The sequence below is a fragment of the Colius striatus genome, chromosome Z (assembly GCF_028858725.1).
Source record: "Colius striatus isolate bColStr4 chromosome Z, bColStr4.1.hap1, whole genome shotgun sequence".
NCBI lineage: Eukaryota > Metazoa > Chordata > Aves > Coliiformes > Coliidae > Colius > Colius striatus.
Genome location: NC_084790.1, coordinates 66,502,212 through 66,645,208, shown reverse-complemented (window position 1 = coordinate 66,645,208; position 142,997 = coordinate 66,502,212). Strand labels below are relative to the sequence as shown.

The 142,997-nt window shown below is 41.1% G+C and overlaps 5 protein-coding genes across 15 annotated transcripts; 4 read left to right on the top strand and 1 right to left on the bottom strand.

Moving 5' to 3' along the window:
* Positions 1 to 54,839: 54,839 nt before the first annotated feature.
* RMI1 (RecQ mediated genome instability 1) lies at positions 54,840 to 59,982 on the bottom strand. Of its 2 annotated transcripts, none has more exons than XM_062017769.1 (2): positions 59,556 to 59,982; positions 54,840 to 57,573 (listed from the first exon to the last, which is right to left on the bottom strand). In XM_062017769.1, exon 2 carries the CDS (start codon positions 57,543 to 57,545, stop codon positions 55,662 to 55,664), a length of 1,884 nt encoding a protein of 627 aa, XP_061873753.1. In that variant the 5' UTR covers positions 57,546 to 57,573; positions 59,556 to 59,982; the 3' UTR covers positions 54,840 to 55,661. The 2 variants fall into 2 exon arrangements, with proteins under 2 accessions (XP_061873753.1, XP_061873754.1); XM_062017770.1 differs by lacking the exon at positions 59,556 to 59,982 and adding an exon at positions 58,563 to 58,641.
* HNRNPK (heterogeneous nuclear ribonucleoprotein K) lies at positions 59,721 to 82,522 on the top strand. 7 transcript variants are annotated; one of them, XM_062017775.1, is made up of 16 exons: positions 59,721 to 59,870; positions 62,520 to 62,598; positions 62,704 to 62,783; positions 63,575 to 63,684; positions 64,985 to 65,041; positions 66,536 to 66,579; positions 67,471 to 67,543; positions 68,118 to 68,231; positions 68,951 to 69,079; positions 69,561 to 69,868; positions 70,223 to 70,277; positions 77,257 to 77,307; positions 80,346 to 80,367; positions 80,445 to 80,527; positions 80,860 to 81,029; positions 81,875 to 82,522. In XM_062017775.1, exons 3-16 carry the CDS (start codon positions 62,735 to 62,737, stop codon positions 81,903 to 81,905), a joined length of 1,296 nt encoding a protein of 431 aa, XP_061873759.1. In that variant the 5' UTR covers positions 59,721 to 59,870; positions 62,520 to 62,598; positions 62,704 to 62,734; the 3' UTR covers positions 81,906 to 82,522. The 7 variants fall into 7 exon arrangements, with proteins under 7 accessions (XP_061873759.1, XP_061873761.1, XP_061873760.1 ...); XM_062017777.1 differs by having other exon boundaries at positions 59,722 to 59,870; positions 63,587 to 63,684; XM_062017776.1 differs by having other exon boundaries at positions 59,722 to 59,870; positions 63,587 to 63,684; positions 81,814 to 82,522.
* A 1,617-nt stretch (positions 82,523 to 84,139) lies between these two features.
* On the top strand, positions 84,140 to 93,641 carry QNG1 (Q-nucleotide N-glycosylase 1). The gene is made up of 4 exons (XM_062018108.1): positions 84,140 to 84,486; positions 85,488 to 85,747; positions 90,697 to 90,892; positions 93,199 to 93,641. Exons 1-4 carry the CDS (start codon positions 84,150 to 84,152, stop codon positions 93,429 to 93,431), a joined length of 1,026 nt encoding a protein of 341 aa, XP_061874092.1. The 5' UTR covers positions 84,140 to 84,149; the 3' UTR covers positions 93,432 to 93,641.
* A 457-nt stretch (positions 93,642 to 94,098) lies between these two features.
* Positions 94,099 to 123,092, top strand: KIF27 (kinesin family member 27). 4 transcript variants are annotated; one of them, XR_009820841.1, is made up of 19 exons: positions 94,099 to 94,184; positions 95,963 to 96,357; positions 98,248 to 98,448; positions 99,749 to 100,707; positions 106,182 to 106,325; positions 109,600 to 109,806; positions 110,346 to 110,521; positions 110,879 to 111,012; positions 111,692 to 111,847; positions 112,753 to 112,958; positions 113,569 to 113,766; positions 114,106 to 114,219; positions 115,218 to 115,394; positions 116,009 to 116,224; positions 117,241 to 117,447; positions 118,129 to 118,327; positions 118,782 to 118,946; positions 120,004 to 120,647; positions 123,051 to 123,092. XR_009820841.1 is itself a non-coding variant. In XM_062018105.1 (18 exons), the coding sequence occupies exons 2-18, from the start codon at positions 96,048 to 96,050 to the stop codon at positions 120,465 to 120,467; spliced, it is 4,230 nt and encodes a 1,409-aa protein (XP_061874089.1). In that variant the 5' UTR covers positions 94,099 to 94,184; positions 95,963 to 96,047; the 3' UTR covers positions 120,468 to 121,853. The 4 variants fall into 4 exon arrangements, 3 of the variants coding, with proteins under 3 accessions (XP_061874089.1, XP_061874088.1, XP_061874090.1); XM_062018105.1 differs by lacking the exon at positions 123,051 to 123,092 and having other exon boundaries at positions 98,251 to 98,448; positions 120,004 to 121,853; XM_062018104.1 differs by lacking the exon at positions 123,051 to 123,092 and having other exon boundaries at positions 120,004 to 121,853.
* An 82-nt stretch (positions 123,093 to 123,174) lies between these two features.
* Positions 123,175 to 142,199, top strand: GKAP1 (G kinase anchoring protein 1). Its single transcript, XM_062018835.1, has 11 exons — positions 123,175 to 123,623; positions 127,271 to 127,496; positions 130,585 to 130,705; positions 131,726 to 131,748; positions 132,392 to 132,530; positions 132,809 to 132,828; positions 132,896 to 132,997; positions 137,089 to 137,152; positions 138,582 to 138,652; positions 139,530 to 139,607; positions 142,152 to 142,199. Exons 1-11 carry the CDS (start codon positions 123,175 to 123,177, stop codon positions 142,197 to 142,199), a joined length of 1,341 nt encoding a protein of 446 aa, XP_061874819.1.
* The last annotated feature ends 798 nt before the right edge of the window (positions 142,200 to 142,997 follow it).

Sequence of the window (142,997 nt, the reverse complement as noted above, 5' to 3'; positions counted from 1 at the left end):
AGCTGGTTTCCCATTATTTAGTGAATTAAAGGTCTTCTCAACTAATGCTTTTTCTGAAGCACTCATTGGTGTAAATAGGAATGAGGGGTATTTGGAGGCTGTCAAGGAGTCCATTAATTTTCTTTGTGTGCATGAGAGTAGTTATTTTCTGAGTATATATCATCACATATCTCCCTGCAGGCTTTATCTTTTTATTTGCTTAAAGTTATTTCCCTTTATCTTGGATTTAAATGGAACTTATTTTATTATGGTTTTCTAACTGTATGTTCCAGATATTTTGTTTTACTTGCCTGTTTTCCATTTTCCAGTGCTGGTCCCTTAAATGCTAATGTAGAGCATAGCCTGAATTGAGGCTGGAGATTATTTTTACCTGTAAAGGCAGTAAAATAAAAGGTTCACTCCTCCACCCGAGATTTTATTTTTCACAAATTGCGATTTGAAATCAATCAGTAATAGCTGGCATTTTGGTAACCACTTGCATTTCAGGAAATAAAAGCACTTAAAAAACCCAAACATTTATAGAGCCTGAGAATGCCCTGTAAAGTTTTAGTAATTCTAAGGTGTGTTATTTCTCCCACTAGACAAATAGGATAGTTTGGAAGAGGAAGTGCCACTGACAGCTCCTTATAATTTGGCTGCAATACTACAACTGCAGCAGATGTAGCTGACATGATTGTCCATAATCCATGTACAACACCTAAGAAGGGAACTGAGGAGGTTTGTTGGTGGGACTTACAGGGGGTTACAGAAGGAGTTGCCAGGATCAGAAGTAGGAGCTGAAGGATTTTGGACTGGAGTTATTGTACAACAGTAAGGAAAAGTGGTTGTAGAGAAAAAGACCGCTGTTTATTAGAGTCATATTATTTTGGCAATATTATTTAATTAAACATTCCTCATTATATTAGTGTTGTCCCAGTGCAATATCTATGTTGTTTTCTGATGCCCAGCTGCTTTCACTTATTAGTCGTTACTTGCAAATTATTGGAATCAGCATCATCAAAGTCTTTGAAAACAACATGTCACTCTCATACACTCCTAAGTATTTATGAGTAAAACTTAACAATTTATGTATAATTAACAGAAAAGCTCAGGATTTAAATACAATCATTCAAAGTGAGTAATGTCAGACAATTTGAAGTTTACAAGTTTTCATAACTCATGCTGTTAGTAATGCACTCATCTCAGTAATAATAGAGAATTTTCATCCATTTAATATCCTACATTAGTATATTTCACGGAATTACTATCGTGTAGGCTAACCCAGTAGGCAACCAAGTACCACTAGTTCACTTCCCCATCCTTATCCCTGATGGGCTGGGAGAGAAGCAATGGAAGAGTAAAAGCAAAAAACTTTATGGGTCAAAATCAAAATTCTTCAGTGGAAGAAAACAACGAAAACAAAACATGTGGTGCTGCAAAAGCTATCACTTTCCACCTCCCTTGGGTGGACTGATGCCCAGCCAGTTGCCAAGCAAAACATGTTAACCTCTCTAAACTCCCTCTTCTCTGTTTCATTGCTGAGCATGAAGTCATATGACATGGAACATCTCTGTGGTTAGTTTAGCTCATTTCCTAGTTTTGTCCCTTCCAACCACTTGACCAATTCCAGATTCCTCACTGGAGTGGCAGAGGGAGAAAGAGAGGAGGCCTGTTTCTGTCAGCTATGCGAATACTGTTCAGCAGTAGCTAAAACATCAGTGTGTTGTAAGCATTCTTTTGGCCACAAATCAAAGCACAGCACCATACAAGCCACTATAAGGAAATTAACTCCATCACAGCCAGACTAAGTACTGCTGGTTTTGTTGATAATCTCCAGCATGTATTTCCTTGACTGGGTCCCCATATCTGAAGCCACAGTCTGTATTTGAAAGGCAGTCACCTTCACTCCTTCTGTGACCAAGGGAAATAGATAGCAGTATAAACTTACTTTTGTGTCTCCAGAAGTCATGGCACAAATCCTACTCTGCAGCCACAAGACCAAGCCCTTGCACAGTACAATTCATATCATGCTTGCTTAGGGCTCCTGACACTAGGACAGAAAGTAAGAGGAGGAATGCACTGAACAAACCCTTAACTGGTTCTGCTCAGTTAAAAAAAAAAAAAATTGAAATGTGCTTTCTGCTGATAATGGCTCCTCCAGATTCAGAAAGCACCATGCTGTTCCTTGTAAGATATAAACCCTGACTTCAGATAGGCTTTCCTGAAGACTATTTAAACAAGTTCTAGGCTGTAAATACATCTACTTTCTTTTTAACCTGGCTTTTTTTGAGATTAACTCAGGCAACTAGCATCAGCACACATTATCAGTGTCATCTTCTCAGCTGTTTTCCTAGCAAGACAAAAACAAGGAAGACACTTGCTGACTGGAGTCTCTGCACAACTGTGGGTGGAAACACATGCTGAAATGTGGTAACGTTTCCCTATGGGAACCAGTGGATAAGTATCACAAAATCACAGAATGGTAGGGTTTGGAAGGGACCTCTAGAGATAATCTAGTCCAATCTCACTGTTAAAAAAGGTTCATTTATATCATGTCTCCCAGGAACATGTCCAGGTATGTTTGAAAACTTCCAGAGAAGGAGACTCCGCCATCACCCTGGGCAGCCTGTGCCAGGGCTCCTTCATCCTCATGAGAAAAAATTTTTTTCCTCATGTTCAAGTCAAACATTCTGTGTTCCAGCTTGATCCCATTACCCCCTGTCCCGTCACAGAGTGTTACAGAAAAAAAGATTCATCCCATCCTCTTGACATCAGTCCTTTTGTTAATATAATCATTGATAATGACCTCTTTCATTCTTTTCTTTTCTAAGCTGGACAGCCCCAGTTCCCGCAGCCTTTTCTCATATGAAAGATGCTCCAGTCCCCTGATCATCTTGGTGGCCCTGCGCTGGACTTTCTCTAGCACTTCCTTGTCCCTCTTGAGCTGAGGAGCCCAGGAATGGACTCCAGATGACACCTCACCAGGGCAGAGTAGAGGGGGAGAAGAACCTCCCTTGACCTGCTGGCCACAGTCTTCTTGATGCATCTCAGGATGCCATTGGCCTTCTTGGCCATGAGGGCACATTGCTGGCTCATGTTCAGTTTGTTATCTACCAGCACTCCCAGGTCTCTCTCTGCAGAGCTGCTCTCCAGCAGGTCAATCCCCAGCCTGTACTGGTGCATGGGGTTGCTCCTTTGCAGATGCAGGGCTCTGTCATTCAGCCAGCTCTCCATCCACCTCACTGTCCACTCATCCAAGCCACACTGCCTGAGCTTTCTGATGAGGATGTTATGGGAGACAGTGTCAAAAGCCTTGCTGAAATGAGGGCAGATGACATCCTCTGCTCTCTCCTCATCTAGCCAGCTGGTTATGCCCTCATAGAAAGCTATCAGGTTGGTCAAACAGGATTTCCCCTTGCTGAAGCCACGTTGACTCCCTCTGATAATCATCTTATCCTTCATATGTTCAATGATAACATTCAGGATGAGTTGTTCCATCACTTTTCCAGGGATGGAGGTGAGACTGACCGGTCTGTAGCTTCCTGGGTCATCCTTCCTGCCCTTTTTGAAGACTGGTGTGACATTGGCCTTTCTCCAGTCCTCAGGTACCTCGCCTGTCCTCCATGATTGTTCAAAACTGATGGAAAGAGGCTTAGCAATCACATCAGCCAGCTCCCACCACGTCTCTGTGACCGCAATGAGGTCGTAGCCCTGCATCCACACCCACATCTCCAGTTCCTCCTGCTTATTCCCCAGGCTGGGTGCATTGGTGTAGAGGCAGTGCAGGGGCTTACTCAAACACACAGGTTTCCCTGGGCGGGTGCAGGAGGTTCCTCCCTGGTTTGGCTCTTTCTCAGAGTGGTCAGCCTTCCACATCTCAGCCCAGTGTGCAGAAGGACATTAATCATTGCATTCCCTGTCCTGCCCTGTTTCCCAGCTAGAGGGGACAGCGTGTTCTGTTTTGCTTCTCCCCCCAACCCCCAAGTCCCTTAGTTTAAAGATCTCCTTATTAAGTTTGTTAGTCTATTCCAAAGTATTCCAGTGCCCTTATGGGAGAGATGAATCCCATCCCGTCCTATCAAGCTGTAGTCTCTAAGGAAGGATCCATTGTCAGAGTACCAAAAGCTTTCCCATCTGCACCAGCCTCTCTACCAGGAGTTCACTTGGCTGATTTTTCCATTGCAGACTCCCCCTTTATGTCTAGTGAACAGGATAGAGGAGAAAATAACCTCAGCCCCTCTACCTTTTACCTGTTACCCCAAGTATTTAAAATCCATCTGAATTCTGGAGATGTCATGAGACATTCATACCTACATGGAACACAAGCAGGGGGTAGTAGCCTGCATCCCTGATGAGCCATGGCACTCTCTCGGCCACATTCCTGATCTTGGCCCCAGGCAAGCAGCACACCTCTCTTGACTCCCTACCTGCTCCACAGATGGGTCTATCAGTGCCCCTTAGCAGTGAGTCACCCACAACAAACACCTGTCACCTCTTTCTACGGTGTCCATTACTTATTGCAGGTGGAGCAGCTGATGGGTTGTTTGGTGGGTTGTTTAGTGGGTTTTCCCCTCTTGGAGCTTGCTCGTCAAAGTCCCTTATCGCCAGTGCCTCATACTTATTTGTAGTGGGCACTCTGGAAGGAGTGCTCTGAAGACGAGCCTTTGTCTTTCTTTTTTTTTGTAACCACAGTCCAAGGTTTGTTAGAATCACTGGAGGCTTGCACCTAACTGCAGAAGCCTCCATCTTTCTCCACCTCTACTCGTCTAATACTAGAGTCTACTGTAGTATTGCCAGTGAGATCTGAAATTACAGATCATGAGATGGCACTAATAATAAAACCGGTCCAGTCTCTGAAGCAATGCAACACATCAGAATGGAAACCCTAAAAACAGATTCTGGGGTAACAAATAGTAAAAGTAATAACAATTACACTTCAGAAACTTCAGGCTACATAAATCTTCAACAGTAGTTTTATTTATGTGTCTGTGTGAGTTAACGGGATATAAATCAGTAAAAGACTGGCATAATTTTCTGTTATTATGGTATTTGTGTACACTCATTGTGTTGAAAGAGGCAGAGGTCAACAAAGGAAAAAAATATGGCCCAGTTTAAATATCACTTGCAAATAACTCCTTGACTTCAATTATTTTGTCTGATTAGCAGGTAGGTGCTTGTAGGCACTTTTGGGTTTTGTTTCTCTTCTTAAATGAAGAACAAAAATGTTCAAAGAGGAAGGGAGAGGATAATTTCAATGTTTCTGTTAATTTTAAAAGCTAAAAGTGGATGGCAGTGGAAAAAGGAGGAGTCTGATTTCTTAAGTACATCTGAATAAACACAAATCACTCAAGAGCAGGCAATCAAATGCCAAATAAAATGCCCTCACATTATACTTATGAACATCATTGGTTGTCAGTATGATTCAAAGCATGTTTCATAAAAGCAAGTATTAGAGTAATAAAGGTATTCAATTTTGTAAAACAAATTGCTGACATCAACCATACCAAATGTACAAGTGGTTTCAGGTGTTAGACATTACAATGGGATTTGGGAAAATGGCAGAGGGATTTAGACATATATCACTTCCTTTAATTCTAAATATAGTTGAATGTCTAAGTGCCTTGGTTAACTTTGTAAAACTTTTTGCCTTCTTAAATCAAAGTCTAATATTAACTAGTATCTGATCTCGGCTTAGTTTTTCTTGCAGGTGTTTCAAATCATCAAGGAAAGACATTAGTGTCTAACCTTCTATTTGATTACTTTACTTCTCCCCAGTTGCCTTTTCCTATTTATGCTAGTAAACAAAATACTAATAATAGCTTTTTTAGCATTATTGTGTTCCTAAGAACCAAAGCAAGGCCTGCTTGAGTTTACTTAACAATGCTCTTTTTATTTGGGACCCCATCTACACACTGCTTAACTGTAAAATACAGCTACTGAAAGAAAGATCCAGCAACCAAACAAATAAGGGGCTGAAGTGGTCTATAAGCTCTGCTTAGTCCAAATTAGCAACCTGGGCAACAATACTGTGTTGTGTTTTCATCTTCAATTGCACGTATTAACAGCTACACATGCAAAACAAATTCCCTTTTGTGGAGAATGAATTATGTAAATGTAATTTACAGCATTAATTTGGTCTTGTAAATTTAATCCACTCAAACATGAAAAGGTTTTCGTGCACTGAATATTCCTGAGGTGGTTTAATATGCTTAAAATAAATATTGAGCAGCTGACAGAAAAACATGCCCTCCATATCACAAAAGCCGGTTTAAAACAATCGTTTAAGTGCCTAATTAATATTTACTACCCAGGGATTAAACTTCAAAGTAAATTTTATTTCTAAAATATTAATTGTGCAATCTATACAGGTGGAAGATATTGATGGGAGTAAATTGGAAATGGGCAAGGCAAAAGCACATTGTAAATGGTGCTATATTCAAAAATACTTGCCATGAAATAAGACCATTTGATACGAGAGTTCAAGTTTCAATTCTTCATCTTAGCATGCGCATTTTCCACCAGCTTTCTCCCAAGCTTCCTGCAAATAAAGGCAGTATGTTTCCTCTAAACTCTTTTGTTTCAAAGGATTTATGTTAGTAATACACTGCCAAATGCTTGTTCATCAAAAGAGAAACAGAGTGAAGCTCAGCCTCAAACACAGGGGTGAGCTTACTTTGTTGTAGCTGTTGGGCTACCGTGTACTTGTGTCTTTCTTCAGCCATTAACTACTTCTGCTTTTGAGCTGATCTGTACCTAAGAATTTGTTAAAGTCTTCCAGATGAAACTAGTTTGCCTTTCTTTTTGGTTCCAAAATTCAAAAAAATAAATTTGAGTGGGTGAAGTAAGGTAGGTTTCTCAAATGAAAATTGTACCAACTTGTTTCTTTTGCTTTTTAGAGCAAAGATAAGAAATAAAAACACCTCTGTATGTTCTCTGTGAGTTCTCTCTCTGAATTGCATCTTCAAGCATTTCTCTTATGGACTATAACATGCTCTTTTACAACCAGTCATCTTGCATGTTTCAGCCAAATCCTCCTTATCCTCAGTAATGGATGAGTTTGCATTTAGTCTACAAACAAAAAATCTGTGTTGTCTGAGCACTATATTTTAAAACTGTTTTGCAACCTCATCTTAGTGTAAAGCTCATAAGTAAATAATACTAAAACTTGTTGAGTGTTCAGCCAGCTGGAAGCAAGTTTGAGGAAATCAAACCTCCCATCAGACATGTAAGATCCAGGCTTGATGGAATTAAACAAAGCTGCTGGTGGGAGGATATTGGTAAGGTGGTGATGGGTTTTTAAGGTTGAAGGTGGTGAGTCTGCTCATAAAAGAAATTAATTTCTAAAAAACCCATGTTCTCTCATGACAACGGAATAAGGAAAAATATAAAGATCCAGGGAGTTGTAGACATACGTCTGTTAGGTCTGTATACTAATTGCAGAGGCTGAAGAGGGCCAAACGGAGCTTCGGAAACCCCTTGTGACTTGAAGGATTGGTGCCCAGGGACAGTGGTCTAGCAGCATCAATTTATTTGTATTTACTTAAATGTTTGGCATTTCAAGCCAAGCTGTATGAAAGGAGTATGGCCTACTCTGCCAAAGTGGAACTTTTTGTGTTCCAACTTCATCCCATTACCCCTGTCCTGTTGCTAGACACTATAGAAAAAAGGGATGTCCCAACCTCCTGATACCCACCCTTTAGATATTTATAAATGTTAATAAGATCACCCCTCAATCTTCTCTTCTCCAGACTAAACAACCCCAGTTTCTGCAGCCTTTCCTCATATGAAAGATGTTCTATACCCCTGATCATCTTGGTGGCCCTGCGCTGGACTCTCTCCAGCAGTTCCCTGTCCCTCATGAGCTGAGGAGCCCAGAACTGGACACACGACTCCAGATGAGGCCTCACCAGGGCAGAGGAGAGGGGGAGAAGAACCTCCCTTGACCTGCTGACCACATTCTTCTTGATGCATCCCAGGATGCCATTGGCCTTCTTGGCCACGAGGGCACATTGCTGGCACATATTTAGCTTATTATCAATCAGGACTCCCAGGTCTCTCTCTGCAGAGCTGCTCTCCAGCAATTCGACCCCCAGCCTGTCCTGGTGCATGGGGTTGTTCCTTCCCAGGTGCAGGACTCTGCACTTGTCCTTGTTGAACCTCATGAGGTTCCTCTCTGCCCAACTCTCAAGCCGGTCGAGATCCCACTGAATGGCAGCACAGCCATCTGGGGAATCAGCCAGTCCTCCCAGTTTGGTGTCATCAGCCAACTTGCTAAGGGTACACTCTGTCCCCTCATCCAGGTGGTTGATGAAGATGTTGAACAAGACTGGCCCCAGAACTGATCCCTGTGGAACTCCACTGGCCACAGGCCTCCAACTCGATTCTGTACCATTGATCACCACTCTCTGGGCTCTGTCATTCAGCCAGCTCTCGATCCACCCCACTGTCCACTCATCCAAGCCACACTGCTTGAGCTTTCTGATGAGGATGTTATGGGAGACAGTGTCATAGCATCCTCATCTTTAACATCCAGTGTCATAACATCCTCATCCTTAAGTTCTCTTCTTTATAAAGACAGATAAAAATTACCTGCAGATGAGCATAGTACACTGGAAGCACGTTTGTATCATTCAAATAAGTAAATTGTGAGGACATACTGTCTTATTGTTGTTTAGCTTCTATTACACACAAATACAATTCTACTATTTCTGTAACCTGGGAAAAAGAAAGACAAGAAAAACATTTGTTTTGACTCAAGGTTATTCCTCACAGTTCACCAAAATTATTTCAGGCTAACTAAATTACTCTTCTGCTACAATTAAAGGAGAACTTTATGATTTATCTTATCATGGTAAGAGTTTGGACAAGAGCTTTAACACCTTTTGAAAGAGTCTTTCAGTGCTTCAGCAGCTAATTAATTTGGAAATAGTTTTGGAATAGGGATCTTACTTTTTTTCTGAATCACCATTTGAAGTGGGATTCATACAACCTTTTTTACAGCTCAATATTTATGAAAGCTTTGAAAACTCTAGCAAAGAGCATTTACAAAGAATTCAATTTACAAAGAATCAATTTTAAGTTAATATTGCTAAACATTTTTTTCAACTACTATTATGTTATGACAGTTTCCTCTGTATAATCAGTATCAGGACTGTAGCATGGGGAAAACAGGGGAAATTAACAAAGTAGTATGCAACACATTATATTGCACAGATGCAAAAAGAAATTGTAGTAATAGAAGAAGTGTATTGAATCACAACACAGAAAATGTTGCCAGTTGTCTTTTGCAAGATTTTCTAGCATATATCTTTCCCAATGTGTTTCCCTGCTGTGGCCTTTTTGGTGATTTTTGGCAAACGAGTATATGGTGTAGCTCATCACTGACAGTTCAGCCTCCTTGCTCCCTAAAGAGTCTATGAAGACTTTTGGCTGGTAATCAAGAAGACTCTTGTATCTCTTTGTGGCTCTTTCAATTAAATATGAAGATAACAGAAAGTGACCTTAAAGATGCCTGGGACTTATCCTTTTAAGATAATTAATAGATGTGAAGAGATATCATCCATGCAATTATGAAAATGGTCCAGAGTGACTTAACAGCCGCCACAGAAGGTGATATATGAACCTGCTGGACCATTTCTTTTGGTGTGAGACACAGTCGGACAGAGATCTCATAAGTCCATGGCAATAAGGGAGTCGTCATCAGGAGTCACCAGTAGTGGGAGAATAGAATGCAGGACTTCATCTCCAAGCTGCAACGTGTCATGAGAGAAAGAGCAGCAGATAGGACTGAGGATGAAGACCATCTCAGGCACAGAGATCTGGGTATTGGGAGACTTGTCAAGGCTGACAGCCTCCACTATGTCCCAGGAAGAGGAACATGATGACAGGAGGAATGTATGAAGGCAGAACAAAGGAGTTCTTATTATGTTTCCTTTAGTTGTTATGAAACAATTTTCCTTGTGAAAAAAAGAGAAAAAGTCTTCAGAGAATATGACTCCTAAGAATTCAAAAGTGTAATCAAGAAAATTTTTGATGCAACAGTTTTCCCACAGACTTCATATTTCTTCTGAAAAGCCTGGCAGAAAATGTAGTATTATCCCAGAGAATTATTCTAATCCACTGCTTTTACTAGGCATGAGTGGCCTAGCAAATTTGCTGCACCCAGCACTGAGTGGCATAATGTCTCTCTAAAGTGTGTGGTGCCATGAAGTTGCTGATAATGAGGCTGTGCAGTACCTTGCTGAATGAATCCCATATCGTTCATGGTTTTTTGTCTTCTCTACTCTACAAAGGGATCCTTTAGCCTATTTGGCTACAGAGATCAACTGACCATCTCCACCCCTATCTTCACTTACAGGATATGAAGCAGGGATACAGCTCATCTTTGAAAAACAGTTAAGAAATAAACCAAAACCATCAGAAAACCCAAACTGTGGTACTGTATTGCAACAGACAATTTTGATGTTGACTATTCCCAATTATTTTTGTATCTAACAGATTGGTTTGGAACGTGAATAATAACTACTTCTTTCCTTAAGTAAGGCCTTTAATTGCAGAAGCCTTTAACTGCAGACTTTGTAATTTAATTACAACACTCTCACTTTATGACCACTAGTATGTCTGCCAGAATTAAAAAGTCTGCTACATCTTTTACCTAATATGTAAATTGTTCCTAGAACTTAATAAGAATTCTATTTTAGTCTTACAAATTCAAACCCAAGATAATGAATCAGCTTGGTTTTCATTTCTTTTAGCTAACAAAAACCTACATTACCTCTAAGAGAGATGGAAAGTCAACAAATCGGTCTTACAGCATGAACCATAATTAGAAATTAATTAGAGTTTTATCTGGAACAAAAAAAGCCTCATGTTTACTGCTGACAATGCTTAGCAGCTGCATCTCCGTTAATTGCAACAGCAACAGAACCCTTTTTTCTGCTTCAGGATGTGTCTTTGTGTTTCAGAGTGTGTTGATATTATTTGGGAATAAAAAATTAGGAATGGTTCCATCATGCTAGTAATCATTTACACATCAGGTAAGGCCTGATAACAGCAGGAAAGACAGGATCCTCAATGCAGCTAAGTAATTTTATTATAATTCCCAAAACTTTGAAGTTATAATACTGAAATACAAGAACTGCTCTGGAATGTATCTAAACCTGTTTCCAGTCTCAAGTGACAGGACAAAGGGTAATGGACAAAAGCTGTAACAAAAGAAGTTCCACTTCAACATAAGGAAAATCTTCTTTACTCTGAGGATGACGGAGCACTGGCACGGGCTGCCCAGGGAGGCTGTGAAGTCTCCTTTTCTAGAGGTTTACAAAACCCTCCTGGACATGTTCCTGTGTGACCTGATTAAGGTGAACCTGCTTGAAGAAGAGGATTGGACTAGATGATCTTTAGAGGTCCCCTCCCTTTCCTACTCTTCTGTGATTCTATGATACATCACTCACTAAAATAAGTATGATCTTTGAAAAACAAATAGAATTGAAGGCAAATCATCTAAAGTTCTGCATCCCATCACTAAGTGCTTAATCTGTCCATTTTTTCCACATGAAAACATTTTTAAGTGTAACACATTACCTTGCCAATAAAGTTCACAGGTGTGTCTGCTTTTACTCGACTGGATGTGGGCAAATGTGAAAAAACATGGCCTAGATGAGAATGTTTGATTTTTCAGCAAGCAGTTGTATTTGGCCACAGTCTTTGTCTCAGTAGATTTCTACCCTTTCAAATGTGTGCAATGACACTTCTTCACATTTAGTAGCATGTTTAAATGCTGATTATTGCTAATATTGAATAGAATACAGACTCAGAAAAAGAGATATTGAACGGATTTTGTCTTTTGGATTTTCATGGGCTTTCTTACTTCCCCAGATCTCTTTTAGGTCATTTTTACTTTGCAAGATGCCAGAGTATGAGGGAAACCAGCTCAACATTAATTTCTAGTTCAGGCAGTTGCAGATGATTAAGTATTGGCTTTTCTGAACTGAGCTCTATTGGCCTGAAGTCCCTAAGTGAGAACATTGACAATGCTCTTTTTCAGACACTTTGCATTTACATATGCAAGAAATAATGGTGAAATTCCTCCCAAATGGTGGTGAGAAGTCTGGTCCTGGCATAGCATTTGATGAGGTGCTGCTTTGACACTACAAGTCAGAAAGCAGAGTTCAGAGCTATCATTTTCAGCTTTCTCTCCAACTGGCACCATTTGGGCATGATAGGATGTGAGAAGGCAGTCCAAAACAAATCTGAGTGTGTTGGATTCTGTCTTCCAAGGAGTTTCTTTCAAGGTAAGTGTTGCTATCTTTATATCAGTTCTTTGAGCCAACAGGAAACTAAGACACTAGGAGTACACCAGAGTTGCAGGTACAGCTTCAAAGATTGATGAGCAAGCTGGGAAATCTGCTTTAGTTTGAAATTTGAGGACATAGGTCAACAGCTGTGATTTTTGCTGATTTTGCAGGAACTAAAATCTGCCTTCAGACTAGACTAGAATGTTTCAGTTGGAAGGGACCTACAAGAATCACCTGTACCTACTCCCTAACCATTACAGCACTGACCAAAAGTTAAAGTATGTTATTAAGACATTGTCCAAATGCCTTGTAAACACTGACAGACTTGGAACAGTGATCACATCTCTCAGAAGCCTGTTCCAATGTTTGACCACACTCTCGGTAAACAAATGTTTCCTAATTTCCAGTCTGAATCTCTCCTGCTGCAGCTTTGAACCATTCCCACATACCTGTCACTGGACCTCAGGGAGAAGAGCTCAGCACCTCCCACTCCACTTCTGCTCCTCAGGAAGCTGTAGAGAACAGGCACCTATCTGCAGAGAGGCACTTACCATTACATGTCCTACAAGTCCCTCCATTCTCAAACAACAAGCCTAGGAGGGCATCTTTCCCGGCTGAGTACTGAGTACTGAGTACTGTCTCACTGAGTACTCATGACAAGAAGTCATCTACAAACTTCAAGAATTTCCAAGAACTGCTTGTCACATCAGTATGATATTCCCAGATGATGTCTGAGAAGTTGAAATCTCCCATAAGAATAAGAGCTACCAATCCACACATTTCTCCTTGTTCCCTATAGAATATCTCCTCAGTGCTTACATTCTATCTGGCAGATTGGTAGAAGAGATCCACTACCATGTTTCCTTTGTTTTCTCTCCCCCTAGTCCTCAATCAGACTCTCAATCACACTGCCATTAACTGTAAGGGTTGTATGATCAAGTCTCCCTCTTACATGTAGTGTGACACTTCAACCTCACCTGCCCTGCGTATGCCTCCTGAACAGCTGTAGCCCTCCATCCTAGCACTCCAATCTTGGGACTCGTTCTACGAAGTCTCACTAACACCAACGACACTGTAAAAGAGAAGTTGGAATGTACTGAATTCTGTCCAGGTGAGGATGAGGAGCAAGTTGAGAGTTTGTGAGTTAGAATTAAGGAGCACGCTAACATGTGTGACACTGTAGTGGGTGTCTATTACAGGCCATCTGTGATAGGTAGATGTCTTTTATTAAAGGTCTTCCGTAATTGTTTAAGAAGTAAATCAGTGCAATTGTTCTGTACAGTACGTGAGAAAATTGCTTGTGTGGACTAATATCTGCAGTAGATTGTTGTTCTTGGCACTAGAGAACTGAACAGTAAGCCAGTGGAGAGGTTCCGTTCTGAATCATAGATATAAACTGGTGACCAAAGTTCACATTTCAGATGCCGGGCCAACAGGAGGCAAGTTAAAGAAAAAAAAAATATTATATCTTCCAGATTGAATTTTTAAGGCTAAAAGACACAGACTTAGGTCTCTTTCCCCTACACTACTCTCTAACAGTTCATTCTCCAACCTGTATTGGTACATAGGGTTATTCAGATGCAAGATTCTACACTTGTCCTTGTTGTATTTCACTAGATTTCTCCCCACCCAAACCTCCAGCCTGTCCAGGTCTCATTGGATGGCAGTACAGCTTTCTGGTGTGTCAGCCACTGCCCCCAGTTTAGTATCATCAGCAAACTTGCTGGCAGTGCCCTCTGTTCCCTCATCAAGGTCCTTAATGAATATATTGAACAGTACTGGTCTCAGCACCAACCCCTGAGGGGCTCCACTAGATACAGATCTCCAGCTAGATCCTGTCCCATTGATCACAACTCTCTGCCTTCTTCCCTTCAACCAGTTAACAATCCACCTCACTGTCTGACCATCCAGCTCAAACTGTCTCAGTTTTTACAGTAATATTAATATTAATGTATTAATAATGTAATATATGGCTTATGAGTGTGGGAAGGGATTTTTCAGAAATACTTGCAAAACATTGGTGCTTAATAAGTGCAGATAAGAGGCTGGCTGAAACAGAATTTGGAATGTATAGAATAAAGTGATAGTAGCATTACATGCATCAGGGTGGGAGACTACAGGTCTACTTATCAGCTAGGTTAAGCAAAGAATGTTAAGTAGGTAGAAGAAAACAGCACCAGTCTTCTGGGAGCTTTGAAGAATATTACTACATATTTTGAAACTCATGTTAAATGAGGATGTAGACTTAGCTTAGCTGCAGCCACATTTATCAGCATGAAAGTGTGGATTTCTGTACATAAAAACATGAAAGTATATAGATGCGTGTGTCTTAAATACAGATACTCACATTTTTCCATTTTGTTCCAGAAAACCAGGAGAGTTATGGAGTTGAAACATTTACCTGTTTGTTGATGTATGACTATCAGCCTCTGGGACTGGTAGCATGTTTTGTTTCTTAGAGGTCTTGGTCATAACCCAAGGCGAATATCACCTCATAAAGAAAATCAACAGCTTTTTTCCATGCACTGTGCCTGAAACCAAGCTATGTCCCACACACCTTCCACTCAGAGGTAACTGCAGATGTGGTTCTGTGTCTGTGACTCTTTACCTGTTTCTCAAACTCAGGAACTAATTAGAGCTTGGCTGGAGACTCAAGCTTACAAGGACTCACAGTTAACAGCAACCATGCTGTTCCAATCTTCTGCACAGGTCTCACAGGCAGAAGTATAGGAGAACTTATCATATCTATATCTTCCTAGAAGTTGCTGAAAAAGTAGGAATTTGAAAGGATCATATTTTCCAGTCTGTCCAGTGGTGAATCTACCCTTACGAAATTAATTCTCAAAATATTTCAGTCAACAGGATTTTCTGACAAAAGGCTTGGAATTTCCTGTGAGCTACTCTATACTCAAGAGAAGATAAATATTCATCTTCTAGTCAGGCAGCAGAACTTTCTGTGAAGTCTGTCACAAAAAAATTGGATCCCAACTAAATTTATTATTATTGGATCCCAACCTTCAAGGTCTTGCCATGCTTTTCTCTGTCAATACCAGCCCGGGAGAAATTCACTGACTAATTACAGCTGCTGTTGCCTTGTGAGAGGGATGTGAACCAAGGGGGCACAACAGGGCACCAGGTGGTGGGCTTCAGACTGGGTGTTGAGATCATATGTAGACACTAGAATTTTAGCTAACATGAGTGGAAAACTATGGTATCCGTGTGACTTGTCCAAGAAAATTGTTAGAATAAATAAGGCCTAATATGGCATCAAAATCTTCCTCTATAGTGTGATCCTCAATGTGGGGATCTCAAGCACCTCAAGTGTGTAAGTATATAATGCATGGAGCCTGAGAGACATGTAGGAGGGACTAGTACACCATGTGCAGTCACTCAGCGGGAACATTGCTGGGATCACTGTAGTGGGTTTGTGTGGCTAGGTTTTGGTAGCAGAGGGCTACAGGGGTGACTTCTTTAAACAAAGAGCTGCCAGAAGTTCCCCCTCTAGCTGACATGGCCAGTGTGAGTTGGCTCTGAGATGGACCCACTGATGACCAAGGCCCAGACAATTAGTGGTGGAGGTAACACCTCTGTGATTAACATGTCTGAGAATGGGAAGAAGTTGCTGCACAGGTGCTAAACTGCAGCAGCAGCAGCAGAAGGGAGTAAGACTGTGAAAACATCATCTTCACAGACACTCATGTCAGTGGAGAAAGAGGAGAAGGAGGTGCCCAGGCACTGGAAAAGATATTCCCCTGTGAACTGTGAAGACCATGGTGAGTCAGGCCCTGCACCTGCAGTCCATGGAGGCCACAGTAGAGCAGAGATCTACTCACAGCCTGTGGAAGACTCCACGCTGGAGCAGATGGATGCTCAAAGAAGACTGTGACCTCATGGGAAGCCCATGCTGGCGCAAGTTCCTGTCAGGACCTAGGAACTCTTGGAGAGAGGAACCTACCCTGGACCAGGTGTGCTGTCTGGACTTGTGACCTAGTGGGGGAACCACACTGGAGCAGTCTGTTCCTGAAGGATTGTTCTCCCTGTGGATAAGACCCATGTTGTGGCAGTGTGTGAAGAGCTGCACCCTGTGGGAAGGATCCACACTGGAACAGTTTATGAATTGCAGCCTGTGAGAAGGACCCACATTGAAGGAGCTCATGGATAACTGTCTCCTGTGGGGAGGGACCCCACAGTGTAGCAGTGGGAAGTGTGAGAAAGCCTCCCCTTGAGAAGAAGCAGCAGCAAAGTCCATCTGTAATGAACTGACCGTAACCCCTATCCCCTATCCCCTGCGCCGCTGGCAGAGGAGGTAGAAACCTGGGAAGAAGGGAGGAGCGGGGAGAGGTGTTTTAAGATTTAGGTTTTGGGGTTTTTTTGTTTCTCATTTCCCTATTCTGTTTTAATTGTTTGTTAATAAATCAAAACCGTTTCTGCCCCCAAGTTGAGTCTGTTTTGCCTGTGATGGTAACTGCTGAGTGATCTCCCTGTCCTTATCTTGACTCATGAGCCCTTCATTTTATTTCTCTCTCCACTGTCCAGTTGAGGCAGTGTGATAGAACAACTTGATGGGCATCTGCAATCCAGCTAGGGCTAAACCACCATAGTCTCACAATTGCTCAGAGGGAGTGGAACAGCTCGTGCAACTAGACTCACATGGTGGACAGACATAAGCCCTTCAGGGAGCATACACAGGGAAGGGAGGAAAGGGTTGCAAATAAGCAGTCAGATGTGTGGGACAGGTGGCAAATGGGGAGAGCTTGTGGGCCAGGGTTGAAGGCAGGACTGGTAAAGCTGACAAGATTGTGGGAGTGAGTTACAGACTAGTTAGTCCAGATCAGGAAGTGGGTGAAGCCTTCTTTAAACTATTTAAGGAGATCTCTGTGTTGCAAACCCATGACATCTGCAGGGAGGACACAAGCAATTAAGATTTCTGGAGAGCATCAGAAGTACCTTTCCAATTTAAGTACTGGTTGGGCCAGGTAGGGCAATTCACAGCTGGATCTACTCTTCACTAACAAGGAGGTACTTGCTGAGCATGTAGTAACCAATGGCAGCCTCAGCAACAGTGATTCTGAAATAGCGATTTTCAAGATCTTGAGAGGCACAAGGAAGGAAAGCAGCAGAACATAGATCCTATGCTTAAGGAGAACAGGTTTGGATTTATTTGGAAACATAAGAGCAGACCATTCCTGAACTCAGAATATCGACTAAATGTGTTGGGAAATCAGCTTGTATAAGTGGGGAGTTTGTGCCACAGCTCATTTCAGAAAGACAGTGTACAAGAGAGAAAAGGAGGGCAAGGCTACAAAGGAAGAATTAAAGAAATGTTGTCTCTGCAGGAGAAATATAATTAGAAAAGCTGAAGCCCAGCTAGAATTGAGACTTGGAAGGGGTGTCAAGTGCACCAGGAAGGCCTTCTAACATGACATGGACAATAAAAGTTAGAACAAGGAAAATGTGAGATTGCTGCTGACAGATGGGGTGGAGGCGATCTAGTAAACACCGTACACAGGTAAGATTGAAGTACTTGTGACCTTCTTTGTCTCACTAGCAAGGTCTGCCAGACCTCTGTGCTTAGTGATAAGGCTTGAGGAGGAGAGGGTCTGCTGGCTGGGAATGAGAGTTGAGTCAAGAATTGCCTGTGAGACATCAGCCCACACAAATCCCTGGGACTCAATGGACTGCACACAAGGTTGCTGAAGGACATGTCCAAATTCCTCGAAAGGCCGATCTCTGTCACTTTTGAAAGGTCACAGAGATTGGGAAAGTTTTCTGACAAACAAAGTTTCTTGAAAATGTGTGCACATATTAAGAAAAGGTCAGTCTAGGGAACTATAAGGTAATTACTCTCAGTTTGATCCTTGGAAAAGTCACAGATTCTTCCTACATCTTATACAGAAAAGGTGTTGATGAACTGGTGGCATTTCAGGAGACAGAAACCAAAACAGTTGAAGGCTGGAACACAGGCCCTGTGATAAGAGGCTGCAGGATTGGTGTTAGATCAACATGGAAAAGGAATATCTGGAGGATCATTTAATAGCAACTCTCCAGTAGATATGGGGAGGTCACTGAGAAAATGGAGCCATGTTCTTCACAGCAGTCCACATCAGGATGTTGAAGGACAGACTAAATAAGCATAAATTGAAACAAGAGAGATTTGGACTGGATATCGAGAGGAATATTTGTCACATCAGGAGAATTTATCAGTGGATCAGAGGCCTGAAGATGTTGCACTATCTCTAGCCTTGAAAGTTTTCCATGATAAAGCTTGGAGCAGTCTTGCATGATGTTGAAGCCAACTCTGCTTTGAGCAGGGAGTTGGACTAGGGACTTTGGCCACTTCCAACCTATGGTCTTAAAAAAACCAAAAAACTTGCCAACCCCTGTTCCCAAAACACCAATGTCATCACTCTGTGCAATATTTGTTTCTCCTTTTCCCTTTACATTTATTTGCAGTTCTGACAAGATATTGCTTTTATATGCAGGAAAATGCCAAATTATATGTGACCTTTATATCTTCTAATGCATTTCTTTTTGTTTTGGAGATTGCTCAGATGCCTGAAAGTGATTCCATTTACAGAGAGATACTAGACTGGAATTCTGGCGTACATGTCACAGTCTTTTTTTGTCAAGTGCTCAGCTTGCAAAAGGATAGTAGAAAACATTATGAAAAAGGAAATATATTAACATTTATAATTTGACTACAGTTCACTTTTGAGGAGCAAATCTTCTGAATGTCATTGCCAGGATACAGTCCTTTGAAGTCAGGATAAAAAGAAAATTTCAAAATAAGACCTTGATGGATATACTTCTATTGAAAAGGGGGACTGTAGCTATAATAGGTGAAATCTTAGTGCACATAAGAGTAAAGTATTTCCTTCCACATAAGAGTATGCTGTTTACATAATCAAGAAAAGATGTACTTTTCAACAATTTACTTGGTACTTGAAAGACAAGAGTTGCTATGGCAACACCAAAACAAACAAGAAAGAATTGCAGACAGGTGAATCACAACATTATATGAAAGACACAGAATCAAACCTTTTCCAAATTGAAATAGTTTTAAATTATAGCAAACATTTTAATGAGACACTTCTTAATTGTTTCATATTGTATGATAAGCAAGGGAAGTAGGTAGAAGAAGGAATTATACTTCCCGTACAATGTTTCAGTAAAACACATTTTAAGGATAACTACATCAAACTACTCCATCCCAACACACTCCCATTCCATTCTTACCAGAATAAAGAGTCCGTGTTCAGAGCAGTGAATCTATGCAGTCTAACCTTTTCCTACATCAGTGGCTATGATTTCTTAGCATAAAATATTTAAGTACATAGTTAGACTCATGATGATGGTTTGTAAATCTCAGGGCCTTTCCACACTGTATATATGGATTTTCCACTGCTAAGGATGTCACATATCAAAATATGCTAAGTCACTATCTTAGTGGCAAAAATACAACTTCATCTTTAAGTTGCAAGTAACATTTGACAACTTTTGTTTCTTGAAGTAGAGGTGGGTAAGCTCCATTTACCTCTACTTTTTGCCAACTAATGCAGGCAAGCAAGGGATGATATTACAGACAAAAAAAACACTTCTTATTTCACAAGCTTAGTCTGAGTAAGTGCATAAGGGTTGAAACTGGTAACAGAAAGATTTCTGTTCTGATACCAGGTTTGTCACAAATTTAATTGTACTCTTCAATTTCATGCTCTAAGCTTTGAGCCCTTTCTCTAACACAGTTATAAAATTCTATTCTTCTATCCATGTTAGTAGTAGATTGAAACAAAATCACTGAAAATTGAACATGCCTTATTTGTGGCACTGTAATATTTTACAACTATGGTTGTGCTTTGCTATAAGTACCCTGAACTCTGACAGACAGATGTCCTTCTGTATAGTAATACCAGTTGAATGAATGAATCCAGTCTGCCAGATTAATACAATATTATGGAGCATTTATAATTTAGAGTTCTATGTACCTTCTTAAATGAGCAGAATATCCTTAACCCACTTCAAGAGTTGTTTACTGTACAGGAAGTGTAGTAATAAACAGTGACAATCTTTCAAGCTTCATTAGAAGGATAATTAGGGAAAAAAAACAAGGATGGAATTGGAAGTACATTTGTGTAAAATATTTGGAGTGTAAGATTTCTCTTAGAACAGAATATAGCCAGAGCACACACGTCCAATGGAAAAAAAAAAACCAAGCAAGACAGGGTTGCAAAAAATCATTTAAAAAGTTCTCAATCCCATACAAAAAGGTGCAAAGCACTGAGAATACGAAGAAAAGAAAAATCTCACAATATAATACAAGGACCAAAAGAAAATGAGAATGAAAGAGCCTAGCAAAACAACACTAGCAAAACTAATTGTAGGCAGAAAAGTAAAGACTTCTCAGAGGGAGAAATTCTATAAATGAAGGTTTGAAAAGCCGCTTGTAAAATAAGTATGCAATAAAGCGGAAGAGTCATCTATAGGTGATAAGCAGCATGGCAGAAGAGTCTGGTTTCTTCTTCACTTTTGTAGGTAACAGAAGCCCACTCTGGGTTTTTTTTCTGCTGGGTACATTTTCTTCTTGGCAGCTTCACCAGCAGCACCTTCAAAATTTACTTTCCTGATTAATAGTTTGGCTTTGCAGTATTCTCACCACATTGTGAAGTCACACTAGTTGGTGATTGAATTGCTTTAGTTGCTGAAGAACTTCGAGACCGTGTCACTCCAGTTACTTGGCTGGCTCTCTCTCCTTCTCCTTAGAAGAAACCTGTAAATACTATTGCTATGACCCGTCTTTTCCTAGGACCCCTTAAACTCACCATTGCCCAGACTGTAATCAGTAGAACCAGTAAGAATGAAACCCATATCTGCCTGGCCTGCATCTCGCATAGAAGAACATCCAATAAGGTTTGAGAATTTTATTTTGCAGAAGTCAAGTCATATATTATTTCTGGTTACCTACTAGTACAAGTCTGGTTCAGAGCTTTCTCTCCATCTTTTGGTAAAACCCAATGATTGATAAGTAGCCTGCTATTCCCCTTTTTTGTCAGATTCAGCCCTCTTGTAGGTCCCTTTCAACTGAAATATTCTATTCTTTCTAGTCTAGTCTAGTCTAGTCTAGTCTATATTCTATTCTATTTTATTCTACTCTTATCTGATCTAGTCTATTTCTTTTCTTCTCTGCTTATGAAAGGTATATTCTCCAGTAATATCCCAGCAGACTCTACATGTACCTACACTGATTTAAATGCTGACGTTTTGTCTCCAACACTGATGACTTTTCACTAAGTCAAAGAGCACAAAAGCTACTACTTTTTTTCTTCTCAGTCCCTATTTCTTGAGGTTATTGAGCACAAATAGGGAAGGAGACAACTGCTTTTGAATTAATGCCAAGCACAATTAACTGGAGAACATCAAAAGCCTTGTAGCCCTGTAAATTTTTTTAAGTTTTGGAATGTGATGTTATCTTAACATAGAACTTCTATCAAATTAGATTATATTAGAAGATTGAAAGCTCTTGGTAAATCATTGATATTGTTTCTAGCAACCAGAGAATGCATGCACATATTAATGAAGTAACAGTCAAGACAAAGTTAACAGCTTTTAAATAGTGACTAGTATGTCGAAGTGAATTCTGTAGCTGATTTAATAACATGGAGTACTATTCTTCTTACTCCCCTAAACCAGAAAGCTTATTTCAAAATGTACTTCTATATACTATGCTATTGTAAACCTTTACAGTAGCTCTAGTGAGTTGGTTAACGTTGAAGGATTACCTCTTCCAAGCTCAAAAGCAATGCATTCACAAAGAGAAAGTAGGGCAAAAACACCAGGAGGCCTGCATGGATGAACAATAGGCTCCCAAACAAACTCAGAGTCAAAAAGGAAGGCTACAGAGGGCAGAAGCAAGTACAGGTAGCCAGGGAGGCTACAGAGAAACTGTCTGAGCAGCCAGGGATTGAGTTAGAAATTCTAAAGCCCTGATAGAATTAAATCTGGCCAGGGACATTAAGGGCAAGAAGAAAAGGTTCTATAGGTACATCAGTGATAAAAGTAAGACTAGGGGAAATGTGGGCCCTCCCTGGAAGGAAGCGGGAGACCCGGGGCATGGAGAAGACTGAGGTATGCAATGCCTTTTTTGCCTCAGTCTTCACCAGCAAGTGCTCCAGCCACACTGCTCAAGTCACAGAAGGCAAAGACAAGGACTGGGAAAGGGAAGAGCCACCCATTGTAGGAGAAGATCAGATTTGAGACCATTTAAGGAACATGAAGGTACACAAATCCATGGGACCTGATGAGATGCATCCACAGATCCTGAGGAAGTGGCAGCTACTAAACCACTATCCATCATGTTTGAGAAGTTGTTGCAGTCTGGTGAAGTTCCCAGTGACTGGAAGAGGGAAAACATAATCCTCATTTTCAAAAGACAAAAACAGAAGATCTGGGGAACTACAGGCCAGTCAGTATCACCTCTGTATCCAGCAAGATCATAGAGCAGCTCCTTCTGAAAACCATGCTAAAGAGCAAGGAAATTATGGAAGTGGTCAGTGACGTCCAGTATGGCTTCACTACGGGCAGATCATGCCTGACAAGTTTGGTGGTCTTTTGCAACAGGGTTACAGCATCGGTGAGTAAGAGAGGAGTAACTGGTGTCATCTGCATGGACTTGTGTAAAGCATTTGACACTGTCCTGAATGACATCCTTGTCTCATGGGGAGACATGGATTTGATGGATGGATCACTCAGTGGATAAGGAATTGGCTGGATGGTCATGCTCAAAGAGTTGTAGTCAATGTGTCAATGTCCAAGTGGAAAGCAATGATAAGTGATGTTCTTCAGAGACCAGCCCTGTTTAATATCTTTGTTGGTGATATGGATAGTGTGATCAAGTGCACCCTCAGTACATTTGCCAACAACACCAAGATGTATGGTATGATTGACATGCTGGTCAAAACAGATAGCATCCAGAGGGACCTTGATAGGCTTGAGAGGTGGGCCCATGCAAACCTCATGAAGTTCAACAAGGCGGAGGGTAAGGTCCTGCACATGGGCTAGGGAAATCCCAAACATAAATACAGGATGGGTGGAGAATAGATTGATAGCAGCCCTGAGGAGAAGGACTTAAGGGTGTTGGTTGATGAGAAGTTCAACATAGCCTGACAATGTGTGCTTTCAGCCCAGAAAGTCAACTGTATCCTGGGCTACCTCAAAATAACATGGCCAGCAGGTCAAAGGAGGTGATTTTTCCCCTTTGCTCTGCACTTGTTAGACCTCACCTGGAGTATTTTTATGCCCAGCCAAGAACAAAGAACCAAGAGCAGTAAATTGCTTACTCTTCCCGACAGGACAGGGAAAAGTACCAAGGTCCTTTGGAACCCCCTAAGGATAGGGAGGGCTCAATCAACACTTATGGTCCTGGGCAAAACAGACAGGACTGTTCAGCATGGGGAAAAAAAACGAAACTTAATTTAACCCACTACCAACCAAAAAAACTCCAAACACAAATCAACACAGTGGGGGACGATGATGAAGAACATGACCAGCCCTTTAAGATCCTCTTCCCCTCACCCCTCCCCTCTTCCTGGTCTCAGACACCCAATCCCAGTATCTTTACCTCCTCTCACCCTTAGTGGCTAAGTGGGAAGGGAATGGAGGTTTCAGTCAGTACTTTCCCAATGACTCCTGCCTCTGTCTCTCCTCAAGGCAGATGGACTCCTCACCGGTTCTCCCTGTTTCAGCACAGGGTCCCTCACAGGCTGGGCAGTCCTGCACAGGCCACTCTGACATGTGCTCATCCCAAGGGCTGCTGCTAGTCTCTGCTCCCTGTGCGGGTCTTTGCGGCCCACAGGCTCTCCAGCACAGCCTGCACCATGGCCAGCTCTTCACTGTCATGGTTTAGCCCAGCCAGCAATGAAGCACCACAACAGTCTCTTGCTTGCCCCTCATCCATACCCACTCTCCTTTAGGATGGCAGAGACTCCACGGAGATGGGAGGCAAAAAACAATAACCAAGGACATTGTGGATTGAGACAAGGGGAGAGAGTGCTCACTGCCAGTTTTGGTTCTGGGCAAAGCAGAACTACTTGACTTAGAGAGGAAAGTAAGAAAAGTCTATTCTACTACCTACAAGAAACAGAACAGAAAAAAAAACAAAAACAGGGCAATATGGTGAGAAAAAAAATACAACCAGCACTTTAAGCTCTCCCTCCCCTATCCCTCCTTTCTTACAAAGTAAGAAAGACATGAAGTTGCTGGAGTGACTCCAGAGAAGGGCTACAAAGATGATCAGAGGGTTGATGCACCTCTCCAATGAAGACAGACTGAGTGAGCTGGAGTTGTTCAGTCTGGAAAAAATGAAGACTCCAGGGAGACCTTAAAGTACCTAAAGGCGTCAACAAGAAAGCTGAAGGACTTTTTACAAGGGAATGTAGTGATAGGACAAGGAGGAATGGCTCCAAATTGAAAGAGGACAGATTTAGATTAGATATAAAGAATAAATTCTTCTGTGTGAGGGTGGTGAAGCACTGGCATAGGTTGCTCAGAGAGGCTGTGGTCCCTTTCAGTGTTGCAAGACAGGTTGGATAGGGCTTTGAGAAACTTGAAGGGACAGCCCACAGCAGGGAGGTCGGAACTAGATGTTCTTTAAGGTTCCTTCCAACCCAAACTGTTCTATGATTCTATGATTTTTGTGGACTCTGAAAAGCCCTGCATTCACATTTAAGAAATTTTCAGTCCTAGTATGGGCTTTTGTTGTTGTTGTTCTTTCAAGCCAATGATGAGAAGGCACAATTTTAGAAAATAGCTTTCAAGTGTCATTTTAAAGTGGAATACACTTCAGCAAATAGGTTCATTATTGTTCAGGATGCAGCTTTCCATCTTGCATATTGCAGGTGTATACCCAGTCTTAGCCTGAAGTCCCAGATACTAACGTAAAATATGTGCCAGATGACCACAAATAGATCTGACAAGTTTAAAGAGAAGTTAAAAGGCAGCAGTATTTAACATTGTGGAGGCTGGAAAAGAAGCTCACAGTTTTCCTCCTGGCACTTTTATGGCCATCATAGCTCACAGTAAGTATCTATTGACTTGCACAGGGTTGTTGCTCACAGGGGTGTTCAGGACAAGGGGCAGAATTACCCAAAGGTAATTACCAAAGGGCAGAATTTGGTACACTTAGCCATATCTAAAGCATTATACTTATTCAAAGAATAATCCAAGGCAAATGCTTTCATGTGCTTTTCTTCAGATTCATTTGAGACTGAAACCCAGCAAGCATAGAATCATAGAATCATAGAATGTTACAGTTTGGAAGGGCCCTCTAGAGATCATCTAGTCCAATCCCCCTGCAGAAGCATGTTCACCTAGATCAGGTCGCATAGGAACATGTCCAGGCGGGTCTTGAAGACCTCCAAGGAAGGAGACTCCACAACCCCTCTGGGCAGCCTGTTCCACTGCTCCCTCACCCTCACAGTGAAATAGCTTTTTCTTATGTTTAAGTGGAACTTTTTGTGTTCCAGCTTAATCCCATTACCCCTTGTCCTGTTGCTAGTTACCATACAAAAAAAGAGATGATCCAACCTTCTGACTACCACCATTTAGATATTTGTAAATGTTAATAAGACCCCCCTCAACCTCCTCTTCTCCAGACTAAACAGCCCCAGTTCCCGTAGCTTTTCCTCATATGAAAGATGTTCCAGTGCCCTGAGCATCTTGGTGGCCCCACGCTGAACTCTCTCCAGAAGTTCTCTGGCCCTCTCAAGCTCAGGAGCCCAAAACTGGTCACAGGACTCCAGATGAGGCCTCACGAGGGCAGAGTAGAGAGGGAGAAGAACCTCCCTTGACCTGCTGGCCACACTCTTCTTGATGCATCCCAGGCTGCCATTGGCCTTCTTGGCCACGAGGGCACATTGCTGGCTCATGTTCAGTTTGTTATCAATCAGGACTCCCAGGTCTCTCTCTGCAGAGCTGCTCTTCAGCAGGTCAACCCCAGCCTGTACTGGTGCATGAGGTTGTTCCTTCCCAGATGCAGGACTCTGCACTTGTCCTTGTTGAACCTCATGAGGTTCCTCTCTGCCCAACTCTCAAGCCAGTCGAGATCCCACTGAATGGCAGCGCAGCCTTCTGGGGAATCAGCCAGTCCTCCCAGTTTGGTATCATCAGACAACTTGCTGAGGGTACACTCTGTCCCCTCATCCAGGTGGTTGATGAAGATGTCGAACAAGACTGGCCCCAGAATCGATCCCTGTGGAACTCCACTGGCCACAGGCCTCCAACTTGATTCTGTGCCATTGATCACCACTCTCTGGGCTCTGTCATTCAGACAGTTCTCGATCCACCTCACTGTCCACTCATCGCAGCCACACTGCCTGAGCTTTCTGATGAGGATGTTTTGGGAGACAGTGTTAAAAGCCTTGCTATCAAAAGCTTGTTTAGTTTTTTGAAAATGGTTCTTGCAATCTTGCATCTCAATCTATAGTAAGATTCAAGATTTCAAGATTTCGGAGACTACATTTATTTTTAATGTCTGTATCCTGAAAAGATACTTCACAGAAATAATCATTATTACCCTTGTTTTGCCTCCTTGGGCCACAGGAACAATCCCTCATTCTGTCCACTTGTGTGTTCTTTGAATTTTTTCACCTCTAGTGACCTGCTCTCACTGTAAATGTGGCAGTATTTTCCCCAGCTTTAATGCTGCTTGGAGATGCAGCAATGCACTTCTTCCGTTGACACAAGCATCTGCAATGAGACGCTGGGGTAGGACTTCAATCATTAAATACAGAAGCACTGATAAATATTAGCTTCAGCTTATCTGTAGAACAGATGTTAATAAAAAGGGTTCATTAAAAACTGACTATCTTGTGAATATGCATAGCTACTGAAGCCATAGAGAAGAAAATGCATATGCATTTGAGGTGTCAATGGGAGGTATGACTTTCATGGCTAATAAAACTTCATCTATTTGTATTAGTTATTTTATCCTAGCATTAAAACAGCAGACCAAATAATATGTACATGTCAAATACAACTATCTGTCTGAAGATATCAGCTGCTGCTACGTGTGCTTTAAGAGCATCATGTTTTTTCAAAGCCTTGTCTGACAAATGTTTTACCTCCTTAGGCTGGGTTGTGGACTCCTTCAGACTGGCCAGCCGGAATTACCAGCATTGATTCCTGTCCTTCCTTATGGCATTGCTGTGTATGGCTGTCAGGCACCATGCATCAGACAGGGTAGAGTGGGAGGCAGGAACAGGAAAGAAAAACAAAAACATGCTTTCTCTTGTGAGACAGTAATATAAACATGGTGCTGTGTGGCCGGGCTTTAGTCAGTACATTTTATGAGCTGGAGTGGCACCACTGCCTCTGTTGCCATCTTGCTTCTAATGACCATCACCCTTTAATCACAAACTCAGAACAAAAAATTTGAGCAGCCCACTGTAGACAGATGAAATATCCTCAGGTGTGAAAAAGTTTGCAGGTTGCACAGAAAGACTCCAGCTTAGCTTCTCACACTGCCATTTTAAGAGACACTTATTACAGAAAATGTTTTGTGCCTCAGTGTTTTATGATTGACTGTTTCCAGTTTACTAGGAATTTAATTTCACTAGGAATTTAATGCATCAGAGAGTTTGGGCTTTATGTGGACCAGCAAAATAAATGAATGAGTGGTTTGTTGTATTTATAACTTATTCCTTAACACATTTTTTCTTTTTTCTTCCTCACAAATTTTTAATAAGCCTTTCTTTTTTCTTCCATCCCTGCCCATATCCTCTGGTAAAGCATTCTGGGTTACTTTGCCTTATATATTGATCAAAAGATCAACAATTGTGATAAATATACGACTTGGTATCTAAGGATCAAGCTGCTTTTAGTAAAAAACCTGAGGAAATTAATACAGTGCTTAGGAAAACACATCCCTGCCTGCATTAAAGGAAAATAATCCACACCTTTGTTCAAAATTCTTCCTTGAAGACTAATCAAAGTTTTCTGTGCTGTTTGTTTAATTGGAAGTGATCTGTAAGTTTCTGGAGGTTCAAAAGGCTATTTTAAGCAACTATTCTAGTCCCCTTAATTCCATTCAGCATTTCTTTCCTATAAGATACAGTTGATTGGTAAGTCTGATGTATCTGTATGTTTTCCTTAAAGTCTATATCTTACACATTAAAATGGAAAACATTAAATCTGGAGACCAAAGACACAGCGCCAATCAACAGCCAACAGAGGTCAAACACACATTGTCAAGCTTTCTTATCTGCAATTTACAGTAGAGGTTTTTAAAAATTATATTTGAAAATCACTTGATTCAGCTCTATTGAATAATATCAGCTAGACAAAACAAAATGTTCTTTGTCTGGCTATATTCAACTCCAACATTACACCTCCTTGACCTATCTCCTTGTTATTTTGTAGACTTGAAGTAGACTGACCTTTCACAATCCTTGTTACTCTTATTTCAACTCCGTAAGGAAGCCTCATATAAATTATACTTTAGGAAAAGGCATGTAATCCATAACCTTTAAAGTTAACATTTAAAACTCTATCTCTTAATATTAGACAAAATTATTATTGTTTCATATTTTTCTCTTCCCTAAAATGATGAAATTGGTGTGCTCTCTGGTGCCTGCTGGAAATCAACATTAATACTGATGGGAAGTAAACATCCATCTCACCTTCCCCATGCCAGGTGTTGTAAAATTGAATAATGGATGATAACACATCCTAGTGTATTTATCAATCCACATATCTTTTTACAATGCAAAAAAGGTTACTTGAGTCTCTCAGTAGGTTTTTTCAGCTCTTACTATTCATTAATAAGGAGTTGCCTGTAAAGGCTGCTGAGCAAAAAGGAGGCTACATTACCTGGAAACAATAATGGAGTGTGACACTGCATGAAACTGTAATTAGGTTTGACCAAGGACATGATACAGTTGCTGTAATCAGTATCACTCAGAATTAATTTCACACTTATGGAAGGATAGAAGGTGCGATGGATTTAATGGTGATTAAGCTACTCTTTTTTCCCATGAAGAAGAAGGGCAAAAAATCCAGAGATCATCATATCATTAGCACCAGAGTCAGCAGCCTTGGCATCGCTTTGGCATCGTCATTGTAATGAGCTCTAAGAGAGCAAGGATAGGATAATTATTTTCTGAACACATAGACTACAGCATTGCACACTAGATTTTTGAGGCCAAAAACAAAGTGAAAACACTAAAAAGAATTTATAATTGCTGCATAAACTTTATAGAGAAAACAAGCATAATGTTTGTGAAAAATAGTATCTTAATTCTTAACTACAATGCAGAAGAACCATAAACAAAGATGGGAGGCAGTTTAGTAGTCTAGTGTGAACACACTTGCTGTGCAGCTAAGCTACCCATCTTTGCCATAGCAAACTATATCTACATCACTGTTTGGTGACTTTGCATTACTTCTGGTCCTTGATTTTCCACTGGAGCAATAATAAAGTTCCTGTTTTTCAGAAGTGGAAAAACAGCAGTCTGGCAATATGCTGGAGTAAGCATTGTGCATATTTTCAAAAATTCCAGATCAGAAACAGCAGATTTTAAAATTTTCTGGTGGAAAGCTAAGAGAAATTTGTGTGAGAAAGTCAGGAAAATGAAATGCATTTCAGTTTTAAGCTGTGGAACTATTATATCAAGCACTGTGTTACACCTGGAATCTATTTGTCTGTTTTCTTTCTCTTTATCATTCTCCCTGCCAAGTGACTGCTAATAAATAGATTTAACTTGTGCCATCTGCTGTTATGCTATAGACCTAGCCACAAAGCCTCTTGTTTACTATAACATTGCATTTAATCTATTTTCTTCAGCCAATGACATTTAAAACACATATGTGTGAAGGTGAACCAGGCAATTTCAGACCACTGTTAGGATGCAAAGACTACATCCTCATGCATATGTTACACTATATCCTCCATCATTAGCTAGATCCAGTTGGTCTTGGAGTATGTCTTCACTGTAATTGTTTGAGAGAGGCTACTTATTAATGCACTTTACTGGAAAGGGCAGGCAAAGCCCCATATGGTTATAATGAATAACTGATTACATAATTTAAGCTTTGATCATTATGTGTTGTCTCCTTGGTTCTCATCCATGATTAGGTTTCTTCCTTGTTCTGCTGGACTTTTATTTGCTAGCTATATACTGCTGTTACTGTAGTTCATGAAAAAAAATATTGACTTCAATGACTAGTGGAACTTCTAGCACTAAATTTTCTTTTTTTCTGAGCAATACAGTAGATTGTAGCTCTGTCATCATCTTTTGGTCATCATGGAAGCAAGAACTCAGTTGTCCTGATTTTGACTGGAATTGAGTTAACTTTCTTCCTAGCTGCTGGTACAGGGCTGTGGTTTGCATTTGTCCTAAAAAAACAGCAACAATAACACAGGAATGTCTTGGTTACTGCTAAGCAGTGGTTAGTGTGAGGGCTTTTTTTGCTTCTTACCCTGCTCTGCCAGTGAGTGGGCTGGGGAGCACCAGGAGCTAGGAGGGAGCATGGCTAGGACAGCTGACCTCAAGTAACCAACAGGCCATTCTATACCATAGAATGTCAGGCCCAGTATAAAAACTTAGGGGAGTGGGTGAGGAGCAGCAGATCACTGCTCTATTCTATGATTCTATCACTCCATTCTATGATTCTATGACTGCTTGGGCATCACTCAGTGGGTGGTAAGCAATTGCAGCACTTGGGTTTGGCTTTTTTTTTCTCTTTTGGGGGGGTTATATTCCTTTTAATTGTTAGTATTACCTGGTTTATTATTGTATTTTATTTCACTGTAGTTAGTAAACTGTTCTTATCTCAAGCTATGCATGGGTTTTTGTTTTTTGGGTTTTTTTTTTAATTATCCTCCTTGTGCCACTGCAGGGTGGCAGAGTGAATGAGCAACTGTGTGGTGAATAGTTGCTGACTGGGCTTAAATCATGTCTCCTGTAGACAGAAGTTTATTAAAGGTGATATGCAAGCACTGGAAATGAATCTCTCTTGCTGACATATACACAGGGGTTAGTCATAAATGAGTAAACACTTTTCCAGAGTTGTTGTTTTATCTAGAGCTGTAACTGTCTGTATAAGGAAAGAAAGCTAAGGCAAATCAAGACATGGGATAGCAAACACTTTTTTCCCTACCTTTTTAATGAAAACCTTTTGAAAATGTGATGTTTTCTAACTGTTGCTCATTTCAGGGATGAAGATTAACCATAAAGGGATTTGGCAAAGGATTTTGAAGGCAGGTGGTCAGGGTAACAACCTTATGCACAACAGGGTTTGCCATGGTACTTCTGAGCTCATGGAAACACAAAGGCTAGCGAGGTCTGATATTATTTAGCTGCTAAATGATGAGCTTTTTAATATAAAACATAGGCTTCTTAAAGTGGTTGCCATTCTTCAGATAGTCAGAGAATAACACTTCCAAAATCAAGAGTATCCATTGAAAGTGATAGATTGTACTTAAGGCCTGTATATTAAAATGTAAATTGATACATGAAGCCATATTAAAGAACAGAATTGCATCAGTAAGTATTGGTTTAAATTAAAACCTCTGCACAGTTTTCCCTTGATCCGCATTTTTCAATGTCATAGTGTCCCGTCTAGCATTTAAAATCAATTATCTTATGAGTGATATAAGACTTCACCTACCTTTGCTTTTCTTATCCTTTTATTTTATACTGCATCATGAAGCAAATATGGTATTTATTTAATTATTTAGGTATGTATTTTACTGTTAAACAGTGGCTTTATAAAGATCAAAACAACTGCACAAACTTAAGATTGATCTCCTAATCTTTAAACATTAAAAAAAGCTTTCAAATGTTAAGGTAAGAACTATCAAAACAGCAGCATGTTAAAAAAAGCCCCACAGACTAGATCACTGATATTATCATAACTTTATTATAATTTAATGTTTGTATTTTATTAGCATTTAGAGAGTCATGGAGTTATTTTGGTAGGCACTTTTTAAACAGAGAGATATATCCTCTAGTAAGAATCTAACAGTCTCAGATCTCAGTTCTGCAAATTACTACTTATAGACAATTTTCCCTTTGTACTAAATAGGATTCCTTGGTAGCACAAATTTAGGGACTAGATGATATAAAGACTTGGAAAAAAGAGAGTTACATTTATAAACTCCCAATGTACAACGGCAGCAACAGATAAAGGCGGTCGTCAGTGTCTTCAGTACTTCTGAAAATCTTGCTTGATTCTTAATTAATTCAGTTGACAGGTAAGTCACTTTCCTTCCACAGTCTTAGGATAAGCTGTTGGATAGCACTGTGAGGACATTCTTCATTAACTATGTTCTTATTATCAAAGATTGTGACAAGCAGAAGAGATTCCTTGGGACTGGAAGAGAGCAAATGCCATTCCTGCCTTCAGCAAGGACAAGAAATAAGACCCAGGGTACTACAGGACAGGCAGTCTTACCTCCTCTGCAGAAAGATGATAGAAGAACTAATCCTGGAAATAATTCTTAATGTCTATGAAGAACAAGAAGGTGATTAGGAGTACTCAGCATAGATTTCTAAAGAGGAAATCATAAACTAGAATCGTAGAATCATTTCAGCTGGAAGAGACCTTTAAGATCGAGTCCAGCCTTTGTCCCAGCCCTATCAACCACTAGACCATTATCCTAAGTGCAACATCCAACCGTCTCTTAAACACTTTCAGGGATGGTGACTCCACCACCACCCTGGGCAGTCCATTCCAATGCCTGGCAACCCTTTCAGGAAAGAAATTCCTCCTAATATCCAGCCTGAACCTCCGCGGTGCAACTTGAGGCTGCTTCCCCTTGTTCTATTACTCACTAGTAGGGAGAAAAGAGAGACCCCTGCCTCGCTAAACTTTCTTTCAGGTAGTTGCAGAATTATGCCTGACCAACCTGATAGCCTCCTAAACCAAAATGACTAGCTCAGTGGGTGAGGGTGGAGCATAGAAAATGAAGCTGTAGTCTTCTCAGTGGTGCCCAGCAATGGACAGAAATGGAAACAAATTTAAATAGAGAAAGTTCCATTTAAACAAAAGAAAATGCTTTCTTTTTTTTTTAATGATAAAAGTGGTCAGCACTGGAACAAGTCTCTGAGAATAGTTGTAGCATTTGTATTCCTGGCAGCATTCAAAGCCTACCTGAATAACAGAATCGCAGAATCTCAAGAGCTGTAAGGGACCTTGATATATCATCTAGTCCAATTCCCCTGCCAGAGCAAGAACACCTAGCGTAGGTCACACAGGAACTGTTCAGGTGGGTTTTGAATGTCTCCAGAGAAGGAGACTCATCAACCCATCTGGGCAGCCTGTTCCAGTGTTCCATCACCCTCACAGTGATGTTCCAGCTGATACTCGTTGCTCCTTGTCTTACCATTGGACATCACTGAGATCAGCCTGGGTTCATCCTCCTGACACCCACCCCTTACATATTTGTAAACATTAACGAGGTCACCCCTCAGTCTCCTCCAAGCTAAAGAGCCCTGGCTCCCTCAGCCTTTCATCATAAGGGAGATACTCCACTCCCTTCATCATCTGTGTGTCCCTGTGCTGAACTGTCTCCAGCAGCTCCCTGTCCTTCTTGAACTGAGAGGCCCAGATCTGGACACAATATTCCAGATGTGGTCTCACAAGGGCAGATTAGAGGGGGAGGAGAACCTCTCTCAACCTACTGCCCACAGCCCTTCTAATACACCCCAGGATGCCATTGGCCTTCTTGGTCACGAGGGCACATTGCTGGCTCATGCTCATCCTGCTGCCCACCAAGAACCCCAGGTCCCTTTCCCCTACACTGCTCTCTAACAGTTCATTCCCCAGCCTGTACTGGTACATGGGGTTATTCATGCTGTCCTCAGCCTTCACCGATTCAAACAGACTCTGCTTTTTTGTGAGCACAAAATCTAGTAGTGCTCCTCTCCTAGTTGGCATATCCACCATTTGCATCAAGAAGTTATCATCTATGTACTGAAGGAACCTTCTGGACTGTAAGTGTCCAGCTGTGTGGGTCTTCCAGCAGATGTCTGGGTAGTTGAAATCCCCCATGAGAACCAGAGCCTGTGATTTTGAGGCTGTTCCTGGCTGCCTGTAGAAGGCTTCAACTTCCCCAGCCTATCTTAATGGACTTTCAAATATTCTTATTGCAAATTACTAGGAACAGTATGGCAATGTGAATATGATTTATTTGCAGTGACACTGCTTTCAGAAAAAATTAAAAAATGGATACAGAAGTCACAGTTGAATAACCTTAGACAACTGTGGGAGAGTGTGTTAGGTACATTACAAGTAGGATGTAATTGATCAGTAAATATTAGAATCATAGAATCATAGAATGGTAGAGTTGGAAGGGACCTTTAGAGATCATCTAGTCCAATCCTGCAGAAGCAGAGTCACCTAGATAAGGTTACATAGGAACATGTCCAGGCGGGTCTTGACGACCTCCAAGATCTCATTGCAAAATTCTCAAGAAACATTTTTGTGAAAATATCTTCAGTCCAAGAGGAAACATATGAAAGACACAAACTTTGCTCTATGGAGTTTTTGTTTGGAAGGTTTTACAGCATCCTAGGTCAGACAGTTATCTCAGATGAGAGAGGATGAAATTGAAAATCTGAATATTTTGTGCAGAAACAGGTATTTCAACATAATTTTTCTTGTGAAAATGCTTTAAAAGTTTTGAGTTTACTTTACAAATTTACTTTCACAAATTTTAAAAGCCTGACTGTTATACTGGAATTAAATTCTTATCTGTCAGCAAGTCTAATTGTTTTATTTTCCAAACGGGTACTAAAAATTTACATTCAGGCAAAAGTACTTGTTAGATCGTCTTTCACCAGATGATCTTGAGTATAATTAATTAAGCCTTGCAATACTCCAGCCACGAATATCATGCCTACATACTAGAGGAAACAGAGCACAGAGATTAAATTTCCTGCTGTCAAACTAGTTGCTTCTGACAGAAATTGTATCTCCTAACTCTCAGTCCTTTCACCGATCACAATGATTCCATCAAGTAGTGGGAACTAACAGCTATTACTAAACCAATACAAAATGTTACAAAAGCAAAAGCAGAAGTCACGCTGGTCTCAGAAGAGACAAAAGCTAAAAAGAACTTGTATTTAGTAAGTGACTTGCTATCTGTCAACAAGGAAAGTTCAAAATAATTTATTTTCTTTTTCAAAAAATTAGCTATTTCAGTACTATTGTCATCAAATGAGGTATAATTTATTTATTAAATGAGAGACTACTATTAGATCTGAAATGTGGACTAATTATTCTAAAAGCATTAATCAATTTTTTAAGAACTCTTTGGTAAAAATGTAGTCTCTCTGTTGCTACCACAGTAAGATTTACCTCACATAAACATAATCTGCTTACTGTTACAAATACCACCTCCTTTTAGTTAATTTCAGGAAAACATTTTAGAAGTGCTCTATAGGGCTGAAAGGGATGATAAATAATTCTTAGACTGAAAGTTGAAGTGGATTGATTAGGAGCAATTTTTTATGTTTTACACAATAAAAAGATGAACTACATGGTTCATGGAGCCAATTTGCAGAGCAACCTCTTCTCTCTAATTGCTGCTAGACTAATGTAGAAGCACACTCCTAGAAAGTAGAGAAATCCATTTACCCACTCATGCCATTTAAGCAGCAAACAGAAGTAGTGGACTTTTCCATTACCTTTCATATTAGCTTTGCTGCACTCCACCTGTGACCCCCATTTTAAGAGCACAAGGCACTTTTATACAATTTGGTAACCATAATAAAGGTCCACTTCAAAATTTTTCAAAGTAGACTAAGGACATTTTTAAAAAAACATAATTAGGGACATAACCAATCCCACTAATTCCTGGTAATGTATTGTAAAATCAAATCATTTGCTAAAACATCTAATAAATTCCCATCTTCAGGAAAATAAAAGAACATTTCCTCTATTTCCTGGTGATTTTCTGGCATGAGAATCTAGTGGCCATTCTTTTCTGGCTGCTTGCTCTGCGGTTGTTCCAGCTATTGCAAGATTTATTTTAAGACTTGTTTGGGATTTTTTAACAGGAAATGGACAGAATTCTGTTTAAATCAAAATAGGATTTTGGTTTAGCAGTGTTCACAAGAAAATAAGTAATATATTGCTTTTGTACGGGAAAAAAAGGCATATCTTTAGCTCCACCCATTACATCAAGTACACAGAATAATTAGCTTTATGTTCCCAGTATCTTCCTTAAGGATCATTTCTACTAATTGCTAGAAGCACATTAAAAATAATAAAATGAGTAAAAACTCTGGGAGCGAAAGTTGCTTGTGCTTCTAAGGTTCTTTACTTAAATGAGAATGATTTAAAAGATATTTTTGTAAATACATAGAGAGAAAATACAAACGGATTGGAACAAGCATTCGTCACTATTTCAGAATAAAATCAAACAACATCATTGAGAGTGTGAGGTTACAGACAGTTTCCTAATAGACTGAAATACTTTTATAGAGTGTTTTTTGATATTTGGATGAAATATTTTAAACAAGTGTAAGGTGTTGTGACACTGTTACTGTAAAACATTTTCTACGTTTTAGCAAGACTGGATTAAAGGACCAATTTGGGAATAACTAATTCTGCATTACACACTTAGAGGACACCAAAATCTGAAAAATGTTACAGTTTTTGCTGCAGGATACAAAAGATCTATACAGAAAAAATAAAAGAACTGGAAATATCACCTTATTTTTTTCAATGACAGAAGCACTGCTTGTAATATGTTGGTACAGCTAACAACATTCTCACTGCTTAATGCTTTTCTTAAAAACATAATCAAAGGAAACTGCCACTTCCTGAAATCTGTATAAAAACAGTAACTGTAGTAATTTAAAAGAAAGGTTAAATATCTCCTACTTGTCAAAACTTTGATTTGAATGTATTATTTAGATATTGTAACAGCAAGGCTAGGGTAGACATGTTTCTGTTGTAGCATTCCTATCGTGTTTTAATACAGGCCTTGCACAGACCTGTGTGAGATGCTTAGGAAGAAGGTTGACAACTATATTTTTTATAAAGGCAGATTTTAATAAACATGTTGCATACACTGATACAGACAGAGCAGGATGTTTGAAACAAGGTCAGCAGTCACAGCCTGTCTGCTGTTTGTGCTGGGATTCCCACTACAGATAAGGGATTTACTGAAGATTTAGTTAAAATGAGCTGAGTAACTCAGTCTTCAAGACAATACAACTTCTCAAAACCATACACAGTTCCAGAAAAAAACAAGGAACAAGTGGAAAATGGGCTATGATGTCCTCTTCAAACAGCAGGAATCAAATTAGCAAAGGCTGTTACGACCAACATCTGCAAGTTACTTGGCCACAGAGTTGCAGGTTCAGCTCCACCTTGTAATGGCAAAGTGGGATCTGGACAAGATGGATATAATTTTCTGTTTATGAATTATTTCTAAAACTCTTGCATATTTGAAGACTATCATGTTTCTCCATTCCTCCCTCCAATTGTATTTCAGGTAAACAACCTGATCTCTTTCAGTCCATCCTCACCATTTATATTTTCTCTATCAATGATCATTCTTGCTTCTTTGCTGGTTCACATTTTTCCTGATGCATAGTTTCTCAATCTGCCCAGGTTAAACCTTCACAGACTTAGCAGCACTGACCTGAGAATTAATTCTCACATTGTATTGGTTTTGGTTGGGATGCTGTTAATTTTCTTCACAGTCCCACGCATGGTGCTATGTTTTGTATTTGTAGATAACACCACTGTAAATAACGCAGGGGTGTTTTAGTTGAGCAGTTGCTGAGCAGCATCAGGGTATTTTCTGTTTCTCATGATGGTGTGTACCACAAGCTGGGGGTGCACACGAGGATGGGACACAGTTGGGACAGCTGACCTCAGCCGACCAGGGGGATATCTTGTGCCACACAGCATAGTGCTCAGCAATGAAAGTTGAGAGAAAGAAGGAGGAAGAGGGGATGTCTGACATTACAACTTCTGCCTTCGCAAGTACATCATGTGTGATGAGGCCTTGCTCTCCTGGAGATGGCTGAACATCTGCCTTCTGTGGTAACTGGAGAATTTATCCCTTGTTACACTTTGCTTGTGGGCACTTTTTGCTTTACCAACTAAGATAGGTAAACCTCTCAAACACAGGTTCTCTCTTTTACACCCAAATTCTGTCCCCCATCTCACTGGTGGGAAGGAAGCAAGCAGCTGTGTGCAGCTTGGCTGTCCAATGGGGTTAGTCTACCACATGCAGTTTTGGGGTTTTAACTCTTCCCATATTTCTCCATCCTTCATAGTCACAGAGGCTGAGACTTACCCACTGTGGTACACTGCATCCCGTAACTACCTTCCTAAAGAGCTGCTGCATAATCAATTACTGCCTTTTCTTAATCTGAGCTGTCTATTGCTCAAGTGTAACACTTTTGTACCTGTTCTGGCTGGATTTCATTGTTCCATGTTTTTAAATGGCACATGCAATTTGCCACGGTCATTTTGAATCACACTGAAAACATTCAAGTGCCATCCTAGATTCCTGTTCCAGGCTAAACTCAGAGAAATTTTAGCAGAAATGGTTAAGTAATTTGTGAGAAGAGGATGACAGTCGAAATGACTTTGTGTGAAGCCACTTTTAGACTTGGTAATGGGGTAGGGGGTTGCAGTGCTGCTCCTATAAGCAGTTCTCTAAAGATTCTCCAGCTCTAAGTTAGACCCACCCTCAGTTGTCCCTGTCTGGGACAATCTGGCACCTTTGCCATCATTATTTGAGAACAGACATCTGCAGTGCATAGGATGAGGTGGAAAGGTGGGACAAGATGGAGGAGACCACATGGACCTCACAGTCAGTGAGGGAGGAAGGAGGAGCGCCAGATCGGAGACCCCTCTGCAACCTGTGGGGAGAGTGTAGCTGCACCCCTGTAACCCATGGAGGGCAATGGTAGGACTGACAATGACCAGCAGCTCCAAGAGGACTCTGTGCCAGAGGGTGTGAGAGCTGAGGACCCCATGCCATGGGAAGTGATTGTGTCCAGACAGGCAGGAGACTGTGTGAGGAGGCAGCCATGGTGCAAGCTGTGCTGGACAGCCTGCAGGCCGCAAAGACCCACACAGGAGGCAGAGAGGAGCTGCAGTGCTCAGGGTGAACGTATTTTGGAGCAGCCCATTCAGGGCTGCCCAGTCTGTGAGGGACCCTGCGCTGGAGCACGGAGGGCTGGTGAGGAGCCTGCCTGCCTTGAGGAGAGACAAGCTGCACGAGACACTGGGATCAGGGCTCTGAGCCCAGGAAGAGGGGTGGGGTGGGGTGGGGTGGGGTGGGGTGGGGTGGGGTGGGGTGGGGTGAGGGTGGTGTTGGTCTTAAGGGGCTGATTGTGCTCTTCGTCATCATGGCATTCTGTGTCGTTTCCTGTTCATTATCTTTTCAGTTGTTGGTGGGCTAAATTAAGTTTTGTTTTCATCCCCAAATTGAGCAGTCCTGTCTGTTCTGTGATCATAAGTGGTGAGTGAGCCCTCCCTGTCTTTAGAGGGTTATAAAGGCCCTTGGTACTTCTCTCTCTTCCCCATGCTGTTAGGAGGATAAGTGAGAGAGTGGCTGCTCATGTTTCTTTGTTCCCAGCTGAGCCAAATCCCCAACACAGAAAAAACATACTATTTTGGCAGTGACCTGAAGGATGTTTTGGAAATACTAGCGCATATGATCCCATATCTCTTATTTCTGTGCTCATAGGCACTATAAGCACAACCTGTCTGTCTGTCTCTTTCTGCCACACCAACAAGCTTTTTTTTTTTCTGCATGTTAACGGTGTTTCAGCTTCTAGCTTCTGCCCATCTACCATCATCATATAGTTCATGTTTGGATCCATTCCGACATCTGTTCAAATTTTTCACTTATCTGTCCTGTTCTTTTTGCCTCTGCCTGCCTCCACAAGCACAAATTTCCTTTGACTGTCTACCTGATACTTGTCTCCCTCTTACACATATCTCAAGTTATTGTTTCTTGTTCTTGTGTTTGGCTACTCAGGGCCTGCCCTCTGCCTCTGGATAACTCTTTAAAAATATACTACTTGCTGCATTCTTCATGCTTTTGCTTCCTCTAGCCTCTGACTTTTCTTTCTGCTTCTGAACATCTGCCCTCTCCACTACATTTGCACCTTTTGCTTTCACGGGTGTCGAAGTGCGTAAGGCAGGAAAAGCTCCTCACTGGGCCCCTCACTACAAGAAGAACATGGAGGTGCTGGAGCATATCCAGAGACTGGCAATGAATCTGGTGAAAGGTCTGGAGAACAAGCACATATAAGGAGTGGTTGAGGGAGCTGGAGTTGTTTAGCCTGGAGAAGAGGAGGCTGAGGGAAGACCTTATTGCTTACAAGAAGGTTATAGTAAGGTTAGGTTTGGTCTCTTCTCCTAAGTAGTAAATGATAGAACAAGTGAAAACAGACTCAAATTGTGCCAGAGGAGGTTCAGATTGAATATTCGGAAACACTTCTTCATTTAACTGCTTGTCAAGCATTAGAACAGGTTGTCCGGGGAGGTAGTAGATTCTCCATTCCTGAAGGTCTTTAAAAAATGTGTAAATGTGGCTCTTAGAGACATGGTTTAGTGCCAGTGTAACGTTGACAGGATCTCACAGGATGCATCCAAGAGTGCTGAGGGAGCTAGCTGATGTGGTTGCTAAGCTGCCCTCCATCATTTTTGATCATTAATGGAGGACAGGCGAGGTGCCTGAGGACTGGAGAAAGGCCAGTGTCACTCCAGTCTTCAAAAAGGGCAGGAAGGATGACCCAGAAAGCTACAGGCTGGTCAGCCTCACCTCCATCCCTGGAAAGGTGATGGAACAACTCATCCTGAACGTTGTCACTAAACATATGAAGGAAAAGATGGTTACCAGAGGGAGTCAACATGGATTCAGCAAGGGGAAATCCTGTTTCATCAACTTGATAGCCTTCTATGAGGGCATAACTCGCTGGCTAGATGAGGAGAGAGCAGCGGATGTCATATACCTTGACTTCAGCAAGGCCTTTGACACCATCTCCCACAACATCCTCATCAGAAAGCTCAGGCAGTGTGGCTTGTATGAGTGGACAGTGAGGTGGATGGAGAGCTGGCTGAATGACAGAGCCCGGAGGGTGGTGATCAATGGCACAGAATCGAGCTGGAGGCCTGTGGCCAGGAGTTCCTCAGGGATCAGTTCTGGGGCCAGTCTTGTTCAACATCTTCATCAACCACCTGGATGAGAGGACAGAGTGTACCCTCAGCAAGTTGCCTGATGACACCAAACTGGGAGGACTGGCTGATTCCCCAGAAGGCTGTGCTGCCATTCAGCGGGATCTCGACCAGCTTGAGAGTTGGGCAGAGAGGAACCTCATGAGGTTCAACAAGGACAAGTGCAGAGTCCTGCACCTGGGAAGGAACAACCCCATGCACCAGGACAGTCTGGGGACTGACCTGCTGGAGAGCAGCTCTGCAGAAAGAGACCTGGGAGTGCTGGTTGATAATAAACTGAACACGAGCCAGCACTGTGCCCTCATGGCCAAGAAGGTCAATGGCATCCTGAGATGCATCAAGAAGAGTGTGGCCAGCAGGTCAGGAGAGGTTCTTCTCACCCTCTCCTCTGGCTTGGTGAGGCCTCATCTGCAGTCCTGTGTCCAGTTCTGGGCTCTTCAGCTCAAGAGGGACAGAGAACTTCTGGAGAGAGTCCAGCGCAGGGCCACCAAGATGATCAGGGGACTGGAACATCTTTCATACAAGGAAAAGCTGCGGGAACTGGGGCTGTTTAGTCTAGAAACGAGATGACTGAGGGGGGATCATGGGATGAAGCTCAAACACAAAAAGTTCCATTTAAACATAAGAAAAAAATATTTCACTGTGAGGGTGAATGAGCAGTGGCACAGGCTGCCCAGAGGGGTTGTGGAGTCTCCTTCCTTGGAGGTCTTCAATCCCAGCCTAGACATGTTCCTATGTGAATGGATCTAGGTTGGCCTGCTTCTGCAGGGGCGTTGGACTAGATGATCTCTAGAGGTCCCTTCCAACTCTACCATTCTATGATTATATGAATCTGTAATGGCTGGACTCAGTGATCTCAAGGGTCTTTTCCACTCTAACTGGTCCTGTGATTCTATGAGTCTAAGTAAAATGTTGTTTTATCTAAGTTTATCATCTTAGAAGGTACAAATAAAAGTGAGACCAAGAATATTAGACAGTTCATTTAATAAATATTTAATTTTAAAAAATAACATAAACCCTTATGAACTTACAGTTTCAAGAAAACAAAATGTAAATAATAGAAGAAAAAAAGTATGAGTATTATACACAACAGGAAAGTGAGAAACTGGAAGACAAGATTAAATTATTGGTAAGGCTTCTACGAGATTGAGATACTTATTCTTGGCAATACAACTAGTTCTGTGTATTAATTTCTCTGACCTAATGAAATTTTACTTTGGATGCTTTCAGGCACAAAATACTGAACTACATGGGTTATTGATAACAGCCTTCACAGGCTTCCCATATTTTTGTTTATTGAAAAAATGTATTAAAAACGTAATGAAGTTGCCCTAATATTACAACATACATTAATATTTGAATTCTTGTGTACAAGTTCAGTTTGTTCACAAATTGTTTTCTACACAATGGAGGTTTGAAGATCACATATTGTGTTTACTATATCATTTTTATATTTTTAGTAATGTATTCTGAGAACTCATTAGGACACATGGGTGGAAAATTCTCATTTAAAATAGAATAGTTGTTAAGCAACTTTAAAATTTAATTAGAACCCTTTGCTGCATTTCATTATGAGGTTATTTCATAATTACTCAGCAGGTCTCAGGTATTTACTAATGCAGAAGTGACAGTACATGATACTGCTGAATTATAACTGCACAGCTGGAGAAGATACTTAGATAAGTAAAGAACAGATAAATGCATCATTTAACAAGCATCAGGGGAAAACTCAGTATTGAGCATCCTTACCCCCACCCCCCAGCATTGCAGTTGTAAATAATGCCACAAAATTCAGCATGGTTGTCTGCCTTCTAATGACTTAAGGAGACAATCAAACAGTAGCAGGTGTCTCTTTATTTATGCAGCTTACAGGAACTGTGATACTAGAAAACAGCTATATACTCCCAACCAATGGAGAGACTGGCAAACGGTTACAATTAGTCCGATACTCACTGCATCAAATTTAGTGCGGGGAATCGACAGGATGGGGTAGAGTTGATTTCAAAATATGCTGAGACACACTACTTTTTTTCTTTTCTTGGGAAAAAAAAATCCTCTAAACCAAAATTTTGGTTTTGATTGAGTAATATCTGATTTGCACACCCTACCAAGTTCTGCCGTGAAAAATGAAGTTGCCACCATCTTTCAAAACTGCTTCAAGAATATGATAGTATGTTATGGCTTCTCAGAGAGATAGGCACTATAACTATGCAAAATTAATCTGTGCACTCATTCATGGATATACAGCTTATGTTTTAACACTTCCAGACATAAGAAATTAAAGTTCAGTGGAATACTGATTTGCTGCACCTTCCTTTCTCTTTTGACTAGGGAAATTGCAACAAAAAATACAATGTAGATACTGAAGCTTACATTCCTGTGCGACCTGATATAGGTGGACTGGTTTTGGCAGGGGGATCAGACTAGATGATCTCTTAAGGTCCCTTCCAACCCCTACAATTCTGTGATTCTACAATATTAGAACACACCTCTGTCATGATAAAAATTTTGCCTACTTCCATTCCAGAATATCTTTCTTAAACTTTCAAATCCTTGATATAATAAATATGAACAAATGGAATGTATTTCTCAGGAAAATCTGAAGTGATAAATCGCACTGAAGACCTAACATTGGATTTCTAGATGCAAACCTATTAATTTCACAAAATAATGAGGCTTCATAAATAATGGTGAACTGCACATTTGAATCTCTATAAAAGCCATCAATATTTTTTATCACACCATTTCATGCACCTGCAACTGAAAAAAACTTTTTTAAAGAGAGCTTTTCTCTACAAAGAAGCAATCACAGAAGCTGTAACATATAACTACTATCTACTAGTCGGTGGTTTTGTAAGAGTTCCATCAATAGATAGTGTGCTGTGAATCATATTATATTCTGTGTCACAGGAATAAATAAAATTGTATAAAGAGAGAGACAAGCTTTATTTTGTACATTTATTTCTGTCTATGCAGACGATTGACTCTGTTTGCATATGGATAAATGATACCTAGCTGCAAATATTCACAATTATTTAACTTTTTAATTTTTGCACTTGTACCTTGCACTTGCACTTGCACGAGGGCCTAATTTACCACTTACTATAAAGGCTGCTATCAAGACATAGAATCATAGAATGGTAGGGGTTGGAAGGGACCTTTAGAGACCATCCAGCTCAACCTCCCTGCAGAAGGAGGTTCAACTAGATCAGGTCACATAGGAACATGTCCAAGCGGGTATTGAAGACCTCCAAGGAAGGAGACTCCACAACCCCTCTGGGCAGCCTGTGCCAGGGCTCCCTCACCCTCACAGTGAAATAGTTTTTTCTTATATTTAAATGGAACTATTTGTGTTCCAGCTTCATCCCATTACACCTTGTCCTGTTGCTAGATACTATAGAAAAAACAGATGTCCCAACCTCCTGACACCCACCCTTTAGATATTTGTAAATGTTAATAAGATTCCCCACAGTCTCCTCCAGACTGTAAAAACAGCCCCAGTTCCCGCAGCCTTTCCTCATATGAAAGATGTTCCAGTCCCCTGATCATCTTGGTGGCCCTGCGTCTCCAGAAGTTCTCTGTCCCTCTTGAGCTGAGGAGCCCATAACTGGACACAGGACTCCAGATGAGGCATCACCAGGGCAGAGGAGTGAGGGAGAAGAACCTCCCCTGACCTGCTGGCCACACTCTTTTTGATGCATCCCAGAATGCCATTGGCCTTCTTGGCCACGAGGGCACATTAGTGACTCATATTTAGCTTATTATCAACCAGCACTCCCAGGTCTCTTTCTGCAGAGCTGCTCTTCAATGGTTCGACCCCCAGCCTGTACTGGTGCATAGGGTTGTTCCTTCCCAGGTGCAGGACTCTGCACTTGTCCTTGTTGAACCTCATGAGGTTCCTCCCTGCCCAACTCTCAAGCTGGTTGAGATCCCACTGAATGGCAGCACAGCCTTCTGGGGAATCAGCCAGTCCTCCCAGTTTGGTGTCATCAGCCAACTTGCTGAGGGTACACTCAGTGCCCTCATCCAGGTCCTTGACGAACATCATCAGATCAAATTAATTCTCAGCTCTGTTTTTCAAAAAGCAGAAATGGAAGAATGATCTCAGAAGTAGGAGTTTAAAATGCAACTGGGAAAACAACAGTCACCCCAAATGGGTAACTTTTCTTACATCTTCCCTGACGTAAGAAAACCAGTCTCCCTTTTTTTTTCCCATTTGTCAAACACTAATCAACTACTATCACCAGTACTACAGACAGTAGATCTAGGGTTTGGCTGGACATAGAGGATTATTTCACACAGTTATAATCTATGTTCTGCAACACTAGTATCATAAAATAAGGTGGTCATAAATAAAAGCTAATATAATTAATAAAACACATTTGGAATCAACTTCATGTCCTTTCATAAATGGTAATGGAGTCTACAAGTAAGATATCTGCTTTTGTGCTATTTTGGCTTTGTCTGCACTACCAAATGTGATCACATCATAGTATTTAACAGCTGTTGCCTGTAAGCTTTCTATCTGGCCACTTGTGAAACAAATAGTAAAACTTATTGCAGTGCTCTGGCATATTTTAACATCTATTTTAAAGTGATACAACATTTGTTTTGTGTAAGTGCTTGCTGCACATATGTTTGGCAGCACAGACTTGACAGGTAAAAGGTATTTTTCATCAATATTCACATTTCAGTAATAGGTGTGTACATGAAAGTTTCCAGGTAATACACATGTTTTTGCAAAAATCTATTTTAATGTTCTACATGACAAAGAGATCCTTATTTCATTGTATTTTCCAGTTTGAACAAACTGTGTGAGGGCAATTACATTAATAACCGGTACCAGACAGTAAATTAGCCAGTAGTACTGGGGCTGCTAAGTTCTCCTTTACAATAAATGCCAGATTTCTCATTTAATTAAAAAAACATGTTTACACATCTTTTATATATAATACATATCTGCTAAATCCTTGTTGTATTGTAATCATAAACATTAAACATTGGGGTACTCATTAATACAAGAATTTGAACGGTGAAGTCAAGGGGATGGGGCAACATGTCTTTCTGTACTGTCCAGTGACAGTACTAGGGGTAATGAACAAAAGCTGGTACATAAAAAGTTTCACTTAAGAACAAAAACTACTGTGAGCGAGCCCTGGCATTGGCTGCCCAAGGAGGGTGTGTAGTCTCCTCCTCTGGAGGTTTTCAAAACCTGCCTGGATGCATTTCTAATCTAAGTGGACCTGCTTGAGCAGGAAGGTTGAACTAGATCATCTCTAAAGGTCCCTTTCAACTCCTACAGTTCTGTGATTCTGTGATTAAAATATATTGTCCTCAATGCAGAAAAGTCAGTTTTTCTTATGTTTAAGTGGAACTTTTTGTGTTCCAGCTCCATCCCATTACCCCTTGTCCTGTTGCTAGCTACTATAGAAAAATCAAATGCCCCAGCCTCCTGAAATCCACCATTTAGATATTTGAAAATATTAATGAGTTCCCCCCTCAGTCTCCTCTTCTCTAAACAGCCCCAGTTCCCGCAGTCTTTCCTTGTATGAAAGATGTTCCAGTCCCCTGATCATCTTGGTGGCCCTGTGCTGGACTCTCTCCAGAAGTTCCCTGTCTCTCTTGAGCTGGGGAGCCCAAAACTAGACACAGGACTCCAGTTGAGGCCTCACCAGGGCAGAGGAGAGACAGAGAAGAACCTCCCTTGACCTGCTGGCCACACTCTTCTTGATGCATCTCAGGATGCCATTAGCCTTCCTGGCCACGACAGCACATTGCTGGCTCATGTTCAGCTTATTATCAGTCAAGACTCCCAGGTCTCTCTGCAGAGCTGCTCTCCAAGGCCCTGTTTCCACCTCTCACAAATGGCTGCTTTCTGGATGAGTTGTCCCAGCAGATCTTTGTTCATCCATGGAGGCCTCCTACCTCCTTTTCCTGCTTGTGGGGACATACTGATCCCAGTCTTGGAGGAAGTGGCACTTGTAGATCAACCAGCTCTCTTTGGAACTCCTACGATTTAGGATCCCATGAGATCCCTCCAAGCAGGTCTTTGAAGAGGCCAAAGTCAGCTCACCTGAAATCCAGGGCCACAGTCCTGCTTTGTGTCCTGCTTCTTCCACACAGGATCTTGAACTCTACTATCTCATGGTCGCTGCCACTGAGGTTCCCCTACAATCTTCACGTCCCCAGCCAGGCCCTCCTTATTTGTCAGCACCAGGTCCAGCAGCACACCCCTACTCGTTGGTTCCTCAATCACCTGTGACAGGAAGTTATCATCAATTATCTGTAGGAACCTCCTAGATTGCATGTGCTTGGTAAAGTGGCTTTGCCAGCAAATATCAGGGAAGTTGAAGTCCCCCATTAGGACCAGAGATTGGGATCATGAGGCAGCTCTCAGCTTTTCCTAGAAGGCCTCATGCACTTCCTTTTGCTGATCAGGTGTCCTTTAGCAAACTCCTACAATAGTATCACCTACCTTACCCTGCCCCTTAATTTTCACCCACAATTGCCTCATAATTGTCCTGTAATTATCAGCATCAAAAGAAACGGCTTGACCTTTTATGCAGGACCTTTTACACCTCTTTTGTGCCCTCCCCCACCCATAGCAATGGATATTCTCATGTAAGGGTGAAATACCAAGGATTCAAAGAAGTTGCTTAACATGTTAGGGCAGTTGAACCTGCCAGTCAAGTTATAGGGTCTTCCTTAAGTCTATGCAGTGCTTCTAAAAAGGCTAACTGCTGGGCAGGGAGATGCTTATTTAGCCAGTAAGAGGTATTAAGTACTGAATTTCTCCTACTTCCCACTTCCACCTACAGATAAGGTGCTTAAGAGAGCTGAAAATTAGACACTTTCAGCTGCTTGAATTGAAATTCCTCCTGCTCTTTGAGTAGCCACAGAATTGAGGCAAATTAATTTTGCCACAAAGACCTTGTAAGAGCTCCATTAGGAAACAGGGAAATACCTCTGTCCTCAAAGGCCTCTAATTTCTAACTCCTATGAATGCTTCTCTCACTTCATCCAACTCAGTTCACCTCTCTGATTGACACTTGAATTTACAAGTGATACTCGGAAAGCAGAATTCAAATTCAAACTTTGTTGAAATCAATGGCAGTTTTGTCCTTGAAAACAGCGTAAAAGTTAGATTTCTTTGGTATTCTGTCACAAAACAATAGGCTATATATTGTTGTTGTTTAAGTAGTACTATCCAGTCAAAGAAGTTCTATTCTTCCACAATCCACGTTGTCAATACAGTAGAACGTATTACACTATTTTCAAGCCAGCTTTAACTGTGACTTGTATTAGAACATGAAACCTGCGATACAGTCCTTCTCCTAGATAACTTATACAGGCAACACAGACACCAGAAGAAGCAAGTGAAACTGTGAGACTTGCCACTTGTAAATAAGAAAGATCTGAAGATGGAAAGGTTGAGGGGTAGTCCTGGCTGCAGTAGTCTTGACATTGTGTTGTTTAAAACGCTCAGAGAAGTGAGCAAGTTAAACATCACTTCTGAGTTTCAAGTGGTCTCACTGCAACTCATTTAGGGATCTACTTGGATCCAATGGAAGACTGTACAGGTAAGCAGAATGGCCCAGGACAGAGGGCTGCTTTTCAGGATAACCTCTTTGAAGAACATGAACATCAGACCATGCAGAAAATCAAGATAATGTAGCAGCACAGAAGAGCAGACAGTGCATGGAGGGAATCTCAGCAATATAGGGACACTGGTCAAGCACATGGGGATGAGAAAGGCAATAAAGAATAAAGAGGGCTTCTGCAAGCAAATAAAGAGCAGAAGGCTGAGGAAAATGAGGCTTAAAATTTGCTGAGAGAGGAGACCTATTACCAAAGGACATGGAGAAAGAAGTACTGTGTTTCCTTTTTTTTTTTTGCCTTGGTTTTCATTGGTTACGGTCTGCTTTCCAGCCTTCCATTTCTAGAAGACTGCTAACAGGATCCACAGAAAGGTGGTATGACCCATGTCAGGATACAGGACAGGGAATGCGGGACAGGGAGTGAGGTGGTCAGTGACCCACATCATGGTTAACCCAAGCAGGTGCAGGTCTGTGCTGTGCACAAGTGGCATGGCCTACAGGCTGCCTCGGGCCACGCAGGTCCCTTGGTTACAGAGCAAGCTCTAGCAGCATGTGGTTGCAGGCAGCTCTCACTCCGTACAAGGGATTAAGCCACTCATATGGCCTTGCCTTTACCCAAAAGCATTAGCTAGAATAACGAGCATTTAAAATGGTACTTTACAGAGTCCAAGTGTCATTCATACAGAAATCAGGTGTACCAGCACCTCCTGGTGAAAACAGAGCATGTTACACCACTCCAGGGTACTGGACAGAGAGAAGCTGAGGGCACTCATCATGACACCACAAGGCCAGTCTCTATGATATTGAAAAGGTCACAGTGACTAGAAGGTTCCTGACGACTGGAAAAAAGGCAAACGTCACAACAATCTTCAGGGAGGAGGATCCAGGAACTACAGACTGGACAGCCTGGCCTCTGTCCAACACAAGGAAGAGCAGCACCTCCCTGAACCTGTACCCAGTCCAACAAAGAAGATGGTGACTGGAAACAACCAGCACAGGTCTACCTATGGCAAGTCATGTCTGCCCAACCTGATAACCAGACTTGGCAGAAAGGGGTGGGGGAAGAAAAGGAAAGTAAATAGTCAGTGCTAGAAACATAGGCTGGACACATGGACTGACAGAAATGTCCTTAAGTTCAACAAAGGCAAGCGCAAAGTCCTTCATTTTAGTCAAAATAACTCCACGCAACAGTATGGTTTGGGAACAAGCTAGTTAGAAAACTTCAGAGACCCATGTCCAATGATGGAGAGCTTGATTGTAAATCAAGAGTTGTGACCTTGCAGCAGCAATGACCAGCCACATGCCAGCCTCTATCAGAGCAGCAAGCAGGTCTAGGAAAGCAAGACACTTTCTGCTTTCACTACCTGGGAGACTGAGTACTGTGTCCTATGGCACAAGAAAGCCACTGACATAGGGAAGCAGGTGGCCAGCAGACAGCTGCCAAGGTGGTGAGTGAGATGGAGCACATGCAGCTCCCTGGAAAAGATGAGAGAACTGGGTTTGTTCTGCCTTAAAAGAAGGCTAAGATTCAGAAGTAGGACAAATTAAGGCACTAACAGACTGCAAATCATCCTGTTAGAAAATCCAACAAAAACAGGGGAAAAAAACCCCCAAACTTAATAAAAACCAATTCAAAGGCAACACTGATACAAAAAACTACTGTATATATGTTTTAGGTGAGAAACTGATTTGCAGGAAACTTCTACCTCTTCTGTTGAATTAAAAAGAGTTGCAACATCAGGCTGCACTTAACCTCTCATTTGCTGTCATTGCTGCTGCCATTCTGCTCCTTCTAGGGCCAAAATGCAGAGAACTGGATCTGAAATGAGAGGTACCATTTACATATTAAAGTCCTTCTCATCCTTTGCTCCCAGGTAAACACACTTAAGCTTGCTTTTCGCTAGCAACTCAGAAGTATTATACTATGAAGCGCTCTTTCCTCTCTTATCACATAAAGCTTAAAGTTATTACCTTTTTATTCTAAACAGAAATGCTTGACATTATTTTATCAAGACATTATGAAATATTTATAACCAAATGGTATGTTTAATCTTTTATCTAATCATGTTCCATGCTCAGATACTGTGAAAATTCCTTCTACTGACATGACCTGAAATATACAATTCTTTTAGTGTGAAGTCAGAGTGCTGGAGCAGTGCAGCACATCCTTTAACAAATCCCTTAACATTTCTAACTGATACTTTAAAATGACATTATCTCAAATAGCTGTTGCTTCTTTAGGACTCTGCCTTCATTCTACAAGAAGGAAATTGCTGGGTTATAATGACATGCATCATTGCAGCCAAACTAGTATCCAGTAGGATTAGGCCAATCCTTAGGCTTTCTTGCTAACCAAATTTATCTGGAGACCTGACACATTCTTGGATCTAGCCACTACCGTGTTCTACAGTTTGAGAGCGAACATCTTTAGAGGAAGTAGGACACAGCAAAATTTCTGAGAACTTTTATTTTTTCCTACAACCTCGCTTTAGCAACAGAACTTTTAATTGAAATAATCTGACACACCTGCCTGTTCCCGCCCTAGACCTCTGTTTAAAGTAAGACAGGAAGAGCAAACTTTCATCATTAACATCCAAGTCATTGTGTGAGAACATTTTATGTTTCACATGTTAAAACTGGACCAGTTCTAAGTTTCCATTGTGATCAGCAACGAAAAAATGTAGTGTCCTGGTTTAGGCCCATCAGGGAACAAAGACCACGATTAGCCTCAAGTACCCAAGAGGCTGAGAATTGCTCAAGGGCAGGGAGGGCTTAATTGCCGCTTAAGGTTCAGGACAAAACAGACCAGGCTACTCGGTTTGGGGAAGAAAACAGAAAATAATTTAATGCAACGTCAACTAAAACATACCCCCAAAACCCGAAACATAACCAAAATGAAACAACACAGAGTAATACATCAATGAAGAGTCCAACCAGCCTTTTTAAGAACACCTTCTTGCCACACCTCCCCTCTTCCCGGGCTCAGAGCCCTGATCCGGGGGTTTTTACCCTGTCCCCCCCTGAACGGTTCGGGGGGGCAGGCAGTGGGGGTTTCAGTTAGTCTGTTCCCGATAGCTTCTGCCGTTTGTCCCTCCTCAGGACGGGTGAAGTCCACATCAGTCCTCCCTGCGAGTCCGTGGGGTAACACACGCATGGCAGCCCTGCACGGGCTGCTCCGACGTGCACCCATTCCAAAGGCTGCAGCTCCTCTCTGCCTCTCATGTGGGGCTGCTCTGCGGCACACAGGCTCTCCAGCACGGCCTGGGCCATGGCCGTCTCCCCACACAGTCCCTCGCCCGTCCGGGCTCACTCACATGGAGCTGCTGGTAACTCTTGGTCCTGCCATGGATCTCCATAGGTTGCAGGGGCACAGCTTGCATTCTCGCCACGGCTTGCAGAGGGGTCTCTGGTCTATTGCTTCTCCTTCCTTCCTCCTTCTCTGACTGAAGGGCACACATAGTCACCTCAATCTTGTATCACTCTTACACCTCCTGCCTCGAATTTCGAATTCCCATCCCCTAAATAGTGATGGCAGAGGCGCCAGATTGGCCCAGCCGGGCCGGAGGTGGGTCTGAACCCAGGAGCCGGGGGAGAGTCCGCAAACTCTTTACCAGGTCTTCACTGCAACCTGCTCCCCTGTTACTAAGCCAAAAGCTGCTCCTTGCTAAACCAGAACATGTAGTTTATTTTTCCAAATATGAAAGCATTTCTGAACACAGCTTTTGAAACAGCACACGGTCTGTCATACTGCAGGTGCACAAATCTACTTAGCAGCTGAAACAATGTCAGCAGGAAAAAGTGAGTTTGTAAAACAGATTGGAGAGGCGTGACAGAGAGAAGGAAGCCTACATGTAACTCATGAGAGCAGCTGTAACGATGATTGGCTCCAGACCTGCCATCCAGGAATTCTGTTGCACTCCCCAGCAGGAGTGTGGCCATACCTCTGCTCCAAATTACCACCACCATCAGTTGGGGTTGCAGACTTTTCTCTGAACTCAGCCTATAAGAACTCGGATGACCTGAGACTGCAGCACACACTGCTCTCAGCACACTGAAGCAATAAACACACACAATCCATACATGCAGCACAAATGTGTTAAGATTGGTAATGAAGAAGTTGGTTCTGAGAGCCAATAAAGTAGGTAAGGCATGAACCAATGACCAGCACACACAGCCACAGATGTAATTTCTGCCTGACATGCTGCCCTTAACCAAATGTGCTTTCTCAAAATCACTTTACTTCATTCCTTTTCTTGTCTGAAAAACTTTTCCTTTATTCCAAAAGCTTGAATACAAATGTAGAATCGTTATATGCCATAAAATGGCACTGAAATACATGTATAGCAGTCAAGCCCTAAACAGCTAGGAGTACTCAGATTTACCTTCATGCTTGCACTGGAGAACAGGCACAAGATTAAACTTTAAGGAAGAATATCCTGAAGATGAAAACAAGGACAATGGAGGGGAGGGAAAGAAGGAAAAGTCAAGACAAGTAACAGTTCGTTTAATGCAGGGATGAGGGAGGATGGAAGGCACATGAACTTCTTTTAGCAGAGATGACTAAACCTTAAGAAAAATGCAGGAAAAGAAGGGCAGGTGTGACTTTATCAGCTCAAAGCAAGCTGGCACTTAATTTAATTCCACACTTTGAATAACATTCTTCTCACTTTGGACAGGTAGAATAAAATGTGTGGATTATTCATTTAGCTTGAACTTTTACAAACTCTTATCCGTTTACACAGTATATCCAAAACTTTAAATGAAGTTTCAATAACCAACCCATTATTAAAAAAAAAATTTCCATAAAAGTGCACTAAAGATTTACAGTCAGCTGTATTACCTTTTACAGGGATCACGAGATGAAACTTGAACAGTCTCTTAACAACAAGTATTTTTTTTTTTTAAAGTGTAACTAAAGATTCAGCAACGTAGGTTCTAAACAGGCAAAAGATTTTGCAGTTAAACCATGTATAACTCCCAACAGCCTCAGAAAATAAACCCAAGGATGACTCACAGAGTTATGGTTTGCTCAAGTTCCCTTCAGAGTAGGGAGTGAAAGGAGAGAGGAGGCAGGAAAGGGACACAGGAATTTATGCATTTTTAAACAGTGAAAAACAAAAACAGACTACAAATGCTCATCCCTTGAGCCTGAAAACACGCACGATTCTCCCTACTCCACTTTTCTCCATTTTTACCTTACTTAGTAAATTACCTCGTTTTCCTTAGCTCACTTGGAGTCTCAAAGGATGATTCTCAATTGAGGATAGGGCAGTAGAGCAATACTGACAGCCTCTCACTGCAATTCCCAATGGCCTAACAGACATTGCTCAAAGAAAATGCTCTGAAAAAGAAAATATATAACCAACCATCCAAATAAAAAAAATCCTTCTCCTCTCTACCAATTTTACATTCTTTGCAAATACTACCAACACTTACACAGGCTTCTCTTGTCATTGATCCCCTACACCTATCAGAATTTTAATTCTTTTTATTTCAAAGAAAAAAAAAAAAACAAAACAAAAACCAAAAAAACCACAGCAAAACAAGAGAAGGGAAAGAATGGGAAGAAGGAAAGCAAGAAGAAAAAAAAAAAAAAACCAGTTGACCAAACAATTTCTGATATTCCATACAATTCCCAAGGTGTATATTTTTCTTTTAAAGTGACTGAACAGCTTCCACAACAGTTTAAATAAAAACTTGAATATATTTATTTTTATACATTCTAAAAGCAGAAAAAAATATATCAAAATTAAGACCAACATTAAATATAAATACACAACACGTTCACAGCAGAAGTATTTGACTATTCGGTGAAAAGGTTAGACAAGTAATCGTAAGAGTTAATGAATAAGCTTTCCTGTGGGTTCAAAACTATTAGCAATGTCTAACGTTAACAGGACAAAAAAAAAAGATTCCCCATATGTTATAATCATTTTTTTCTATCAATATTTCAAAATATTTGGGCTTTTTTGTGGTTTTGTTTTGGTTTTTAAATATTCAGCTTCTTATTTCAGCACATGGGCTACATGTATAGGGTTGTGTGTATCCCCTGAACATTTAGAAGATCTAGACCCTCAGATTCTTGCACATTGAATATGTATTCAAGCTTTCATACTGGCACAGTCAGAAATTACTATCTTTAAACAATAATTCTTTGTTTAAATTTACTCAACTGCTTTCCTCCAAGAAAAAACTACTAGTCTCCTATAGCTACCCTTCAAAAATTAGGTAAGTAACCATCCTTGAAAAAGTAAAATAATGAGATGCTTGGTTTGTTGTTATCTATTTCCTGACAAAATCTGCTACTCCAGATACCAGTCAAGGACACTGAGGATTTTGCAGAATGAAAATAAAACATGAGTATTTTAAGGTGAAAACACTGGAAAGCTTATTTCAATGCTGTCAGCATAAGAAACAAATTGCTAAATTGTGTTCCAACAAATCACCTCCTTGTCTTACTTTTCCACTCTTTTTCCTGATAAAAGACATACGACAACTTTAAAAATTAACTTTAAACAGTCCTTCGGGAGTAATTTGACTTAAAATATTTGCCAACATACAGTCAGAAAGTTTGCACACTTTATTTATTCAAACGTTTCTTCAATTGTTCTAAATGCCTTCCATCAGCATCCTGAAGACTTAATACTGTGGCTTTAGACTGATGCGGGTCAAACTCTATAGTCATCAAACAACACAGATCTATCAGTTGTTTTTGACATTTCTCTAAACCATCCTTAATCTTCAGATGTAAAGCTGGATCCTTTTTCAGTCTACGCATTTCAGGCACTGAAAAGCCAATCAAATTGGTTAGAATATCATCAGCAAAATCTACTTCAAGATAGGCTGAACCATCAGAAATTTTTGCCTTTATACCCCAGGACCCATTGCTGCTTGTGAGGTTTCCTGTAAGAGTAACAATAAAACACTTAAATTTCAGAATTGTAACAGTTTCTGGGTTTTTTGCAAGGAGAAGACAAATATATGTGAAAGGTGGAGAATCTAAAACTGAATGTGCCTCTACTGATGGACAAGGAAAGGTCTGTGAATCATGCTTCTGCTCTTCTGCTTCTGGATCCATATTCGACAAAAATACAGGGTCATCATTCAACAGCCTGCTCTCAGAAGTGTGATGGGATGTACAGCTCCTCACATCTAGATCTGTATCATTCTGTCTTTCTTCAGGAGGATTTTCCAAAGAAAAATCTGCAGAATTGCAGATCTGATGTATGCTCTTGTGCTGTGAAAAGCCACTCATGCTATTTCCATCTCCATCAAATACCGTTCTTCCAAAACTGTTTTGCTTGCTGGGAGCTTCTGCAGGCTTACCTACTTCATTCACATCATCTTTTTCACAAGTGCCATTTAAAGATGAATTGCAGGAGCTTCTAGATATATGTGGAACTCTCTCAGTAATTAAATATATGTTTCTGTTCATGATCACTGGTGACACTTCTTCCAGCTCTCTTTGCATCTCTTCTTCCAGAATGAAGTCATCTTCTAAAGGAAAGTCATTTAAAAATTCATCAACATATTCTACAGGAGGTGAAAGCTGTTCATCTGAATGAGGAAAAGGATTTCCAGATTGTTGCAGCAAAACATTTTCATTGTGTGCAGTCAGTGAACCAGAGGTTCCACTAAAATCATTGGTTCTACTGCAGTATCCGCTTTCTAAAGATGTTCCGTTGTTTAAAGATAATTCATTATTTTCATCAAGACTGGCTAAAAGCTCCTCATCTGAAGGGCCTACAGTTTGTTCTAATTCACCCACAGGCCTTGAAACAATTTGGTTATGACCAGTTTGTCCAACAAAATTAGGGTTTTCAGCTTCTCCGATTAATCTAGCAAGGACTCTTTCCTGAGAATACTCCTCCAGAAGAGCATCCACCTCACCTCCCAACAGCTTCACATTTTCTGGTTTAAGGAGAAGGACTCCAAGACGATATGTAATATTACCCTGTACAGTGATTTTTGTTCCAGGGGGAAGATTACTATGGAGGACAGGCACTGGTTGATACTCCATGCCCTGAATTTGATGTATTCCATCAGTTAGTTGCAGCATCAGCATTCGAGTAGGCTTTGCTTCCCAGGGCTTCTGAAATGCCTGAGTATTGGCTGTTACTTCTTCATTTACAGTACTTTTCCCCCTCAGCTTCTGCAATTGGGAATATGCTGGCTGGCTAACATCAACCAGTGAATCGACCTGTATGGAGTAGAAGCCTGACAACTGGCCTTTGGGAGCATCTAAGATGCAGTCAGGCAAAATCGGATATTCCAAATCTCTCAGATCAGTCAGAAGCCACTGCTCAAACACCTGCCTGTTAATCTGAGCCTGACTTAAGCTATTACCACTACTTTCCTCCTGGATCCAACCGATACATGCTTCCAGCCATGTCAAAGGAACTTTAACATGCCATGTGGATGAAAGCCAAGCTTCCACTCTTGCTGCAATGTTAGGTGTAGACATTTTCTTTTAAATTAAGAGAAGGAATTACCTAGAATAAAACCAAAAAAACATGTATTATCCCTTCTGACAACAGCTAAAGCTATAATAAGACTCTTACTCCTACTAGATGTCTATATAGACATTTTGTCTCAATTCAAAGTTCTGCTATTCAAATTGTGACAATATAGAAGCAATTTAAATTAAAAACTCTACTACAGATACTAAAATAAACACACATTTCCAATATTTAAAGTTTCAATCAGCATGAAAAGCATGTGCAGTTTACTCATCATGGAGTATCAGTAAAGTATGGATATTTCTACAAGCAACCCTTCTTGGTGGCTTCTCCTTTTCCGTTGATTTAATTAGAAACTGAAATCCTTTTGTTATGGATCAAAAGCAAATGGATAAAAAAAGCACCCAGAAGTAAATTATTATTTAGAGCCCTCTACTTTTTGTTATATTTCTGTTGGTGCTGCCGTTAATACCCAGTTGACTTTAGAAATTGATCTGAGAAGTTATCCTCCCTTTTCATCATCACTGATTTTAACTGAAGAGACCCCATTTAAAACAGAACCAAGCTGGGATCTGTCAGCACCTGTATTGCAGGAGAGTCTTTTACATCATAACTGGATTAAAGCTTTATACTCAACAAAAGCAAGCTAGCTCAAAACATCATTGTTATATCCAGTCCAGAGTTTAGCTGCAATAGCACCAGGTCTTGGCAGGCTTCATCTCAGGAGCAGCAGTGGCTGATGAGCTCTAGCTTCTTATCAGTTTTTGAGAAGTAGCAACGCACGGTGGATAGAACAGAATAGAATTTTGATTGGAATGGACCTATAACAATCATCTAGTCTAACTCCCTGACCAGCTGAGGTCTTGCCAAAAGTTAAAGCATGTTATTAAGTGCATTGTTCAAATGCCTTTTTCTAAGGCACTGGCAGGCTTGAGGCACCGACCACCCCTCTAGGAAGCCTGTTCCAGTATTTGACTACTCTCTTGATAAAGAAATGGATCCGAGAAAGAAGAGCTCAGCACCTTCCTCTCCAACTCCTCTCCTCAGGAAGCTGTAGATAGCAATGAGGTCACTCCAAACTTGACAAGCCCAGAGTCCTCAGCCACTCCTCAAAAAACATGTCTTTAAGCCCTTTCACCAGCTTTGTTGCTCTCCTCTGGATGCATTCAGGGACCTTCACACCCTTCTTAAATCGCAGGGCCCAGAACTGCAGGCTGTACGCAATGTCAGGCCATACCAACACTGAATACAGTGGGATAATCACCTTGGCCACTGTCTGGTTCTGCTGTGTTTGATGCACCCCAGGGTGCAAGTTGCCTTCCTGCCTGCCAGGGCACGCTCCTGGCACACAATGACCCTGCTGTCACCCAGCACCCCCTGGGCCCTTTCTGCAGGGCTGCTCTCCAGACATTGCTCTCCCAGTTTATGTCTATGCCAGGCATTACTCGGTCTCTGGTGCAGAATCCAGCATTTGGACTTGTTAAATTTTACGCCATTGATGATTGTCCAATGCTCCAATCCATCCAGATACCTCTGCAAGGCCTTTTGTTCTTTCAGAGAGACAACAACACATGCCAGTTTGGTGTCATCGGGAAACTTGCCAATGGTTCATTCAACTCCTGGATCCAGACCATCGATACAAATATTGCAGAGATATTAGGCTGCTGTGTTGGAATAACGTTTAACCCCTTAGAAAGGATAACCAAGGAGCTCAACCTCCCTTCAGAGCGCAACAAAACCAAAAAATAAGTGTAAGAATAGTTAAGAAACACTATGTTTCGTTTTTTTTTTTAATGCCTCCAAGTCCTCCCCAAACCTACACCACCGGAAGACGCTGTGCACTTATTTAACCACAGTAATGCCTCACTGTCAGTGGCGCGGCACTGCCCCGCGGGCCGGGGCCCTGACACAGTGAGGTGAGGAGAGGGGCTGTGAGGTGGGGCGGGCCGGGGCAAGGGATGGCGGGGTAGAAGAGGAGTCGAGCCCCACCCGCAGTCTGAGCCTCTCGCACTTACCGGGGCGAGCAGTCAGGCACGGCGGGCCGGCAGCGGTGGCACCGCCGCGCTTTCCAAGGGCCAGAGGGCCCGGCTGCTCCGCGCGCGTAGCTCCCGAAAACCCCGCGCGCCCCAGCAGCCAATAGGAGGCGCGCGTCGCGCGCGCTTTTAAGCATCGCGAGAGTTCTCCACGTCCCCCTCCTCCCTGGCGTTGAGCACGGAGCACAAGGCGGGGGTTTTGCAGACGCCATTTTCTCCTCTCACGACCGAGGCCTCTGTCGCGCTCCTCTGCCGCCCCCCCGCTGCCTGCACCGCTTCCATCGCGGCTCCTAGCGGGTAGGTAAAAACACCGACGGGCGAGCTGCGGCGCGATAGCGCGGGGCGGATGGTGCTGCCCTCCTGGCCACCGGGCCTGCCTCGTCCTGGCCCTAACGGAGGGCGGGGTAGAGCGGCAGGCCGCCCCCTGCCCTGACGGGCAGCAGCCTTACCCAGTAGGGCGGCGGCGGGCCCGCGCTGGGGGGAGGCGGTGGGGCCAATCGCCTGGTGGCGCTGGTGGATGTGCGCGTTGGCGGTGGGGGCTGCTCCCCTTTCTCTCCCGTACGCGGTGGGGCTGGCGGCGAGCGGAGGTACGCGCAGCCCGCGGCGAGAGGTGGCTGGGGCTGGCGAGGAGGGGGCGCTGCGCGCGCGACGGGGGAAGGGCGAGGGGAGCCAGGTTGGGCCTTGCCGGGGTCAGCAGAGGTGCCACCATGGTGCCCCTCGGCGTCGTTGCGTGACACAGCGGTGTATGAGGCCCACACCTCCAGCGTCGTGGGGCCTCAGCACCCGGGAGTCTGCGCCCGATAACTTTCGTTGGGACGGTGGTGAAATGGGGTGCGTGGAGGAGACTAGGGTGTCGCCTCTGGTGCTGCTGGCAGTGTGCGGGCCCCAGGGACACCTTCCGCCCCGCGAAGGTGACGAGAAGGATGCCCGCTGCCCCTGCGGACGGCTCTGGGCCCTGTGGCGCGGCCAGCGTCGCCCCCGGAGGGGCTGTGCGGCGCGGCGGAGGCTGGCAGCGCTAGCGGGTGCTCTTTCAGGGCGGGGGAGCGGCCGCCGCCGCCTTTCTGTGCCCGCCCTTGTTTGCTCTGTGCCCGGGGCGAGTTGTCGAGAATGATGGCGGGCGGAGGGGAGGGCGCTGAGAGCCGCGGCCTGTGCGGAGGCGGCTGCGGAGGCCGACTGGGGAGCGCTTCGCGTGGCGGCCCACCGCTTTCGGGGGTCGTCGCGGCTGAGCTCCCTCGGCTGCGATGCCGTCCCGCTTTGCTGGCAGCGCGGGAGTCGGGCCGCCGTGCGCCTCCTTTGTGTCTCCCTGGGCAGAAGTGGGGTAAATCTTCCTGCGACCGCGTGGTGGTGGTGGTTTTTCCGCTGCCTGCTCCGCCTAGCAGTGGGCAGGCGCCATTACAGCCGCCGCCATTTGTGCTGGTGCCCGCTGCCGGGGAGGTGAGGCCGGGGCTGCGGGAGTTATGTAACGCCGGCGCTCAGCCGCCTGGAGGCCGTGCCAACTGCCGGAGGCACGGCGGGTGCCAGGGCCGCACAGAATGAGCGCGAGGGCCGCTGCGCCCGGCGGGGAGCGGGGCTGAGGCATGCTGGCAGTTTCCAGTTCTTGTCTTATATCTGTGGTAGTTGGTGCTGCTTTTAAAAGCACGGCATTAGTCATCCCCGCGAACTCGGTTTACCCAGCAGAGCGCGGTAACTGAGTGTAGTTTACCTACGTGCGGCTACAGAAGGTTTGGCAAGGCACGCAACTAGAGCAGAATGAAGTCTGGAACAGTGTATTGCTGTTAGTTCCCCGCAGCCGTAGAATTCATAGGATGGTTGGAAATAAAATAACTGGCGTCCGAAGAGGCTTTTGAAACCGTGTAAAAATATGCCCGGCCCCTCCCTACTTTCTTTCCATATAATAGCGAGTGTTTTGTCAGTGTCTGCCTCAGATTTCGCTATCGTTGAATCTCTGTGTGTCCGTTAAGTCCCTTTAAGTACCTGGTAAAACTGGCATGACTTGGCCAGGCAGTGTAGGGCAACAGTAGCATATTAACAGCTGCCTAAAAGTATGTTTAAAAAGTTGGATTCACCTCGGGGCTTTGTTTTGTTTTGTGGGGTTTTTTTTACACTTCACAGATACCAGAATGAGATATTACCGGTTTTTGAGCTGATGGGCATTAATAAAAAAATAATGAGATACGATGGGAAAACCAGGATTTTTTGACTGTGTTATCTTCAGAAACAGATTTTTGAAATGAATAAGTTGCAGAATTATTTCCTTTGTCTAGACTTATCTCTGATGTGACTTAATTGGTATTCTGAGATTTGTAAAAGCAGATCACAAATAAGATACTTATTTCAGAAAGCCATACTGAAGTTATGCTGGTTTGGGGGGCCTCGACTCTGTGTTTGCAGAGGATTTTGTGTAACTAGAGGGTGGTATTTCTAAAAGATTCTGCCCCCCCCCCCCCAATGTGGTTGGAAGTTGTAGTTTGGCTTTTGTTCATCTATTATACTTGTGTGGAAAGCATGCTAAAATGCCAGCCTAGTATGTTGGAAGAGAATTTGAAAAACTAATGCTGACAATTACTATAATAGGACTTCATTTAGTTTTACGTTGTTTAGACATCAGGAGCAGATTGTTACGTAGTGTTCTTTAAAAAGTAAATCCAAGGCATGTATCCTATAACATGCTGAAAATAGGACCTGTATGCATGTTCACTTTAAATATCTGAAAGTAATTTTTTAGTTTTACCACGTTTTTAGTGATTGCAGTATCCACAAACAGTTATCTGTGAGTTTACAGACATGCCTTTCATCTTAGTCATGTGCTTGGTCCAGATATGCTTTCTCTTTTGTAAAGAGAAACTCTGCAGCAGAAACTCAGGTCAGACCTCTGGTTTTTGGCTGTATTGAGAATCAGAGCTTTAAATGAGCAGAGCCACAATTGATAATATGCTGTTTTCATAGGCTCTTGAAGCAATAGGCTGTTGGATTTTGATCCCGCCCAGAATACTTGAGTTTTTCTCTGCAAGGATATATAATAGTGGTAAGTTCTAGAAGCTGGCATTTCTTCTTGCTTTTTCCCTTTAGCACAATGTACAGTTTGCCTTTTCACAAAATAGATGTACCAGCTTTTTTATTCTTCCAACAGGTTGTGCCTGCCCACCTAAGAAAAAAAGGCAATGGAGACTGAACAACAGGAAGAGACCTTTACCAACACAGAGACAAATGGTAAATTTTTTTAATTACTATTTATTTTTAGGAAAAAAAGCACTTTGAATTTAAATGTTTCTAAATATTTGTAATGCTTTAACTGTGTCATATGTTTGTATCAGCAATAGTTTTGCAATCTGCATTAAATGTATTTAATTAGACCATATCATTACATGAGCTTGTGAAGCTTAAATGCATCATCCTTCTGTTGGCATGTTTTAGACATGGGATAAGTAGCTGTAGGTTCGGACTAAGGATTTGAAAATACTTTATAGTCAAGTGTTCAGTACTTGTGTGGAGAATGTGAATACATAAGAATGCTGCCAGGTGTATGCACTGATTGTGATTTGTTTATTGCCATTTTTGCATGGAATAAACTTAGGTGAAGTACCTCTAAAGAGCTTAGTGAAAAACTTCCTAGGTGTGATTAGTGACGAAGTTGGGACATTAGTGGCATGCTTTTTTTTTTTTTTTTTTCCAAACAGTATTTAAAGTGCTGCTTTACTGCTATTCCACCTATGTTTCCTTGTTGGACAAAACTACATTAGTGTCATGAATTTCACACTGACTGTGTGTGACATTCTCATTTAAACCATATTTCATAAGTGTTAAATGGATATTCAGTTGTTAATCGATATAGAAGCTGTTGGAATACAAGTCTGTTCTGTGGTTGCTCAGAGTAGCTGTCAGTAATTGGTGTTGGACTAATAGGAAAGAACATGTTAAGAATACAGGGTGTAAATTTGACATGCATTCCATTTTGTTACGACTTAGAAAGTTAAATAAATGTTTGTGTTTCCTCCCTATGGACCTCTCTACAGGCAAACGTCCTGCAGAAGATATGGAGGAAGAGCAGGCCTTCAAAAGATCTCGAAACACAGATGAGATGGTTGAATTACGCATCTTGCTTCAGAGCAAAGTACGCTGTCTCATTTTTAATGGTTTTGCTTATAGCATTGTTCAAGATAATGTCAAAAAAGTATATGTTGGGGTAAATGTTTAGAAAGAATATGTACTTTATTTAATATGAGATAGGAATAACATTAAGTGTACGTAAGTGTATTGTCAGGAGTTACCTTCAAGGGTTGCTTTGAAGGGCGAGTCCTGAATGATCAAAACAGTTATTTCTAAAATACGTACTTGCTGAGAAGATAGAACAATAGAAATGCTAAGATATTTTTACATTAGAGCAGAAGGTTGTAATTTTCAAGGGAATGACTCTGGGAAGGAAGCAAATCAGAGAATGATCAGCCAGTAATTGTAAATAAAGTATAAGAGATAAGAACTTGGTGAGGATTTTACTAACTATACTGAACTTGTTCAAATTTGTTAGCAGGAAGCAGTAATGCTTAAGGGATTACAGTGATTTTGTTGACATGTAAAGTTGCTATGTGTGAATTTCCTCTTGTGGTTCCACAATTACAGATCTGTACTTTCTTAAGTATCTCAGTGTTTTTTCTTGGCATAGGGGAATGTTACCTTAACTCCATGTGACATTTCTGACCCGGAGTCAAATTACAAGGGGTACTGTGAATGTTTTGCATGCTTTTAGCATAGTGATGATCTGCTATAAAGGCAAAACTTCTCTATGGAATCCTTGAAATGACCTTGTAAAAATGTAGTTTTCCAGTTACTGTTAGTGACTATCTGCCAGTTTATTCCTGTTGATGTTAGAAACTTAAAGTTAACTTTGACTTTAACCTTTTTCCAGAATATATTACTCTGAGAAGTCAGTTAAGTTACAGATGCATAAACTAAAATTACTACTTGAAATTATCGAGGAATATTTGGAGGGCAAAAGTGGAATTTGCAAACTACTCCTTGGAAAAAAAAAAGGGGGGAGTGGTGGAGATGATCCCATAAATTGGAGAGATCGTTGACCTACATTACATTCATGAGATTTCTTTTTTTGAGCTATAGTCTTATGAGATTGCCTTAACACGGGAAGAATATAGAAACTTCCATTTGCATTTTAAATTTTGGTTTCAAACTGAATATCCCTTCTAAGTTCAATGGTAAGAGCTTTTGATTAGTTTTTGCCATGGACAAACTCGTATCTGTTAAATTTGATTTGAACCTTTCAAAAGCAGTGTCTGCCTGCCCCCAGCCCTTGGGCCAACAGGGCAATGCAAAACTAGATCTACCATTCTTAGTCTTGAGTTCAAAAATACAGTTTGTACTGTGTTGGCATAATGTAACCTCTGAACACTATTTTCCAGAACGCTGGAGCAGTGATTGGAAAAGGTGGCAAAAATATTAAGGCACTTCGTACTGACGTGAGTATACATGAGTTTGAACTAACTTAACACCAATTCTTTCAGAGCTCTACATCGAAAGCTTGATTGCGTGCGATTCTAGCAATGGGAGCAATTCAACTCTATACATCATTAGTCTTGTTACAAGCCATTTATATTGACTGTTAGAGTAGGTTAACTTAGTCCCTCCATTTCTATTTTAATTAAACCCCAGCTTGACTCACGGAGGAGGAGGAGAGGTCTATATTAAATCTCTTCGCTTTTGAATAGGATTCCGCTAAATTAGACACTTGAAGTGAGTTAACATCCTAATTAGAAATATTGACAAATCTTAAACCCCTTAATTATACCATTTCCCATATGTGTGAATCAGTTACAGTAGTGCCGAAACCATTGCAGGTGGCTGGCTTACCCAGTGATGGAGGAATTCTTAAACTTCCTTTAAAAAAAACCAACCAAACAAAATAGTCCCTCTGTTCTTCAGCATCTTGCACACAAAGCACAAAAGCACTAAGGTGGCTTGATTTAAATATAGGTATAGAACAGTAAAGTAACACTCTGTTACATTTTTTAAAATGATCATGACCTATTTGCCCATTCACATTTTACAGTGGGTTGAGTCTTGTGATTAGACAGATGCTCAGCATTAATATAGTGTATTTATAAAACTTGGCAACGCTTCTTAAATTCCATTTGTTCTACACTTCCGTACTTAACATCAGCTACAGTTTCAGCAGTATTTCTGATATTCAGTTCAACACAATATTTGGCAATATGTCACAAGTCAATTCCAACTAAGCTCATAAACTACCGCGACTAGAATTCAGGTTTAAATTGAAATGGTCAGGAGTCATACATAACACTCACCAACTTTGGCAGCCAGTTGGATTTTTTAGATGTTTTTTGTGGGTTTTTTCCGGGTTTTTTTGCTTTTTTTTTTTTTTTTTTGAGTAAATCAGCATGTCACCTAAGTCCAGATAATTTAGATTGGTCTGGAAAACCAACTCTCCCAATTTGCCCAAAGTTCTAGTAATGTCGATCTTGATAGGTTTTGTGTTTACCCTCATGAGCCAGCCTGCTACTGAAACATCATACATTAAAAAGTCACAGAAAGTAGTTTAGTCAGCTCAAGTGACTGATTTTTAAGGTCCATACTGTTAAACCACAGTTGGTGTAGCAATCCGTTATTGTGTTAGTCTTCAGAACAACTTAAGCTTGTTTCATTAATTGAGAGTAATGAGTATAGTCTGTATTAAATTAAAATTTATTGCTTTTCCCCCTTTTCCCTCTCCTTGTTTTTTTGGCCATATATCTCCGTTGCCCATGTACTGGATCGACTTGCCCCTGCGTTGCCCACCATGACGTTGGCCCATCCGCCCCTGAACGCCCATGTGAAAACCCTGGTTGGCTATGCCCAAAAATGTGCTCGTTGCCAAACGGGTACCATACTTGACAACTTCTGATTGAATGCCCATGCCCAATGCCAACATCCACGAACGCCAATGACCAATGCAGTACAATGCCAGTGTTTCAGTCCCAGACAGCAGTGGCCCCGAGCGGTATGTCCCAACAGTTTATGCCTCACTGCCTGATTAGAAAGAGAGAAATGTATTTTATTACCTGCCTTTGATATAATTAAATAGTATCCCCTTATAGACGGTGTATTGTTTTTTTTCAAGTTTTCTGTCTTATTTTCCCCATTAAGTCTTTTTGTCACTGAACTTTTACGTGAGTTGCCCACCCAAACGATCCACTAATTTTATTTCAATGGAAGGAGCACAGCTTCAAGTGTTGCATATTTGCTGCATTGTAAATGGAATTGTTCAAAATAGTCTCTCGCTCTGTCTTTGTGGCCCACCTTACTCCCCTCGACATTGCCTGTTCATAATTATTTCTGATGAAATGCTAACTCTGGTTCACTTTCCTTCACTTCTCATTTGTTTTGTCTTTTTTTTGTCTTGCATTTGTATTTGTTTTCTCGGAGAGCCCATAAGTAATCCAATTTCTAACTGGTCTCATAACCTTACTCCAAATACAGTGTTCACCACCTGCATATCCCCACTTTTTCTATGAGAAGGTGTGCCAGTTTTACCGATGTAATAGCGAGGATATCCTAAATTAGTGGTGGCGGGAACATGAATATTCACATCTACTTTCAGTTCTGCGTCAATTTCTTGCCCACTTAATCTGAGCCCTTCCAAAAGCCCATTCTGTCTTTTTTTCTCTCTGCAAGACCTACCTAATCTTAAATTTATCATGCATATATATTGGGCATAAACAAAAATGCATGTGTTGTAAATTGAGCAAACAGGTTTACTTTAAATGGGGAATATTAACTATAAGGTCTTCTGTGTAGTAAATCTTGTTAGAACTTTGTCTATGATGCTGAAAAAAATTTACTTCTTCTTTTCCACCTTCTCCAAATCATCTGGTGTCGTGGCATCCAACAGCATCCTGAGTATAAGCGCAGATATAGAGACAATTGGAGAAATCTTGAAGAAGATTATTCCTACTTTAGAAGAGGTATGTCTCTAATATTTGTTTATTTTAGAGATAAAATATTAACTTTTGAAACAAGATGGATCTAGGTGATTTGCCACTTCTTACAATTAAAGAAATGTGCCAGTTTTACCTGGAAATTAGAAAATAAAACCCAAAAGCCTTTCAAAGAAGAGTTGTGGCTTTCCAACTACATGCTAGGTTTTTTTTGTGGTAGGGGACAAAGTCACTATTAATATTTTGAACAGCCTCCTGCCTTTCAAAGTACTTACCTTCTAACTTTTTCCATCTTCATTTTAAGAAGTTGTAACTTTTATCCTGCTTTGGCTTTTTGATTAAGTATTGCACTGTTTGATATCTTCTGAGATTTTTGTAGCATGCAATTGTAAGTTAATAAAAAGGAAAACTGATTTGATACCAGTTTATGTTGAGGTGAGGTGCTGAGGTAGTTGTGGTCCTGTCAAAATAAGTACAGGAATACACTTTTAATAATCAAATTGTACCATTGTGTTTAGAGAAAAAAAAATAATACTCCAAATACTAATACATTTGTGTAACTAATATTTTATTCTTTTCCTTACATGTGCCTTTTTTACAGTATCAACACTACAAAGGCAGTGACTTCGACTGCGAATTAAGACTTCTCATTCACCAAAGCCTCGCAGGAGGAATTATTGGTGTCAAGGGTGCTAAAATTAAAGAACTGAGAGAGGTACTTGTTTCTTGTTCTTCTAAGATTTGGGTTTTTTCACCAAACAACCTGCTTGCACTTGCCCCTTACAAATAAACACAGTCTTCTGTGCAGTAGTTCCTTCAGAACACACCACATGCATGTTTTTGATGTTCTGAGGTACATCTGTGAATTACATCTTTCTAGCAGACCCTAAGAAGTTGGTGATAGAGCCTAGGACTTCTAGTCAAGCTTCTAGGCAATATTTATGGTCATGTTTTTAAAGGAAGCAATTTTTTAATTGACTTTTATCACTCCTTTCTAGACTGGACTGTGTAGACTAGGTTTGTGTGATTAGACATGCAAAATGATTTCAGGTGAATGTACCTGTACAAACTTACAATGCTAGTTCAATAGATACTTGAACATTACTGTTAAAGGGCACCCCTTTTTCCTAAGTCTGCCTCCTAGAAGATCGTTGTTCATACCCATTTGCATGGGTTGAGAAAGGCAAGATAACTAGACCTAATCATAGCAACATTGCTGTCTTGCATTCAAAGCATGTTTTTTTGATGTATGAAGGTAACACAACCTGTAAGCTCACCATGAATATGTGGTCCTTTTGCTAGTATTTAATTAAATTATAGATAAACCATTATCAGCTCTGATTTTCCTCTTCATACAAAACTTTGTCAACGCAGGTCTTTAACTATATTATCTTAAATTTGTTAGACAATCTTTTTTTTTTTTTTCTTCAACAGAACACTCAGACCACCATTAAGCTCTTCCAGGAGTGTTGTCCGCATTCTACTGACAGAGTGGTGCTTATTGGTGGAAAACCTGATAGAGTTGTTGAGTGTATCAAGATTATCTTGGATCTTATCTCTGAGGTAATGTTAATGAAATTTATTTTTTCTTTCATTGGCATTTATGAATGTTAGGCATCATTTGGATGACAAATGGTACACTTCAATTTCTGTTTTGAATTAAGCACCTCCTACTTTCCCAGTAACCAAGTGATTGCCTGTTGCTACCTTTTGAAAATATTTCCATTTTCTAGAATTGGGGCGTACTTAGTAAGGAGGGAAGAAATTTTTTTTTTCTAGTGGGCCATTACTCCTGCATTGCATATCATCAAGATGCAAAAATTTAAGCGAGACAGATTTTCTTTGCTGCTGTTAAGTAAGAGGAGCTTCACTATTGTAGTTAAATTCACAGGTAATACATAACCATCTTACCCTCTCTTAATGGCATAATGAAGAACATACTCCATAGACATAAATTTATATTAATCCATTTAAAATATTAATTAAATGTGCAAATAGTCCTAATTGGGTTGGGGATGATTTTTTTTTTCTTTCTTTGTTTTAGTCTCCAATTAAAGGACGGGCTCAGCCTTACGATCCCAATTTTTATGATGAAACATATGACTATGGTGGCTTCACAATGATGTTTGATGATAGAAGGGGACGTCCAGTAGGCTTTCCCATGCGTGGAAGAGGAGGTTTTGATCGGATGCCCCCTGGTCGTGGTGGACGACCCATGCCTCCATCAAGAAGGGATTATGACGATATGAGCCCTCGCAGAGGACCTCCACCGCCACCACCAGGCCGTGGTGGTAGAGGTGGCAGCAGAGCTCGTAATCTCCCTCTTCCTCCTCCACCACCTCCTCGTGGCGGGTGAGTTGTTGAATAAATGCATTATATGAAAGTCAAGTTATGTACAATCTCCCAAATCATGTTCATAGTTCCAATGTTTTGTCCACACTTCCACATTGGCAGTCATTATGTAGGACTGAGTGTGTTATTAGGCTAGAAATTTTCAGTTTAATTTTAATTACTTGCTGCATGGTAGTAGTCTTCCAAGACTATAATTAGTACTTCTGAAAATTTTATAGCTTTCAGTATTTGGCTATAGCAGTTAGATTTGGTGTGAAATGAACTTGTGAGTGAACCATGAATGTGGAAAGCTAAATGTCATTGGATAAGCTAGTTTATAATGTAATTGCATGCTGCTGCTTTTTTTTGTTTTAGAGATCTTATGTCCTATGACCGAAGGGGCAGACCAGGAGACCGTTACGATGGAATGGTATGGCTTAAAAATTTGCTTTGCTCTGTTTCCTTAAGCACAGTTACAGCACACTGACTATCTGAAGTTATTGTTACTGGACATATCTGTTTAAGTGTGGGATCTGCATTGTTCTGATGTTCTGCCTATACAAAAGGTCCCTCCTCTGGAGAGGTATTTGGGGTTTGGAGTTGTGACCTCCCTGCCATGAAAATTTACAGAATTGTAGAATCATTTCAGCTGGAAGATACCTTTAAGATTATTAATTCCAGTGTTTGTCCCAGCTCTTAACAACCACTGGACTCTCTCCCTAAGTGCAACATCCAACCATCTCTTACACACCTTCAGGGACAGTGACTCCACCACCTCCTAGGGTCGCCCATTCCAATGCCTGACAACCCTTTCAGTAAAGAAATTTCTCCTCATATCCAGTCTGAACCTCCCCTGGTACAACTTGAGGCTGTTTCTTGTTCTGTTGCTTAGTACTAGGGAGAACAGACTGGCCTCCAACTAGCTACGACCTCCTTTCAGGTAGTTGTAGAGAGGGATAAGGTGCCCCCCAGAGCCTTCTTTTCTCCAGGCCAAACAGCCTCAGATCCCTCAGCCATTCCTCATGAGACTTGCTCCAAATCCTTTACTAGCTTGGTAGCCTGCCTCTGGATGCTCTCCAGCACCTCAATGTCCTTCTCGTAGAGAGGGACCCGAAACTGGATACAGTATTTGAGGTGTGGCCTCACCAAAGCCGGGTACGGGGAGATGATTACTTCCCTCCTCCAGCTGACAACACTGTTCCTGATACAGGCCAGGATGCCATTGGCTTTCTTGGCCACTTGGGCACACTGCTGGCTCATGTTTAGCCACTGTCAATCAACACTGCCAGGTCCCTCTCAGCCTGGCAGCTTTCCAACCCCTCCTCCTCAAGCCTTTAGTGTTACTGGGGTTTGTTACCCAAGTACAGGACCCAGCACTTGGCCTTTTTGAAACTCATAGAATTAATACAGAAAGTTTGACTGTGCTAAACCCTGCAGGTTTTCTTACACTGGCTTGGATTTATGTTTTTGTTTTTTTTTTTTTAACCAAGATGACAGGAATAGACATTGGTATGCTTTTGAGATAAACGTGTCAGAACAGCATTCTCTGAAATTCTTTGACCCGTACAAGTATTCTTAATGTTCATGTTGGAAATCACAAACATAGATAGAATAATACAGATCTGGTATCTATTAAGAGCTTTAGAAATGACTGCTCATTTGAATGAATTGTCTATTTGCTCATTTCTGTGACTGAAAGAATCTACTGTAATTCAAAGTGTTTTCAAAACAGGACCACTACTAAGTTGAATCCTAAGTTAAATTAGGTACATTCAATCATGTTCATGCTAATACTGGGCAGGGGAGGGGGAAACTGGTAGTATATGGAAGCTTATAGAAAAAGGCTTAAAAGAGATGTTTTCATATTGTGTTCTGAAATGCAACTTCCCAGTAATAATCTGCTGTTCTACTAGATTCCTCTTTCTTGGAAGAGAAATCTTCTGCATCTGGGAGGTAAATCTTTATAGTAATACTAGTCTTTGCTCCACTGTCTTTGTTGGCACCTTCTTAAAGATGGTGAGACGGGACTTTTTTTTTTTTTCTGTAAAAGAGGAGAAAAGTGAAGAAGAGCTATGAAATGGGCTTGCTAAACAGGCTTTACACATTTCTATCTTCTTGGGAGTAAGAGTTACTGGAAGTACATAGTACAAGAATGATCTATGCTTACGAGAAGTACTAAAAGGAAAGACCTGCAAATCATTAAGAAAGAAGTGTTTACATATTCAGAAAATAGAAGAATTAAGTAGCATACCTCCAATATTCCTTCTTTGTATTTACATGTTTTCAACATTAAGGTTTTGTGTTAAATTTGCAGGTAATCAAGCCAGTGCTAGAACGTATAAACTGAGCAGCCTGTCCTCCTTTGGATATCTGGTTGAGCACAGTCCTACTTATCTTGACTCCTGGGCAGTAGTGTGTGCTATTTCTATCCCATTCCAGCTAGATTAGAAAATCTATTTTGAATTCTGTTTAGCCTCACTTTTATGAGATTGACCTTTGCTTTCTTAACATCAGTTTCCACTTAACTTTTAGAGTCATCTCTTTTTTTTTTTTTTTTTTTTTTTTTGTTCTGAAAAGTAATTTTATGTCCTTCTCACGGTAAAGATGCTCATAGCTTAGAGTCCTTTATGACCAAATATCACAGCCTGCTTAAATTGAGGACCACTTCTGTCTGTATTAATTGATAGTTTTAGTTAATGATGATCCTAGTATTAAATTGTGTAAGCATATGGGAAGTTGTCATAGTTTAACCCCAACCAGGAACTAAGCACCACACAGCTGCTTGCTTGCTCCTCCCTCTCACTGGGCTGGGGAGGAGAAAGCAGAGGGAGGGAATTAAAACTCATCACGAGAGCAGTTTTAAAAATAAAATGTAAGAGCAGTAAAAATTGTAATAAAAAGATAACAGAAATAAAACCCAAGAAAGAAAAGTAGAGCACAATGCAGTTGCTCGCCACAGGCTGACCCATACCCAGATGGTTCCTGAGCAGCGATTTGCCCTTCCTGGCAAACCCTAGCTTATATACTGAACATGGTGTCCTGTGGCATGGAATAGGCCTTTGGCTAGTGTGAGTTAGTTGTCCTGGCCACGCTTCCTCCCAGCTTCCTGGGTAACTGCTTTCTGGCAGAGTCTGAGATACCTTTACTTAGGATAGGCACTGCTTAGTGACAACTAAAATATCAGTGCATCATCAGTATTATCCTCACACTAAATACAGAACACAATGCTGTGGCAGCTACTAGAAAGTAAGTTAACTCAGTTACAGCTAAAACCAAGCTCACATGGATTTTGAGGCTGGAGCTGGAAATGTCATGCCAGAAATGTATGGTGTTCCTTTGGCATATGTCTTGTTTAATAAAGAAACCGTTCTCTAGGAAATGAATAGCAAACCATTTAAACTGGAGTCCACCAAGATCATCGCGGCTTGTGCAAAGTAATGCATAGGAAAGGCTGATCCTGAAGAGCAGAGGAGCTTTTTGACATAGAATCTTTTTTACATAGGTGCAGGAAAAGACAAGATTTTCCCCTTCAGTTCTCTTTTTCCACTAAAGGTAGAACGATTGAGTAGTTCAGGACCTTTTAAAACTGGATGCTGAACTGTAGATTTTCTGGAATGCAGAGATGTGACAATATTGACAGCCTTGTAAATGCTGAGATGAGAAAAACCCATTTCAACTTTAAAAAATAGGTTAAATCCCTTTGCCCATGTAGAGTCGCCCTCTGAAAAAAACACTTATCTTTTAGCCTGGCTTGAACTTGTAGCTTAATTATAAACTCCTGCTGAAAGAATTCATTTGGTTCATAACGTCAGTTCTGAAGCTTTCCTGAAGGACAGACTTGTATTGATTCTATTAACAGAGCTGTTACTTCAGTGTGTAACTTACATGTCTGTGGAGCATAAGGACTGTTCTGACAGGTGAAAAAATTTGAATGGATGTATTTAACACCTTCATCCTTAGTGGTCTTTCAGAAACATAGACACATACAAGGGAGAGAGGTAGAAGTAAATAATTTTATCCCATTGCCTATTCTTGCAGTTATAACTGATCAGGTACTAAAATTTTCTAAGTACTAAAATTTTTTGGAATCTTAACAGAGACTTAAGTCAGAATGAGTGACCTGTCTCTTCACAGTTCATCTCATCACAAACTTCTGTGATGAATGGCTGCAGACTTCTGATGTACTTGTGTTTCTTCAAAGGCTCCCTAGTTCTTGGTTGGTTTTTTTTTTACTTGTACATTTATGTGTACATGCACACAACTTGACATATAAGCGCTTGAGTAAAGGCACATACACAAAATGTTTAAAAAAATGTGGTATAAACAAGTAGGTTAAAAAGTAAAATATTACTGTATTACAACTTGCTATTTATCTGTACAGATGTTGGAAGGAAGTAATAGAATTTCACTCTCCTAGCTCATTTTGTTTAAAAAACAGATAATTATGAGAAAAGAACATTAAAGTAATTAGGAATGCATACATTTTCTTTCATTACATGTAAAAGTTAAGCTTTTTGCCTTGTTTGGGTTTAACACCAGCTGCCAGCTCACACATACATACCTCCCAGTTAAGATGGGAGGAGAACTGGGGAGAGAAGAAAAAAGACTTAACAGATTGAGGTAGGAACTGTTTAGTAAATATGTAATAGTAATCATAGAATGGTAGAGGTTGGAAGGGACCTTTATAGAGATAATCTAGTCCAACCCCCCTGCAGAAGCAGGTTCACCTAGATCAGGTCACAGGAATGTGTCCAGGCAGGACTTGAAGACCTCCAAGGAAGGAGACTCCACAACCCTTCTGGGCAGCCTGTGCCACTGCTCTCTCACCCTCACAGTGAAATAGTTTTTCCTTATGTTTCAATGGAACTTCTTGTGTTTCAGCTTCATTCCATTACCCCTTGTCCTGTTGCTAGCTACAATAGAAAAAAAGGATGTCCCAGCCTCCTGACACTCACCCTTCAGATATTTTTAAATGCTAGGGAGGTCACCCCTCAGTCTTCTCCAGACTAAACAACTCCAGTTCCTGCAGTGTTTCCTTGAATGAAAGATGTTCCAGTCCCCTGATCATCTTGGTGGCCCTGTGCTGGACTCTGTCCAGCACTTCCCTGTCCCTCTTCAGCTGAGGAGCCCAGAACTGGATACAGGACCCCAGATGAGGCCTCACCAGGGCAGAATAGAGCGGGAGAAGAGCCTCCTTTGACCTGCTGGCCACACTCTTCTTGATGCATCCCAGGATGCCATTGGCCTTCTTGACCACAAGGGCACATTGCTGGCTCATATTTAGTTTATTATCAGGCAGCACTCTCAGGTCTCTCTCTGCAGAGCTGCTCTCCAGCAGGTCAATCACTCACCCTGTACTGGTGCATGGGGTTGCTCCTTCCCCAGGTGCAGGACTCTGCACTTGTCCTTGCTTAACCTCATGAGATTCCTCTCTGCCCAACTCAAGCCAGTTGAGATCCCACTGAATGGCAGCACAGCCTTCTGGGGAATCAGCCAGTCCTCCCAGTTTGGTGTCGTCAACCAACTTGCTGAGAGTACACTCTGTCCCCTCATCCAGGTCGTTGATGAAGATGTTGAAAAAGACTGGTCCTAAAAGCAACCCCTGTGGAACTCCACTGGCCACAGGCCTCCAACTTGATTCTGTGCCATTGATCACCACCCTCTGGGCTCTGTCATTCAGCCAGCTCTCCATCCACCTCACTGTCCACTCATACAAGCCACACTGCCTGAACTTTCTGATGAGGATGTTTTGGGAGACAGTGTCAAAAGCCTTGCTGAAGTCAAGGTAGATGACATCCACTGCTCTCCCCTTCATCTAGCCAGCCAGTTACGCTGCACAGAAGTCTACTAAGTTGATCAAACAGGATTTCCTTGTGGTAAATCCATGTTGACTCCCTCTGATAACCATCTTACCCTTCATATGTTTAGTTACAACATTCAGGATGAGTTGTTCCATCACCTTTGCAGGGGTGGAGGTGAGGCTGACTGGCCTGTAGTTTCCTGGGTCATCCTTCCTGCCCTTTTTGAAGACTGGAGTGACATTGGCCTTTCTCCAGACCTCAGGCATGTTGCCTGTCCTCCATGGTGGTTCAAAAATGATGGAGAGAGGTTTAGCAATCAATAATTATGAATGAAAAGGAATGTAACAAAAAAGAGGGATTAAAAAAAAAAGTGCTACACCCTAGAGTTACTCACTACGCACTAATCAATTCCTGAGCAGTGATTCCCTGTTTTCCCCCCTACCCCAGCTCTCCCCAGTTTGTATACTGGGCCTAATGTCCTGTAGTACAAATTAGCCCTTTGTCTAGCATGGGTCATCTGTCCTGGACTTGTTGCCTCCCAGCCCACTGGCTAGTAGAGCAGGGTGAGAAGCAGAAAAGGCCCTGATGTTGTGTGTGCACTGTGTGTCAATAACCAAAACATACCTGTATTAACAACATTGTCTTAACCAAAACCAGAAAACACAGCCCCGTACCAGCTACTAAAAACTTATTTCCTGTGAAGGAGCTCAGGAATGTTGTGCATTGACCGAGATAGACCTGCTTTAGCAGGGGGATTGTACTAGATGATCTCTAAAGGTCACTTGTAACCCCTACTGTTCTGTGATACTAGGAAGAAAATTAAATCTCTTTCAGCTGAAACCAGGACACTTGTACAGCCATTGTTTCAGTTGATTTATTGTAGGACCAGTAATAACCAGCACAAATGAGTCTGTGGAGTAGAATATTGTTATGTATGTTAAGACAGCGTGTTAGAGAAGCTGCTTTTAGAGTGCACGAATGAACATCAGTTGCAAAGATTGTAGAATTCTGGAAGAAAACTGCTATATATCACATAAGTTCAAAATATAACAATTTCTAGTTGGTGGTTAGGCATTGTAGATGGTTTGGCTTGTTACTGGTTATATGAGATACATACTAACATATTGGTAGAACATAACAAGCAGCGTATTTCCTGTTTTAACTGCTTTTGACGTAGGGATAATTGCTGACAGTTACCTGGTTCAGTCTTACTAAATTTGTGTTTTCTAATGCATGGCAGAAAGAAATTTCTAATGAATGGTAGAAAGATTTTGATAGATAATTTCATAGCATTTGAAGGTATTGTAACAGATAAAAAGCAGCAGCTTGTTGAAGCTTTACTCTGCTGTTAGCAGTCTGACCTTCGTTAGAAGAAAAGTCTGTGCCACAGAAGGGGGAAAAACTGTGTGACAGTTCCCTTAAACTGAAATTAAAAGAGAACAAGTCTTCAAAGTGATCTTAATCACATTTAAGTCTTTGTGGTAGTATAAATGGTTTTCTGTACTAGTATGTATTGTATTTGCTTTCTAAGTTACTTGTAAGTCTGCATCACATTAACTTAATTTATATTTCTTTCTTATTTTCCTCTTTCTATTTTGTGCCTGGAAGATGATGCAATGCCATGTTGATGCATGTGATGACATGCAGCCTCCAGAGCTGGTGAGTGTGCTCAGGTGTTTGGGGTTTTTTTTTGAAAATTACTTTCTCAAATGGGTTAAGTGATAATTGGAATTTCTTAATCTTGAGTTGTAGTCAGTGTCAGCTTGAAAATCGTAAAGATGTCTTGATTCTATTTATTGTCAGTTCATCTTAGCAGTTTGTTTTAGCAGTGTGTCCTATGCTGGCGGGTAATGTTAATAGAAATATGAAAGTATTTTTCTTGAGAAACGCTTTTTGTAACACTTCAGAGTGTTGTATTTTCTCACATTTCAAACAGAAGTTAAGGGGTTCATCAGGTGTTCATTCTATCTAGGAGATGGCAAAGTGCTGCCAAATACTGGCCATCTGTTCTTAGCTTAGATAAAAACAGCAGATGTAGTTGCTTAACCCATCTGCTGTCCTGTAGTCTGGGGAGGCAGAAATAATCAAGTAAAGAATTGTTCTTTAAAACAGGTACCCCAAAAAGGAATCCAGTAGTAAATAGCAAAAGGAATACAGTGTATGCAGTATATCAGCCTCTCTATTAAGTCTTAACCAGAGTCCTTGATTCTGTTGTGTTTTAGACTCCACTATATACTCTTGTTACCTTGTATTACAGTCTGTATTGCTAATTAATGTGATTACAGAATACAGGTTGCTTAGAGACAGAGGATAAGCCCAACTGTTTGATCTGAGTAGCTTCTGTTCTGATTTAACCCTGGCCAGCAACCAATCACCACGCAGCTGCTCACTTGTTGCCCCACCTCCCGTAGGATGGGGAGGAGAAGCAGAAAATAAAACACATGGATTGAGATAAGAACAATGTAATAACAAAACTAAAATGAAATGTCACAGCAGTAAGATGAGTAAAATATAGTAAGAATACAGAAACTAAACCCAAGAAAAGACAATCAGTACACAATCCATTGCTCACCACCCACTGACCTATGACCAAGCAGTAGTTGGCTTCTCCCCACCATCTCCCCCCAGTCTATATACTGGCCATGACATTCTTGTGGTATGGAATAGCCCTTTGGCCAGTTCAGGTCAGCTGTCCTGGCCATGCTCACTCCCAGCTCCTGGTGCCCCTGAGCCCACTCCCTGCCAGGCAGGGTGAGAAGCAGAAAAGGCCTTGACACTGTGTGAGCACAGCTCAGCGATAACCAAACATCCCAGTGTTACCAACAATCTCTTCACTGTAAATTCAAAACCCAGCCCTGTAACGAGCTACAGGAAAGGGATTAGCTCTATCTGACCTGAAAGTAGGACACATCTTCGAAGAGAATAGCAAGTAAATAGTGCTTTGGAAAGTATTGCATTACAACTTCTGTGAACAAATAGTTGAGGTTGGTTGAACTTGTCTGGCTGCTAGGTCCCCACACAGATGCTTTCTCCCTATTCTCAGCAGCATGAGGGGAGAAAGTAAGATGGAAAAGCTTGTGGCTGAAGATGAGACAGGGAGATCACTTATTAATTGCCATCATGAGTGAACTATTGGCTTGAGGAAGACTAATTTATTGCCACTTAAAAATAAGTTGCATGGTTAGAAAAAAACAAGAAAACTAGAAACACCTTTTCCCCACCCTTCTTTGCAGGCCCAACTTCACTCCTTCACTCTTCTTCCTCTGCTGTGAGTGATGCTCTGCTGTAAGTGATGCAGGGTGGGTGCAGAGTGGCCGGTTGTAGTCAACTCGTCACCCTTTGTTCCTCTGCTTCAGTGTGGGATTCTTCCCATGGATACAGTCGATCACAAACTAGTCAAATGTGGGTGTTTGCAGTGGACTCAGTTCTTCACGTGCTGCTACAGCCTGGGTCTTCCTCATGGAATACAGTCCTTGAGGGAAAAACTGCTCTAGTGTGGGTCCCCCACAGGTCTTGCTGGGCACCTGCACCTGTGTGGACTCTTCACAGGCTGCAGCTTCCTTCAGGGTATGTCTGCCTGCTCCCAGCATGGAATCCCTCGTGGGCTGCACTGTGACTGTCTGCTCCAGGGTGATTCTCTCCACGGCCTGCTGGAGGATCTCTGTTGCAGTGTTGGGAGCACCTCTTCTTCCTGCTTCACTGTATTTGTCTACTGTTTCTCCTCTGTTTATCTCTCACAGCCAGCACACACTGGGCTTTTTTTGCTTTTTGTTAAATGTTACTGTTGAGATGCCACCAGCATTGCTGATGGTCTCAGCTTTAGGCAGCAGTGGGTACATTTTGGTGTTGGCTAGAACTGTCCAGCTTTATCCACCAAATTGGCGGTTCATGGCCCTTTCTCACAGAAGCCACCCCAGCAATCTCCCAGAAATTGAATTACAGAGAACTGCGTATTTATTCTCTGCTTCTGTAGGAAAGTAGAAAAATGAGGTCTTGTGTACTTTAGTAGGTGAAATGAAGCACTTGATGTTGCATACCAGTCTATAAATCCTAAAAATTAGAAGAGGCCAAGAGTGTTTGTTGCAATGATTTGGATTTGGTGGTTTTAGCAGAACAGAAGTAACTCAAGATTATCTGTTCTAAGCGGCAAAGGACTTTAGCATGGTCTGAATCAAAAGACAAATTACAGAGCTACTCTTAAGAACTTTTTGGTTTTGTTTTTTTTTTCTAGGAAGGAACTGCTCCCAAAAGTGGAGACTTAAGTCTCTCCTGAGATGTATTGGTAGCATTAAAAAAGTTGTACTCTGATCTTTTCATTTCAGTGTTAGTTTAGCCTAAAGGTCAGGAGTAGTTCAGCATCAAGAGCTGTCCATCAGCAGCTGAACTGATGATACTGCTTGGTAAACTGGTATAGCTGGATCCTCTGTGTCATTTTATGCCTCAGTCCTCGAGGTTTTGCCAGGGCAGAGTAAGAGGTTAGTGAGATTTCCCCCACCCATTCCTTTAGTTTCTGGCTGGCCCCGTTTGCCTCAGTGTGTCTTTGATTACTCAGCACTGTTGTTTTTATAGCTAGGAGTGGGGGTTGATATTTTTTCTTAAAATAGGCTTAAAATTGACAATATAGTATTTAAAAAGAAAACAGGGTGATGAAGCAAGACTATTTGGTATTTAAGGGTTTTTTTCTCTTTCTTTTATAGTTCGAGGGTGGCTCTGGATATGGTAAGTGTTTCTGTAGAACCTTTATGTGTACTTCATTGTATGGTTGTTGAAGGGCTTGATGCATACATTTAAATCAGACTATTCCTACGCAGGGGGACGTGGTTCCTATGGAGATCTTGGCGGACCCATCATCACAACACAAGTAACGATTCCCAAAGATGTAAGTACAGCCATAAAGTTTTTGTTTTCTCATGGAAAAAAAAGATGACAGCCTTTGCTTGTACTACATAGGTGAATCCAGAGTATTCAAAGTACTACTCACTAGTAGTCTGTGTAACTTGGTTTTGGCTTTTTTTTTTGCAAATGAGCAACTGCTTTTCATAGTTTTATCCCACATGTGTTGATATAGTGAGTATTTTAGGGGATGTTTTGAAGCTTGCATTGCAATTCTTAAAACTGAAATTATGCAAGCTACTCACTGCTGTTATTTTTCTTAACTGTTTTTAGAGAGGAAGTTGTATCAGGAAGTGAATGCTTTGCTTTCTCCCCTAGTTGGCAGGATCCATTATTGGAAAGGGAGGCCAGAGAATCAAACAGATACGTCACGAGTCAGGAGCTTCAATCAAAATTGATGAACCGTTAGAAGGTTCAGAAGATCGGATAATAACTATTACGGGAACACAGGACCAGATACAAAATGCACAGTATTTGCTGCAGAACAGGCAAGTTAAAGTTTAATGTTTTCCTGACTGTCAATTTAAAACTAACGTGTACATTCTAAAGCTGCTCTTCTCTGTGGTAGTTTTTAAAAGGCAGGTTTTAAGTAACTATTTTAAGCTAATTTCTCATGTAGTAGTTCTGCTTTGATTCTCTTCTGCTCTCCATTCTAATTAAAATGAAGACGCCCTCAAAACTAATCTTGCTGGAAGACACCTTAAGCAAGCAGCCCTCTCATATCTCTGGTGAAAACTGCTGCAAAAAAACTACTTGTAATAAATTACATAGAGCCTGTAGAAAATATAGAAGATTTCAGTGGATGTTGGTCTAGTTCTGTGTGGAAGACTAGTGATTTTGTTGTTTTTAGATAACTAAATTGACAACAAATCACAGTCTGCCATATGGCACAGACCATGCCTCTACAGGACAAGTTGAAATCGATTTGGTGCTGTTACGCAGCATTTCACACCTTGCTGACATTACTTTGTCTTTTCTGCCAAATACTAACAGTTTCAGATTTAATCTTCTTAGTTCTGCTTTATTAACCTGTTGGCTGTCACAGCAGATTTTTTTATTGTTTAAACTTGAGTGCCTGGCTTTAGATTACTAATATTTAAATGTGCTTAGAATATGTTAATATTACTTAGCCATTGATCTTTAAAAATATTTGCTTTTTAAATACGTTAGGAGCTTGTAATTTAATTTGCTCTAAGAATGTCATTGTGAATGTTGATGCAAGATGTTGTGATCCATCATTCTAATACATGCTTTTTTCTTTTTCTTTTATAGTGTGAAGCAGTATGCAGATGTTGAAGGATTCTAATGCAAGATTATTTTTTCTTTTTTATAGTGTGAAGCAGTATTCTGGAAAGTTTTTCTAAGACTAGTGAAGAACTGAAGGAGTCCTGCACCCTTTTTTTTTTTTTATCTGCTTCTGTTTAAAAAGCCAACATTCCTCTGCTTCATAGGTGTTCTGCATTTGAGGTGTAGTGGAATCTTTGCTGTCCACCAGATGTAATGTTTTAGTTCCTTAACAGATGCGTGGGGGGGAGGGAAAGGGGGCATGAGACTAACCTTGAAATTCTGAAGCAGCAGCAGCAGAGAGAGTGAATCTTATTTTTGTCCATTGTCGGTGGTAAATTGTAATGTTTTTCTGTAACTGTTGTGAACACCTTGCTTTTATTATGTACACTGTATTTTTTTGAGGGGGGACATGTCGGTGGTCCAATTGTCCCTGCCATCCTTTGAAAGCGGTGTGCACAATGTAATGCTCTTTTTTTTAAGAAACACTTTTAAGGTCTTTAAATAAATTTAGTGAACCTATTCTTGGTGGTCATTTTTCTTCACATACATGCAAGGTAATCTCCAAAATGGATACACCCCTTTTCCCCTCCCCACAAAAATGAGAGTTGCTGTTAAGCTTGCTTTTCTGCTTCTTTGATGTAGATGAGTTATGTGGGAGCTTTTTTTTTTCATTAAAGAAACCATGTGAAAACAATGACTCTGCTTGCTGTTTGGGGAAAAGTGCAAAAAAACATTCATGCAAATGTGTAAAACTTGACATTTTTGCAAGTGTTTGGCCCTCTTTGCAGTACATACATATATTGGTGACAGAATAGAAATAAAATATTTTAAAACTTTGTGATGTCACGGAGTGAACAGTGGTGAAGTACACCTGGTTGTAGACAGCTTGCTTAATGCAGATAACACTGTTAGAAACAAGAGTTGCTGTACCATTACTGAATAAATTATAGTTGTTTTCCAAGCTTTTATTTGTATGAGGTAGAAATTCTTCTGAATTGGCAAATTGACAGTATCTAACTCATTTTTAACTGTATGGAAAATTTTTGTTTCCCTCTTCTATGTTGAATTCCATAGGAATTATTTGTGAGAAAATAAAAATTATAAAGCCTCTGGATATCTCATGTAATACCCTGGCCTTTGTATTTATAGTTTACAAGTTTTAATTTCACATCCTGAATAAAAACAAAAAATGCAAAACGTGTGTTGCCTATATGGGTGTGACTGGTCCAGATGAAGTGTGGTTTGTTTTACTGTGTTAGGGGATTTTTTTCCCCTTGGGTTGTCAAACGTTTCACCTTGCTGCTTTAACGGTGTGAGGCAATCCTGTCCTAATAAACAGCTACTTTGTAAGGGGCAGGGGAGGTGAGGATAAGGAGCAGAGCTGCGAGGTAGGGCCGGACTCCTTTGCAGAGGGAGATCGCTGAGGTGCTGGCAGAGGTTTTGCGCAAGAGGTAAGAACTGAAGCAGGCGTGCCGAGCCTTTTTTGTGTGAGGCTTCCGCGTATGCACCTGCAGCAGGACCGGGCTGCAGGGGATGCTTTGGAGTTTAGCTTGCCCTTCCAACGTCTTGGATCTTCCGGAAATTTTCCTTAGCGTGTGCGCCCCTCCAACTCGGCAGGAGTTTGGGGACATTTCTTGTAATAACCATACATGGTTGGATGCATCTCGGAGCTCCCGCAGGTTTGCGGTCGGGGCGCATCTTCCCGTAGCTCTCCGCTCTACCCTCACTGCCTCGCCTCTCCCGCTGCCCCTGAAAGCCACCCGGCCTGGGGGGGGAAGGGGCGGGGGCGGGGTGCCAGCAGCGCGTGCCTTGCCCTCTTGCAGATTAGGACTCGCTCCGCCGGGCGGACTGAACCGGTGCGGGGCTCCTCTTCAAAGGCTGGGTAGAGACCTCGGCCTGAAAGAGAGTGGCAGGGAGGAGGCGGCGGAGGGGCCGCGGCCGCGCTCCATGCGGGCGGCGGCGAAGGCCACGGCCACGCTGTGCTACGCGGCCCCAGCGCCGCCCTGCACGCCTGTGCAGTGCACGACGGCAGCAGCGCGGGACGGAGCGTGAGGGGCGGTGAGTGGGGAGCGGAGCGCCCGCTACCGCTGAGCGAGAGCCGGCTGCGGGAGACGGGGCGCCCCGCGGCCCAGTGGCGGGATGCGCGCTGCGCCGCGGCGCGGAGCTGGCGGCTGGGAGGCCTCTTGCAGCCTCGCTTCCCGTCAATGCTCCGCGGCTGGCGAGCTCAGGGCGGGGCGAGGCGAGGCGGGGCGCGGCGCGGCGCGACGTAGGGGCTGGGCTTGAAAGCATGCGTGTTTCCTGGCCGCAGAGGGGTGTTGAGCATGGAGGTGTTCCCGTCTCCGTTGGAGTCCGCCAAGTTTATAGCTGACAACAGCAAAGATGTTTTCGTGGATGAGGACGGGGCGCGGCGGGTGGCGGAGAGTTTGTTCGACAAAGCATCGGCAGCGGAGTTTGGGCTGGCAGGGTGGAAGAGCCTCCACGAGCTGAATCCCCGCGCCGCCAGCGAGGAGGCGGTGGCCTGGGTGTTCCTGGTGGACACCCTCAACTTCTCCTTCTGGTCTGAGCAGGAGGAGCAGAAGTACCTGGTGAAGTACAAGGGGAAAACCTACAGCGGTTACTGGTCCCTCTGTGCCGCCGTCAACAGGGCCCTCGACAACGGTTAGTGAGCGCTCTGGGAGTGGGACTCGCGGCGGTGGCGCCTCGGCGGGGCCCGGGCCAGGCCTGGCACGGCACGGGGAGCAGGGGGGCCCCGCCGAGCAGCCGCGGAGGGTGGGAGGCCTTAGAATCCGAGCTGTGACTATCAAACGAAGGAGCTACCTCAGAAGCCGGAGGGTTTCTGCGGGCTGCCGCACGTTCACAGATCCGTGTGTGCATGCTGTCCCGTCGAGTCTGGGGAGGTAACCGAAGGGCTTTAACGATGCCTTGTACAGAAGCTAGGTGACTTGTGGTTCTAACCGGGTTGTATCTTTTCCATTAAAAAGACTTTAAGGGATGCCTGTAGTCAGCTGTTCGTGACTTCTATTATTTCACGTGTTGTGTATTTCCAAGACAAATTAGCGAATGAGGCTTAAACTGAGAATCTTGTGAATTAACCTAGTACTGAAGCTGTTCCAGTAAGTTTGAAAGGCACCCCTGAGTGTCCAAAAACAGTGTTTTAGTGCTTGCTGTTGTTGGCGTCATCAGACAAAAGAAAAAAAAATCTGTTTGTAAGTATAGATGGAGGTTTTAATTAATGTCCTGCATAGTTGCTTGTAAAATAAGGAAAGGCTTGCATTGAGACAGTACAGGCAGCTGGACCAGGAGCTAAGTGAAAACAGGCCTGTGCTGACTGTGTGCTAACTATATTCGCCAGTGTGCTGTGTAATCACCACACTCGAAGACTAAGCAGCTGGGGAGAAATGGATATAAAAGGTAAGAAAGGTTCCATGGTCAAATACTGGAAATTCTTCTCTGTACAAGGAAGCACTGTGTGAAAAGGCAGGTTTGCTCTTAAGCAGCTATGCTAGTGTGGGCATTGCCGAAGACTCGGGTAGTTTTAAGAGTTGAGGTTTTAAAAGTTGATACACTCTTTAGATCATATATATAAATGTTCTCATCTATAGCAGGCCACTGCGTTATGTCTTAAGATACGTTACGGTCCTGTTTTTACTTTTCTGAAGGAATACCTATTACCAGTGCGTCATATTTTGCCACAATGACGCTTGACCAAGTTAAGCATGTATTGCGCTCTGACACGGAAGTACCCATTCCTTTGATTGAAGAAAGACACCGAGTACTGAATGAAAGTGGAACAGTTCTGTTAGAGAAGTTCGGAGGCTCTTTCCTCACTTGTGTTAAAATGAGTGAGAAAAGTGCTCAGAAACTGCTACACCTGGTACTGGAAAATTTTCCTTCTTACAGAGATGAAACTATATTTGAGGTAAGCTGGTTCTAGCATTGAATTTCTTACGGTAAGAACTTGTTGGATCTGACTTTACACAAGACAACCCAAAAGCTATCTTTTAATTTTTTTTCTTAGAGGATATGTGTGAATTGTTGATGTTCTTAATCCAACAAATAGAAAGTGAACAGAAACATTTCTGTGGAACTCGATGTATTCAAGGGAAAGGTTTTGGAGAAATAAGAAAGAAAATTATTATTTTAATGTTTTTGACTGAAATGACTAAAGATACTTGTCTCTATAAGGAAAGAAAAATCAGACCTTGAAGCAGTTGATATTGATAACGTAAATTGCTATGAGTTATATAGATAAGGGAGATGTTTTTGTGAGTAATACTCCTGGACCATGGTATAGTTTTTTGTTAAGCTGGGGTAAAATTGTTGAGATTTCATTTCTCTATTAATCTAAATATATGAAAACAAAACCACACAGTTTATTAGCAGTAAAAGAATCTTAAGTCCTTAACTACCGGGGAATGCATTTCTAATGACAAGAGTCACTTTTCTTCCCAGAGGAGAAACTTTTTTTTTAGTATGCTATCTCTGTCACTTGGAGTATGTCAAAATAAATTACAACAAAATTCCCAGTTAGGTCATGACTCCTCTGTACTCCTTGCAAATGCATAATAGTTAAGATAATTTCTACCTGAAAAATCAGAATCTTTTTTGTTCTTCCTTTCAATTGTTACCACCTTGCCTCCCCCCATCTCTCTCTTCTCTGCAGCTAATGAAAGAAATAAAACTTGGAGGCTTGTGCAAATGTACATCATAGTGGGAATCCATGTTATGACTGTGTTGATTCAACAGGTATTGCATCAATTCCTACAGGCCAGAAGTAACCCATACTTTTGCTAGGGTTGATAGTGTACTGGAGCTTTTTGGAGCAGTTTTCCTGAAAGAAACTGATGAGAGGTAAACATAGGCTGTCTGGTATTTTCTGTGTCTCTGGTTTTGCTTGTACAGATGTGATCATTATGTAGTATGTGTGTCGAATGGAGCTGCTCCTGTATTCTGTTACATCTGCAGTAGTATTCAGCAGTTACATCATTATGGCCACAAGACTTTATTTGAGTCCCAGTTTAGCCTACACTAATAGTCTGTGCCGTATTTTCAAGGTAACTCCCTGGGAACAAGAGTTTCTAGAGCTTTGGAGCTATTGTATTTGTCACTTGAATCTGCCCTTCAGGAGATGACATCATTTTATTTCCCTTTGTCTCCTGCTATGAAATAAGATACGCTTACATGAAAAATCGGATCTTCTTTCTAACCATTGAAGCTACTGATGTGATTTATTGTAATTATTTTTACTTATGAAGCATTTTTTATGTTTTTTATTTTAATTTTGATCATATCTTCCAAGTAGAGTGATAGAGTATCTTCTGACTGTATTCTCTGATGTAATGTCTTTCATGAGATGATGCTGAGTGCTTTGTAAAACAAGCCTCCCTAAAAGCAGTAGCAGACTTCATCCAGCTTCATCCCATTACCCCTTGTCCTGTTGCTAGCTACTATAGAAAAAAGGGATGTCCCAACCTCCTGACACCCACCCTTTAGATGTTTATAAATGTTAATAAGATCTCCTCTCATTCTCCTCTTCTCCAGACTAAACAGCCCCAGTTCCCGCAGCCTTTCCTCATATGAAAGATGTTCCAGTCCCCTGATCATCTTGGTGACCCTGCGCTGGACTCTATCCAGCAGTTCGCTGTCCCTCTTGAGCTGAGGAGCCTAGAACTGGACACAGGACTCCAGATGAGGCCTCACCAGGGCAGAGGAGAGGGGGAGAAGAACCTCCCTTGACCTGCTGGCCACACTCTTCTTGATGCATCCCAAAATGCCATTGGCCTTCTTGGCCATGAGGGCACATTGCTGGCTCATATTTAGCTTATTATCAATTAGGACTCCCAGGTCTCTCTCTGCAGAGCTGCTCTTCAATGGTTTGACCCCTAGCCAGTACTGGTGCATAGGGTTGTTCCTTTCCAGATGCCAGACTCTGCACTCATCCTTATTGAACCTCAATGAGGTTCCTCTCTGCCCAGCTCTCAAGCTGGTCGAGATCCTGCTGAATGGCAGCACAGCCTTCTGGGGAATCAGCCAGTCCTCCCAGTTTGGTGTCATCAGCCAACTTGCTGAGGGTACACTCAGTGCCCTCATCCAGGTCCTTGACGAACATCATCAGATCAAATTAATTCTCAGCTCTGTTTTTCAAAAAGCAGAAATGGAAGAATGATCTCAGAAGTAGGAGTTTAAAATGCAATTGGGAAAACAACAGTCACCCCAAATGGGTGACTTTTCTTACGTCTTCCCTGACGTAAGAAAACCAGTCTCCCTTTTTTTTCCCCGTTTGTCAAACACTAATCAACTACTATCACCAGTACTACAGACAGTAGATCCTAGGGTTTGGCTGGACATAGAGGATTATTTCACACAGTTATAATCTATGTTCTGCAACGCTAGTATCATAAAAAAAGGTAACATTCAGGTTGTTGATGAAGATGTTGAACAAGACTGGCCCCAGAACCCATCCCTATGGAACTCCACTGGCCACAGGCCTCCAACTCGATTCTGTGCCATTGATCACCACCCTCCGGGCTCTGTCATTCAGCCAGTTCTCCATCCACCTCACTGTCCACTCATCCAAGCCACACTAGTTAGATGGTTCATATTTAGATGCTGTGCTGAATTTGAATCTTGGCAGAAGCTTAAATCTTAGACTATGTTATATTCACGTATCAGAGTTTTCATGTTCTGGCATAGACACAGTAGAGCCCTTTCTGAGATTCCGGTTGTTGGTATTGCATTGACATTTTATTTCCCACCACCTGGGACAGAGGTTGTGAAATTCTGACAATCCTCTTGTTCTTTGTTTTTTTTTTTTACTAACTGTGCTATCACATTTTGCTTTTTTCCAGCACAATACTCTTCATTTCTTTTAATATCAGTAGGTTATGATTAATCTTGTCGCTTGATACTGGCATATTGGAGTAGAGAGGAGACACAGGTGTCCCTGTATGTGACACCAAGCCTGCGGGCAACAAATGGGGTACACCTGTCACAAAGGAGGAAGAGGTTCTTTGGGCAGAAGTTGGAAGGGCTCATAGAAAGAGCTTTAAACTAGATTTGAAGAGGGAAAGGGGTAAAGCTAGGCTCATTAGAGATAAGCCTGGGGGCAGCATGGTATGCTAGTGAGGTCCTTTGCTCTGCCATCTCAGTGATGGCAAAGTGTCGAGTTCCATGCATCAGCAAAGACACAAGGGTTGTCAATGTGTTAGAAACCATGGAAGTACCTGTGAACAGTCATATAGGAATGAAGGCTTCTCCCTCAAAGTCAGGGAGGATAGGTAGGATCAATAGCCCTGCTGAAATTTATCTACACCAATGGACACAGCATGGACAACAGTCAGGAGGAGCTGGAAGCCATTGTACAGCAGAAAAACTATGATACAACTGACGTAACTGGAGTGCTGCAATGGATGGCCATATACTCTTCAGAAAGGAAAGCCAGGGAAGGAGAGCTGGTGGGGTAGCTATGTATGTTAGTGGTTTGATTGTCAACAGATGGTGACCATAGGGTCGATTGTTTAAGGGAGGAAAGGCCAGTAAGGCATATATCATGGTGGCAGTCTGTTACAGACCACTCAATCAAGAGGAAGAGACAGATGAAATATTTTATAAGCATCTAGGGGAAGTCTTGCAATCGCTAGCCTTTGTCCTCTTGAGGTACTTAAACTTATCAGATGTGTGGCAGAAAAACAGTGAAGCAGAGAGGAAACAGTCCGGGAGGTTCCTGGAGTCCCTTGGGAGGCAGTCCCAAAGGCAAAAAAAGTCCAGGAAGGCTGGACTTTCTTCAAGAAGGAAGTCACCAGACTGTCCTCATGTGCCTAAAGGTGGGCTGATTCTTTTCCTGGAAAGTGAGCATGTTGTTGGGAGGTGGGGGGAAAGCATAGTTGTATTGCTGTCTGGTAAAGTATTCCTTTTTTTGACACGTGGTACTATCTTTAGAGACATAGTGTCACTCACCTAATGCTTTCCTTGCTTTCTGTCTAAAAGAACAATGGGAAAATTTACTAGAAATACTTAACAGTCTTTTTTATACTGACAATGTTATGTAAACTTCAGAAGCTCTGTGCAGCATAAAAATTAACAATAATTGAAACAATAAAATTAAAAATTCATGTGCTGGATAGCAAATCCCAGACAATATTTTTCTTCCAAAGTAAATTCCAGCACAGAATTAAAAGTTCCATTTAATTTCTCTTTCTCTCCTCTTGCAAAATGGTGTGGTGGTGGAGATGATCAGTTCTTTGCCATATTGGAAAAATCTTAATGCTATAAATGTGTGATGTCCTTAGTTTCTATTAGCTTTAGGATCACACTATGAGCTGTGATGGGATTTTGTCTGTTACTTGTTCACATCCTGTTACAATGTTTCAAGTGGTGTTCTGTTATTTAACACACAAATCTGTCTGTGTTCTCCTGAAATAAGTTTGCCTTGTCTATGTCAAATACAGAACACAGGGCAAGAGGCCGGTTTTCAGGATGTTTGCAGAAGTTATTCTGTGAAGTGTAGCTGGACATCTTGTTATCAGCATTTTGGAGAGTAGTGTTTAATGACGGCAAAAAGTATGCTTTGCTCTAAGGAACAGTTGTAGCATCTCTTTCTTCACTGCAGTGACTTATGTTTTTCTTTTATTTCAATTTATTTATTTATGAGTATCCAGCATGATACTTGCTTGTGGCTTGGTATCACTTAGCTTTTAAGGTACTTCAGAGTGTTGCACTTCTGTTTTAGTTGACTCATATGTTTGTGTAGCTGAATGATAGTTTATATTTCATAGAACAATGTAACTCTTACTTGACTCTGTGTATATGTAATTCCCAGTATATACTGATGCATCAGGCACTTACATAATTTTATATTTCTTTCATCAGAAAAGAAAAGTGTCTTTCTACAAACGGGCACAAATACTTGTGGCTGACACATGGAGTGTACTAGAAGGCAAAGGACATGGCTTTTTTGATGACATTTCTAGTCTGACAATATTTGCTGACTACCGAATTCCTCAAGTTCTTGTTCACTTAAAAGCAATGACGTATTCTGAAGAACTAATGAAGAAACTATGTGAAGGTTTGTTGCTTCCTCACTAATGTGCAGTAATCTTATCTCTTGCAACTGCAGGCTAAAGCTACTTTTGATATGTAATGACTTCTCTATCCAAGGGTTATGTGTATTTTTTAGTTTTGCTCCAGGGAACAAGGACTTCTTATGTAGTGGTGAGGTAACAGGAAGGAGTTTATTCTCTATTAATGATTTTGAGTGAGGTGTTGAGGTTACATTTTTATAAAGATCTAACTTTTTCCTTGGATTAAACATTGATAAGAGACTAAAAATTGACTTTTTGAAGGACTCCTGTTGTCAAAAACACTTTACAGCATAAGTATAGTTGTGATTTTTAAGGTTTAGATAAGAGAATTATTTCTTTATTACTTCAAAGGTGGTGTAGAAGCACAGGGGTTCACCTTTGTACTGAACTGCTAGTGACAAACAATGTAATATTTTAAGCATGCAGTAGAAAAAAAATATTGCTTTAAATTAAGCCAGTTGTGTAAGACAGTCTTGCTTTTAAGCATGGTTCTGTCTTCCAGTACTTACTATGAATTCCAGTGAACAAAATCATAAACCAATCATTTTCCACTGTAAAATTTTACTACATTTAGAGATAGGACTGCTATTATGCAATTTTAAAATTACACAGCACGATAAACAGATGAATGTAATAGTCCATGGAACTTAACAGAATGGCCATATAGATATATATATGCCTATGTATATATAAAATACATCATGTAGACAATTTGTATTTTCCATGAATCCCAATAAGGACACTCCAAGTAATTCAAACAAATAGATCCCTTTGTAGTTTTGTGTTTGGGGGGAATGCAAGTGGGTTTTAGTATGGCTTGATATTTTTAAATCTTATTCTGGCAGAAAATACACCAACTTGGAATTGTGTTTTACTGCACTCTGCAGGTGAAGGAATAGACATATAGTGTGCAGTATAACCCAAACATCTTTACTTAAACAACTTTCATAGGTTACAGGGTGTTGTTTTAATTGAATGGGAGGTAAACTGGTGTGGTGGTTTAGCCCAATGTCCACCCAGTCAAAAAATCACTCCTCCTCCTAAACTGGATAGGAGAGAGAAATGTAACAAATGACTTGTGAGTTGAGATAAGGATGGAGAGATCACTCAGCAATTAGCATCACAGGCAAACCAGACTCAATTTAGGGAGAAAAAGGTTTGATTTATTAAGGAAACAATAAGAGCAGGAGATGAGAAATAAAACCATCTTAAAAACACCTCCCCCCACCCCTCCTCTTCCAGGGACTCCCTTTCCTTTGTCCTCAGTAGTGCAAGGGATAGAGGATCGGGGTTGTCGTCAACTCGTTACAGATGGACTTTGCTGCTGCTTCTTTTCGAGGGGAGGCCTCCTCACACTTCCCACTGCTACACTGTGGAGTGCCTCCTGTGGGAGACAGTCCTTCCCATGGGCTACAGTTACTCAGAAACTGCTCCAGCATGGGGCCTCACACAGGGGCAGCTCCTCACACACTGCCCCAATCTGGGTCATCCACCAGAACAGTCCTTCAGGGACAAACTGCTCCAGCCTGAGTCCCTCACAGGATCACAAGTCCTGACAGCAAACCTGCTCCACCATGGGCACCTCCCCCATGGACTCCCAGGTCCTGCCAGGAACTTGCTCCAGGTGAACTTCTTACAGAGTCACAAGCTGCTTCAGGCATCCACCCTCTTCAGTGTGGGGTCCTCCATGGGCTGTGAATGAGTCTCTGCTCCCCGGAGGCCTCCATGCACTGCAGGGGGACAACCTGCTTCACCATGGTCCTCGCCACGTATCACAGGGTAGTCTTTTCAGTGCCTAAGCTCCCTCCTTCCTTCTCCCTCCTTCTCCACTGACCTTGATGCCTGCAGAGATGTTTTCACATTCTGCCTCCCTGTTGCTGCTGCAGATTTGCAACTGCCCAACAACTCCTTCTTGTTCTCAAATATGTCATTCACAGAGGCGTTACCCCAATCACTAATTGGCCTGGGTCAGGTGCAGGGTCCAGCTTAGAATCGACTGGCCCTAATTTTGTGAGCTACACAGGAAGCTCTAGCAACTCTTTCTGCTTAAAGAAGCCACCCCTGTAGCCCCCCTACTACCAAAAAACCTGACCCAGGCAAAAGCACTGCAACTTCTTAGTAAAGATGCATATGGTAAAATTCATAACTTAAATCTGTAGCAACATTGTTAGTGGTTGTAGTGTAAGTCATGAAAGCTGCATAAATGTGGAGGAGGGGAAGCAAATTTAGATGGTTCTGGAGTTTCTGTCTCTTGAAAGTCATTGGGTTGCTGTCTTCTTGTGTCCTGCAGGAACAATTTTCCAGTCTGGAGATAGAGAGGAGGTGGAGATCCGTGGCTGTTCTATTTGGTGTTGTGCATTGATTTGTAAGCACCTGCTGGAACTTTATGAGAAGAAGGGTCAGGACATGCGTGAGAAGATCAATGCGGTTCTACTCGATTATTACCTTTGGGACTATGCCAGGGATCACAGGGAAGAGATGAAAGACATTCCGTTTCACCGGGTACGGTGTATATATTACTAAGTTCAGCCTGATAACTGTTTTGTTGGTGCATTACCTTTCTGAATTGTGATTTTTCTTTCCATACAGTGGTTTGTTATATTCTGATTTTGGACTGGTTAAATCAAAAGTTCTGATGATGATGTATTAGCATCTTGTTGCTTTTTTTTTTTTCTGCTTACACTTGCCATGACTGGAATTAATGGTGTAAACTTTGCTGGACAATCCATGTTAATACAGGATTTATTGCTGCAGCTTGGAGCTCTGTGTGTGTGTGTGTGTGTGTGTGTACGTGTATCGCATACGTGCCTCGGAGCCCGGCCGCGCGCTGGGTGGCGGCCCCGGCGGCGGTGCCCGGGCCGCGGCGGCTGCCGTGTGCTCTCAGGACACGCTAGGGGGCGCCTGCGGGGCCGGGGCGTGCCCCCGCCTGCCTGTCCCGCTTTCCTCCCGCCGCCGGGGGCGCTGTGCGGCGGAGCGCGAGGCGGCGCCGCTCTGCTGCGCGTGCCGCCGTTGCCTAGCGAAGCGCCTCAAACACACCGGGGCGAGCGCGGCTGCCCGGCCCAGCCCGGCCCGACCGCCCTGCCCTGCCCACCGCCCACCTCCGCCCGCGGACACCGGCGACGCGCTGCGGGAGCCGCGGAGCGGGCCCAGCCCGGTGGCGAGGCGCAGCTGGGCCGCGGCCCCGCCAGCCCGGGCGTCTGGATTCCGCGGCCCCGGGCGGCTCCAGAGACTCAGGCAGGGTCCCGAGCCCGGCTTCTCTCAGGTTTGGAGTAAAGGGTACGCTTCGAGCCGCGGCGGTTGTGGAAAACGCACTGGCACGCTCTCAGCCTTTCAATACGATTTGCTGCTGCTTCCCAGTACCTGAGCCTTTCGGCGGCTTTGGCAGACGGCTGTTGGCGCTCCCACGTTCTTCCGTGAAACAGCGAACAGCGTTTCCCTCCTTCCTTTTTTTTTCTCTTGCCCCGTGACTTGGTTTAGTTTAATAGTGGATTTTGTATATATAACGCTAAAAGGGAGGGTAGAATGTCAGCGCTTTAAAGCAGTACTTCTTACTAGGGCGTAAAAATAACCCACCTGGATAAATAACAGCAAAAATCGTTGATAATAGGTTTTGGATCTGTGGTTAATAAGTTTATATAGCTGAGATGGTTTGTGTAGCCATGTCCTTTATTATATACTTGCTTGTTTTGCGTCTGTTCCATTTATAAAATGGGGGTTTCTTTCTTTAGCTTCTCAGTTTCTCAGCTCTGGATGGCAACGTTCTCAAACTAAATGGGAGTAAAATGACATGTAAAAACTCTTTGCAGCCACAAAACAACTATTTAAAGCTGTTTGCTTTCAACAAACTTTAATTGTAGCGACTTTGCTGATGAATTCTGATACTTTGATAATACAGCTTTCCTACAGGCTATGTGTATCACAATCATAGAATGGTAGGGGGTGGAAGGGACCTTTAGAGATCATCTAGTCCAACCCCCCTGCAGAAGCAGGTTCACCTAGATCAGGTCGCATAGGAACATGTCCAGGTGGGTCTTGAAGACCTCCAAGGAAGAAGACTCCACAAGCCGTCTGGGCAGCCTGTGCCACTGCTGCCTCACCTGAACAGTGAAATACTTTTTTCTTATGTTTAAGTGGAACTTTTTGTGTTCCAGCTTCATCGCATTACCCCTTGTCCTGTTGCTAGATACCATAGAAAAAAGGGATGTCCCAGCCTCCTGACACCCACCATTTAGATATTTTTAAGTGTAGGAAATTTACCAAGCAGGAACTTAAGCAAACTTTCCTTTGCACTGCAAAGGAAAAAACAAATGACCAAACAAAACAGAAGCGGAATGTTTGGGATCTAGCAATACCTGTGGGGGTTTTTGAACACTCTTCAAACAGATGTAGAGAAAGGATTCCTTGATATTTACAGTTGTCCTAGTGTACAAAGTCTCTGCTGTAACAGTGAATGTCTAGGGAGTGGTATAAGGAACAATGGTTACTAAAATATATAATAAAAAATGATCACAAACATGGTGAAAGATGCAGAATAAAATGCCTTATGTGTAATAATTAGATACATTTAACATCACACCTCCTTTGTAGGCAACAAAGCTGCTGTCTGTGTGCTTGTTGAGTTACAAATGCCCATCGCTTCGTAAGTGGATGGGGATTTTAAAGAACATCTGTGTATATACATGTTACTTTTGGAGAAAAAAGGTTTGTTTGATTGATTTATATTGCCTGTGTACTATGAATACAGGAGTAGGAAAAGGAGAGTGTTCATTGTGAACAGATGCTTTATCAACAGGACTTACTAACAAGCTGTTAACAATACTCTTGCTTCATGTGGCTGTGTGATGTTTAAGTAGAAAATCAGGCTACTTTCAGACTGACAGGTAAGTCTGCTAGATTGGAAAGTAATAGAGGCAAAATTAATGAGTTACGGTATCTCCTCTTATAAGCACCAGTAGGCTCTTCAGAAGTACTTGATATATATTCTTTAGGAAATTGCAGCTTCCTATTTCAACAGGAAATTCATTCTTACAATTATTAAATAGTTTTCTTCTTAGTTGCAGACAACTGCGAATGAGCTGAACACAAGAGTGGTAACAGATTTCTTGTTGACTTTGTGAATACTGAGTGGGAGGCACAGGGATGGAGTCTGGCATGGAGGAGATCCCAGTTAAAGTTGCAGTTCGAGTCAGACCTCTCCTGTACAAAGAAGTACTTCATAACCACCAAATGTGTGTGAGAATAGTCCCAGATACACAACAAATTATCATTGGGAAGGACCGTGTCTTCACATTTGATTTTGTATTTGGCAAAAACTCAACCCAAGAAGAAATTTACACTGTTTGCATTAAGCCTCTTCTAGTGTCTTTGACTGAGGGATACAATGCTACAGTGTTTGCATATGGACAGACTGGTTCTGGGAAGACATACACCATCGGAGGTGGCCACATAGGTAGGTTGTAGAAAGTTTAGGGTTTGTTTTTAAACTCATGGACAAGTATATTTGTGCAAGTTAAATATTTATTTCCTAGCAGGTGATGCTGCAGAATTTTTAAGGGCTAGTGAAAAAAGGCAAGAAGAAAATGCTCCCAAAGTTTATGTAATAATTAAACTCATCTAAAAACAAATTGCCCATAAAATAGGTTGTACAAAAAATATCTAAGAAAAACATTTTGAAGTGTTATTTCTCATTCCCCATTTTAACATTCTTGAACTAGAAATTTTTCATGCATTTATGTTGCTTTGAAAGTAGAAATTAGTCTTCCAAAGTGGTAGAAATAGATTATTCTAAGTCTCTTGGTAAGTATTAAAATCTTCCTTTTATTTAGAATCCTCAAATCATTTAGCTTGGAAGGGACCCTTAAGAAAAGACCTGAGTCTGCTGCCACCCCTTCTACCACTAAACCATATCTCAAAGCGCCACATGCACACCAAATGTCTTTTAAATACCTCCAGGGATGGTGACACCACCACTTAACCTGGGCAGCCTGTTCCAAAGTTTTGACACCCCTTTTCGATGAAGAAACATGTCCTGATATCCAATCTAAACCTCTCCTGGTAGAACCTGGGGCTGTTTACTCTGGTCCTGTTGCTCATTACTTGGGAGACTAACTCCCACCTCACTACAACTTTTAGGAAGTTGTAGAGTGATCATGTCTCCCCTCAGCCTCCTCTAGGCTAAACATCCCCTGCTCCCTCAGCTGCTCATCATCAGACTTGTTCTCCAGAACCTTTAACGGCTTAGTTGCCTATCTCTGGACATGCTCCAGCACCTCAATGTCCTTGTAGTGAGGGGCCCAGAACTGGACACAATATTTGAGGTGTGGCCTCCCAAGTGCCTAATGCAGAAGGATAATCCCTTCCCTGGTCCTGCTGGCCACACTATTTCTCATACACCTGGGCACACTGCTGGCTCATGTTCAGGTGACTGTCAGTCACTACCCCCACGTCCTTCTCCTCTGGGCAGCTTCCTAGCCACTCTTTCCCAAGCCTGTAGTGCTGCTGGGGGTTATTGTGGCACAAGTGCAAGACCAGCACTTGGCCTTGTTGAACATGATACAGTTGGCCTCCTAATTCTACTTACTGTTAAAACTTCACTTGTGTTTCTTCTACTGGTAGTAATTTACTGTTATTGTAAGTAACGTGGCTAACCAAATTCTGTAGGTAGTGGATGTCACAACAATTTTCTATGTGAATTTACTAAATTCATAGTAAATACGTAGATACGTAGATGTAACTCTTTTTTTTTTTTTTTTTTTTTTTTTTTTTGGTAAAAGAAGATTCTTGGTATCCTGCCATAGACAATTTCCATATTATTGACTGAAGAACACAAATTATTTATGGAAGCATTGTCCTATGCTGCATAGTAAAAAAAGGGAAAACAGTTTGGTATTCATATTCCATATCTACTTTTAAAAATAGGCTATTACTTCAAGAGTTGGTCACAAACCTTGTTTCACCAAATTACTAATGATCTTGCTGTATTTAAGTGAAATTTATAGTTCTCAAATGCTTGAGATGTTGCCAACCATAATCAGTAGCAATAAAGAAGTAGTCTGTAATCTGAAGAGTATAAGCGTAGTCTCCATATTGTTCATAACTTTCCTGAGTGTAACATTATGTAGTTTAGAATTCAACTTTGAATTCTATTAATGGATGCAGAAGAATATTCTGAACCTCAGAAAAAACACAAATATTTATAAAAATCCTTGGGAACTCTGAGCTCTTCAGATTCCTTAGTATACAGAGTACCATATATCAGGCTATTATTTATTTTTATTCTTTGTAATTTATGTGGAAGAATGACTGCAAGCTTCTGTGACATCTTTTTTTTATGTTGTAGCAGCAGTTGCAGATCATGAAAAGGGGATAATCCCACGGACTATTCAAGAATTATTTCAGCTTATTTCTGGAAACCATAATATTGACTTCCACGTGAAAGTATCTTATATAGAGGTTTACAAGGAAGAACTTCGAGATTTATTGGAGTTGGAAACCTCTGTGAGAGAGTTGCATATCCGAGAAGATGAAAAAGGAAATACAGGTGTGATTTCAGTTGTGAAATTAGTTGTGTTTTGTTTTGTTTGTGTGAACAAGTTACTCTTCCCTTCTCCTGATAGTGCTTATTCATTACTACTACTAGAAAAAAAGTTTTCAGAATATAAACTTAGCTGATCTGAAGCAGTTTTTAGTTTAGATGCCTGTGAACAATGTAGGTGTTTTATAAAAAATAGCAACAAAAGATAAAGTCAAAATACAGTTACCACTTCTTCAAATTTTGTCTAGAAACACAGTAGTGTGTGATTATTCACTTGAATAAGCATCCTCCCTTCAAAATTGGAATTATTAAGCCACTTGCACTGCAGATATATGCCCTCCATGCACCATGAAATGAGCGGAAGAGAACTTTTCACTGAGTAGCATCTGATATGTTTTGGAGGCTTTGAAATGAACACTTTCCTGTCATTCTCCTGTCTGTGGCATGAAAATGCTAGAAGAATCCATAGCAGAGATACTCCGTTCTGAAACTGTATAATCAGGATGGTTTTTTTCCTTTTGTATTTATCCCTTATATTATAATTGTTGCATATGGTCTAATATTAATATATTGTTGTAATGAGCTGGCACAGTTTTCTTGTCTGTAGCTGAAAGAATTACTAATTTAGCACAAATCTTGTGGACAATATGATTGCTTTGTAATGATCTCACAATAGGTTTCAAACTATTCCTCTTCCTCAGTTCAGTTTGAGTCAGCTTTGGTAGTTTCTTGGACATTTTCCATCCGTCATTAAAACAAAGGACAAAATATGTGCTTGGTTAGAGTACTTGGTAGAAAGAAGTACACTTCCGCATTGTTAGATTACTAATAGAAATCTGTCCAAAAGGCCCAACTACCTGAGCTGTATAGAATAGAAATTCTGTTCTTACTGTAGGCTAGGAATCATTTCTACTGCAAACTTTTGGGGAGTGTTTTTTCGTTTTTAACTGGAAAAATATCCTTTGAGCTGACTTTGCACATACTTTTTCTAGAGAGCGCTAGATTGCAAATTGCATATGGTGATGTGTAAATGAGTTAAGCTGTGTCTTGTGTTTCAGATATCATGTCAAATGCTATGACACAATACACCCATGTGTTAAATTTATCTGCAGGTTTCAAATGTGTTGTACCTCATGTTTTCAACATATTGATGTCCCGTTTTATATAGCTATATGCTATGACCTCATATTAATGCAGGCTTGTATGTTTCTCTAATATGACTGTTCGTAACTGCTGTAAGCTTCTGCTGAAGAGTTTAGAATTAATTTAGAATTAACTCTTGCTTTCTTTGCTTTGATGTTTGAAGTGATTGTTGGTGCTAAAGAATTCCAAGTAGAAAGCGCAGATGAAGTGATAAGCCTGTTGGAAAGTGGCAACGCAGCTCGTCACACAGGCACAACACAAATGAATGAGCGCTCTAGTCGATCTCATGCCATTTTTACCATCAATATTTGTCAGAAACAGTCTGCAGAGTCTCAGAAGAATACTGATGCTGCACAGGATTCATCTTGGAAATCGGTCCAGATGATTGCTTCAAAGTTTCATTTTGTGGATTTGGCAGGATCAGAGAGGGTTACAAAGACTGGAAATACTGGTGAACGCTTGAAAGAATCGATTCAGATCAATAGTGGTTTGTTGGCCTTGGGAAATGTCATTAGTGCCCTTGGAGACCCAAAAAGAAAAAGTATACATATTCCATACCGGGATGCTAAAATCACTCGAATTCTGAAAGACTCTCTTGGAGGAAATGCCAAGACTGTCATGATAACATGTATAAGTCCGTCCTTGTCAGACTTTGATGAATCTTTAAATTCTCTCAAATATGCCAACAGAGCCAAAAACATTAGAAATAAACCAGTTGTAAATTATAACCCCAATCAAGACCGGATTGACGAAATGGAACTTGAAATCAAACTGCTTCGAGAGGCTTTGCAGAACCAGCAAGGCAATAATCAGTGTTCACATGACTTAAGTCAAGAGAGAACGCGTATCAGTTCACTTGAGGAGCAGCTCACCTGGTTTCAGGTTCAATGTTTCAGTTACAGAAATTGTGTAGATGAAGCCTTCTCCTTTCTGGTTGATTTGAATGGTGATGTTAGCTTAAAAGGAAGTCATCAGGACAGGTTGCAGAGCTGGATCACTATGGTACAGGAAGTCAGGAAGGAAGCTCTCTCCATGCAGGAGACTGATATAGGGACTGGGACCAGCCAAGAGCCACATCACATCACAATTCTTCAGCTAAAGCGGGAACTAAAGAAATGCCAGGTATTTAATTATACGTTGATTATGTAAATAACAATGTGAAAGTGCAGTCTGCTAAAATGTCAGTTCAATTTGAATGAAAACTGTTACACTTACCTGTACTTATATAATTTGACAATTTCAATTCAGAGTCTTGTGTAGTTTTGTGTGTCTAATCCCCGGGACATAGCTTTATTTTAATGAATGACTGAATAGACAATCATCGTGATAGAGGTAGGTAAAGGAATACTGTATTCTAGCTGTTCAGTTTGATGATAGTTCTGTGAGGCTGAGCTGTTTCGTCTGTTATGGTTTTTGGTTTTAGCTCTGCTAGTGTTCTAGGTCTGGCTGGGATGGAGTTCATTTTCTTCATAGCAGCTCATGCGGTGCTGTGGTCTAGATCTGTGAGAAACACAATGCTGGTAACACTAATGTTTTAGGTCTTGCAGAGTGGCGTCTGTGATCTCAAGTAACAGATTTGCACAGGAATTTCAAATAACAGACTTCGTTAGAGTGTGCTCGGTTAAACTTCTAGCTCTTATACATGTTTGTTTAAGTTGTTATTTGAGTGGCTGCTGCAGATAGTGATGCTGCCATATTTACTTTGGGTGCTGACTTATGTGTTTCCTCAAATATTCTGAAGCTTGATTTCTTTCTAGCTGTATAACGGACTCAAAGAATCATTAATTATTGTTTGCAGATTTTGCTGGTTAGTGCGTTAGTTTTCACTTACCTCTCCTTAGAAAAGGAACAGGCCTTCAGCCTAATCTGGTATGTGGATCTTACATTGCTGGTAAGTATGCAAAGAACAATGTCCTGGACGAAACCAGCAATTATAACGTTCTCCTTTGCTCCTCCCAGAGACATTTTGTGGAGAGAGGAAAGAATGGCACCTATTCCTTTCTGTTCTCCAGGACAAGTTTTTATACCTTGATGGAATGGCTTCTCAGTTCCTTCAATATCCTTGTGTAATCAGACTTTTTGTACTAGTATGTGTTGTGATCCTGATTTTGATTGTAAGGTTAAACAATTAATTGGGAATGCCAGAGGAACATGCTCTAAGGGGATTGATCCCTGGGTTGCCAGAGTGTATGGGAGGAGCTGGGCAGGTGTGTAAGGCCGTTATTCCCTCTGGGATTTCACACCTCAACGTGTCTATAAACCTGTCAAACTCGTACACCATTTGGAAGAGGGGAGGTGAAACACAGTGAGTTCTAAAGCTGTGTTGGGACCTGGCCTGTGCAAACCAAGTCACTGGCCAGTGTTCTCAGAGATGAAAGAGGGTCTCCTGATCTAAGAGCCTAGAAATGGGTACTGAGAAGGTGTCTTGCTCTGAGGACAGACAAATGGACCTTAAACCAGAGAACCAACCCTCGACTGTTTTAGTTGCTCCTGTAGTCAAGAAGAAACAGTGGAAGCAGAGGTCAAATCAGGAAGAGAAAAAGCTGCTAATCCTGAGACAAGGAGAGAGGAAGAATGAGGACAGGGAGGAAAGAGAGAAAAAGCATAAGAGGCAGGAGCTACTTGGTCCCTATCCATGACCAAGCTGCAAACTAGTAGGAATGATTTTCTGTCAGCAAGGTGAGAAAATTGCTCCCTGGTTGCTTCAGTGCTGAGATGTTAGATCTAACATTCTGTAACTAGAAGAGATGCACAGCAAATGCATTGCCAGGAACTGTGGGGTTGACAGAGAAATCAGAAGAGAGGCATCCATCTGTAGCCTCCAGAGGTGGCTCTTATGAAGCATAAAGTGAGGAACCCACTTAAGGAAGAAATTATAACCCAGTGAGACAAGTAGTACAGAGAAAGTTACCGAGTGTCTATTGGTGTCTGCAATGGCATAGATAATAATCAGGCTCCCAGAGGTCCAAATGATAATCACTGCACACAGTCTGTGTGAAAGAAGTCTGCACAGAGCATATGCATCATGCCTAGCCACCTAGCAATGATGGATTGGGCTGACATTGAGGCACTGGCTTTGTATAGACTAGTCTGACAACCTTGGCAATTCAAAGAGAATCTCTGTTCTCCCTCCCTGCTACAGGCTGCATCTCAGCTCTGGAGAGACTGACCCTACAAGGTCTGGCAATTTGAAGCAAATGGGAATAATCTCCCTTCTTGCCCCTGCAGGGCAGCTTCTCAGCTACCATAAGTCAGCCTTTCTCCGCTCAAGGGAAACAACTCATCCTGTATGTCATTTGTAAACACATGAAAGAAAAAATGGTTATCAGGGAGACTCAACATAGATTCACTAAGGAGAGAGACCTGGGAGTCCTGGCCAGCAATGTGCCCTCGTGGCCAAGAAGGCCAATGGCTTCCTGGGATGCATCAAGAAGAGTGTGGCCAGCAGGTAGAGGGAGATTCTCTCCCTCTCCTCTGCCCTGGTGAGGCCTCATCTGGAGTCCTGTGTCCAGTTTTGGGCTCCCCAGCTCAAGAGGCACAGGGAAGTGCTGGAGAGAGTCCAGCGCAGGGCCACCAAGATGATCAGGGGACTGGAGCATCTTCCTTATGAGGAAAGGCTGCGGAAACTGGGACTGTTTAGTCTGGAGAAGAGGAGACTGAGAGAGGACCTCATTAATGTTCACAAGTATTTAAAAAGTGTATGTCAAGTGGATGGGGCAGCAGTTTTTTCTGTAGTGTCCAGTGATAGGACTAGGGGTAATGAACAAAACTTGGAACACAAAAAGTTCCACTTTTGGAAAGACTTCATTACTGTGAGGGTGAGGGAGTCCTGGCACAGGCTGCCCAGGGAGGGTGTGGAGTCTCCTTTTCTGGAGGTTTTCAAGGCCCGGCTGAACATGTTCCTGTGTGACCTGATCTAAGTGGTCCTGCTTTGGCAGAGGGATTGGACTAGATGATCTCTAGAGGTCCCTTCCAACCCCTACCATTCTGTGATTCTCAGAAAAACTAATTTGATTCTGTCTTGTAGGAGAAGGAGACAGTACTCCAACAAGTTAGAAATTTATAACATCAACTCACTTTCAGTTTGCACACCCAACTGTGATAAGCCTGTAGATTTTTATCAGGTAATTGCATATACAAATTCTGTCTTAATTCTCAATCAATCTAAATCACAGCTTTTTTCTTTTGTAGCTTATTTTAAACTTGTTTCCCAGGTTCAAAACAGTATAAGGCCTGAGTTTAAACTTGAATTGGCACAGGTGAATGTGCTATCCACAGCCAGGAGGAAATGGTTAGTGAGAGCCTAAAATAAATGAGGCAGTACAGACTCTAGACCAAGGTTTGCATGTGGACAGATTTAATAGCTAGTAGTGGACCTATTCTTGTGTGTACATACGTATTTCTTTGCTAAGAGCTATGATTGCCTGGATAATGCCGTCTTCCACAAAAGAAGAATACTGGCCTAGTAAGTAATCCAGAGCTATCGGCCAGCTCTTGCACAACCACTTATTTATCTCTCCCTCAGCAGGACTTTGGGGAGAGAAAATAGGAAGAACAGGAATGAGAAGGCTTGTGCGTTGAGATAAATAAAGGGAGATTGATTACCAGTTAAAAAATAGTATTGAACCAGGGAAGAATTATTTAACATAATGCCAATTAAAAAAAAAAAAATCAACTTCTTATTTGGGTGAACAAAAAGACAAACACTAAACCATTGCATTTATTCCCCACCTTTTCCAGGCTTATCTTCTCTCCTTTACTCTATACTCCTCCTCTCACTCACTGCTGAGTGGTGCAGGGACATAGGGGAGTGGTTTATGGTCAGTACGTAATGGTTTCTCTCTGCTGCTCTTTCCTCCTCACATCTTTCTTCTTCTTTGGTGTGGGCTATGTGTGAGCGGCAGTTTGTTCATAAATATCCATCTGCTCTGCTGGTCCGCCCTAGGCTGCAGCATGGTTATCTGCTGTTCCACCATGGAGAATCTCCTCTTTCTCCTCCTCCTAGTGTTCCCTTTGCTGTTTCTCACTCTTTTGGTTCCTTCCTCTTCTTCGTGTCTGGCATTTTGCTCACAGAAGCAGCACCATCTTGGCTGAGGGGCTGAGCTGTGCGCTGTGGTTGGGTCCACAGGAGCTGGGAACCAGCTGTGTCCAGCCTGGGGAAACCCTCTGCACAGATACCACCCCTGCAGTCACTTTGACACAGCCAACAGAACTGAGCAAATATATTCTGATTTTAGTTATTCATGATAATACAATGTGGACAATATGCCACTTGGTTTTCTGTCAGGTTTCATCCTGCCCCACTCTGTCATCATCCTAACATTTGTGCAAGCTTCTTTATTTCTGTTGTTGTCTCAACTCTGCTTAATGATGCAGCACCAGTGGGGGACAGGGTACGCTTGTCAACTAGCTTTAGTAGAAACATTGGCATTGGTACATAGAGTTCGGAAAAAGTTGTATTCCCTAAAGAGCCATTAGGTTCTTGACTACATTCTTGAAAGCTGTCCTGGTTTTGTCTGGGCTAGAATTAATTTTCTTCTTAGTAGCTGGCACAGGGTTGTGTTTCAGTTTTAGCCTGAGAATAATGATGATAACACACTGATGTTTTGGTTGCTGCTAAGTAATGCCTCAGTGAAGGACTTTCCAGTTTCCCACAGTCTGCCGATGAGGAGGTGCACCAGAAGCTGGGAGGGAGCATGATCAGGACAGCTGATCTGAACTAGCCAAAAGGCTATTCCATGCCATAGGACATCATGCACAATAGATGAACTGGAGGTGGTTGGCTGGGAGGGGCAGATTGCAGCTCAGGCATCCATCAGCAGATGGTGATGCAGCAATTTCAGTGATGCAGCACTTGTCCTTTTTTTTATGTTTTATTTCTCTTTTTGTTGTATTCCTTTTTTTAAGAATTATTAGTTATTACACTGTTCTTAACCCATGAGTTTTGCTTCTTATCTGATTATCCTCTCCATCCCACTAGGAGCAGGGAGGAGTGAGTGATGGCTGCATGGTGCTTGGTTGGGAGCTGGGGTTAAACCATAACAGAAGCTATTAAGAATTGTCTTCTTGGAAGAACGATGTGGATAAGCTAACTAATACAGAATTATCCAGTTTTAGAACAATAAAACATGATGTTTCCATGTTTCATATTTGGCTTCTACGGGCTTTCTGGAAAAGTTACAAGATTTGGAAGTCTCCTTCAAACAATATGGGATTATTTACCTGCAAGAACATCTGAATAAGCATTCTCATGTTTTCTTTGGACTGTTATCTGAGTTGCAGAGTGAGGACAGCTGTCATTTTTTCATTTGAGAATTGTGTTAATCTTACAGTTCATGCTGATATCTTGTGGCTACACCTCATAGGACCCTAAAGAGAGTAATTGGATTTAGACCACAACTTAATAAAGCAGCTTTGGTTATGGGTACATTATTCCCTTTGAAAGGAACAAACTTGTGAGAAGAAAAGAAATAGATGAAACAGAAGTGAAGAAATAACTGGTAGAAACCACTTATACAACTTTTTTTAAATTTTCAACTGTAATGATAACAATAATGTCACCTTTTCCTCAGCTGAATTTTAATTTTATTTTCTAGCAAGCTCTAGTTATGGACGAAGAAGTATTTAGCCAGAAGGATCACGAACTGCAGATACTGCAGAATCAGATAAAGACACTACTACAGGAAAATGCACAACAGCTGGAATCTTTAAAGGAGGCTCAAGAAACACATAGATTACAGGTATTTTTCCCTTGGTACACATTACATGTATCTACTTTGAACCATCCTTCCACTGTATGAATGCATTCATTGTTTCAAAACAGGTCACTCAGGAGTTTTTTTAGGCCTAACTACCTGTCAGTCTTCTGGGCATTTTGTTTGAATTAGAGCTGTATCACTTAATGAGTGGATGAAGCACAACAGCGGCATTCCTGAAATTTATATATCAGGTGTGGTAGGTTCACCTTATCTGGATGACAGGGTCCCGCCAAAGCTGCTTTATCACTCTCCCTCAGGTGTCAAAAGGAGAGAAGGCAGGGAGATCACTCAGCAATTACCATCACAGGCAAAAGAGACCCATGTGGGGAAAATTAATGTATTACCAATCAAATCAGAGTGGGATAATGAGAAGTAAACCCCAAATTGTCTTCCCCTCACCCCTTCTTTCTTCTTGGGCTTAACTTTACTCCTGCTTTTCTCTACACCCCACCCTGCCAGCAGCAGAGGGAAACGGGGAATGGGGGACGTGGTCAGTTCATTGCATATTGTCTCTGCTGCTTCTTTCTACTTACAGAGAGGACTCCTGACAATTCCCTTGCTTGTGGGGTCACTCCCATGGGAGCCAGTCTTCCATGAATTTCTCCAACACAGGTCCTTCCCACAGGATGCAGTACTTCAGGAACAGACTGGGTTTAGAAATACTGTGGGTTCTCCGTGGGGTCACAACTCTTGCCAGTGACCCTGTCTAGCATGGGCTTCTTTCTCTACAAGGTAACAGGTCATGCCAGGACCCTGCACCAGCACAGGCTCTCCACAGGATCAAAGCCTCCTTTGGGTATCCACCTGCTCTGGTGTAAGGCCATCCCCAGGCTGCAGGTGGGTCTCTGCTTGCCTGTGACCTCCACAGCTGCAGGAGCAGGGCCTGCCTCACCATGGGCTGCAGGGCAATGTCTGCTCTGCCGCCTGCAGCTCCTTCTCTCCATCATTCTACACTCACCCTGGTGTCTGCAGGGCTGATGCTCTCATATGCTCACTTCTCTCTCTGTCTGCAGTTGCTCCTGCATGGTAACTTTTCCCCCTTCTTAAATGCATTATGCCAGAGGTGCTACCACCATCACTGATGGGCTCAGCCTTGGCCAGCAGCATGTCCATCTTGGAGCCAGCTGGCATTATCCCTATCGGACACACAGAAGACTTCTATCACCTTCTCACAGAAGCCATCCATCCGTGTATCTCCCCGAGTACCAAAGCGTGGCCGTGCAAACGCAGTACATCAGCCTAGCTGTGCCACAGCCTTCATGTAAAACATGAGGTGTACCCTTCACCCTCTCTGTGCTTCCTGAAGCATAACATACACCCCTCCCTCTAGATACGTAGTAGCTTCAGGATAATTAATGATTTAGGATTTGAAATGCCTTTAGAGAATCAATATTTAGAAACAACTTATAATTATACAGAATCAATAAAGACTATAAAGATCCTACCAAATGATTTAATTGAAAAGTTGTATAGAAATGCATTTTGTTATTAGATTTAATAAGAATTATTGTTCCATTTTGGCTCTGAAAGACAGAATTTAATCCTGATTTTCTGAGCATTTACTATTAGAGAAAACTGAGTGACAGAATGGAAACACTACTTGCCTTCTTCCTTCTCTAGATCTTGTGCTTGTTACCAAAATTGTGTTGGGTAGTAAGTGTATAACAATTTGAGATGCAGGAAACCATAAATAGTTAATGATGTCCTAATGTTGCCTTTCATGTGGATGTTGAATAAATTATTTTTAAAAGACAAAAGTATAAGCATGGCTACCTAGTATTCTTCTTATTCTACTTTTTCTCCTTTTTCCTCTTCTTTGCTGATGGCTTGGGGAGAGCCAATGAATGAAAGGTAAGTATACTAGCCATTGTCTTTTTCTTCCATCTCTCTCTTTCTTTTCTGTCACTTCTGGCTAGACTACTGATTTTTACTTTATCCTGTACAGCATAGTATCAACTTATTACACTGAGATAATGGTTTTAGAAATTCTGGAGGATACAAGATACAGGTGAAGACCAGAAGCAGTCACAATGTAGGGAGAAGATCATGACTGTTTCAGAGATGAGCTTGAGAGCTCTCAGATACTTTTATTTAAAACCATATAAAATAATGAAAGCAAGTGGTTTTGTCTAACATTTTAAGTTGTAGTCACAGGAATATGTAATTTAGTGGTATGCTAGAATAAGAACAATAAGAACTTTAAAAACAGAAGATACTAGATAGATATTAAATAGTTATACACATATATTTATGTAACAGCTGTTGCAAGGCTATCAAAGCAAAGAGTCTTTAAAGGGTTAAATGATAGCTTCAAGGGAGATGAGGTGGCCTTTGCTGCTTCCAAAATCATAACAAGTGTAGTACTTAAGTATTCTGTTTCCCATGACACTGGAACAGTATGTGTTGTATTCCAACAAAGTGTCAATTTGCAAGGCATTGTCTGTGTGTCTTTGGAAGGACCTTGCAGTCTAAGCAAACAATATATAAAGAATTAATAAAACTGGATTATTCAAAGTAGGAGAATGCAAAAGATAGTGCAAAGATATTTTGATTGAATATTTTCAGTTGACTGTCACTAGCTATTCTTCAACTTTCTTCTTGTTGCTAGGCCAGATTTTAAAGGTACTTTTAAAAGAAAAGTACTGAAAGGAATAGAAGGAATTGAAAATTGATGTAATGTTTGCCTTATGCATGAATCGATTTAGGTAATATAAATAGTTTTGAAAAATATACAGACTACTGTAGAACAAGCAGATAACATAAGTTCTCCAGACTAGCATTACCAATAAAGTTGAAGTTAATACAAATACTTTTTAAAGTGTAACTGCTCAAAGAGGAAGAATGTGCATGTATTTAATTAATTAAATTCAGACTATGTGTTTATTTCAAACAGTTTTGTTGAATTTCCATTTTATTTCTCCATAAAAAAACACATAAACCAATCAGGAGCTGTTGAGTAATGTCATCTGTTTCTCACTACATGCATAGACAAGCTAATGTACCTTACTTAGGATAGATCTTTCTAGACAAAGATGTGTCTGAAATTCATTGGAGTTGTGGCTTGTATCTGTTACATTGATGACATGTCATAGAATTTTCTGAATATGTTGCAGAATTTCCCTGTGCCCTGCAGAAGAATTTAGGGTCAGTAAGTGATTTACAAGATGCATGACCTTTGTAAGGAATTAAAAAATGGTGACTATGATACAGGGTTCGTGATCAGCAACAGTTTTCCTTTCTTTCTTTTTCACATGAGAACGAGAAAATGGTGGAACAGCAAATGCATATTGATCAGCTAAAATTGAAACTAGAGAAGTTTAAAGATGGGAAAACTTTGGACTTCTCAACTGCTTGTAGAGATGGGCCAGCAGTTACAACACCTGCAAGGAGGCCGTACAGTGCCCCACTCACAAAGAGTTGGCTACACTCCTTTCACCATCCTTCAGGGACAGAGACCCGAAAGGTAAAGTCTACCCAAATGTTACATTATTTTTCCCTTACTTTGTAATGGTTATAGTTCAATAATTAGACCTGACATGACAAATTATAGTGGCTTTCTCAGATACTGTTTATCTTCCCACTGAAGACTCTGCAAAATTACTTCTAAATGTCTTGCAACATATGCTATGCAACAATTGTCCAAAATGCTCAGACTTTAAATTATTACTTACAAGTGCTAAAGCCTATAGTCTTTTCCAGTGTTATCAAGGTTCAAGTATGAAGCATTACCAAAAAGGAATGGTTATTCTTATGGTTATTTTGAATACTTTGGATAATGAGTTGCTAACAATGTCTCTTTATACGTTTCAAACAAGTGCTCTACGCTTTTCAAAACCTTTTGTACAAAGGCATTCAGAGTTATTATAGAAATCTCTGTAATTTGCTTACAAGCACAGGTGACGACAGACTTTTAAACAGAAATATTTTTCAAATATCGGTTAATAATTGCTAAACTGTTGCAAGTGGTTTTACCCATCATTTTTTTAATGTTCTTTTTCACAGGTATATACCAGCCCCCCTACCTTCTCCCTGGACCGGGTAATGGCAGAATTCCGTGCTCGCAGCCACATGATACTAAGCAATATAGAAGATCAGGATAAAGTCCTTCACTGCCACCTCTCTGATCAGAGTGATGAAGAAGAAGAAAATACAAACTGCAAAAGGAATACCTCGTTTAAGTAATTTTTTTGAATTATTATTTTATTTTTGTTACCAACAAATGTATATCAAAGGTAGTATTACTTCCTCGTCCTACCATAGTATGAGACCATTTGTGATGTTAGTCATGGTAAACTTACAGGATCAGTTGTGCAGATTACAGAAGTTTAAAAAGGTTGCATAACCTGTTGCGGGGACAGAATCTACCATGAAGCTCATGGAGATGGGGAGGTGGATTGTAGATGGGAGAGAATGTACAAATGCTTATGTGAATGTGGAATTATTCTCTGTTAAGTTCAGGTACTTTTCATAAAGCTTAAAGAAAAAAAACCCAACAAACATGTATCTGGAATGTAGCATGTTTTTGTTTTTCTTAGGCATTCTATAAACCAAACATGGACACAAAAACAGGTTTCTCTGTGCTTTCTTCGTGATCTAAGTGACATGAAGTGTCAAAAGGAGAAGTCTGGTTTAACCAACAAGTCTGTGCTACAGATGGACACAACTGCAGGTAAAATGCATGTCATCAGAACAAATCTTGTTACAGTACCAGAATATGCAAGATTTTCTTTAGCACATGTAATTGTTTTTAGCAGTAAAATATCTCCTGGTGTCACAGAATCTTAAGGGTTGGAAGGGATACAAATATTTTTGTATCTTCTTTCTCTTTCTGAAACTGATGTCAGTGACCTTGATGTTTAGGTAATACTTATGAGTCAGAAAGCTGTTTAGATATAAATCTTTATTACTGCTTCAATGAAAGATGCTATTATCTTATCTGAGATGCACTGAAATGGTGTCATGGATATTTTTTCCTCCCACTTAGGGTCTTGAAATGCTAGTGTACACCGTTCTTTCTTTTCCTGTTTAGACACATGTGCCCAGGGAGGGTGTGGAGTCTCCACTCTTGGAGGTCTTCAAGACCCGCCTGGACGCATTCATGTGCAACCTGATCTAGGTGGACCTGCTTCTGCAGGGGGGTTGGACTAGGTGATCTCTAAAGGTCCCTTCCAACACCTACCAGTCTATGATTCTATGTCAGGGAAAGTCTTTGTGCTATTCTCTCCTTTTGATTCTTTTACTTTACATGCAAGAACTCCACATACACAATGTACCAGAGCACTATCTTTTGGATATAGAGAGTATTCCAGATTTTTTTTTATTTCCGTATTGCTTTGTTTTCTTCCAAGGTGAAGAGATTGACAGACTCCAGAAAAGTCATGTGTTTAACATGCAGAAGTTAAAAAATTCAGAGCTGAGACTCACTGAGGCTAAGCAAAAAATGAGAGATCTTGCACTTAATATCAAAATGAAAGAGGAACTTATTAAGGCATTAATCAGAACAGGTAACTGGCTACTGTTGGGAAAATCAGAATGAAGAAGTGCAGAAACAAAAAGCAAAAAATATCCTGCATATCTTCGTTTTTATATAATTATCTTATGCAAGAATACTTTCAATAACTTAAAAGATTCATAACTTTAACTGTTTGCTATGATGGCATTGAAAGCTGAAAATTCAGGTTACCTTCTACTCTGCTGTGATATGCGGGGGGGTGTGTGTGTGTGAGAGTGTGTGAAATATTTGTTTATGTTTTGATGATTATTGCATTTATACAGCAATACTGTAATTTTTCATGTATGCTCAGTGCTACTGATCTCTTTGACTCATATTTTTCACATTATATCTGGGATAGAAGAAACATCAATGTGGTGGGAATTTAAGCATTCCCAGTCAGAAGTGGGTGATGGAAAAGGTCAGCATCCCTGTTAGCCTACATTGCTTACACATCTATTCTGATACTCATATAACTACCAGAAAGTAGCCTTATGATGACTATAAGGATCTCTTTACTCAACACCTTCATGTGCTTCTTCTGTGCATACCTTCTTTTGAGGTTGTCTTTTGGCACCCAGAAAGATTCTGTGCCTCCACCAATAGTACTTTGGGACAGACTACCCAAACAGGGCAAGTCAGACAGTACAAACACAATCCAAAGTTATTTACTGATTATTAAGTTGGAAGTTGGGTAATAAATAAATGACATATTCTTCGGGAAAAAGCAAAATTTATGAAATACAAGAGATCTATTTTGACAGAAACTTCTGAGTGTTCCTTTACAGCTGGAAAATGTCTCAGAAATTATTAATTTAGCCATAATGAGGTAAGTAACGGTTCAACTGCAAAATTAAGTATTACATTTCAACTAATTATCCTGCTGGTTTTAAACTTTTTGGATATGGTGTCTTTAAGGTAAGGAGGCTCAGCCTATAAGCAGGCAATATTCTTTGAAGATAACTAAACTGGAACAAGAATCTGAGCAGGCCAGAATGGAACTGGCTGAAACACAAAAGCAACTTCAGGAGCTGGAAAGTAAGGAGATGAAGAACATTCTTGAGAAAGCCAAGTTACAAAAAGAGTTTCAGAAGAAGATGGATGCAGCGAAGTTGAAAGTGCAGGTATTTCTCATCTAAACATCAACATTTACAAATCGTGGTCTCACTGTCACATTTCAACCTTAACACCCTGTTTGTGAAACCTTCACCAGTTTAATACATTGAAAACTGGATGGATTAGAGTAGCTAATGAAAAATTTAACGCTGTTATATCCAGAATGATTAGATGTATATAGTATTTTCTGGTAGGTAAGAAAGCAAGAAAGAAGTGAGTGATATCAGATGCTCATACCCCATTGTATGCAGTATCCAAAAAGAACCTACACGGGGAGACTATTAAGTTTATTATGTACCACAAATAAAATCAGTGTTGGCTTACTGACTTCAGCTCAAGACCATCATTCTGGCGCTATGGCTCTACACATTTTTCACAACTGTGATTTCTGTAGATTTTACTACTGTCATTTTATTGTCAGGCATGAACTTTACTGTTTTACGTTGCTTCAGATTAATGTGCTGTCTTTACCGGATGGCTTAGCAATCACAGAAAGTGATTGTTTGGGTAGAAGTTAATATATCTTGCTGACTCTTAAGAATTCAGGGAAGAATTGGAGTAATATTTTAGTTTTGAGTTTTACAGCTCTTAATCTGAAATCTGACATCAAACATTCAGGCCTTACAGAAGCAGCAGCAAGACACAAAGAACCTGGCTTCATTATCTAACCAAAGTGAGAGACAAGCAACAGAACTTGAGCAGAACGTGGCTCAGATGAAGCATCAGCAGACCCAGCTACAGAAGCAACTGTTTGAGGAGAGTGAAAAAAAGAAGCAACTAGAAGCAGAGATTCAGCAGGACCAGCAGAAATTTAATGTAGGATTCTTCCCATTTCTTTATGACAAGAATGAAATGAGACAATTTTGCCTCCACTTCTCCAAACACAGTAAACTACACTGCCAGGCTTTCCATAGTTTTAAGTAATTACTTTCTTGATAAATACGCTAATGAAATTGTCTGTAAACATTTCCACAGAAATCTTCAGTTTGTCTTTTATTTTTTTAATTACATGATGTCTAAAGTGCAATTCTACATGTAAATTTATGGCCAGTATGTCAGGTCAAATACTTGTGTGGATTCTGACATTAAATGCGTTTAATTTAAATGCAAAAACAGACTGAGGCAAGAAGAATGGGGCTTATTCTTTGTTTATAGGAGCTTCAATTAAAGATGGAGCAAAAACCGAAGAGCCTGAAATTTAAGGATAAAGAGATTCCTGCATTTAAAAAGAAGAAAAAAAACTCAGTGGGAACTTCACAGAAGCTACAGGTAGCTAATCTAGTCTCAATCTCTGAGGGTCCTGTAAAAGAAAGGTCTTTCTTTTTGTAGTAATCTCTAATCATCTTTGTAAAGTGTTTGGAAGAAGAGTATTCCATCATGGTTTTGTTTAGCAGCTCATGTAATCTTATTTGAATGAAGGAAAGAGATTCTCTGATGTTTTTTTCTTTCTATGATTTGCCAAAGATGTTGATTAAGAGACCTGAAAGTTCAACAGGCTTGGTTGTCTTGTACGTTCAAGGGTGATCCTGATGAGCTCTGTCATAAACGTTCCATGGTTTGCTTGAGTTTTTTGTTTTCTCCTCTGACATAAATGACAGAGGTCTACGGCTTTGGCTGTTCCCAATAAGGTTAGAAAAGTAGATGTCCCACCTACACTATTTCAGGTGTGAACATTGGAATGTGAGATTTTCTTGACTTAGCAAAAGTATTTAAAGGTGAAAAGAAATTTTAGAAGTTAAGCAAAGGCAGCTTTAGCAGGAATATATGCACTGATAAACTGGGGCTTCAGATTATAACAGATTATAATGCTAGCAGGATCAGAGCTCTCATTTCTGCCTGTCTTTCAATGTCATAATTCCTTGTCACTTATTTCTTCCGCAAATAGCTGGTCTTGTACAACCATAATGCAGTGCAGATGGTCTAGATGAATTCTTGTGTACCTTCCAAACCTATGTTGCTGCAATTACATAGAAGACATCTGTATATAAGATTGTCCTTAGAAAAAGAATACATTTCCTTAAAGGCACCTGATACAAGTTTGATTATACAAGATGTAGCAATGTAATGTTGCTGGGCCTCTTTGTAAGTCAGTTCAATTTCTGTATTATTCTGAGTCAAGATTCTGTTGCAGAATTGTCAGCATTAGAAATGTCATCCATTTCTTCTACAGTTTTATCAGTTACTTTTAAAAAGGGAAAACATAATCATACAGTTTTAACCCCAGAAGTCCTGGTTAATGCTCTCTGGATCTCTTATTTAAACTTTAGAAATTAGAAGAGAAAAAGAGATGGTTGGATGAAGAAATGGAAAGAATTCTCCAACAGCACCAGCAGTTAGCAGAACTAGAAGAAGATTTAAAGAAAAGAGAAGTCATTATAGCGAAAAAAGAAGCATTATTGCAAGAGAAAAGCCAATTGGAAATCAAGAAACTGAGATCTAGCCAGGTGATTTAAGAAAAAGGATAAGACTCACCATAATTATAGTGCTGACTGAAAGACTGTGGCGGGGGCAGGCAGAAGAGGATCAAGCCACATGACCTGTGTCCCTACCACTACCATGAAGTTATTGTGTGGCTTGGGCAAATCAACATTTAAAATGTGAATAAGACAGAGTAGTATGTTTTATTCACTTTTTCACATAAACATTCCAACAACAACAGCAAAAAAAAAAATCTAAACTGTGAAGTTCTGTTATTGCAGAGTATTAAATAATGTAAAGAGACTTGGTCCTTTCGGAACCTAGAGAACGACAGGAAATATTTTGCATTATTTATTTTTCAGTAGCAAAAGTTAACAGAAATTGATGTATCATTGTCACTTGTAATGACTGGCTCTTTTAATTTTTAATATGTAGAAGTATGCTTGTTGAGTGGTTTTGTTTTCTTTGATTTTTGGAGTAAACAGTACATTTTATGGTAGCTGTTTACTCAAAATAAATGAGTCCCGTTGCAAGAAGCAGGCAAGTCTTTCACTGCTGAATGTGATGGTCTTGCCTACATTTTTCTTATTGGAAAGAGTATTTCAGTTTTTGTATCTTTGTTTGCTGTGGGTTTTTTTAGGCTCTAAACAAAGATAGTATGGAACTATCTACTCGCTTATGTGTGCTGGATGGGGAACTGTGTGATAAACGTATGCAACTTCAAAGCAGCACCACTGAAGATAAGACAGACATTCTGGAAAAAATTCAGGTTCTCCAGACAGAAAGGGATCAGCTGCTCAGAAGAAGAAACAGCATGGATGAGAAATTGAAAGATGGCAAAGTGTTGGCAACGGAAGTAAGTAACCACTTCAAAAATAAATAAAGAGTTTTGGTAGTGCTGTATAAGGGAGTGTTCCATTCAGAACCTAAAATGTCTCCAAATAGTAGATAAGCTAGAACCAAGGAACTGAGTTTGGGTACTTTTGTAGATAACGCAACAGTGCTGCCATGACAGCACTACTTATGTACCAATGAACAAAGTTCATGTTTAGCAGGATGTAATTCAGCCAGTGCCTTGACAAACCCCACTGGTCTAAGGGAAGCAGAAGTTCCTCAACATCACTGGCAGATACTTTAATGTCAGGGCACAGAGTAAGGCAATATACTCACATAGTGATGCCCCTTGGGTTTTTTCATAGGATGATTTTGTGTGAAAGCAAAATTCACCTGAAGGCTTCCATATTTTTGCCGTGAATATAAGTCATGTTACCTGGATGGTCCTCACTTGAGGTGATGATCAGGATACTTATGTTGAAGATATAATAAATTCATATCAAATGCACAGATTATTTTTAAGTTTTGAGAAACACTTTGGTCATTAGGCTGAGGTGACAATGTGCCAGAAAAAACCTCACTTGCTTCACTCCTCAAAGTCTTCTGTTGTGCTTCAGGCCATAAATTTCTCTTACCTACACAGGTTAGGTCACCAAACTCCTTACTGACCTGACTCATTCATTAATCCAACAGAAAACTGTCACAATCAAAAAAAAAAAAAAAAAAAATAATAGCAAAAGTCAAACTGTGGAGAACAAGGGCAGGATAAAAAGGAAACTTATTTCTGGTTTTGTGATGAGCCATTTGATTGACCTCTGTATCAGGGAAGGGGTTCTATGGCAGAAAAAAAAGACAAGTGTCCTCTGTTTGTACTCTACCTCTTATTGCTCCCATTCTATTCTCTGGTACTACTACTAGTTTTTCTTGCCCTTAAGTTTAGTTTTACTCTTGAGAATGAAGTTTAAGCTGTCTTACATATAGAAAGATTAATTTTACATGGTTTTTTTTGAAAGATCTCACTCATATGTTTCTCTGTAGGAAGAACATATCCTTTTCCAGCTAGAAGAAGCAATTGAAGCCCTGGAGGCTGCTATTGATTACAAGAATGAAAGTATTCAAAATTGCCAGCACTTGCTTAGGTCATCTTCTCAGATTCTTTCACAGAGTGAGAACAATGTAGTAGGAAAACTCGTTTCCCTGTCTACAGCTGAGCTCAGAGCTATCCTCTTCAAATATTTCAACAAGGTTTGTTTTAGCTTTTCTGTTATTATTCTAGATAATTAAACGAAATTAAATGGTGTCAAGAAATGAAAATAAATTTAATGAGCTTTTGGTGAACATCACTTCAAGATACATAGGTCTGCTGTTAACTCAGTATTTTTGATTTTTACATTAACCTATATAGTATACTTGTGTGCTAACTTTGTGTTTGGTTTGGGGTCATTAGCTTAAAAAGTGCTATGCATCTGGAAACTTCCTCGCTCCTTTGTAGTACTCCATGTTGATTACTCCTGGAGCAGCAGGATATTTAAATAGGGGGCTTGTACTGAAATTCTTCACAACTGCAGGCTTCAAAAACCGCAGCCTAATATTCCTATATTTTTCTAAATTCAGTATAAGCTATTTTTTTCACACACTGCCTGCAGTGCATGCAGCCACATACTGAACAGTTATGTGACACTGACATCTGGAAATATAAAGATGAAATTTATTAGGATGTGGTGTGCCTTTGTGAGGTTGAGTGAACCTTGGGTAATTTTATGAACAAGTTGTAGGATGTGAGTTGAAAGTTTTACAGAATCAGGAAAACACTGTTCTTCCAGTTAAAATTCTGTGCAGGATATTTTTTAAGTTTTATTAAGCAGAAGTGGAAAAACTTTCATTAAAATGGTTTGATAAATTTAGAGAAGTATATTTCTTTCTTAGATTGTTGGCCTACGTGAGTCTGAACGAAAGTTAAAACTGCAGATTAAAGAACAGGAAATGAAGGCCACAGACCAGGAAAACAACATACGTGAATTAGAATCTGCACTTGAACACATCAAGTTGCAGTGTGACAGGCAGATGACCCTACAACAGAAAGAACATGAGAAAAAACTACAGCTAATGCTGCATCATTTCCAAGGTATTTGCTTCTTGGAGGAGATTCTACAGAAAGTATTATCTTCAGTTAATACTGAGAGGTGCTATATTCCAACTGAAAAGAAACTCAATAAGGTTCAGAGGTATATTTTCACTGCCATTAGTTCTGATGTTGTGTAGGATGCTGAGGAACAGACACATTGTGTCTGTATGAAGAGAAAAATGAGTATTATTTTAAAGCAGAATTGTTGTATTTTCATGGTGAATTTGCTGATACTAGAAAGTTGAAAGATACCACTCCTGCTGATCTTGCTCTTCTAAATGTTACTATTAAAACTGACGAGGGGTTGGTGTGGCCTTTTTGATCCTTTATCATCTTAGTTAGAATGTACACACTGCAAGCAAACTGTCAGCAAGACAGACAACATAGTTTGTCTAGCGGGGCATCTTGATTTTTGGCACACAGATATTTGGTTCTTAAACTGGTTTTGTCCTAGAACAAGAAAGTGAAGGTATTACAGAAACCTTGAAAGCATATGAAGGTAAAATCCAACAACTGGAAAAAGACTTATTTTTCTACAAGAAAACCAGCAGGGAGCTGAAGAGGAAACTGAAGGGCCTCTTTGGAGAGTCAGCCCATCAATTACTGGCATCCACTAAATGTAAGTATTAAATTATGCAGTTGTCAAACTGTTTGAAGGGTGGTGAACACACAGAAGTATCTCAGATAGTAATAATTCTTTTTTTTTTTTTAAACCCAACCCAAAACTGAGCTAATTTTTCTTCAGGAATGTATTACACTTTGTAAGAGAGATGAAATTGGTTTCTAGCAGTAGCAATGGTATACCAGCGGTTTAAATTCTTGTTTTGTTTTCTCTGGATTCTAACATAATTTCAGCATCTACAAACTCATATTGTGGTCAAGTGAAAGGAATTTTACTATCTGAAAGGATCTGAACAACATTTTAACTAAAATCTTTGTCATATGCCATGCTTTTAGATAGACTGTTCCCAGGACTTGATTTCATAAGAGTTACTTAATGAGAGATGGTCAATGAAGAATGCTTTCAATTCCTAACTTATTTACTAACTTCCTAAAGCTAAAACAGAGGATTTATACACTTGTAGTTCAAAAAAGGAAGAGCTTTCTAATGTGATTCTGTGCTTGGACACAAAAAAGTAAACAAAAAAACCCCGAACCAAAACCGAAGGAGCTGCTGCTGTTAAGTTTTTAATACCTTTTGAAGCACGCTGCACAGCAATGTAATAAAAATGATGTTGTTTGTTGCTGAGCTTCAAAAATAATAAAAGCCCCGCTTGTCCATTACAGTCCAATTTGCAGAATATGTTTTGTGTGTTGTGGTATTGTAATTGCTGACTGGTTTTCCACAGATGAGTCATTTGACAGCCATGGTTTAGTTGTTTGAAGACTGCCTACTAGGATGCATTACAAGTTAGAATGGTGAGGCTTGTACTACCAGCACCTGGCCAGAGGAAAGTAACCGCCAATACCTCTGATATTTGTGTAGACAACAAACTTTTTAACAGAAAGAAAAAAATGTCAGGTGCTGATTATTTTTTACCATAATTTTTTACCATGTTCACGCTGCAGGTTACTGATTCTGTAAATCTGCATGGACCAACTGGTATTTCTTGACTGCAAGCACTCAGAAGAATTGTACCTTTTAGCTCTTTATCTCTTGATACATTTCATTTTAGATAACAGTGCTGGAGATAAGGCATCCAGTCAAGATGAAGCAGAAGTTGCTTCTGAAGAAATCAAGTCAACACTCAACCCTGAAACCAATAGTCAAACAGGGAAAAGAAAAGAAATGGATAGAACAAGTATTTTAAGAGCACAGCAGAATTCATACCAGCTTGGAGAAGACATTTCAGAATTTGGATGCAACAAAGAATGTTCATCAAGCACTAATGATGATAAAACAGGAACAGATGATGCTCAGCCTTCAAAATCTTATCCTCAACTACCTTCGGTCATCCAGAGAAGAGAATCCGGAATACAGTTTCAAGGAGTAACTCCAGTAAAAATGTCTCGCAGAGAGCTACGCCATATTCCTCCATCTGAATTATCTTGGAGACGCTCAAGCCTTGGAGTTGGCATTGGTTTTACTGCTCTAGATTCCTTAGATATGGACAAGAAATCTACTGTCTCTAAGACATAGTTACTTTTCGTTGCATTTTTAATCACTGTTGCTACTGAAGCAACTGTATTACATTTCATCGACTTGTTACATGTCAACCACAGAGAAATGAGTAATTGTTCTTTAGTCCTTAAGGCTCAAGCTGTTAGGTGTCATGCTGTCAAAGTTTCAGTGAATCTCAGATGGATTTTAATTAACACGGTATGTAAGAACTTTCCCTTCAAGGCCTTTTAGCATTGAAGAAATTATTTATATTGGTTTCAGTTTTTTGCAGTGACTTCAAAAAACATGTTGTTCAAAACTTGCAGTGAGAAGTACACTGCACTTGTTTAACTTAAGTTTCCTAAAACAATACTGTACTTCACTTCAGAAACAATAGCACGCTATTTATTTGGATATATACCTAGAAAGCTGAGTTGCCCGGCTGTCACCTAGCATTGATACTGACTGGCTCTTGTGTGCTTTTTATCTAGAAACATTTTGCATGAGCCATGTTTGAGACAAAAAACAGTGCTCAAACCTAAATTTGTTCCTGAAAAGGCACACAAAAGTACTTGTTTTGCTTTTTTCTTCTTTACAGCATATTTGTGTAATTAAGATAACTTCTTATTTCACTTTCTGCTTTTGTTTACTGGGGATCTAAAGAGCTGCACTTGGCAACTCAAAGTATACTATTTATTTCTGTACTACTAAAATGGGAAAAAAACTCCAACAAAACAGAGGACCAAATAAATTCAGCATCCTCTAGGTAAACCAGTTGGGCCAGTGTAGTATTTTCTTTGTACTAACTTTGACAGACAAATTAGTCTTCTGGATTCCATGTCTGCTTCAGAGCAAGGACTACACACACCCTTTGGTTTACTGCTATTTTATTGTCGGTGATGCATTCAGGACTAAAAGCAAGTCTCTTTTGGGAGACGACACTGGTCATTGAGCAGCACACAGTGGCTGCACAAACTTGGGGACAGAGCCCAGAATGCCTACAATTTAAATGAGATTAACACTCTCCTACATAACAAGGGGCACTGCTGAAAATCAAGTTAGTTTTATTTTAGTGATGGACTTCACTACTGATGTTTGAAAATGTTGTTTTAGAGTAGTGGATGTACGTAGGAACTTGTGCTTTCTGCTGTTGTCTAGGCAAGGTCTCATGCACAGCATGTGTGGCTGTAGGTACAAGGAACGGCATTTTTCCACGCTGTGAGCGCAGTTCAAACCTGACCACGTTATGAAGATGTTAAGAGAGCACAACAAGTGGACCTGTTGTCTTGGGGCACATTTTTAAAATTTTCTGAGCAGACTGCAAAGTATTTCCTTCTAATGAGACAGACAAACCACTTGTCAAATGATTACATCTTTTGCAGTTATACGTAATTATTATTTTTCAGATGAATTGTGTGATAAGGATTGAGGTCTGTCTTGGTTGTTTTAGTCAAAAAGCAATAAACAGAAACAAGTAAATAGAGTTTCAAATGTGTACTTATTTACTGCATTTCCATGGTAAGCAAGAGAATTGAAGGCATTTCTTCTCAAGATGATACTATGCGTTATCATTCGTGAAGGAGAATTTCTCTTCTTTTGAAGTTTCCACAAATGAAAAGCCTATAGATTCAAAACAGGCAAGGAAAAATGTAGGCAAGTACAGTGCACTGACTAGTAGGTGTTTCAGAGGCTTCTGTAGCTGTAACACTGCAGATGCACTTGTTTATGTAATTCTTAACAGAGCTAACACGTTAAATGTTTTCACTTCTTTCCCACAATATGTAGCTCCTCTTAATTCTGGTGATTACATGCAAGACTTCCTCTGGTCGGCTTTTGTTATCACTGGGTCTGTTTTACTTCCTTGGTGTTGCCTCACTGGCATGTGCAGCCTTCACTGACACTTAGCTGATGTGTAATATGAGGGTAAAAACAATATGTGGCTAACTTGCAGCAATCCACTCTGCCATTATTTCACTTATTAACAGCTGTTTCTCTTGCTCTGTCCAGCTAAACGCAACTACAAAAAAGCCATGCATATAATCTGCTCTGATGTCTAGCTAGTAACTGTACTTATGATCTGAATTCTCCACCAGGACCCTCTTGAGTACTGTGGTAGGCTGCATTTCTACAAAAGACTCTTGCCCTTGCCATTACCAACTCTTTGCTTTGTGCTGCACATTAACGGCAGAATTACCCCATTCAAGTTCTCTGACTTCTGAAAATACCAATTGCACAGCTTTTCAAGAAGCAAATATGGCGTTTAGTACATTAATGGCAGTTTTGCTCCATTTATCCTATAATGAAACAGAGTTTTGTTCTTATTAATGTGAAGGTGGCATTTAATGGGTACCGAAACCCCAGCAACATAGGTGTGGTACAGGACCTTTCATCCCAGCAAAGCAGTTTTCAGCCTGATTTGAAGGTTCCAGCCTGAATGCACATTTATCACATTGCCAATAAACATTAGTGTGTCAGCTCTGGTTTCCAGGATCAAGCAGGTTATCCCGTGTAGGGCTCCTCGTGAATCTGGAAGCAGTTCATAAGAAAAGCTATTTGCAGGCCATCGCTTCCACAAATGCATGTTTTACGCGTTTCTAACGTGACCTCGTTTTTATTCAACAGCCAACACTACACGGAACACAGCAAATGTCGCTGTACAGCACACGATAACCACGTTCATCCGAGTTAGTCATTCTGCGATCTACGACGACATGATTCAGGGTCGGCGCACCAGGTGGGAGAAACGATGCAACCCAGCAGCGGACAAGGCTTTGCGAAAGGGTTTTGCCGGACAAACAGCTGCAGTGTGATCAGCCGCGGGTCAAGCACCCGCGGCAGCTGCGCTCCGGGAGCGTTCCTGGCGGCTGCAGCCGGTGCGCACGGCGGGCCGCACTCGGAGGCAGGCCGAGAAAACGCAGCCCGGCGTCCGTGCGGCCCCGGCCCCGCGCTCGGTCCTCGTTTCAGTCCCGCGGGAGCCCGTGCCGGCTGCCCCGCGCGCCGCCGCCGAGCGTGCCGCGGGCTCGAGGTAACCCGCCCCCCAGCAGCGCGCTACGGTAACGGCGGCAGCACCCGTCCCGCGGCCGTGGCCCGTCCCAACCGCCCGCCCGGAGGCAGCGCTCGGCTCGGCTCGACACGGACGGGCTTCCTCTCCTCCTGCTGCTGCGACCGGCGTGAGTGTCCCGCCGGGGGCCGCAGGTCCCTGCTACCCCTCCGCGGCGGCCAGAGCTCTGCGCCCAGCCCAGCCCAGCCCGCTGCGGGAAGCGGGCGGGCGGGGAGAGACTAGAGTGTCCCCCTGGGGGCTAGGGCCCTCGCCTCCTGGCGGCCTCTCCGCGCGGGCCCCGGCGGGGGAGCGGCGGTGCGGCCCGGCCCAGGCGAGCCCCGGGGCGGCAGGTGTCGGCCGCGGGGCGGTCGCGCCGGGGCGGTTCAACGGCCCTGCCGGCTGAGAGCGGCAGGTGACCGGGCTAACGCTCCCACTGCGCTCTCCCCACCGTACTTTCCTCGTCGCCCCTGCGTGCGGCGAGCAGGTCGTGTCGTGGGAGGAAGGGGCGGGGGGGTGCCTGACTGCCCGCCTGGGGCGGGGAACGGGGGCGTTCATAGAGAAGCGGCACTGAGTGCGCCCTGGCCCGTGTTGTCGGAGACGTGCAGTGGTTAAAAGCCAGCGGGCTATAGCAACAATGCCGACTGTCATTAGAAGCCAAAACGTCCTCGGGACATAGCGTTTGCTGAGCGCTGGTTATTTGCTAGTGTAAGGTTATTGATGCATACTGGTATCTAAAGGTACCGTTATCTGAGAATGCCAGTGGGTTCTGTTGCATTAGTCATGCGCACAAAGTTGCAAGCCAAGTATCAAAGTTGGAGGAAAGTTCCTAACTGATGATCTAATAGATGGATGACCTAATAGATGATCTAATTCCTTTTAACTTGTGGATTTGTTTTTGGTTGGGTTTTTGGTTGGTTTTTTGGGTTTTTTTTGAGGGGGGGGGGGTAGGGATCACGGGAAGAAAAGCAAGGGAGGTCGCATTGTCAGTCAGCACTTCCCCGTCGCTTTTTATCTCTTAATCTCGAGGTTTTTTTAAAATCCGTTCTTCGTCAGAGGAAGTCTTCTCAGAAGTATGTGAGTAGTAGTGATGCGTGACACATAGGGAAACAACTCCAAATGCTGTTGTTTGTTTCGACTTTTTTTAACTGGTCTCACTTGAGGTATTACTGAGCTGTGGAAGTGCCACAAGCTCACTTTGCTTCCTTTTAATCCTCTTGGAGATTTCCACAGTACTCCATATGGTTAATTGTCATGCCCAACTGACTGCTACAAATACATAGCATTTCTCAGACTGCCAAACTCTTGAAAGGTTAAAACTGCTTTTCAGATCCCAGTTTCATCTGTGGAATTGCAAAACACTGTGGTATTTGAATGCTTTTTTTGGTGTGATCAAAAAGCCTGTTTGAGCTCAGCCTGAAGCTCAAGAATTTCAGCAGTTTAATTGACTGTTCATATCTATATTAAGAAATAACAACATCAAGTATAATTCTACGTTAAAGGCAAAAAATCGTGTAGAAGGGGTGCAAGCATCTATACTTGGCTGAAGGCTTTAGAGATCAGCCTACTAGTGTGCCATAGAGAGGAGACTCAAACCTTGGAATTGAAATACTAGGTAATTGGTAACATTTGTCTGTCAGGATTGTAGGTGTGGTATTAAAACATGAAGCATGGGATGGCAGTAGGCCTCAGGGCTCCATACATAAGGGTTGCAGAAGTGGGATGATTAGATCCTGTTGTAATATAATTAGCTGTATAAGAATGTTCTGCTGAGTTAGTAATGTTAACAGCTCTTCTAGATCTAACTGAAAAATAATCTCTCATTTATTTGAAGTTTCCTCTAAAAACTCATTACCATCATTTTTTTTCTGTTCTGTGGAAAGAAATATAGTTCAGGAGTAAACTTGAAGTTAGTTTCATGTGGTCGCTGAAGTATTTAAGTAATCTCTAACATCAGAGTTCCATGGGCAGTACTTGCTATGTCAACTACAGTCAGATAGCAAAAATACATCTATTGTGTTTTTGTTGCATTTGTTGCAAAGGGAAGGAGGACTTTGCAGCCATATTTTCCGGTGATGCAGAGCTTTGACTGCTATTGTTAACTAAGTCAAACCTTTTTTCATCATTATCTCTTGTTCCAGAAGTGAGTAATAATTTTCTCTTTAATGGCATTTCAAAAGGTGCTGTCACTGCAGCTTGAAAATATGAAATGTTTTCAAATCATTTGGAAAAAAAAAGTATTTGCCACCATTAGCAGCTGACAGTTTAATAAAGACTGTGTTGTGTTGCTTTATCTTGATGTGAAAACCCAAATATATTGCATTAAGTATATAGAGACTAGAAATGCCAAGGCTTTGACTCAAGTCATCCTCTAGTGCACTATTGTTTTTTTAAGGCAAATACAGTACAGAATTTGCAAACTGCCAGTGTTAAGACTGTTGCATACTGGTGTAGTGTGAAGAGCACTATCCAGTATTGTAAGTTCATGTTATAGAATGACTGAACATTTACCTTTGGCGCTGTTTTCCTGTAAAAATGCATCTTTACTCTTTTCTCTGAGTTTTAGGCTTCAACTTACAGCACATTCCAGTAAAAGCATGACATCTCTGTGCTGTAACAAAGCTCTTAAGCTTTTTTCCTAAGAAAAAAAATGCTAAGAAATAAAATGTGATACTGCTTTTTAATAATTATTTTGTGCAACGGTCCCGGCGATGACCATTTCCCATAGCATTGGTAACACAGTGTTGTTGCATGTGGATATGTCTGAGCATCTTTAGAGCACCTATACAGGATTGTCTTTGAAGATCTGGAATTAACTGATAAAAACAATCTCTTGAATATCTCATATTCTTCTGTAGTTGTAGTTACCAAGCAACGCATTTGTAGACCTTTAACTTTTGTTCACAGTTGCCAAACTGTAAAAATTCCTTTCAATTAGTGCTTTCAAAAATATATATTGTTGCACAACATCTCTCTGTTGTAGCACATCAACATATCCAGATGTTTTCTGTGACATTTACAATCCTGATAAAATAACATCACTTTCAGTCCTCTAACTCACTGAACTTTGCATGGAAAAATTGCAATTAGCCAAATAGTCTTGGGCCAAAAATCTAGATTTTACACTAGATAAATGATGTATACTTTGGAATGGTGTGATGGGGACATAAGCACTGGTTATAGCTACAGAGAGAAAGAGCAGCTGTGTGTTTCCCAGTTCTGCCAACCCCAGCACATCCTCTGTAAGAACAGGTGAGCCTAATAGTTGAGAACAGCACCAGCCACCATGCTGGACTTGCCTTCCTGTGGAGAAAACTGCTTGTTAAATCTCCAGTGGCTTGGGAACAAAAGCATGCTACTTGTACAGTGAGAAATAATGCTGGTTACCCAAAACCAGAGCCCTCATCATGCACAATATGTACTTTCTTTCTGGAACTGTATGGTTCTCAGGTTCCAGGGAGGGCACCTGAGATGGTTTTTGAAGCACTACATTATTCCCCTGTCTTTTTTTTTTTTTTCCTTCCTGTCCAGATCATGAAGGCCAACTTCTTTCAGAGCCTTCTACTTGTTTTTTTTTCCACCAGAGATAATCTCTCAGTAATGTATTAGCATAAAATAACTGTTGTTTTATAGAATATTCTCTCTTTTTGTAGTTCTTTTTTAAATGTTTAACACCAGTCTTGAGGGGGAGGGTAGTGATACTAATAAGCCTGAAACTAACAGACATGTATTCCTAGTTGTGTGGTCAAACACTTTTCATTCTTATTTCTGTGCCATTTTCCTAGGACACCTAATAATTAAAAAGAAGGCGGCTCAGTAGAATTTCAGGTGTGGCAATGGCATCAGTTCCAGCCACCATGAGCCCTTTTGCTTTATTACAAGGCAAAGGCGAAACTGATTTGCAGCCTAAAAAAGCAAAAAGTGGACAAGGTGCCAGTAACTCTCAGGCATCAAAGGGAAGATCTACAAATGAGAAAAGAACGAAAGGGAGAAAGAAAAAGAAGGAACAGCAGCAGAGCAAGGCCAATGAGGTAATGGGATTTTATTTTCAGTTGTGAGTAAGGTTGTTATCTGATAAACAATTTGTATTCTCCCTGACAAATCATGGGTTTGTTAAGAAGTGCTACTTAGTCACAGAGACTGCATTTCTTTCTTTGCTTTATTAAGAATTCTTGATATTGTCTGGTATATGAGTTGAAAATTTTTAATGAGGATACATGCCTAGGTTTTGCTTTTTTGACAGCACCACTTGAATAACTAATTTCTGATGATGGGCATGACCTTTCTAAAAAGTAACAGGAAGTGTCAGGAAACAACTTTTCTTCAGAGTTTTGTAAGCAGTCAGTTCTAGTTGCCTGCTTGAATGGCCAGCATGTTAAAATTCAAAGGTGCTTTCACATTTGTTGGGTTGGTTTTATTTGTCCTTTTTAGAAAACTTAGACCTACCTAGTCTGCCTGAAGAGCTTTAAAATGTGGTTTCCTAAGTTGTAATTTTCAGATTTATTCATCGCTCCATCTTCTTAATCAATTAAATCCAAAGCCTTTTATTATTTTTCACTGTGAATGCAGGGCAGAGTAAAGAACAGAGGGGGTTTTTCTGACTCTGGCATTCTTAAACTTGAGATGCAAAGGAAATGAAGAAGTGAGACTGAAAGAATTGTTTCAAGAATCTGGGAAATTGAGTTCTATATTCCTTTGTCTTGCCTACTGATCGCCCCTCAGTCTCCTCTTCTCCAGACTAGATAGCCCAGCCTTTCCTCATAAGGAAGATGCTCCAATCACATTGATCGTCGTGGTGGCCCTGTGCTGGACTCTCTCCGGAAGTTCTCTGTCTGGTTATGTGCTGTCCGTTTCTAAGCAAAGGAGCCCATAGTTTCTAGAATGTAGATAGGTTTAAGTGTCAGGGAGCCTACAGCTATCTCTCTGGAGACAGGCTGTGCATAGAAGCAGGACTGAAACTTCTTGGGAAACTATGGGGGATATGACTGGCTTTGAGAATATTCAGGTCTAGAGCTCTTAACTGCACTGCCACTTAGAGGTAGTAAGCTTAGTGTAGCCAGCTTCAAATACTCACTTTATTGTCCCTAGCCTGAATGAGTGCTAGATAAGTAAACTACACTAGGGTTATTGTACTAGAGATCACATAATGCATTTCTTGTGCCATTGTTTAATAGTTATAACAACACTGTGGTAGTACTAACTCTTGACAATTTGTCGTGGTTTAGGCCCATCAGGGAACAAAGACCACGATTAGCCTCGAGTACCCAAGAGGCTGAGAATTGCTCAAGGGCAGGGAGAGCTTAGTTGCCGCTTAAGGTTCAGGACAAAACAGACCAGGCCACTCGGTTTGGGGAAGAAAACAGAAAATAATTTAATGCAACATCAACTAAAACATACCCCCAAAACCCCAAAACATAACCAAAATGAAACAACACAGAGTAATACATCAATGAAGAGTCCAACCAGCCTTTTTAAGAACACCTTCTTGCCACCCCTCCCCTCTTCCCGGGCTCAGAGCCCTGATCCCGGGGTTTTTACCCTGTCCCCCCTGAACGGTTCGGGGGGGGCAGGCAGTGGGGGTTTCAGTTAGTCTGTTCCCGATAGCTTCTGCCGTTTGTCCCTCCTCAGGACGGGTGAACTCCACGCCAGTCCTCCCTGCGAGTCCGTGGGGTAACACACGCATGGCAGCCCTGCACGGGCTGCTCCGACGCGCACTCATTCCAAAGGCTGCAGCTCCTCTCTGCCTCTCGTGTGGGGCTGCTCTGCGGCACACAGGCTCTCCAGCACGGCCTGGGCCATGGCCGTCTCCCCACACAGTCCCTCGCCCGTCCGGGCTCACTCACATGGAGCTGCTGGTAACTCTTGGTCCTGCCATGGATCTCCATAGGTTGCAGGGGCACAGCTGCATTCTTGCCTCGGCTTGCAGAGGGGTCTCTGGTCTATTGCTTCTCCTTCCTTCCTCCTCCTCTGGCTGAAGGGTCCGCGTGGTCGCCTCCATCTTGTATCACTCTTACACCTCCTGCCTCGCATTCCGAATTCCCGTCCCCTAAATAGTGATGGCAGAGGCGCCAGATTGGCCCAGCCGGGCCGGAGGTGGGTGTGAGCCCAGGAGCCGGGGGAGAGTCCGCAAACTCTTTACCGGGTCTTCACTGCAACCCGCTCCCCCTGTTACTAAGCCAAAAGCTGCTCCTTGCTAAACCAGAACACAATTGTTTATGAGCTTGTGTTTTTGAGAGGGAATGTGCCCTAATTCCTGAAAACCAAGTATAGATTTCTAACTTAAATACTGAAAGTTATTTTTTAAAGTGAATACAGTCTTCAGGCATGGTAGCATAGCATCGTCTGTAGACTTTGAAAATTACTTCTGAATAATGTACATATATATACTAGATACTTAAAATACTTAAAATATACAGCACATGAGTATACTGAACAGATCTTGTTTCTGTGGAAAGAAAACCACTCCATTTCCATCTTGGCTTTCTATAAAACTTTTTTTCTTAAGATTGTTTAACATTGAAGATTATTTTTAATCTTAATTAAAATATGTAATTAGTATATAAGATTATTTTTTAACACCTGGGACATCAAGAATTTGCTAAGACTGTTAATGTAGGACTCAGCGGGTGGGTAGGACACTGGTTCAAATGGCTACCACGTAACATGCATTCACATTTCAATAGGAGGAAGGTCAATTGGTAGCACACTGCAGCATGCTAATAGTGCTCTGACTTTTGTTGAATGAGTAAGCATATTTTGGGAATAAAAAGAAGGTACATTTTTTAAGAACTAACTTGCATTGTGTAGCACTCTGTGTTCCTGCCTTTGACTACTGTATGTTCTCAGTTTGAATTTCTGGGTAAAATTTGTTGTAAGTGTTCAAGGAAGCATTAGGCTGATTGGTTGCTGTTTAATGAAGAGCAGTGCTTTACTTCAAGAACAGAATTGATACTTAATTACTGAAATCTCTGGTACTCTTTAATCCAAAACCTGCAAATTACTGTTCAGGCTAAAATCTCCTTTAGTACATTACCACAATTTTTTTTGCTTTATAAAGGTTCAGGAAAAAAATATTTGGGTATTGAAAAAAATTATGCCGGTGTGACTTTCTTCTTCTAGGAATACAAAGGTATTGACAGTACTTCACCTCAGTCAAAGTCTGTGAATAAGAAAGAGAAAAAGAACCAGCAAGGAAAAGACAAACCTCTCACTGTGTCTCTGAAAGACTTTCAGTCAGACAGTAATACAGGTATGCCTTATCATTCCATATGAGCTGTTTTACTTGCAATTTTCATAGGGTATGTGCTAACAATAAAATGCCCTTCTCTCTGTAGCAATTAATATGGTGGTGAAAAAATTGAATAGTTGCATTGAGTGTGTCCTACTGAGCCTAAAAGCTAAGTGATCATTATATAATAATGGGCCAGTTAGATTAGCAGGATAAGAAGATGAGGTTAAGGAATTTTATGCAGTATCCCTGGTGTGGGGACTTACTCTTAATATGACCTTTTTTTAAAAAAACATAAGTGGTTTTGGTTTTTTGTTTTACTAAGTTTGTGCTCCTCAGGAAGCTGAGTTTCTCTGTTTGCTGGGTAAAAGCAAGACACTGTTTGCCTTTCTTAACAATATTGGCTTTTATTAAAATTAAGAAATACTGGCATAATATATATAGTCATTACATGCATTCTTTATCTGTTTCTATATGTGTCTATAGAACAGAGATTTTAAATTTTCATGAAGAAATTAAGGTAGATGCTAGAAAAGTAAAAAAGTAATTTTGTTTTTAAGTTTTTTCTTTTAAGGATGTTTTAATCTAAATCTACAGTATGTATTAAAACACTATTTCCAAACAATCTGAATGGAAAAAAAATATTCAAAGCACAGCAATATGGAAGGCATTGAGGTATACAGTGAGACAGGTGCTATAAAAACCTAAACAGACTTAAAGAAATAAAACAATAAATTCCAAAGACCTTGCCTTCCACTTCCAAACTGAAGCAAATGAATACAGGATGCTGCTTTTGATTAGTCAGAAAGATTGGGAGAAGATGCACATACAGTGTGATGTAATACATAGTTTATAATCCTGTCTTCTAATGCCTTAGTGATGACCTTTTTTTTGTGACTGAGATGAAAATTAATGTTGGAAGAGCTCCAGTAGATAGGGTTTTCCTCGCACTATTCAAAATGTTTTGTTTCAATAGCCAGGTGTACAAGACATGAGTAACTTATTGGTGGCTTTTTTTCCTGTTATTTTCAGATAACTTTGCTAAAAAACACGAGGTAAGTCTTATTCAAACCTGTTTAACTAAAAAGAAACCCAAACTCTTTATGTTTAGAAGGTAATTATCCTGGTACTTTCTGTAGTGACCATCAATTATACATTCCAAAATTGACTTCAATTTGAAAAATTTCTTCAGGTGCAGATGTATATCTGCAGTTCTTGTATCTTGAGAATATAGTATTGGTGTTTTTAGAGCTACCCTTCCTTCTTTAGTTTTCAGATTGTGTTTGATGAAACTTGAAGATTTAAAAACATGTTAAAAAATAGAAATTGTAGTACACAAAAGAGAAGCAGACTAGGTAAGTACTTTGATGCTATTATGTTGAGGTACAGGCCATAAATACTAAAGCTCGTAGAAGGAAGGATAGTTAACATAAATTAGGGTACTCGTAGTGCAAAGTTATTAAATTCTAACTTCAGGATTTTATGTAATTTCAAATTAGCTAAACATTAACTGATAACCAATTTCTAGGCTTTTCGATTGGTATCATATTCTCTAGATGTAAGTCACAGTATTCTCTGGATGAACAACATAAAGCAATGTCTAGACGTAATGCTTTTCCATGACTTAAGATACTGAGTTCTAGCTCAATATTAGCATCTATGTAAAGGAAGATATGTTATAGTACTTATATTTGACAGAAACTGAACTCTGACAAGTCTTCATTGCATGATGGAGGACTTTTCAACAGGCTGGAAAATGATATTCATGGCATACTTGAAAGAGAGAAAAGGAGAATCCAGCTCACTGGTTACGGTGAAACAGGACCCAAGCAGGCATGTAAAACAGTGAAGAAGTTTGCCTAATGAAGTTCAATGATCAGAAGGGAATACATGAGAAGAAGAAAGCACAAATGAAAAGCGTGATAAAGTATTAAAAAACTCATAACCCTCTAATATTTTTATCGGTCTGAAGAGATATTTGAATAACTTAATTTTTTAAAAATGAAACATTTGTGACTGAGATAGTTTTTGCTCCACAGCAAATGCCAATATTTATTTTGTATTTCTTATCCTTTTGGTGTCTATTCACATATACTTCTTTTGTTTAGATCAAAGATTCTCTAACAAACAATCAAGTTACCTTTCCCAATAATCCAATTCCCATGGCTAAATTATTAAGAAGTGATTTTTTTTTGCTTATAGGAGGATGTTTTGAGAGCCAAAAAAATAGAACAACTGAAACATGTGCTTGAAAAGAAAGATGCAGAAATTGAGCAACTTAAAAATACAGTAACTCAGTGGGAGGTACGTAGTTGATAATACCTTCAAACAGTAGACAAAACATAACATGATAATGTCTGAAACAAAGTATTTATTAAAATGTGACCAATCTCTAGACATGCTTTAGACTGGCCACAGATCACGTATTTTCAGAGCAAATTATTCCTTCAGTACCACATGAAGCAATCTTTCATGTTATTTAAGCATCTAAAAAATAATCATAAAAGTCAATACAAAACATCCAGAAGTAAACTTTGTGTCTGGCATATCAGTCACTTGTTTTCAAGTTCCACGGTAAAAAAAAAAGATGTTATCTAAGACGAGACAAGACCTTGAGCAACCTGATCTACCTTGTAAGTTAGCCCTGCTTTAAGCAGCAAGTGGGACTGGTTTTGGGTCTTCTCCCAGGGGTCTATTTGGTTTTTAAATTTTACTGAGCTCCTCTTACATTTTAGAACTACATGTTGTTGGGTTTTTGTAGATTCAGTCCAATATTTGAAGTCATTAGAGAAATGAGTGTGTATTTGGTCACATTTAAGAGAAGTTCCCTTAAAGCTACAGTGTAGCAAGTGTGGAGTCTTGTATTTTGTATATCTTTTGCTATTACATACAAATGAAATTGGAGATCAGCTTCACCGTATGCTAAAATATATCAAGAAAAAAAAAAGATTTGCTTGTTAAAAATTACACAATGTTGCTACATACCAGAATAGCTAGGGAAAATGTCTCCATCTCTCTGGTTTCAGTTCATGTTATCATTGCCTGGATAGTATCTAGACCAAAAAGGGCAGAATTTTGAAGAGGAACTGGCATTCTAACAAAACACTGCAAAGCAGCATAGAGTTATTTTAAGTTTCTTTATTACTATTTTTATTCATTACTTAAGGTAGAGTGAACAGGTTGATAGATTGGGAGTTTCCTGATGCTTTGAAGTAACACTTTTACTTGTAGTAATGAAGACATGGACTTTGTTAATAGCTGTTAAGGGTAGCAGGCCGGTGTCAGGGGTAAATCCTACTCAATCAGCTTCCTTCTTGAAATGCCCGTACACCAATTCACACAGCATGGGGAATAAACAGGAGGAGCTGTAAGTCTGTGTACAGTCAAGGGGTTATGATCTGGTGGCAATTGCAGAGACATGGTGGGACAGCTCACATCACTGGAATGTGCTCATGGATGGCTACATCCATTTCAGGAAAGACAGGCCAGCCAGATGAGGTGATGGAGTTGCTCTTTATGTGAAAGAGCAGCTGCAATGTACTGAATTCTGTCCAGGTGAGGATGAGGGGCAAGTTGAGAGTTTGTGGCTAGAATTAAGGGGCAGGCTAGCACGTGTGACACTGTTATGGGTGTCTATTACAGGCCACCTGATCAGGATGGGGAAGTTGATGAGATCATCTACAGGCAGCTGGAAGCAGCATCAAAAATTACAGGCCCTGGCTGTCATGGGGAATTTCAACTACCCAGACATTTGCTGGAAGACCCACACAGCTAGCCACTTACAGTCCAGGAGATTCCTTCAGTGCATTGATGATAACTTCTTGATACAAATGCTGGATGTGCCAACTAGGAGAGGAGCTCTGCTGGATCTTGTACTCGCAAACAAGCAGGGTCTGGTTGAAGCAGTGAAGGTTGAGGGCAGCCTTGGCTGCAGCAACCACGAGGTGATGGAGTTCAGGATCTTGTGTGGTAGAAACAGAATACCAAGCGGGATCATAACCCTGGACTTTAGCAGAGCCAGCTTTGGCCTTTTCAAGCAATTACTAGGGAACATTTCATGGTACAGGGTATTAGAGGATAAAGGGGCCCAAGATAGTTGGTCTTTATTCAAAGATCACTTTTTCCAGGCTCAGGATAAGAGCATCCCAGCAGGTAAGAAATCATGCAAGGGAGCCAGGAGACCCACATGGTTAAACTGGGAACTGTTGGGCAAACTCAAGTGCAAGAAGAGAGTGTATAAGTCATGGGAGGAAGGGATGGCCACTTGGGACAAATATAGGACTGTTGTCAGAGGATGTAAGGAGGCAACTAGGAAAGCTAAATCCTCATTGGAGTTGTGTCTTGCAAGGCAGGTCAAGGACAATAAGAACTTCTTCAAATACATTGCAGATAAAACTAACACCAGAAGCAATGTAGGCCCACTGCTGAATGAGGCGGGTGTCCTGATGGCAGAGGATATAGAGAAGGCAGTTACTGAATGCGTTCTTTGCCTCTGTCTATACTGCTGGAAACTGTCCTCAGGAGCCCCAGACTCTAGAGGAAGTCAGGTTAAAGGAGGAGTTTTATTTGACTGATGAGGACTGGGTTAAGGATCAGTTGAGCAGTCTGGATGTACATAAATCCATGGGCCCCGATGGGATGCAGCCGCAGGTGCTGAGAGAGCTGTCAGAAGTCATTGCTACACCACTCTCCATCATCTTCAGTAAGTTGTGGAGAACAGGAGAGTTGCCTGAGGAATGGAGGAGAGCAAATGTCACTATAGTCTTCAAGAAGGAGGAGCTGGGTAACTACAGACCAGTCAGCCTCACCTCCATCCCTTGAAAGGTGATAGAATGACTTATTCTGAGTGCGGTCTCCAGGCATTTAAAGGACATGAGGGTCATTAGGACCAGTCAACATGACGTTGCCAAGGAGAAGTCATGTTTGAGCAACCTGATAGCCTTTTATGAAGTTGTAACCAGGTGGATAGATAGTGGTAGTGCAGTGAATGTGGTTTATCTGGATTTTAGTAAAGCATTTGACATCATCTACCCCAGCATCCTTGCAGCAAAACTCAAAGTGCGGGCTGGATGATCAGGCAGTGAGGTGGATTGTTAACTGGTTGAAGGGAAGGCAGAGAGTGGTGATCAATGGGGCAGGGTCTAGTTGGAGGTCTGTATCTAGTGGAGTCCCTCAGGGGTCGGTGCTGGGACTGATACTGTTCAATCTATTCATTAATGACCCTGATGAGGGAACAGAGGGCACTGTCACCAAGTTTGCTGATGATACTAAACTAGGGTGAGTGGCTGACACACCAGAAGGCTGTGCTGCCATCCAATGAGACCTGGACAGGCTGGAGGGTTGGGCAGGGAGAAATCTAATGAAATTCAACAAAGGCAAGTGTAGAGTGCTGCATTTGGGAAAGAATAACTCCATGTACCAGTACAGGCTGGGGAATGAACTGTTAGAGAGCAGTGTAGGGGAAAGGGACCTGGGGGTCATGGTGGACAGCAGGATGAGCATGAGCCAGCAATGTGCCCTCATGGCCAAGAAGGCCAGTGACATCCTGGGATGTATTAGAAGGGCTGTGGGCAGTAGGTCGAGAGAGGTTCTCCTCCCCCTCAACTCTACGCTTGTGAGATCACATCTGGAATATTGTGTCCAGCTCTGGGCCCCTCAGTTCAAGAAGGACAAGGAGCTGCTGGAGAGAGTTCAGCGCAGGGCCACAAAAATGATGAAGGGAGTGGAGCATCTCCCTTATGATGAAAGGCTGAGGGAGGGAGCTGGGGCTCTTCAGCTTGGAGGAGACTGAGGGGTGACCTCGTTAATGTTTACAAATATGTAAAGGGTGAGTGTCAGGAGGATGGAGTCAGGCTGATCTCAGTGATGTGCAATGAAAGGACAAGGGCAATGGGTATAAACTGGAACATAAGAGGTTCCAAAGGAATACATGGAAGAATTTGGTCACTGTGAGGGTGTCAGAGCACTGGAACAGGCTGCCCTGATGGGTTGTGGAGTCTCCTTCTCTGGGGACATTCAATACCTACCTGGATGAGTTCCTGTATGACCTACTCTAGGTGTTCTTGCTGTGGCAGGGGGGTTGGAGGTCCCTTCCAACCCTTAAGATTCTGTAACTTGCTGTAAGTCTTGTGGTTGCATTTTTTGACTTACAGTTATTAGTGCACTTCTCTTACACCATTTCCCTGTTGTGTATATCTTGCTTTGGCTGTGGTTTAATTATGACATGGGTGATGTTAAAAGTCTTTTCCAGTCTAAATGATTCTTTGATTAGATTCTATGTAGAAGTCATCGTTTTAAACTCTTAAGTCTGACTCAAAGTCATGCTTAGTTTATAGAACAGTTTTTTTTTTTTTTAAGCAGGGTATATATGTAATAATTCAATCTCTTTAACACAGGTGAAGTATAAAGAAGTAAAAGCAAGAAATGGTAAGCTTCTGAAGATGATGAAAGAAGGTGAAAGAGAAAACTTAAATGTTCTTTTAAAACATGGAACTTTCAAAGCAGCTTTTTAAGAAACTTCACTTAGTGACAGATAAAAAGACCTAAGAAGCTATCAATCTTCAGCGACTCTAGTGAACTATAGAATTTTGTGTTCCACACAGTACTATATTTCTGTTATTATATAATTATATATTAATCAGTTTCGTCCTGAGATCATTCTTTGAAATAAAAACTGTTCAGTTATGTTTAAGGTACAGTGATTATTTGAGTTACGCTTTCTTTTGCTAGTGAAGGCTTTGTGTTCTGGACTGATCTCATTCTAACATCTGTGTGGACACATTTGGAAAAATTGTTCACTTCTTGCATCCTTGGCAAGCTGTGCTTTAAGCTGTTGGAAACACCATTCAACACCTAAGCAAGTTTTCTGCCACACAATGAATATGGATAGCTGAACCACAGGATTTTGTATGCAACCATGTGATAATTTTCTTCTGTTATAAAACTACTCAGAATTTGTAATCAAAGTTTGGGGGAAAATTACATATACACTCATATACAATTACATATACATGTAAATATCTTGTATCTTGATATCATATACATAAAAATATCTTTATACTTGTTATACACAGTTAGCCCTTGCTTTTGAATTTCTTAATTTAGGTCTTGATTGTAGTTTCCTCTCTGGGCTAAATTTTGAGATAGAAAAGAGCTCAATTTACTTTTTTTTGTTCTTCAAAATTCTTTTGTTCTTTTGTTTACAAAACTATGTCCAAGCTGGTTTAAGTGTTCATAATGTGATTGATCATTGTGAATATTAATTTGGAACTTTATTACTTCAGGCCAAGATGAAATATTTTCATCTTGAGAGGAAAGAGGTGAAGTTCTGAAAGGTTTTTTTTTTTTTGTGGAGTACTAATATACTATAAAGTGAGCAATTTTGTGTTATTCTACAGACCAAGTGTTCTGTATTTTGGAGAGAAGAATGTTCATAGCAGAATTGAAAGAACTTCATTTCATCATAGTGGGAACTTTTAACTTATCCATAGGTATTTCACAGATTGTAGCTAAGTAGTTTAAATATCTCCATATTTGAGTAAAGAGAAGTTTCCATCACTGTGACTGAGGCACCAAAATCTTGATCTTCAGACTATATTCATTTTTCTGATGGACTTTGTTCATAATGGATATGTCTAAAAACCATGCTTCTGACAGAAGTAGGGGGTGTGTAGTGCAAGGTTCAGGTCTAATTTGCAGAACTGGTCAAGCTGCTCTTAATGGCACTAGTAACTAATGAGTGGTTTTGGTTTATAACACCTACTGTCCTTTTAGTGAAGACAGCATTATTTTGAGGTAACAAAACAAGGAAATGAAGTCACAGTGCTATTGCAGATGAAGACCTGTAAATCTAGCAAGATCCTCATGTTGTATCTTTCTGTCTCTGTAGTGAAAGACAAAGCAGAAATACTCCAACAAATTGATGAATCTGAAGTTATAAAAACCGAATTGACTGTACAGGTAAGCAAGGATTTCTAAATGCAAAATCTAATAGAAATATCAAAGATGCTATTTAAGACAGTGATAGAAGTGGAAGAGGGAGGAAGCTGAAACAAAAATTTGTTTGAAGCAAAAAATGTTACATTTCATTCTTAGCCCTGCAGTATGTGTGGCAGAAGAAATGTATTATGTACATCTCCAGTATGACTCACTTAGAACTCCTTCTGGAAAGAATGCAGATCTCAGCATGCTTGAAATGATATTTCCCTGAACAGCACCTTAGGAATATAATTTTCTGGTAATCCCAGCTAAGAAAAGATGCTTCAGAAATGCTTCTTTCCTGGGTGGGATGGTTTTGTGGTTGGCTGGTTTACGGGGAGCTTTTTGTGGGTTTGGCTTGTTTGGGTGTTTTTCCTTTTCTGGTTGTTGTTTTCATTTCCAGTCCACTTAAGACATACAAGTTGACAAGTCACTGTAGTAGAGAGCATGCAAGACTTTTATGCTTAGTTTTTGGGCTGCAGTGACTATTGAGTTCTAAGCCCTTGACTTATCCAAATGTCTTACATATAACACAGTACTATTTTTTTAGGATGATGTAATAAGCTTATCTGTATTTTATAATACTACCTCAGTTAAGGATTCTATAGAATAAACTAATGCAGAGTTCAAAACTAGGGAGGGTTTCTAACTTTATAGCTTTTATAGAACCTTATACAGATAAACTGGTAAATATTGTTTGGGAAATAATTAATTAAAGCATATTTTGCTTGTACTTTCGGTTCTTGCACAATTATAGCAGTAGTCACATGTATTGTTTGTCCCACACAATACTAATGGCGAACAACAATTTGATAAACTCAAATGTTAAGGATATTTCATAGATTTTGTATGTTTTCAGGTAACTGCACTTCATGCTGCATTAGAGCAAGAAAGATCCAAAGTGAAACAACTGCAGGCAGAATTAAGAAGATATGAGGTAGTTAGTTTCTATGTTTCTAAGTTTACATGTTCTTGGTGTAGCTGAGACTTTCAGGAAGGTTTTTCAGAGGGACCTGGACAGACTGGATCAATGGGCTGAGTCCAGTTGTATAACGTTCTACAAGGCTGAGTGCCGGGTCCAGCACTTGGGCCACAACAACCCCAGGCAATGCTACAGGCTTGGGGCAGAGTGGCTGGAAAGCTGCCCAGAGGAAAAGGACTTGAGGGTGTTAGTCAAGAATCACTTGGACATGAGCCAGCAGTGTGCCCAGGTGGCCAAGAAGGCTAGTGGCATCCTGGCCTGTATCAGAAATAGTGTGACTAGCAGGACCAGGGAAGTGATTGGTCCCCTGTACTCAGTGTGGTTGAGGCCACACCTCAAATACTGGGTTCAGTTCACTCTCTACACTACCTGAATATGGGTTTTAGTGAAGTGGGGTTCGGTCTCTTCTCTCCAGTAATGAATGATAGAACATGAGGAAATCGGCTCAAGTTGCACCAGTAGATGTTTAGATTGGAGATTAGGAAGAACTTTTTCACCAAGAGGGTTGTCAAGCATTAGGACAGGCTGCTCAGGGAGGAGGTTGAGTCACCATCCCTGGAGATATTTAAAAGACACATAGATGAAGCGCTGAGCAACATGGTTTAATGATGGGCTTCGCAGTGTTAGTTTAGAGGTTCAACTTGATCATCTTAAAGGTCTTTTCCAAGCAAAATGATTCTATGATTCTATGACTGTCATGAGGTAACGTGCTCTGAACTGACTTACTAGCTTAAAAAAAAAAAAAACATTAGTGGTTCATACCGTAGGAGAAAAAAGTAGCAAAACTAAAGCACAGTTTTGGCAAGTTGCAGTCTACCACTTGTCTGGTACTTTAAAACTTCCTGAAGTATGCTAGTCACTAAACATACTGAAAGTAACAAGCTGGTTCCACTATCTGTGTAGTTGGACTAACTGTAGGCTTCATGGCATTTTTTGCCACATTTTTTCTTCAGGTCTATCTCTAGCCAATTCTCTGTAGGACATTCACATCAAGTTCTGTTGAAACAAGAGTAATAAGATCAGTCTTGCTGACTACTCATAGCCTGTTTTGTTCAACTTGGCTGCTAATGGAACTCAGATTAGTGAATTTGAGTTAACTTTTGTGTATATAGCATGCTGCTTAACATCCTGGTTTTTTTCTGTAGAGTGACAGTGTTTGCAAATAAGGATTTGTGGGTGCACATGACTTGACACATTTTGTTGTTTTGTTCATTTGTTTTGTCTATGCCCTTTTGCATAAGATACACAGAGCCTGTAGTATAGAAAGCAAACTTGTAAGGTAGCCCTATAGTCTTTGGCAAGCTATCCTATTTCAAGTTGCAACACATTATTTGTGTTGGAATACTGAAATTTCATGAAAACTGTTTCATTAAGCCATAATTTCTCTTTCTGAAGCAACAAATCCTTGCTGATTAAATGAAATTTTTTGGCTAGCATTACATGGTGTTCTGTAGGTAATCTCTTTTTCTGTTGTCTTTTTCCCCATGTCAATTTAGTGCAAGTGAGCAAGTTTCTTCTTAAAATTGTCTTGCAGAGTTGACAAATAAATGTCCTTGTTCAGTCTCTTACCGATAAGCTGAGCACTTTAACTCTCTTTGTCACATTCAGTCATTCACATCACTGTTCTGACTTAAAACTTCAGTTTTTGTTTTCCCCTCTCATCCATGCCTTTGCTAATGTCAAGTATTTTTCTCTGTAAGTAGAAATTTTTCAGTAAGACGATAAATTTCTCTTGTGATTAACTCTGATAAGCAAGATTAAAAGAATAACAGTTGGGGAAAAAAAACCAAAAAGCTGTTTATGTGCTTAGCCACTATGGCAAAATCATCTATTCTATTGCTATTTTTCCCTTGCCCTGCAGCACCCTGTGTGCCCTGCCCACCCCCATCTTGCTGTATTTCTTGCTTAATTCATAACCTTGGGTTCCTTTCTTTTGCTGATAAGGTTTTAACTTTCTCTCTCTTTTTTTTTTCTTTTTTCAGCTGAGGGCAGTGTGTTGTGTATTTTGATTTAGGAAAACTGTCTTACCTGCCTTGCAGGGACTGTTGTTTCTGCTTTTATTATTCTTGCCTGTAATTTTTCAGGCTGACCAGGACAATCCTTCTTACATTACTTTTGTGGTGTTTTTAACATGAGGCTCGCTTTTTTATAGAAAAATGCTTTGAAACACTAGGATGTCTTACAAAAAAGGAACCAAAATCTGTGGATTAAAACAAAGGAAACAAAAAAACCAACAAAAAGAGCAATAAACCAGTGTTTTTATCCCTAGATGTTAACATCGTAATGTATGCTGTGCCTTAACTGTTTTAATATATATAATATTTCACGTTCAGATGAGTTTGTACCCCATAATAGTTGTATCATTTAGCAAAAGTATGCAACTTAACTCTTGAGGGTTTTTTCTTCTTCTTAATTTATACTACTTTAATACACAAAATAACTGCAGATATGAAGTGTGATGTCTAGCATATTAACTAAGCATTTCACTCTTTCTTACAGAATGGCAAAAAAGGGAAAATGCACTCAGAATCTGACCAGTGCATATGACCTCCTCTTTCATGATTCAAAGCAAAAAACCTATCAAATCTTTAGGACTTTGCAGAAATGAATACATTTTTTTACATTAATGCAGTTTTTGATGATATATAAACAATTACTAGTTTGTTTCACAGTCTGAATAACTACTGTACTACACTTTTTGCTAAACAAAAATTTAGAAAACTTTGACTACAGCCATTAGTTTGTCATCATTCAATAAAATTTAGTCTTCAATTTCTGTGTTTGAATTCTTGCCTTCTCACAATTTCTTAATTAAAATGACTTTATTTAATGACTGTCAAGTTCCAAATGCATTAGTGTACAAATGGTCAAAGTTTCACCAAGTCAAGACTGACAAAGACAGCTCATGCGAAAGCCTGCTGCTGTTGCTGAATTCAGATCTTGTTTCTTAAAAGAAGTCAACAGTGATTATTTCCTCTCTCTGTATGGGACATCATGGTGTTTAACAAGGCCAAGTGCACAGTTCTGCAACTTTTTCTGGGCAACCCTCAGTAAGACTGGGGATATATGGATTGCGAGCAGCCTTGAGGAAAAGGACTTGGGAGTACTGGTGGCTGTAAATCTGGACATGAGCTAGCAATGCGTGTTCACAACCCAGAAAGCCAACTGTATCCTGAGCTGCATCAAAAGCAGCATGTCCAGCAGGTCAAGGGAGGTGATTCTCCCCCTGTACTCTGCTCTGGTGAGACCTGCAGTGGTGCATCCAGCTCTGGCCTCTCCTGTCCTTAGCACAGGTAAGACAAGGATCTGTTGAAGCAGCTCCAGAGGAGGGCCACAAAAATGACC

What these genes read in the sequence shown, in the direction of transcription:
- GKAP1 (XM_062018835.1), top strand. Translation starts at nt 123,175, where the DNA reads ATGCAACCCAGCAGCGGACAAGGCTTTGCGAAAGGGTTTTGCCGGACA. An exon ending in GAAAGACTTTCAGTCAGACA is followed by an intron (nt 130,706 to 131,725) that starts GTAATACAGGTA and finishes TGTTATTTTCAG; the next exon opens with ATAACTTTGCTAAAAAACAC. An exon ending in AACAGGACCCAAGCAGGCAT is followed by an intron (nt 132,531 to 132,808) that starts GTAAAACAGTGA and finishes TTTAGATCAAAG; the next exon opens with ATTCTCTAACAAACAATCAA.
- QNG1 (XM_062018108.1), top strand. Translation starts at nt 84,150, where the DNA reads ATGGAGGTGTTCCCGTCTCCGTTGGAGTCCGCCAAGTTTATAGCTGAC. An exon ending in CAACAGGGCCCTCGACAACG is followed by an intron (nt 84,487 to 85,487) that starts GTTAGTGAGCGC and finishes ACTTTTCTGAAG; the next exon opens with GAATACCTATTACCAGTGCG. An exon ending in GAGATGAAACTATATTTGAG is followed by an intron (nt 85,748 to 90,696) that starts GTAAGCTGGTTC and finishes TTCTTTCATCAG; the next exon opens with AAAAGAAAAGTGTCTTTCTA.
- RMI1 (XM_062017769.1), bottom strand. Translation starts at nt 57,545, where the DNA reads ATGTCTACACCTAACATTGCAGCAAGAGTGGAAGCTTGGCTTTCATCC.
- HNRNPK (XM_062017773.1), top strand. Translation starts at nt 62,735, where the DNA reads ATGGAGACTGAACAACAGGAAGAGACCTTTACCAACACAGAGACAAAT. An exon ending in GACAGCAGTGGCCCCGAGCG is followed by an intron (nt 66,580 to 67,470) that starts GTATGTCCCAAC and finishes GGCATCCAACAG; the next exon opens with CATCCTGAGTATAAGCGCAG. An exon ending in CGAGGGTGGCTCTGGATATG is followed by an intron (nt 80,368 to 80,444) that starts GTAAGTGTTTCT and finishes CATTTAAATCAG; the next exon opens with ACTATTCCTACGCAGGGGGA.
- KIF27 (XM_062018104.1), top strand. Translation starts at nt 96,048, where the DNA reads ATGGAGTCTGGCATGGAGGAGATCCCAGTTAAAGTTGCAGTTCGAGTC. An exon ending in GGGAACTAAAGAAATGCCAG is followed by an intron (nt 100,708 to 106,181) that starts GTATTTAATTAT and finishes TTTATTTTCTAG; the next exon opens with CAAGCTCTAGTTATGGACGA. An exon ending in GCAAAGTGTTGGCAACGGAA is followed by an intron (nt 116,225 to 117,240) that starts GTAAGTAACCAC and finishes GTTTCTCTGTAG; the next exon opens with GAAGAACATATCCTTTTCCA.